The 144179-nt window shown below is 41.2% G+C and overlaps 2 protein-coding genes across 2 annotated transcripts; both read right to left on the reverse strand.

Annotated features, from left to right (window-relative positions):
* Positions 1-44893: 44893 nt before the first annotated feature.
* Positions 44894-92365, reverse strand: LOC134640189 (peroxisomal membrane protein PEX13-like). Its single transcript, XM_063491824.1, has 4 exons — positions 92234-92365; positions 45733-46001; positions 45221-45343; positions 44894-45052 (listed from the first exon to the last, which is right to left on the reverse strand). Exons 2-4 carry the CDS (start codon positions 45854-45856, stop codon positions 44931-44933), a joined length of 369 nt encoding a protein of 122 aa, XP_063347894.1. The 5' UTR covers positions 45857-46001; positions 92234-92365; the 3' UTR covers positions 44894-44930.
* A 19084-nt stretch (positions 92366-111449) lies between these two features.
* On the reverse strand, positions 111450-112775 carry LOC134640144 (peroxisomal membrane protein PEX13-like). Its single transcript, XM_063491761.1, has 3 exons — positions 112707-112775; positions 112195-112317; positions 111450-112026 (listed from the first exon to the last, which is right to left on the reverse strand). Exons 1-3 carry the CDS (start codon positions 112771-112773, stop codon positions 111905-111907), a joined length of 312 nt encoding a protein of 103 aa, XP_063347831.1. The 5' UTR covers positions 112774-112775; the 3' UTR covers positions 111450-111904.
* Between the last annotated feature and the right edge of the window lie 31404 nt (positions 112776-144179).

The following is a 144179-nucleotide window of genomic DNA, read 5'->3' on the forward strand; positions in this document are numbered from 1 at the left end:
AGCCTCACTGTTTAAATGTCCTTGCCTGCCCACACGCTTAGTGTCCACATGAATTCCTTACCATGAATAATTACTCTCTGGATTTTAGGGACCAAATCAGCCGCTGTAAACTGGCAGGACTTTAATGCCACCACAGCAGATTGCGTCACAGTTTTGCAGCTGGGTGCGGTGATGGATTGGCTGGTACGTCACATCATCCCTGATGACAACAACACATCTGAGATGCACACTGACATTTCAGAGGGTAAGCTGAATGTTAATTCTTTAACCTGTCGCATTACAAGGCTTGAAAATTCTGTTTTCGGTGTTATCTGTCTTTATCTGTATCACTAATGCACATGCAGACTTATATAAACACCAACGTGATAAACTCAAACCCCTCTGTTGTATTTCTGAACAGACTTCAAGTGTTTTCTGTTGGGTTGTTACTGTCAGAACCATGAAGACCGCCTCACCCTAGAGGAACTTCAGAATCATCCCTGGCTCAAATGACTTATTGATGCCAAGCAAAACAGGGTCACAGAGCAGAAGCTCTAACAGAGCCTGAGTCAGCCTGAGTTATGAATACAGTTGTGGTCTAATGTTTTGTCAGTGGTACAAAGTTTGCTTTTGTGCACTTTGCCACTTCAGTTTGTATTTAGAGCCACAACTGTATACACAACAGACCGAACATGCTCAGCTTTGCCAAAGCTTGCAGGAATTGGAGTTTAATTTGATCAATGAATTATTTCTGAATCAACAAAAAAATGGGCAAATGTAAAGAAATGTATCAATCAGGGAATTAGTAGCAACATTAACTGGACAATCTAAATTTGTTGGTTAATTATTAAATGAATCTGGATAACTCATCCTGCATCTCCTGTGATTTTAAGTCACTGATATTGATTTATTAACGATTATTTGTTTGTACTAATGTGTCACAATTTCCTTGAACGTTAAAGGGTCTGGATTTCTTCTCTTAAGCGCCTCAGGGTGATCATCCTGTCCTGTCAGACTAAGAAATGCAGTTGTGAGTTTTTCATTGCTTCGCCTGCACAAAATACCTAGGCACCAAAAATGGTCCAGCTCTCTCCTGCTGTCCTGTTGTATAAGGCGCACACAATTCACCGTGATGAGAGGATAACTTTTGTCACTGCTCCTGTCCTTGATCCTCTGAGCCACTTAAACACCAAACTACTTGTGTGCTGTAGGGGCTTTTCTAATGGTCGTGCTAAGGAGTCCTTTCCCTCCCATCAGTTGCAGAATGCACTCAGAGTTGTACAACACTGGTGTAAATATCAAGATGATGCAACTTTGAACATATTTAGGTCAACAGACTTTTGACTAAAGTAAGAAGAAAAGTGAATCTAACAAATAATATGAATTGGTGTTAAATAGTTACTAGTTACTAGACAGTAACTAGGCCAGGGGATGCTAATCACCTGCCAAGGGATATTAGTGACTGACTTATTGATGCTAGTTAATAGCTTAGGTATTCTATGTGGTAACCTGGCAAGTAATCACTTGCCTTAAAAGTCTCGCCAGTCCCCTAGGGACACTTGTTGGTGGTATTTATTTGTTCATGTTACAGGCCTTGCTGTAGTGGGCGTGACCACAGATTACAATCCTGTAAAACAGGAGAGATAATGAACAGAGGAAATTTGTTCTTGTTCAGTTTCCCTTTCAGGTGAGGTAACTCTGGGTTGCTCTGACATATAAAATGTGTATTTATTTTCTGGACTCTCTCTGGATTCCTCTGCAGCTGATATGTTGCTCTCAGATTCACTGTTTGATGCTGAGCTTGTGGTGAAATATGACATCATACTGTATGCCTATATGACATCATACTGTATGCCTATATGACATCATACTGTATGCCTATATGACATCAATCTGTATGCATATACGATATCAAGCTGTCTCGTTCCAGGACTTCAAGCTGAGTGCATACTGCATACATGAGACAAGGCTGTATGACATAAACAGTAGCGGTTTTAGATACGGGCGACACGGGCGGTTGCCCGGGGCGGCATCGTGGTGGGGGGCGGCATCACGGGCATCGGCAAAAAAAACCCAAAACATGCTTGTACTCATGCTGCCCCGACATCATGCCAGCGCATATTGGGAATGGCATAGGCACCGATCGGTTTTCTATCGCCCATTAGCTGGGAGTAACGGCGCCCTCAGTTTGCGAGGTGCGCCTGCTGCTTGCGGCACAGGGAGGAGAGGGCGGGGCGGCGGGGGATTCTCTGGCTGGCTGGAGCAGCATCTAATAACCAACTCGCAAAATAAAACTAAATAAAAACAAACCAACAACACGAAAACACCAGACATTATGATACAGACTTATAATTTGCACCGATGTTTTTTCAAAATTCTATACACGAAAAGTGAGCGTGAGAGCCCTCGGTGCGTCTGCTCGCTGCTGAAGTCAAAGTAAACTTTATTGTCATCTCCGCTACATACAGTCCAGTATATAGAGAGACGAGACGACGAGGCTCCAGTTACAGCAGTGCAAGTAAACGAACAATAAATATTTAAGAGTTTCACAAATAAATATACACTTTAGGACTTGGGGTAAAGGGATCAATAACAATTTAAAATGTATATTTTATATTTTGTTGATTTAAAGTCTCATACACAACCCGTTTTTAAAGTTTAAAAAAAAAGAGAAAAGAAGAGGAGTGTAGCGACTTCCACAGTCGTTGAGCCTGCCTGACGCGCTGTCAACTTTACGCAATAATGCCAGAGGTGGAATTGCTTGCTTGTTTATTAAAGTGCTTGAAAAGTACTTTAATAAACGTGATCGGCTCGCGATTCAAACTCTTAAAACATCACAGGCTCTAATGCAACAAGGGGAAACTCGTTGTGCTGCGGTCAACAAAAACTACCAGCCCTCCTCTCTGTCAAAATCAAACCAGTGAAAGACAGACTGACAACGCCCTCTTAATGTCGCCGCTACCACCCACGTGACTCCCGTTACACATCACCATTGCAACCAAACAAATGAAAACCCAGTGATCATTAAAATTCAATACATTTAATTATGGCTCCTACAAGGAGAAACGAGCAAAAGATACAGGTAAGCAGATGTGTCATTGGATAATGGCAGGTCATGTATCCTAAAACATTAAGAATCAGAATACTTTCTTAATCCCTAAGGAAATTATGTGGGTTACAGTTCCTCCAAGAAGAAATGGTAAAATAGTAACAGTAGCAGACTAAACTCCAAACAATATATACAATAATATAATGTTAAATAGTCAGTGTCAATTGCTGATTTGTCCTGTTCTCATTGTATGACGAATTATGATGTCTGTTTAGTAGCCGTTTACATACTATGCATACTCTCTCTCTCTTCATATGTGTGTGTGTGTGTGTGTGTGTGTGTGTGTTTGATGCTGAGCTTGTGGTGATACTCTAAGCCAGTACTGTACTCTGGCTGTTTCAGAGTTTTCACAGTCACTGGTTTCGTAGGGTTACTGATGTGTTTGACTGGTTTCTTTTGCTTAATGCAGGGGTGTTTTCTGGTCACATACGCCTCAATGTCCTTCTTCATAAAAGGCCAGTAGAAACGGTCCCGTGCCAAGTGAATGACCCTCTCTGCCCTGCGTGACCCAAGTCATCATGGAGATGTTTAAGCACTAGGAGATGATATTGTGCTGGCAGCACAAGCTGCCTTTGCTGAGCCGCTGTACGATGTTGCAGCTGATTTTCCATATGAAGCTTTCCCCACTCGTGCATAAGCTCTCTCACAGGGCCACTGGCTCTCCTTCTGCCATCATTAGTTATTACTGATTTTGTTTCTTTCAGTTTGATAAGTTAACTGATAGAGGGATCCTTCCTTTGGGATTTTACCAGGTCACTGTGACAGGCTGCAATGGTGACATGTTCACAGGTGTCTCTGGCTGGGCATGTTAGGCACAGGGCAGCGACATATGCAGCATCTTGTCTCTTTGCAGACTCACAACCCTCCCATGTAGCCTGAATGGCCTCTCTCGTCAGCTCTTCAGTACACTTTGTGAGGTAGGTGTCAATGTCAAGTGGAAACCGAGAGAATGAGTCTGCATCGATGTTCACCTTCCCCGGCCTGTATTTGACATCAAACCTGAAATCTGCCAGCTCACCTACCCAGCGGTGGCCTACTGCATTCAGCTTTGCAGTACTCATCACATATGTGAGGGGATTATTGTCTGTATAGACCAGGGGTGACCCAGCATTTTTCCAAATACAGCAGCGCTAACCAACATCATTTTTTCAAGTAATATAGAAACTATTTTATATATTACCTTTTTAAACATCCCATTTTTCTTTCTAATGTCATTAAAACAAGTTTGCACATTTGCATAACAACAGTCAGACCTCCAGATCTTTTAAGCGTTCAGTTTTTTTCTCAGTGTCACACATAGATTAGTTTTCGTCTCTTTCAATAAGAAAGTCAAATCTTCAAACCCTAAAGCAATCTTTGTTTCTTTCAATCATTCCAATATTTTTCATCTCCTGTAATATAATTGCAGTTAACCAGGGCTTAGCTACTCTGATCCACAGTGATTTTGGGGGTGTGGATACTTGTTTTTTTTGACAGGTGCAGAGCCTTTTTCTACAAAATTACGAATAAACTGCATTTTTTAAAAGTACCATTAACATTAATGTAGACTGACAAGTAACTCAACATTTAACACAGTGATCAGTAGAGAAGAAAGAAAATAACCCATTTTACAATTTCTAGTTCAGATCAAAATTATTGTTCTGATTAAGGAAACAGTAAATTTGGCCACATTATTGTCCCGATCCTCCAATTTTCCCTTTCCAATGTGACGAAATAAAATTCAACCTTTTTAAATAAAAGCAGATGCACACCCAGATATTTCTTACAGTAAGAATCCTCCAACAACCTTTCAAAAGAAACATTTTTTGTCTTTCCTTAATTTTTAGACCAACTGAATCCACAAACCTGAAGCTGCAGACCCCAAACTAACCAAATTTAATGTTTCCTTAATCAGCACAGTAATTTTTAGCTCTTTGTGTGTTATGTTTACTCACAGTTTTGATGCTTGCTTCTTCGACTTGATCCATGATTGGCTCTGCACCATCGCTCTGCTGTTTTCTCTCTCCTCATGCTTCTCCTTTATGCATCCTGTCCTCAGATATAATCCAACCAGCTGCCTCCTTGTTTCCTTCTTGACTTGTATTCGCAAAATTTCCAGTTAAATTAAGAGAAATCCAGAAAAGTTTTCCTGCTTCAAAAGCTCTTCCAATTGCCTGTCTTCTTGTCCTCCTTTAAATGTGCATTTTTGTATATTTGTATTTATTTGACTTCATATTGCCATGACAACATAACACAGAGCATCTTGGTAGATTAAAGCAGGGAGTTCTGTCCTCTGCAGAAATGCTGGTGTTCCATAGTGATGTAAAAGTATGTTAATAATCTTTAAACAGACACTCACTGATCCTGTAAGAGCAGGAATTTAACTACAAACCCTCTTAGTCCCCATCAGTATCATTCATTCTGCTCTGCCGCAATGGTCACAGTGGCTGGTTTAAGTACGTTTGCCCCATAGAAAGCCACTGATGTTCAGTGAGCCCCTTTGATACATATTTAGACCTTCATAATTTTCAGGGTGCATGAGTGTTATATCTCCATCTCATCCTAAATATTTTGCCAACATGTAAAAGGCATACGTCCACAAGATTTTGATTTCTTTAATTTTAATTTAAACTTGTTTTATTCTGTGTTGCATGTTTTGAATAATCTTCTTCAGAGTAGACTTTTGGTGTAAGCTGATAGTGAATGAAAAAAACTATAAAAAGCTGCTGTGGTTTTAATTTTCCAAGAGAGGTAATGCACATAATGCAGAGACGAGCGCACGGGGGATATCCAAATTCTAGGAAGGCAGCCTGCTGCTGTACACAGGCACATCCTTCTCAGTCATAGTTCTTAACAACTTGACTGTTTTCTCAAACCACACAAAGAGTGCTGTTTCCATTCTGGGAAGTCTACTCATTGGTGTAGGCAGCTCTTCAAATTATAAGTAGCTATATATGAGCAGCTATATTAGCTTTGACTTAACATATGTTAAATAGTATACTTTCCTCTTTTAAAATTTATGATGGCTCAAAATTCAAACCTTACAAATTAAAACCCTGAATCATCACCACTTGTGTGAACTACAAGGGTGCCATCATTTTTCTTTTCAATCCATTAAGTACCACATTTTACACACTGAGCAAGAAAGGAAGTAAGCTCTTCATGGTGACCCCAGGAATTTTAATGTATCACTTTCTAGCATACGGCTGACACTGCTCGACATCTTACAGTGCAGTATAAGAGTCCCGCCACAAGGAGACACTGAAGGCTTTCAAACCAACAGTTTCTGCTTCCAAAGCGGCGCCAACCGTCACCACCGATCATCGTACTTATGTAACACAGACCATGGATGCATGTTTGAGTTGATACATCACTTAAAGCCACCACTGTTCAGGCATCACATCTGTCCATTAGGTTTCCCTTTAATACACAACATTTTTATCCCTGGGTACTAACTTTTTTGTTGTTGTTGACTGTTTATTTATTTGTTTGTTTGTTTGTCCGATGCTCCTTTTGCACTGCTAAATAGGCTGTAGCCAACATGATTTATAAAGGGATTATAAAACTAAGAAATTACTGCATTATTTTACCTACTCCTATTAAACTCACTTTCCTAAAAACTGATTGCAGCTTCTGCTTTGTGATGTCAATGTTATGTCTCTAAATGATTTCATATCATTCATGGGAGATATGCTTGACAAATGAGAAGTTAACAAGTCACTGCTACAAGCTGAATCAATTCATTGGGGCGACCTGCGTGTTGTGTTGCATTGTCTGATTTGGTCATAGTGTGTTTTTTTTTTTATTATTAGTAAAGATAACATACAAATAAAATGCACCATATATTATACATTCAGAGAATAAACATTCCTTACATATTAACAACTTTCATACATAGGAAAAAAAAATATATATAAAGATGGGGTCACATAATTTAACAGATTATTAACTCACTAAATCAAAATCTTCCACAAAGGAGACAAAAAAAGCAGCCTTTTTCTTTTTAACTAAAGTCAAAGATTTAACCAACAGGTTTAAGTCGTTTTTCCAGTAAGCTAGTGTTGGTTTGGTCTTAAAAAAATGACATTTATGTATAAATTGCTTGCACAAGATTAATAACACATTAACACCATAATTAGCTTTCTTTTCTTTCAAAAACACTCCAAACATGATCATATTTAAGGTAAGTGGGGTAATTTGAATCCCACTGGAAAAAAGCCAGGTATGAAAATCCAACCAAAATATTTGTATAAAATTGCACAAAAAGAATAGATGGTCCAAATCCTCCTCTTCTGTTTCACAAAATACACAATTACCAGTTTCTATTTTGAATCTATCACCAAGGAGTCTATTTGTCGGGTAAATTTTATTCAAAATTTTAAATTGGACTTCTTTCCCTTTAGGAGGGATAGGGAAGGTGATATAATCAGTTCTTATTTTTTCAATTTCTTCCCTTTGGAAATCTTTTAATATGTAATTACGTCTAAGTAAATTTGGAGAATAAAGGCTCCTTAATGAAGATCTTAGAAACTTATTATTGCATTTAACATCACAAAATCGAATATCATCTATATATAAATGCCTTAACTTGGGGGATATGTCAGAATATATTATATCATTTACAACTATGTTTTTAAGTGACAATGGAATGGATTTTATAACCCGATTAAATTTACTTTTAGAACATTGGATATTAAACTTTTGGCAAAAATCTTGATGTTCTAGAACATGTCCTTCCTCATCTACAAAATGGGCAATTGCCCAAACACCTTTTGATAACCAATCTTGAATAAAAATAGATTTTCTGTTCATTAGTATATATCTATTGTTCCAAATTGGGCTATTATGTGGAGTGAAATTATGTTTAAATAACATTTTCCAATAAAGAAGGACCTGTTTATGGAATTCAGAGAGTTTAACAGGTAGCTTAGTAATTTCAAAGTCACACTTTAGGAGAAAATCGATACCCCCCAATGTGTTAAAGACCTTACTTGGTATAAAAAACCAAATGGAGTGTGGATTATTTAGGAAGGATTTTAACCATTTAAGTTTCAAAACACCATTCATTATATCGAAGTCAATTGCGTTTCCACCACCTTCAATGTATGGTTTAACCAAATCATCTTTAGATATATAATGGCACTTATTCCTCCAAATAAAATTAAAATTCAAGCTATTAATTGTTTTAATAACTTTATTTGATATTGATAAAGAGTAAGCTGGCTATATAAATCTAGATAAACTATCCATTTTGGTTAATAATATTCTTCCAAAAATTGTGATGTCTCTTTGTAACCACTTATTTAAGATTGTCTTACATTTGTCAACATTATCTGAAATATTTACTTTTTCTAAGACTTTGTGATCTTTTGAAATTGTGATGCCCAAATATTTTACCTCCTTCTTCACCTTTATATCGTACAGTAATTGTGAATGACACTCCTTTAACGCCAATAGTTCACATTTATTTAAATTTAACTTTAAGCCTGAAGCTTTTGAGAATGTAGTGATTATTTGTTTTACCAGGGGAATCTGATGTTCATTTTTTAAGAAAAGAGTAGTGTCATCCGCAAGTTGACTAATTATTAAAAAATTATCCATAATCTCAATTCCGGCAACGCTGCTGTTTTTAATTAAAATTGCGAGCATCTCCACAACCATTATGAATAACAGCGGAGAGCTTCCACACCCTTGCCTAATTCCTCTTTTGACGCTAAATCTTTTACCAGTGCCATAGCCTAACGACACAGAGCTATTTATATCATTATACAGTATATCTATTATCTTCCTAAATTTATCCCCAAATCCAAATCGAGTTAGTGTTTCTAAAATAAAAGGATGTTCTACTGAATCGAAAGCTTTATAAAAGTCCAAGAAAAGAATAAAACTGTCATCACTAATTAGATCATTGTAGTCCAGTAAGTCTAAAGCCAATCTGATATTATTATGAATGTTCCTGTCTTTCAAAAACCCTGATTGTGTCTCACTAATTATACTTGAAACCCCTTGTTTGAGCCTTGTCGCAATTGAGCTAGAGAAAATTTTATAATCTGTATTTAATAAAGTTATGGGCCTTAAGTTATCCAATTGTCGTTTATCTTTGTTTGGTTTAGGAATTAATGTAATTAATCCTTGTTTCATGCTAGACATCAATTCTCCCTTTTCAATACTGGCCAGTATAGCTTTGAATAAAATTTCCCTTAAGTCTTCCCAAAGAAATTGGAAGAAATTAACTGTAAGCCCATCTGGACCAGGGGATTTATTAAGCGCCATTTTCTTAACAGATGCATCTAACTCTTCAATTCTAAAGTCAGATTCACAAAATTCCTTAAATGATTCATCAATTTTAGGGATCAGATTATCTATTTGATCAAAAAAGACATCACAATCTGCTTGGGAGAACTGTGAGGAGTATAAATTGGAATAGAATGTATAAGTTTCATTCTCCAAAATTTTAGGGTCGTCACATTCAATGCCATCAATTAACAGGGAAGATATAAAATTTCTTTTCTGTCTGCTCTTTTCTAAATTAAAAAAATATGAGGAATTTCTTTCCCCCTCCTCAATCCACTTGGCGCGTGAACGCACAAAAGCTCCTTCTGCTTTATTTAGGTAGAGCTGATCTAATTTAGTTTGCAACTCCATAAGTTTACTCCTTTCTTGACTATTTAGATCTTCTTTACTACAGCAATAAGTAATTTCTTGGAATAATTTACATTCATATTCTCTTTGCTTTCGACTTATGTTTTTACTGAATTGAATACTAAATTCTCTAATTTTGAATTTAATGAATTCCCATTTACTGATATATCCTACAATTAAATGGTCAGCCATAATATCTTTTATAATTTTTTTGACTATGTTGCAGTAATCTTCATTTTGTAAAAGTTTGGCATTGAACTTCCAATAAGTTCTTTTATTTGATTGTCTAATTTCCGATTCTAAGCATAGTTCAATAAAGCAATGATCAGAAAGAGGTGCATTTGACATCACAACTTTTACAGTGTGGTTAAGAATGTTGTCACTTCCTAGCCAATAGTCTATTCTAGATTTACAAGCTCCATTTGGTTTAAACCAGGAAAAGCTTTTAATTCCTGGATTTCTTACTCTCCAAATATCTGTCAAATTGTTGTTTATCAAAAAATCTATAATTAGGTTATTTTTTTGTGGTCTACCTGTCCTTGAGGGCCATCTATCAGTCCATTCATCAGGAGTCATATTCCAATCACCACCCATTAAAATATATTCCGTAGGGTATCGATCTTTAAGTTCAAAAATATTTAAAGTTATATCTTCTAACATATTTTTATTCTGACTTTCATTATTATATCCATAAACGTTGACTAAAATGAAAAACAAACTTTCAACTCTCATTACAGCAATCAACCAATGACCATTCAAGTCAGTCCGTTGTATTACAAGATCCCCAGGAAAGTTATTGAATAAAATTGCTACAGCCCCCGACCTCGTTGAGCCATGGCTAAACAGGATTTTGCTACCCCATTGGTTTGACCAAAAAGATACATCACTATCAGATGAATGAGTCTCTTGTAGAAAAATACAGTTTGATTTTTTACCTTTGCAGTACAAAAATAAGGCTTTTCTTTTAACAGATTCTCTTAAACCCCTAACATTTAAAGAACCAAAACAAATGTTAACATTCAACATGAACTATAGACAGAATATCACTCACCACGTGAAAAAAAGAAAAAAGAAAAAAAAGTACTACATGCTGAGCTCCTCAGACCGCGAACAAGTTTCCACTATTTCAGTTTTTGTCATTTTTAGTTCTCCTGTGTTTCTTCAACTTTGCGTCCATCAATGAAGGCATGTGGACCACGAAAGTAGGCTCGTTTACCCGCACGTCTTGCCTCCTCCACCAGAGGCCATAGGCGCTGTCGATCTTGTATGTCCTCCTGCGGCAACATCTCTGCAAAGCTGATGCCTTCTTGTTTGCAGATTGAAGAATCTTTGGTGCGCCTCCACAATTCTTCTTTGATTCGCCTTTGTGTGAATAAAATAATGATGTTTCTGTTTCTGCCATCAACTCGTTTCCCTAAGCGATGAACAATATCAACGGCCTCTTCTAAGTTCAAGTCAGGGGCAATCTTCTGAAGCGTTTGCAAAACCTTCACTCTAATGTTTTCGTCTTTGTCTTCCTTCACCCCTTTCAGCTTTAAGCACCACCTCATTCGGTAGCGCTCTTGTTCTCTCACTCTTCTTTTCAAGTCTTCGTTTTCTTTAAGCAGCTGTTCATTCGCATTTGCCAGTTTAACAACTTTCAGTTTGCAATCAACTATCTCTGCAGCATTAAACTCCACAGCCTTAGCCAAGCTGGCAACCATAGCTGCACTTTGTCTGTTTTGTTCCTTGATATCTTCCAGTTGTACTTCAAATTTCTTCTCAAGTCCCAGAATGGCTTCAAAAATAGTTTTATTGGAGATATCATCTTCCTTCTCTGAAGATTTTGTTCTTTTCTCCTCCGGCGGTTGTTTTGATGGAGTTGGCGGCGCAGAGTCTGCTCCCCGTTCTCGCTTGTTTAGGCTCACGTTGGCAGCTTCAGTGCTAGCATAGCCATGGTCACTGACTTTAGCATGCGAAGACGTCTTAACATTGGGGTTTGACGGCACAAATTGCAGCTTTGCATTCTTAATAACCTTTTGGGCATCCATAGTTGTAATTCGAGTGGAAAGAGAATAAAGTTCCTTAGCAAATTTTGCGGTCTTTCGGAGCTCCTGAAAAAACACGACCGTTCAAGCTGCCATCTTGGTGCCACCGCTGCTGCAAACTGAATGTGCCCGTACCAGAGGTTATACTTAAAATGGCAGCTGTCAGGAAGTCTCTTTGGAAATTTGTGTTCGCCCTTTATGAAATAGATATGTTGTATTACAAGGTACTAATGCACCCTTGCATTGGTAAAATGAATTCTGTTAGAATAGCTGATACGCCCTCACAGAAGATTTATTTTGACCTTTCTAAAGCCTTCTTTAAAATTTAGAAAATAAAATGAAAACAGGCATATCAAAACAAGCCTACTAGAAATACTACTCTGTATTACATCCTAACACTTGGCTAAATCCTAATATGTAATTCTGGTTTAATAGTTTATTACACTAAATGCACACAGATGTTTTACTTTGGCAGGAGCTTAAACAACTGAGTTGAATTAACACAAGTTATTCATATTCAATAAACCTGTGCAATTTGTGTTGATAAAATATGATTGAAACATGTTTTGGTGAAGTAATTTGAGCTCTTGGAATATTTTAATCCTTCATAATTTTCACACTTTATTCCAACACTATTCAGTGGCAAACAAACAAAACCGTACATTTTCTGAAATATTTGTGGGTTTTTCTCGTTTGTTTTTATACTACTTAAACACTAAAGTGACCCTCCAATGTGATGACAGTGCCAGCAGTGGCCCACAGCTCATTTAATGCTTTCTCCTAATTGGCTCATAATAGTCTTGCATATGTATGAACTATGTAGGCTATCTCTATTTTAAAATAATGAGTGGGCAATGAGAGCATCTCCTCACGGTGTACTTTACTGACAACAGGACAACAGGGAATACAGAGAACTGACTGAGGACTTTGTCAACTGGTGCCAGCAGAACCACTTCCAGATCAACACTCCGAAAACCAGCGAGCAGGTAGTGGACTCCACCTACACCAGTGAACATCCAGAGAATGGGCATTAAGATAGCTGACTCATATAAGTGATCTAACCAATAAACTGATCTGGAGTAACAACAGAGAGTCCATCTACACAAAAGGATAGAGACGGTTGTATTTGCAACAGAGAAGTCTTTTGGAAGGGAGCAGGGAGAGCTCCTGAAGACCTTCTAGGACTCTGTGGTGGTATTGTCCATGTTTTATGGTGTGGTCTGCTGGGGATAGGAAGAAACTGAACAGGTTGATCAAGAAAACTAGCTCTGTTCTTGGATGCCCTCTTGACCCAGTGGAGGTAGTTATCTCTGTCAGATAACAGCTCCCACCCCATACAGGCCACCCTGACAACACTAACCTGTTTTCCCTCCAGTGATAGGCTGCTGGCCCCAACTGACCGAGTGCTCAGTGAATACCTCAGGCAGCAGAAACCCAAGAAAGAGGAGGGAGACGAGGAACCATCATGGAAGGACAGGCCCCTGCACGGTATGTACCACCGGCAGATAGAGGAGGTGGCTGATATCCAGAAATCCTACCAGTGGCTGGACAAAGCTGGACTGAAAGACAGCACAGAGGCACTAATCATGGCAGCACAAGAACAAGCTCTGAGTACAAGATCCATAGAGGCTGGGGTCTATCACACCAGGCAAGACCCCAGGTGCAGGCTGTGTAAAGATGCCCCAGAGACAATCCAGCACATAACAGCAGGGTGCAAGATGCTAGCAGGCAAGGCATACATGGAACGCCATAACCAAGTGGCCGGCATAGTGTACAGGAACATCTGTGCCGAGTATAACCTGGAAGTCCCGAGGTCAAAATGGGAGATGCCCCCAAGGGTGATGGAGAATGACCGAGCTAAGATCCTGTGGGACTTCCAGATACAGACGGACAAAATGGTGGTGGCTAACCAACCGGACATAGTGGTGGTAGACAAACAGAAGAAGACGGCTGTAGTGATCGATGTAGCGGTTCCGAATGACAGCAATATCAGGAAGAAGGAACACGAGAAGCTGGAGAAAGACCAAGGGCTCAGAGAAGAGCTCGAGAGGATGTGGAGGGTGAAGGTAACAGTGGTCCCCGTGGTAATCGGAGCACTAGGTGCGGTGACTCCCAAGCTAGGCGAGTGGCTCCAGCAGATCCCGGGAACAACATCGGAGATCTCTGTCCAGAAGAGCGCAGTCCTGGGAACAGCTAAGATACTGCGCAGGACCCTCAAGCTCCCAGGCCTCTGGTAGAGGACCCGAGCTTGAAGGATAAACCGCCCGCAGGGGCGTGCTGGGTGTTTTTTATATACACACACACGCCCTGCCTGTGATCAGGTACCCTGCTGGGGTAATAGGCTGGCCAAAGGAGGAGATAGAAGCCACTGACATAAAGACAAGAAAGCTCCTTACCATGCATGGAGGGTTTCACCCCAAGTCCAGCATCCTGAGGCTGTACGCTAAGTGGAAGGAAGGAGGCCGGGGACTGGTGAGTGTCAGCACCACAGTCCAGGATGAGACAAGGAACATCCACAAATACATCACGAAGATGGCCCCAACTGACAGCGTGCTCAGTGAATACCTCAGGCAGCAGAAACCCAAGAAAGAGGAGGAAGGCAAGGAACCATCATGGAAGGACAGGCCCCTGCACGGTATGTACCACCGGCAGATAGCGGAGGTGGCTGATATCCAGAAATCCAACCAGTGGCTGGACAAAGCTGGTCTGAAAGACAGCACGGAGGCACTAATCATGGCAGCACAGGAACAAGCACTGAGCACAAGATCCATAGAGGCTGGGGTCTATCACACCAGGCAAGACCCCAGGCTGTGTAAAGATGCCCCTGAGACAATCCAGCACATAACAGCAGGGTGCAAGATGCTAGCAGGCAAGGCATACATGGAACGCCATAACCAAGTGGCCGGCATAGTGTACAGGAACATCTGTGCCGAGTATAACCTGGTAGTCCCGAGGTCAAAATGGGAGATGCCCCCAAGGGTGATGGAGAATGACCGAGCTAAGATCCTGTGGGACTTCCAGATACAGACGGACAAAATGGTGGTGGCTAACCAACCGGACATAGTGGTGGTAGACAAACAGAAGAAGACGGCTGTAGTGATCGATGTAGCGGTTCCGAATGACAGCAATATCAGGAAGAAGGAACACGAAAAGCTGGAGAAATACGAAGGGCTCAGAGAAGAGCTCGAGAAGATGTGGAGGGTGAAGGTGACGGTGGTCCCCGTGGTAATCGGAGCACTAGGTGCGGTGACTCCCAAGCTAGGCGAGTGGCTCCAGCAGATCCCGGGAACAACATCGGAGATCTCTGTCCAGAAGAGCGCAGTCCTGGGAACAGCTAAGATACTGCGCAGGACCCTCAAGCTCCCAGGCCTCTGGTAGAGGACCCGAGCTTGAAGGATTAACCGCCCACAGGGGCGAGTGGGGAATTATTTTTATATATGTAATACTCTGATAAATATCAGTGGTATTTATTTTGTATTTTTTTTTCATGGGAATAAGTTAAAGATAAAATTACAGTTCATGGTGAAGCTAAAATTTGCATAAATATTTGATATAAATAAATGTATTAAAATGCATAAATAGTTGTGTTTGAAATCAGTTACTTTAAAACATAATTTCATGGAATGTGAATGTCTTTAAAAAGAGAAGAGGTTTAAAAATTATTTTCTTACGCTACGTTATGTGAGTTCATGACCTTGAGTTTTTTTTCACTTCTGGGGGGAAAGACTCGAGAACAAGAGAGGAAAAAGGGAGTAATGTGAAAATGGTGTAGACAGAGCAAAGACTCCGGGACTGCGTATGTCACCAATGTTGAGGTTGTTCAGCAACAACAAACCAACAGACTGTGGACTTCCCGGTATTTACTCGGAGCGTTTGAGCTGGGCTTTCCGTATCCATTTGTGCTTGGTGAACACGAGGCAAGTTTGGTTACGTTAGCTAGCCGGAGCTAGGCTAACGCCACGGTCCTTGCTGAAGGAGATACCGCCTGAACGGACAGCAGGAGTTTTGAGAGTCGTCTCGGGAGAGAGTCGTTGACGGAGGACGATTCGCTACTACCGAGGGAACCGGAGATTCGTTGCTAGCTGCTGCGAGCGGAGACGGTTGCTACCGCAACGAGCGAGTGATTCATCGGGTGTGGCCAAGACTTCATGGATACACGGAGGTATCGTTATTAAAAAGAGCTCCAACTAAAGCGCGCCAACAAAAACAGACTAAGAGTGCACTCAAAATAAAATTAGACAGTTTGAGAAAAGAGAGATTAAAACCTATCCCCCGGGGTTCTATTTTATTTTCTATATTCGTTCTTCTTCATAAAAAAAAAGGGTTTGAATGTGAGTTTCCTGCAAATGTTTAATACATTTTCTAAAACTGAGATCTCGTGTTGGTTTTATTGCATGGTGTTTTAACATTTAAGTATTCAGATACATAAGCGTTTACAGGCCAAGTGTATTTCCCATAGCCTCCAATTGATTATTTAGACGTGAGAATCATACGATACCCTAGACTGATATTTACTTTTCGAGATGTATCTTTTATCACAGAATGTTTAACCAGGGTTAAGACTTCACCCGAAGGCATAAGGTGGGTTTTATTACACGAGCCGGTGGTAAAAGTGTTACATTTTTGGGGGCTCGTCCGGGATAGATGTATTTTTGTTATGACTGACCTGGTTTTCCTTTATTCAACAAAGAGAGGGAATTAATTTTTTTTTTTGAGATTGCTAAGGTAATTATTTTCATTGCTAATAACAGGGAATTGTCAAGTGTGGTTACATTTATTGTGAGATCTTTTACTGTTTGAGCTAAAAAGAAAAATGGAAGCCGTTGAAATTGAAGCCTGGTGCAAAAAGAAGCAGTTAGCTTATGAACATGCAGTTGTCTTGAGTGATGTGGACCCAGATGTCACAGATGCAGTTCTGCTATCAGCTTTGAGTCAGGTCAAAGTATTTGGGAAATCCGAGATAGTTGACCGTTGTCTTGACGTAGCTTCTAAGACACAGTTTGTACTGATCAAGACTTCAACTGACTTGACCAATCAAACCTTACCTGGTGTTGTTGGACTTCCTGGGGAGGCTGGTCCATGGCCGGCTCATGTGCTCACTGCTCCTGCAGATAATGACGGGTTTCAATCTAAGCTAATGTTATTCCTGAAGACTGAAGGTAAAACTCTTACTGATGTTAGTGGCTTACTTCAGCCTTCACCCCTTGACGTGAACACTGCTCTGATACATGCCATCAGTTCCTTAGTGGATAAATGTAACACCACATCTGTTGATTCTCAGAGCTATCGTAAGCTGCGCATGTTCTCTGGTGTGAAACCTACGCCCAATGGGGAGGAAGAGTATGATGCCTGGGCAGAGCAGACAACACATCTGCTAGAAGAGTGGCAGTGCAGTGACAATATAAAGAAACAGAGGATAGTGGAAAGTCTGAAAGGTCCAGCTGCTGACATTGTAAGATTCCTAAGAGTGCAGAAGCCCACTGCAACTTCATATGACTACATGCAAGTTTTGGAGACAGCTTTTGGAACAACTGAGAGTGCATCCGATCTTCTGGTGAAATTTAGACATACATACCAAAATGTTGGCGAAAAACTGTCTACTTACCTGTTGAGGCTGGATAAACTGCTGCACTGTATTTTCAGAAAAGGAGGCGTGGCACTGTCTGACATGAATCGATTGCGGATGGAGCAGGTTGTGAGAGGAGCACTGCAACAAGACATGATTGCACTTCGTCTTCGTATGACTCACAAGCTGCGAGAACCTCCTTCTTTCAGTGAGTTGCTAAAAGAAGTAAGGGAGGAAGAGGATATGCTCCAAAGCAGAAACGATCTTAAGAACCCAGTAATGTCACAGTCTGTAATTCCTGTTTCCAAGTCGGCACCTGAACAAGAAGTCGATCCTGAAGTAGCAAAGCTGAAAAAAGAGATAAGTGTCATGAAAGCTGAGATGCTTAGTCTTAAAGCTGCTACAGTCGCATCACATCCAGACACCCAGATTCCACAACTAGAAATCCCTGCCAAGACACCTTACAAAAAAAATGCTACCCCACAAAGGTCTGGCTATCAAGAGGATAAACCTGGAATATTTTGCTATAGATGTGGGGAGGATGGACATTTTAAGAGAGAATGTGAGGGTGAAGAAAACCTACTCAAAGTCAATAAGCGCCTCATTAAACTGACAAAGAAATCGGGAAACTACCGCGGGATCCAGTAGAGGAACGGCCTGGCATCCCGGTGGTTGTAAAACGTTCCACCAAGTGCAGCAACTTAGATGGAAAAGTGAACGACAATGTACCTGCAGGCTTAGTGGGCCCTAGCTCTGTAGTGTCAGTACAGATTGAAGGCATTTACTCTAAAGCCATACTCGATTCTGGTTCTCAAGTAACCCTGCTGTACAGATCCTTCTACGACAGATATTTGACACACCTGCCATTGACGTCTATCGACACTTTGGCGATATGGGGTCTTAGTTCCGCCGAGTACCCTTATGATGGCTATTTGTCACTTAGGCTGGAGTTTTTGGAAGCAGACGTAGGCGTGAGTGAGACCATTGATGCACTTGTGTTGGTATGTCCCGACCCAGTTGTGAGAGGTGAAGCTTCCCTGCTTGTTGGCACAAACACACCCACTGTGAGGCGATTGCTTAGCCACTGCAGTGAAAAGGGAGGAGAAAGCTTTGTGAGATCCATGCACATTCACCCGGTCTTCAGAAAAGTTTTCAGTGAGATCTCAGTTCTGCCACCTGATACTGATAATAACCAGAGAGGAACTGTGTGGTTCACTCAAACCAAACCTGTCACCATACGGCCTGGGGGAGTCGCCAAAGTGACTGGGGCACCAAAGTTTCAGGGAGTGCTGAGCACTCAGACAATCCTTGTAGACTCGCCTGATGACCCTGCGAACGAGTCACGGTTTCCCGATGGACTCCTGGTGAGACCAGAGTTGCAGACCTCCACTGGTGTGACGGCCAAAAGAATTACTGTTCTAGTTAGAAACATGTCAGCACGGGAAATTACCTTGACCAGAGGGACGCCAATAGCTCATCTGTTTCCAGTCGACGTTGTGTCATCTCCACCTGGGAAGGAAGAGTCTGAAGTTGAGTCACCTGGAAAGTTGAGCTCCTCTTCTTTCAACTTTGGAGACTCACCAGTTCCTAAGGAGTGGAAAGAAAGATTGGTGACAAAAATGATGGAACGGAGTGAGGTTTTCTCTCTGCATGAGTTTGATGTAGGATGCAGTAAGAGCACCCAGCACACTATCAAAACCACAGAGGACAAACCATTTCGTGAGAGGTCTCGTCGGCTGCCGCCTGCAGACGTGGAGGCATTGAGACAGCATCTATCGCAGCTAAAAAACGCTGGTGTTGTTACAGAGTCACGCAGTCCTTATGCCTCACCCATTGTGGTCGTGAGGAAGAAGAATGGGAAAATAAGGATGTGTGTGGATTTCCGGACTCTAAACCGCCGCACTGTCCCAGACCAATACACGGTGCCAAGAATTGAAGATGCTTTGGCCTGTCTCAGTGGAAGCAAGTGGTTTAGTGTGCTTGATCTTCGGAGTGGATATTATCAAGTGCCTATGGCAGACTCCGACAAAGACAAGACAGCATTCATTTGCCCGGCTGGATTCTTCCAATTTGAAAGAATGCCACAGGGAGTGACAGGGGCTCCTGCTACGTTTCAGCGGGTAATGGAACAGACTGTTGGAGACATGAACTTGCTTGAGGTATTGGTTTATCTCGATGATCTCATTGTGTTTGGAGCAACGCTTGAGGAGCATGAGACCAGGTTGCTAAAGGTGCTTGACCGTTTAAGGGACGAAGGACTGAAGTTGTCACTGGATAAATGCCAGTTTTGTCAGCCATCAGTAACTTATGTTGGACACATTATATCTCAAGATGGGGTATCTACCGATCCAAAGAAGACTGAAGCTGTAACCACATGGCCGAGACCCAACACTGTGACTGCATTACGGTCATTTCTTGGATTCTGTGGGTACTACAGGCGCTTCGTGAAGGATTATTCCAAGGTAGCTCACCCATTGAACCAACTGTTGTCCGGTTACCCCCCAGCTGCAAAGAAGAAAGCAAAGGAAAAGCAGGATAGCACTTACCTTAACCCCTCAGAGCCTTTTGGTGGTCGATGGAGTGAAGAATGTGAAGCAGCCTTCGAGGAGCTGAAGCGACGACTTACCCAAGCTCCTGTGTTGGCTTTTGCGAATCCTCAGCTACCTTATGTGCTACATGTAGACGCTAGCCGGGAAGGGCTAGGAGGAGTGTTGTACCAGGATCAAGGTGAAGGATTGAGACCTGTGGCTTTCGTCAGTCGGAGTTTGACTCCTTCAGAGAAGAATTACCCAGCCCATAAATTGGAATTTTTGGCGCTGAAGTGGGCGGTAGTGGACAAACTGCATGACTATCTGTATGGGACCAAGTTTGAGGTGAGGACAGACAACAACCCTCTGACATATGTGCTAACGTCTGCCAAGCTAGACGCGACGGGTCACCGTTGGCTTGCTGCTCTATCTACATATGACTTCAGTCTCAAGTACAGATCAGGAGTCCAAAACATTGATGCCGACGCTCTCTCTCGCTGCCCACATCCGAGTTCAATACACAAGTCAGAGTGGAACGACATTCCTGCAGCAGGCGTGAGGGCCATGTGTCAAATGTCTGTGGTGATAAAGCACAGAAATCCACACTCTGGAAGAGCCATTGACCCTTTTGGCACTTCTCCACAAGCTATCCCACAAGCTTATTGCAATCTGGCTTCTTTGAGTGTTAAAAATATGCCCTTTGTGAGTCTTACTGAGTTGTCAACCGCTCAGCGGGAAGATCCTGGCATAGGACAAGTGTGGTCAGCTCTGAGTAATGGCAATAGCAACCAAGTTGACAAGACCAAGCATCCAACTTGCTCTTTGCTGTTGAGAGAGTGGGACAGGTTAAAGATGCAGAAAGGAGTGGTGTATCGCATTGTAACTCCTCCAGGTAAATCACGCTGTTCTCAGTTGGTACTACCAGAAAAGTACAGAACCACCGTACTGAAATCACTGCACGATGACTCAGGTCATTTGGGCCTCGACAAGACATACGGCCTGATTAAAGATCGGTTTTACTGGCCTCGGATGAAGTCAGAGATTGAAGAGTATTGCAAGTCTTGTGAGAGGTGCATAAAAAGAAAGACTCTACCCAAGAGAGTTGCACCTTTGTCGCATTTGCAAAGTGATGGACCATTTGACCTCGTTTGTATGGACTTTCTGTCCATTGAGCCTGATTCGAGCAACACAGAAAATGTTCTGGTCATTACTGATCACTACACTCGCTATGCTCAAGCTTTTCCAACAAAAGACCAGAAAGCCTCTACAGTTGCAAAAGTGTTGCTGGAGAAGTATTTTGTTCATTATGGATTGCCACAGAGGATGCACAGTGATCAGGGCAGAGATTTTGAAAGTCGTCTTGTCCATGAAGTTTTGAGTTCACTTGGAGTTGAAAAATCAAGAACGACGCCCTATCATCCTCAAGGAGACCCCCAACCCGAGAGGTTTAATAGGACATTGTTGGACATGTTAGGGACTCTGGAACCGAACAAAAAGAAAAAATGGAGTCAGCACATTGTTCATTTGGTTCACGCTTATAATTGCACTCCTAATGAAGCTACAGGATTCTCTCCCTATTTTCTTATGTTTGGGCGTGAAGCCAGATTACCTGTGGATCTATGTTTTGAGACTTCCAGTGATGGCACACAACAGAAAACTTACCTCAAGTACGTTTCTGACATGAGGAAGGAGTTAAAGGCTGCCTATGAACTAGCAGAGTCCGTCGCTGCCAAGCAAAATGATAACAATAAGCAGAGGTATGACAAAAGAATCAGATTCACACAGTTGTTACCTGGAGACAGAGTCTTGCTACGAAACCTCGGCTTACAAGGGAAGCATAAACTGGCCGATCGCTGGGCGTCAAAACCATATGTTGTGGAAAGCAAGATGCCGAACCTACCAGTGTTCCGGCTGAAACCTGAAGATGGTGATGGACCAATCAAGATCCTCCATCGAAATCACCTACTGCCTCTTGGGAAGAGGATATGTCTAGATCCTGAATCCCATACGGATCTTACACCTACGAGGAGAGTTCTTCGACGGAGAAAACAGAAAGAACGCACAGACAAGCCTGAAGAGGAAAAGACACTATCACAGAAAACGCCAGATAAAGACTCTGAAAGAGAAGGAGTTACACCCAGTGATCAAGTTGAAAAAGAGTACACTGACTCAGAGGATGAGGACTATGGACTTTGGTATGATTCAACCGTTGAACCTCTCAGAAACAACATGGATGATGATACTCTGGAACCATTCAGTCTGGATTTGGATATTTCCTTAAGCGACTTGACTGAACAACCAAAAACAGTTGAGCTGGGAGTAACGCAGGAATGTGTGGAGGAACCTGAAATGGACAGTGTAAATGAATTTGAGTCTACTGAGACAACCGAAACTGAACTACCAGAGACTTGCGAGAATCACGAAGAGACTGACAAAGACAAAACACTGACTGAAGACATTCTCTTGCCAGAAGAAGACACTGAACTTAACTCTGAGACTAATCCTGACTTTGACATTAAGACCCGACCTCAGAGGTTAAGGAGGGCTCCTTTAAGGTTAACTTATGATGAACCAGGTCATCCCAGTGTTGTAGCAGCCCCTACAGTGAAATATGTCTCTTGTATTTACAAGTGGATAGGTACACCCATCTTTGCTTAGTTGTGTGTTTTACTCACCAGTTGTGCCATAATGGTTTATGTTTTCAAGGTACAAAGTCATGAGGGCATGCTTTTATTTGGTGGGGGGAGAGTGTAATACTCTGATAAATATCAGTGGTATTTATTTTGTATTTTTTTTTCATGGGAATAAGTTAAAGATAAAATTACAGTTCATGGTGAAGCTAAAATTTGCATAAATATTTGATATAAATAAATGTATTAAAATGCATAAATTGTTGTGTTTGAAATCAGTTACTTTAAAACATAATTTCATGGAATGTGAATGTCTTTAAAAAGAGAAGAGGTTTAAAAATTATTTTCTTACGCTACGTTATGTGAGTTCATGACCTTGAGTTTTTTTTCACTTCCGGGGGGAAAGACTCGAGAACAAGAGAGGAAAAAGGGAGTAATGTGAAAATGGTGTAGACAGAGCAAAGACTCCGGGACTGCGTATGTCACCAATGTTGAGGTTGTTCAGCAACAACAAACCAACAGACTGTGGACTTCCCGGTATTTACTCGGAGCGTTTGAGCTGGGCTTTCCGTATCCATTTGTGCTTGGTGAACACGAGGCAAGTTTGGTTACGTTAGCTAGCCGGAGCTAGGCTAACGCCACGGTCCTTGCTGAAGGAGATACCGCCTGAACGGACAGCAGGAGTTTTGAGAGTCGTCTCGGGAGAGAGTCGTTGACGGAGGACGATTCGCTACTACCGAGGGAACCGGAGATTCGTTGCTAGCTGCTGCGAGCGGAGACGGTTGCTACCGCAACGAGCGAGTGATTCATCGGGTGCGGCCAAGACTTCATGGATACACGGAGGTATCGTTATTAAAAAGAGCTCCAACTAAAGCGCGCCAACAAAAACAGACTAAGAGTGCACTCAAAATAAAATTAGACAGTTTGAGAAAAGAGAGATTAAAACCTATCCCCCGGGGTTCTATTTTATTTTCTATATTCGTTCTTCTTCATAAAAAAAAAGGGTTTGAATGTGAGTTTCCCGCAAATGTTTAATACATTTTCTAAAACTGAGATCTCGTGTTGGTTTTATTGCATGGTGTTTTAACATTTAAGTATTCAGATACATAAGCGTTTACAGGCCAAGTGTATTTCCCATAGCCTCCAATTGATTATTTAGACGTGAGAATCATACGATACCCTAGACTGATATTTACTTTTCGAGATGTATCTTTTATCACAGAATGTTTAACCAGGGTTAAGACTTCACCCGAAGGCATAAGGTGGGTTTTATTACACGAGCCGGTGGTAAAAGTGTTACACACATATATATATATATATATATATATATATATATATATATATATATATATATATATATATATATACACTCAGAAAAATAAAGGTGCCAACTGAAACCAAAAGTGGTTCTTTAGACTGATGCCATAGAAGAACCTTTTTTGGTGCCACAAAGAACCTTTCAAACAATGGTTCTTTGAAGAACCATTTCTTTCAGTCGTTCATTGAAGAACCTTTAATGGTTTTTCAAAGAACCTTTTTTAAAATGGTTCTTTAGAGAACCATTTTTAAAAGCTCCTTCAAATGGTTCTTTAAAAAAAACATTTTAAAGAACCATTTTAAATCTTTCAAAATAAAATGTATCATAAATTGAATTTAGGTAGGATAAAATAAATACGAGCACAGCATAGACATATATTAATGGTTTATTGTCATTTCATAATATACCAAAAGACAAAAAGGCATTTTAACCCTCAGCACCACATCACTACTAATACATGTTACATATTAGTCATTTAAACAGTAATAATTAAACATTTTTACTATACTTTAAATAAATATATATATGAATACTATATCTATAGATAACACAACAATTAATACATGTATTATTTAATTAATAAAACATCAGAAAGTGATAAAGACACATTAGAAATAGCAATTGCTTCATAACAGACGAATAAATCAACACATTTTCATCAGCAGATGTTTGCATAATCTGTAAAAATATTTCAACAAGTTTTTGATTAAAATTATCAATGAACTTCAGCCTTACGTTATGTAAGGTAAGTTTCATGTTGAACTCATGGTTCTTTGTTAGTCCAGTTTAGGACAATGTCTCTGACATATGTATCATATCAAATATATGTCATATCAAAACAAGCCCACACCTGCAGTTGTTTCAGTTTTTCACATGTGTTTCCTGTCAGCTGGTCAACCGCACTCAGGTGGACATCCATATCAGCCAACCAAACGACAAGCTCCTCCCTTTGTGCTTCAAATCCCTCCCACTCTTAGACAAGGAGCTGAGAGAGAGAAAACAAGGGTCAATTATAAAGAAGAGAGAAAAGTGAAACCATCCTCAGAAGGTCTGACTCGCATACCTGCAGTCAACCTATGATGGACTCCAGTTTGGCGTCATCACAGCGGCGGCCGCACTCCCTCACCAATGCCAGCAGCCGAGTCTGCAGGGTGCCCTGGAAGAGCAGAGTTAATGTTCGACTCTTCCTGGTCAGTCTCTCCAGCTGGGTGAGCCGAGGTTTCCCCTCTCACCGCCGCCTCTGAACACACGAAAACAAATTGCATGTGAAGCAGGAGGTGCAGATTTTTTTGCTGTTCTTTTCTAAATCCAGGCTTGATAACGTGAAGGTATTTGGAAAACTTTTTTGGCCAGCGGACGACTGTTGCCTCGCAGAAAGTCAAATAAAATGTATGCGATACACAATCAATTCACAAGAACACATTATAAAAAACAAGTCCAGTTCTTGCCTGATTTCAAGTGAATTCTGCATCAAAACAGGGTAACAGAATTAAAATGAGTGTTTGCAGCAAATGTGAGCACAAAGCCTCACTTTGTACAAGCCTGCTATTAAAGTTCTCCTCTATGCAGACAACGTTCCTGTTTTCAAGGCACAACTTGGATCTGCTGTACAAATCTTATGGATACATGCTAAATGAAACAGAAGTTTGCACAACTCCAGATTCTGATCCCTCCACCTAATATGGTCCCAAAAGGCTAACAAATACCCACATAGCAATAGCAATAAAGCAAATGTTGAGGCTTCAAAATACAAAGTCCATAAACCAATGGCTGACATGGGTTTTATCATAAGGGTGATAAATATACAACATATGTTTTTAAGACTAAAAGTATAATACAGATTTTAGTCTGAGAGATTTGATGTTCATTTACCTGCAGATGCACTATACGTGCCTGCTCCGTGGTTTTCCACAACGTTTTGCACATCACTATTTAATACAGGAAGTAGGTGAACTAAAACAAGTCATCTTTCTTTGTGAGAGGACAATATTAATGAAACAAACCTCAATGACATCATAGAGATCCCTAAAGATGCTCCTGCTGCTTTTCTTCCTCCTCATCCTAAGCTTCCTTCTCCTTGTCCTCGACTTCCATCCAATTGTAATTCAATCTAATTGTTTTTCTCCCTCTCGTCTTCCTCATGTTGTTGGAGCTGTGAACAGAATTAATGTGAATCTGAATTGATTTTTGCAAACAAGAAAAATCTACAGCTTTTCGGTCAGAGGTGGTCTTGTGATTTAAGCCGGGTAGAGTAGACTTATGTGTTGATACTGCCTGCTTCAGCTCTACGACTGGCTGCTGAGTGATATTTACACCCTGGCTGGATTACAATCTTTAACCACGTGCTGAACTTTGGCCCAGCGTTGATTTGTCTTGTTAGTATAATGACCTCTCTTGGCTTAATGTATGATGGTGGATAAATGAAATGTACAAAGAAAATTTAACTACAGGGTGTGCCATTTATATGGATACACCGTAATAAAATGGGAATGGTTGGTGATATTAAAGTCCTGTTTGTGGCACATTAGTATGTGTGAGGGGGCAAACTCCTCAAGATGGGTGGTGACCATGATAACACTCAGTAGTTGCCTCATTGTTCTGACACACACAACAAAACTATTGACTACACTACACACTAACTACACAAGATTTGCACTAAACGTCGCAAATCTCTCGCATCTCAAAACACCGCCGTCACTCCTAAAACTTCCCCCTTCCTAAACAACTAAATGCCGCCATATCATTATTTGATTGGTCGACATGGTACATTTTTCGACCAATAGGAAAGGGTTTTTTTGGTTTTGGTTTTGGTTTTGCTCACAGGCGGAGAGTGCTTTCGAGTGTTTTCCTTATAAAACGCCATTTTTACCGTTTCTTCCCGCAGTAAATATAAACAACGCTAGTATTCAGGAAGAAAACCAAACATTGCAGATATTTTTATCATAACTCTGGTTTTACGTGGCCTATCAACACAATTTAAAAACTGGTATAAAGTCCACACTTTTTCCATCAATTGTTCCGTCTGTCCTGCTCACATCTCCAGTGGTTGTACACGTTGTCATTAACGTGGCTTCACTCCACATCAGCCACGCCGCTTTGCTAGCTAAAACACCGGTGCACATAAGGACGCTGTCATAGCCTGTCGACGACGTTCATTAGCAGCGTATATACGAATGTGAATCGCATTATTGGCTGGACTATGGGATAAGGCGGCATCGTTCTAATCCCATACGGGAGCAGCCAGTCACTTACTGACTAACACTGCAAAACAGAATTGTTAAAGTTTTGATTTTAATTTCAATTCAGGTTAGATTTTGTTTTTGTGTGCAGAGACCGTGCCAGCAGTGCGCGATTCCAAGAGAATGAGTCTGCATCAATGTTCACCTTCCCCGGCCTGTATTTGACATCAAACCTGAAATCTGCCAGCTCACCTACCCAGCAGTGGCCTACTGCATTCAGCTTTGCAGTACTCATCACATATGTGAGGGGATTATTGTCTGTATAGACCAGGGGTCGCATGTGGCTCTTTCATCCTTATACTGCGGCTCCGCGTGGCTTGGGACAATACACTTCCATTTAATACTTATCATTAAATTGATAAGTATTTAATGATAAGTATTAAGTTATATAATAAATATAATAAAATTATATTTTATTATTTTTGTTGCTCAAAATAAGCATCGCATAACGTGGAAGCCGGTGTACCCGCCAAAACGCCATGCATTTATCGAGACTTTCAACCTCGGGTAGGCCAAGTATGGAGAAATGTAAGAAAAGAAAAATATCAGAAGAAAATAGAACATTTAATGATGCCTGGGCAGATTCATTTGCATTTACTTCTGACGAGAGTGGCCTACCAGTATGCCTAATTTGTGGAGAGAGACTGGCTAACAATAAAAGGTCAAATGTCGAAATAAAAACACAGCCTTTGCTGAAAAATATCCAGAGGGAGAAGAGAGGAAAAAAGCCTTTTTGGAAGTGATTTGGAAGGCTGATCTGTGGAAACATCAATTCAAGAAGTGGATGAAGTCTGCATATGCAAGTTTTGTGGCCGCTCAGGAAATAGTCAGGCGTGGGAAGCCGTTGACGGACAGAGAATATATGAAGGAATCATTCATTAAGATTTCAGAACACCTATTCGCTGACTTTAAAAACCAGAGTGCACAATCTCCGTGCAGAAAATCTGAGCGATGCCTCGCTCTGCGAAGACTATCAAAGACAGAACCATCAAAATGGCAGAAAATATCACAAGACAGCAAATTAAAGACGTCAGTTCAGCTGCAGCGTACTCAATTGCCTGTGATGAGTCCAAAGACAAAAGTGACAGTGAACAAATAGCGCTGTTTTAGCAATATGTGAACTCTGCTGACCACAGCAAGAAATGATTGAGCTGATAGCACTAAAATGCCAGACACGGGGGAGGACATCTGTGAGGCTGTGATGATTGTTTAAGAGTCAAAGAAATAAAAACAAGCCACCTAGTGTCAGTGGCTACTGATGGGGCACCAAGTATGACTGGAGGGCACAGGGGCTTTGTGGCCTGGCTGCAGAAGTCACTGGATAGAAAGCTGCTGACGTTTCACTGCATCCTGCACCAAGAGGCATTGTGTGCGCAAACCTTTCCTCCAGAATGCACAGAGGCCATAAATGTTGTCATTCAGATCATCAATAAAATAATGGCAAAAGGTTTAAATCCAGAACTGTTCATTACTGGATGAGGTGGAGAGCATTTACCCTGATCTCCTGCTGTATAACAGAGTCCTGCTGTCCAGAGGAGAGGTGCTGAAACGCTTTGCTGCATGTCTGGGAGAGGTGAAAACTTTCATGAGCAGCAAAGGGCTCACCTTTTCTGAGCTGGAACAGCCAGAGTGGCTGAAAAAGCTGCACTTCGTGGACATTACAGCGAACCTGAAGAAGCTGAATACAACTCTGCAGGGGAGAGGAGGCACAGCGTTACACATGCTGGAGGAGGTGTTAGCGTTTGAGTGCAAACTGACAGTTTTAGCCAGAGATTCACAGAGAGGCACACTGTTTCACTTCCCCTCTTTAAGGGAGTTCAAACAAGCTCACAAGGTGATAAATTCAGAGCATTTGCAGTCTGCAAACACCATAATTATTTGGGAAATAATTCCACGAGTTCAGAGAGGAAAAACCCACATTATCCTTCCCCGTCACTGCCCTGACCATCGATCCATCCCTGTTAAATGTGACTGGATTTTCAGGTATAAGTCAACCTGATCTGGAGCTGGAGCTGGCTGACATAGCTGACAAAGATATGAGGGTGTCCAAATTCAAACGCTTGACAGAGTATCTTGAAGATGTTGCCCATCAGAAGGCCACTCTTGTTCAGAATCACAAATGGAGTGATACTGAGAACCTTGTTTGAAACATTGAATGCCATCCCCGACACATAAACATGAAGAAATATGCATTTGGAGTCCTGTCGATCTTCAGATCCACATACGTATGTGAGCAGCTATTCTCCACCATGAACTGTGTTACAAACAAACACAACTCACGCCTCACAGACGACAGCTTACAGTCCTGCGTAGATGAAAGTGACTTCATGACGCCCTGATTTGCAGACGCTGTGCGCAGAGGTTCAGGAGCAGAAGTCCCATATTAAACTTACCACGGCAGACCCGACGATGTTTGCATGAACATGCTCTTCAGCATCTCTTTATTGACCACTTTAGTTCACTGAAACTTCAATGCCAGTTTAGTTTAAGACATTAAACTGGTCGCGCTTTGAATCCAATTGATAATAACAGAGCTATGCTGGACATAAGCAACTGTGTTAGTGTGACGCCCTGCATATTTGAAGGATTACGATAAACTTCAGTTCTTACTGAATCTATAACATTGCCTTGATCTGCCTACATCATTTTAAAATGCATTTTTTAAAAATAGTTTGTGTTGTTAAATAAGTTTTGTGTCACTGTGCACAGTGAAAAACTCACCTGATGTAGTGGTAAGGCCATGTTCACCACTAGATGGTGACAACCTGCCACAGGTATTTTCTATACGCACTAAATTTCACACTAAAAAGCCTTGGTGGGAATTTTTGTTTGCATAGAAAGTAAAGGAAAAAATGTCTTGAGGTCTTTTTCCAGTGTTTTCAAGATTGTGTTTTTCAGATACACATCAAAGCTTCACACAGACAAACACACACACAAAACAACAAAATATGTCAAATTACATAAGATAAGATAAGATAACCTTTATTAGTCCCACGCGCGGGAAATTTGTTTTGTTACAGCGGTGGAAACTGCAAAGTTACATGGAGAATTAGAAAAAAGAAAAACACTGGAATGGAGTGTGATATCAATAGAAACTGTACACAATAGAATAGAATAAAATAAAATAAATATATATACAATCAAAAACAATAGAATACAAATGCTATATACAATTGAGTATAATACAACGATGCCGGAAAAGAGTATTGCACTTACTGTTATTGCTATTGCACATGTGTGGATGGGTGTGTTTGATCAGTTGAAGTCTTTGTTGTGGAGTCTGACAGCAGTAGGGAGGAAAGACCTGCGAAATCTCTCCATCCCTCATCGTGGGTGCCGCAGCCTGCCACTGAAGGAGCTGCTCAGTGTTGTCAGAGTCTCTTGCACGGGGTGGGAGATGTTGTCCAACAGGGATGACAGCTTAGCCACCATTCTCCTGTCACTCACCACCTCCACTGGGTCCAGAGGGCGTCCTAGAACACAGCTGGCCCTTCTGATCAGCCTGTTCAGTCTCTTCCTGTCCCCAGCAGAGATGCTGCTGCCCCAGCAGACCACACCCTAAAAGATGGCTGAGGCCGCCACAGAGTCATAGAAGGTCATGCACGTCTCATTCATTTTTTGAGAATCTCCCCACTTTTAGTTTTCATGGAAAATAACTTGTGTTATTCATGGCATGACATCATTTCCAATAACTTTGTCAGGTCAGTAAATAGCTGCCACATAAGTACAAATCTAAATCATACATGTGTATTATAGAAAAAAAAAGCAAAAACCGTTGTGCTGTTTGTTCATAATAAATGGGTAGGGGTGCATAGTCAGTAAAAGTCACCAAGGCTCTGCAGAGCTCCAAACCTCCTCTGCCACAAACAGAAGCATCAAAAATGTGCGCTGGGAGCTTCATGGCATGGTTTTCTACAGCCAAGCAAATCTATATGTATGTGGCCAAGAACCTTAGTCCATGTAGGGTATCTTAGCACAGTTTACTTGTGTCAGTTAGGTCAGCTAGTGGGAGGGCAGAGAGGGCAGCCTTTACATTATTTTATTGTAGAGTGACAGGAACTGCCTATGAGCTTCTAATCAGGCAGAAGTATTGACAGAAAATATATCAAAGGAAATACATTGATGAAAATCAAAGAAGAGAAATATTTATGTGATGTTCCATTTTCCTGAGAACTGATTGGCTGTGATGACTCCTTCAAGTACTACATGCTACTTTGTCCTGCTAGTTAAGCCTGCTGTCTGTTCTCAGGCCTCCTCCTGTTTCACTGACATATATCCATCACCAGAGGGCTCCACCGACCTGCCTGCTGACATCAGAGCACACCCCTGTGTCATGTGACCTGGCTGGAGTTGCAAAGCTGGACTCAGACCTCAGGAAGAGAGATTTTTATCAGTCAGCTGGCAGATGACACAGTGCTCTTCCTTAAAGATGTTTCTCAGGTTTCAGTTGCAATCAGCACCCTTGAGTCTTTCTCCAGAGCATCGGGCCTCTTCCTAAACCGCAATAAGTGTGAACTGCTACCAGTGAACAAGTGTACCGTGTCCTATGTTTCCGGTATCCCAGTGAAAAGTTGTGTAATATATTTGGGAATCGTTATTACCAAGGATATGAATTCTAGGAACGCTCTAAACGTTAACGCTATCATCAACAAAACTCAAAATGTCCTCAACTTTTAAAAAACATGAATCCAAACCCGACAATTAAAATATCTGACATTTATTTTTACACTACATGTTGTTTAGATGAGTTTTTCATATGTGTTTGGTAATATTTGACCTTTCTTCATTATGAAACAATAATCAGAGAAAGGTCTACACAGATTAGTCTTAATATGAAACATTAGAAAGCACAGCAGTGTTATTGCAGCCCCGCCCTCACATTGTGAGCAATGCTGTGACGTTTCTCAGTTACAATAATGTGACATAACTTCTGCCAAGCAGCTTCTGTGTTTGGTAGCGTTGGTGTCACTGTGTCTGTAAACATGATAACTGGAAACAGGCATGTAGAGCGGCCCAGTGTTAACAATCCAGTCAAAGTTTGCCTGACATCCACTGAGGTCATCAAAGTCCGTCCACCGTCTTTCACTTATCAGGGTCGTGGGGGGCTGGAGCCTATCACAGCTGTCATAGGGCGAGAGGCGGGGTCCACCCTGGTTCCACAGGTCGCCAGCCCGTGGCAGGGCTAACACACAGACAACCATTCACACCGATCCCCACTAACTGCATGTCTTTAGACTGTGGGAGGAAGCCGGAGAGAACATGCAAACTGCACGCAAAGACCCCGGCCTGATGGGGCTAGGGTCCTGAGTTTGATACCCTAACCCGGAACTGAACTCAGGACAGAGGAAGGGATGTTCATGTGTGCCCAGGTGTATGATGTGGCTCTTTGCGGTGACACAGTAAAAAATGTGGCTCTTTGTCTCTGACTGGTTGGCTGCCCCAGCCCTGGCCCTTCATGTATTTCAGTAATGTCTTTTTCTCCCGTCTCCTCCTCTTGTTTACATGTTTTCCCCTTGTGACCCATTCCTTCTGTCACGTGTGTTTTCCCCCCAGCCATCATGTTCTGTTTGTGCTTAGTTATGTCCATGTAAATGAAACTTAAAGAATCTTTGGCTCACGTCTTCATCTGGATGGTACAGCATAACCAGGTTAAGTCATCTCTAAAAAAAAAAGATATTTTTGAGTGTTTTTCAGTGTTTTTAATTATTTGTTTTAATTTTGTTTATTTTTCATTGTTCAATGTGGCCTGGTAAGCATTTTGTCAATATATATTTCATAAGGTCATCGTTAAATATTTACAAGAAATCAGGCATTATACAGTGTGTAAACTTCAGTGCAGTGTGATTTGGATGCTCAGCAGAAAATGTAGCCAGACATCAGCTGGGTTTAGATACATTTCAGATAAGATAACCCTTGTTAGTCCCAGAGTTGGGAAATTCAAATTGTTACTGCAGCAGAGGACACAAGGCAGGAACAAATGAACACATGCAGCATAACTAACAGCAATAATGCTGTGCAAAAATAGAAGAAATATAGACCAAGAAATAGATATGTACTTATATATGTAAGTTTATATATCTATATCTATCTATCTATATATAGATCTATATACATATATATATATATGATGCAATAATACAGATTACTAGTAGGAGAAGAATGAAACATTTCATAGTGCAGTGTTTGGGTGTTAATAGGTATTAACAGGTATTGCACACTGATTTATGTAAAGACCCCAGTGTGTGCATATGTGGTGTACATTCACTGCTGTTGTGCAGTGTACAGTCTGACAGCAGCTGGAGGGAAAAGCCTCCAAAATCTCCCCTTTGCACACTGTGGGTGCAGCAGCCTATCACTGGAGGGAAAACAGGTTAGTGTTGTCAGGGTGGCCTGTATGGGGTGGGAGCTGTTATCTGACAGAGATAACTACCTCCACTGGGTCAAGAGGGCATCCAAGAACAGAGCTAGTTTTCTTGATCAACCTGTTCAGTTTCTTCCTATCCCCAGCAGACCACACCATAAAACATGGACAATACCACCACAGAGTCCTAGAAGGTCTTCAGGAGCTCTCCCTGCTCCCTTCCAAAAGACTTCTCTGTTGCAAATACAACCGTCTCTATCCTTTTGTGTAGATGGACTCTCTGTTGTTACTCCAGATCAGTTTATTGGTTAGATCACTTATATGAGTCAGCTATCTTAATGCCCATTCTCTGGATGTTCACTGGTGTAGGTGGAGTCCACTACCTGCTCGCTGGTTTTCGGAGTGTTGATCTGGAAGTGGTTCTGCTGGCACCAGTTGACAAAGTCCTCAGTCAGTTCTCTGTATTCCCTGTTGTCCTGTTGTCAGTAAAGTACACCGTGAGGAGATGCTCTCATTGCCCACTCATTATTTTAAAATAGAGATAGCCTACATAGTTCATACATATGCAAGACTATTATGAGCCAATTAGGAGAAAGCGTTAAATGAGCTGTGGGCCACTGCTGGCACTGTCATCACATTGGAGGGTCACTTTAGTGTTTAAGTAGTATAAAAACAAACGAGAAAAACCCACAAATATTTCAGAAAATGTACGGTTTTGTTTGTTTGCCACTGAATAGTGTTGGAATAAAGTGTGAAAATTATGAAGGATTAAAATATTCCAAGAGCTCAAATTACTTCACCAAAACATGTTTCAATTATATTTTATCAACACAAATTGCACAGGTTTATTGAATATGAATAACTTGTGTTAATTCAACTCAGTTGTTTAAGCTCCTGCCAAAGTAAAACATCTGTGTGCATTTAGTGTAATAAACTATTAAACCAGAATTACATATTAGGATTTAGCCAAGTGTTAGGATGTAATACAGAGTAGTATTTCTAGTAGGCTTGTTTTGATATGCCTGTTTTCATTTTATTTTCTAAATTTTAAAGAAGGCTTTAGAAAGGTCAAAATAAATCTTCTGTGAGGGAGTATCAGCTATTCTAACAGAATTCATTTTACCAATGCAAGGGTGCATTAGTACCTTGTAATACAACATATCTATTTCATAAAGGGCGAACACAAATTTCCAAAGAGACTTCCTGACAGCTGCCATTTTAAGTATAACCTCTGGTACGGGCACATTCAGTTTGCAGCAGCTATACAACAGTGGCCTCTAGAGGTGTTTACACACTATGACCAAATCAGACAATGCAACACAACACGCAGGTCGCCTCAATGAATTGATTCAGCTTGTAGCAGTGACTTGTTAACTTCTCATTTGTCAAGCATATCTCCCATGAATGATATGAAATCATTTAGAGACATAACATTGACATCACAAAGCAGAAGCTGCAATCAGTTTTTAGGAAAGTGAGTTTAATAGGAGTAGGTAAAATAATGCAGTAATTTCTTAGTTTTATAATCCCTTTATAAATCATGTTGGCTACAGCCTATTTAGCAGTGCAAAAGGAGCATCGGACAAACAAACAAACAAATAAATAAACAGTCAACAACAACAAAAAAGTTAGTACCCAGGGATAAAAATGTTGTGTATGAAAGGGAAACCTAATGGACAGATGTGATGCCTGAACAGTGGTGGCTTTAAGTGATGTATCAACTCAAACATGCATCCATGGTCTGTGTTACATAAGTACGATGATCGGTGGTGACGGTTGGCGCCGCTTTGGAAGCAGAAACTGTTGGTTTGAAAGCCTTCAGTGTCTCCTTGTGGCGGGACTCTTATACTGCACTGTAAGATGTCGAGCAGTGTCAGTCGTATGCTAGAAAGTGATACATTAAAATTCCTGGGGTCACCATGAAGAGCTTACTTCCTTTCTTGCTCAGTGTGTAAAATGTGGTACTTAATGGATTGAAAAGAAAAATGATGGCACCCTTGTAGTTCACACAAGTGGTGATGATTCAGGGTTTTAATTTGTAAGGTTTGAATTTTGAGCCATCATAAATTTTAAAAGAGGAAAGTATACTATTTAACATATGTTAAGTCAAAGCTAATATAGCTGCTCATATATAGCTACTTATAATTTGAAGAGCTGCCTACACCAATGAGTAGACTTCCCAGAATGGAAACAGCACTCTTTGTGTGGTTTGAGAAAACAGTCAAGTTGTTAAGAACTATGACTGAGAAGGATGTGCCTGTGTACAGCAGCAGGCTGCCTTCCTAGAATTTGGATATCCCCCGTGTGCTCGTCTCTGCATTATGTGCATTACCTCTCTTGGAAAATTAAAACCACAGCAGCTTTTTATAGTTTTTTTCATTCACTATCAGCTTACACCAAAAGTCTACTCTGAAGAAGATTATTCAAAACATGCAACACAGAATAAAACAAGTTTAAATTAAAATTAAAGAAATCAAAATCTTGTGGACGTATGCCTTTTACATGTTGGCAAAATATTTAGGATGAGATGGAGATATAACACTCATGCACCCTGAAAATTATGAAGGTCTAAATATGTATCAAAGGGGCTCACTGAACATCAGTGGCTTTCTATGGGGCAAACGTACTTAAACCAGCCACTGTGACCATTGCGGCAGAGCAGAATGAATGATACTGATGGGGACTAAGAGGGTTTGTAGTTAAATTCCTGCTCTTACAGGATCAGTGAGTGTCTGTTTAAAGATTATTAACATACTTTTACATCACTATGGAACACCAGCATTTCTGCAGAGGACAGAACTCCCTGCTTTAATCTACCAAGATGCTCTGTGTTATGTTGTCATGGCAATATGAAGTCAAATAAATACAAATATACAAAAATGCACATTTAAAGGAGGACAAGAAGACAGGCAATTGGAAGAGCTTTTGAAGCAGGAAAACTTTTCTGGATTTCTCTTAATTTAACTGGAAATTTTGCGAATACAAGTCAAGAAGGAAACAAGGAGGCAGCTGGTTGGATTATATCTGAGGACAGGACGCATGAAGGAGAAGCATGAGGAGAGAGAAAACAGCAGAGCGATGGTGCAGAGCCAATCATGGATCAAGTCGAAGAAGCAAGCATCAAAACTGTGAGTAAACATAACACACAAAGAGCTAAAAATTACTGTGCTGATTAAGGAAACATTAAATTTGGTTAGTTTGGGGTCTGCAGCTTCAGGTTTGTGGATTCAGTTGGTCTAAAAATTAAGGAAAGACAAAAAATGTTTCTTTTGAAAGGTTGTTGGAGGATTCTTACTGTAAGAAATATCTGGGTGTGCATCTGCTTTTATTTAAAAAGGTTGAATTTTATTTCGTCACATTGGAAAGGGAAAATTGGAGAATCGGGACAATAATGTGGCCAAATTTACTGTTTCCTTAATCAGAACAATAATTTTGATCTGAACTAGAAATTGTAAAATGGGTTATTTTCTTTCTTCTCTACTGATCACTGTGTTAAATGTTGAGTTACTTGTCAGTCTACATTAATGTTAATGGTACTTTTAAAAAATGCAGTTTATTCGTAATTTTGTAGAAAAAGGCTCTGCACCTGTCAAAAAAAACAAGTATCCACACCCCCAAAATCACTGTGGATCAGAGTAGCTAAGCCCTGGTTAACAGCAATTATATTACAGGAGATGAAAAATATTGGAATGATTGAAAGAAACAAAGATTGCTTTAGGGTTTGAAGATTTGACTTTCTTATTGAAAGAGACGAAAACTAATCTATGTGTGACACTGAGTAAAAAACTGAACGCTTAAAAGATCTGGAGGTCTGACTGTTGTTATACAAATGTGCAAACTTGTTTTAATGACATTAGAAAGAAAAATGGGATGTTTAAAAAGGTAATATATAAAATAGTTTCTATATTACTTGAAAAAATGATGTTGGTTAGCGCTGCTGTATTTGGAAAAATGCTGGCTCACCCCTGGTCTATACAGACAATAATCCCCTCACATATGTGATGAGTACTGCAAAGCTGAATGCAGTAGGCCACCGCTGGGTAGGTGAGCTGGCAGATTTCAGGTTTGATGTCAAATACAGGCCGGGGAAGGTGAACATCGATGCAGACTCATTCTCTCGGTTTCCACTTGACATTGACACCTACCTCACAAAGTGTACTGAAGAGCTGACGAGAGAGGCCATTCAGGCTACATGGGAGGGTTGTGAGTCTGCAAAGAGACAAGATGCTGCATATGTCGCTGCCCTGTGCCTAACATGCCCAGCCAGAGACACCTGTGAACATGTCACCATTGCAGCCTGTCACAGTGACCTGGTAAAATCCCAAAGGAAGGATCCCTCTATCAGTTAACTTATCAAACTGAAAGAAACAAAATCAGTAATAACTAATGATGGCAGAAGGAGAGCCAGTGGCCCTGTGAGAGAGCTTATGCACGAGTGGGGAAAGCTTCATATGGAAAATCAGCTGCAACATCGTACAGCGGCTCAGCGAAGGCAGCTTGTGCTGCCAGCACAATATCATCTCCTAGTGCTTAAACATCTCCATGATGACTTGGGTCACGCAGGGCAGAGAGGGTCATTCACTTGGCACGGGACCGTTTCTACTGGCCTTTTATGAAGAAGGACATTGAGGCGTATGTGACCAGAAAACACCCCTGCATTAAGCAAAAGAAACCAGTCAAACACATCAGTAACCCTACGATGTGTCATATATGCATGCAGATTGATGTCATATGTCACCACAAGCTCAGCATCAAATGGCAACCCAGCTGAGCGATCTAATTGGACATTTCTTCAAATGCTAAGGACACTGGAGGAGAAGGCAAAGAGCAGCTGGAAAGAGCATCTGCCTCAGATACTACATGCATACAACTGCACCAGGCATGAGGAAACAGACTTTTCACCCCACTACCTCATGTTTGGTCGACACCCCCGTCTCCTAGTAGACTTAATTTTTGGCCTGTTAGCCAGAGATGGGACTGAAACACCTCAGAGCTATGCTAAAAAGTGGGTTTTGTGGATGGAAGAGGCTTATCGTATTGCAGCTGAGAACAGCCAGCACTCTAGTGCAAGGGTTAAGAAGAACTATGATCATCACACACAGAACACAGTCACTCTCCAACCTGGTGAGACAGTGTCCTAGTCTGTAACATGAGTGAGAGGGGAGGACCTGGAAAATTGAGACCTTACTGGGAGCAAACTGTGTATGTCGTCAAACAACAAGTGAGTGACAGTCCCATTTACAAAATGTGTTCAGAGACGTAATGTGTTTACTTCATAGAAATCTCCTACACCTCGTGAAAGACCTACCTGTTGACCACTGGGGGACCACTACCACGTAGAGGGAACCAAAAGAAAAGAAGTCATCGTGTTGGGAGACGTGACTGGTTGGAGACACCTGAAAGCAGTGACTGTGAAAACTCTGAAACAGCCAGAGTAGAATAGAATAGCCTTTATTGTCATTGTACAGGGTACAACGAAATTGGAGTGCCACTCCCTTGGTGCAAAATGCAATAATAAATATAATAAAAAAATAGTAAGATATAAAAGGTACAATAAAACAAACATAAGTACTCAACAAAAGTAAGTATGATATTTACAGGATAGCAGCATTAATATAATGACAGTATGACAGTATGAATAGCAGCATAATAATAATAGCATAATATAATGGCAGTGACAATATGGTATGGCTAAGCAGGTTCAATTGTTTTTGTGCTTATTTGCAATGGTGATAGCTCTGGGAAAGAAGCTATCCCTGAATCTGTTTGTTCTGGTTTTATGTGACCTGTACCGTCTGCCTGACGGTAATAGTTCAAACAGTTGATTGCTGGGGTGAGAATGGTCCTTGATGATATTGCCAGCTCTGCTGAGGTATCGAGAGTTTGCAATGACCTCCAGGCTGGGCAGAGAGCAGCCAGTGATCTTCTGGGCTGTGTTGATGACCCTCTGCAGTGCTTTCCTGTCTGCAGCTGAGCACCCTGCATACCATGTTGTTATGCTGTACGTTAGGATGCTCTCTATGGTGGCTCTGTAGAATGTCACCAGCAGCCTCTCCTCCAGGTTGTTCCTCCTGAGCACTCTCAGAAAGTGGAGACGCTGCTGGCTTAGAGTATCACCACAAGCTCAGCATCAAACAGTGAATATGAGAGCAACAATCCGGTTTGGATCTTGCACTTGTGTCCATCCCATTTACCTCGTGCCGCTGGGCCGTGACAGATGTCATATATGGCATACAGCTTGGTGTCATTTATGTCATACAGCCTTGTCTCATGTATGCACTCAGCTTGAAGTCCTGGAACGAGACAGCTTGATATCATATATGCATACAGATTGATGTCATATAGGCATACAGATTGATGTCATATAGGCATACAGATTGATGTCAGGTCAGGCATACAGTGTGATGTCATATAGGCATACAGTATGATGTCATATATGCATACGGTATGATGTCATATATGCATACAGTATGATGTCATATAGGCATACAGTATGATGTCATATATGCATACAGTATGATGTCATATAGGCATACAGATTGATGTCAGGTCAGGCATACAGTGTGATGTCATATATGCATGCAGATTGATGTCATATGTCACCACAAGCTCAGCATCAAACAGTGAATCTGAGAGCAACATATCAGCTGCAGAGGAATCCAGAGAGAGTCCAGAAAATAAATACACATTTTATATGTCAGAGCAACCCAGAGTTACCTCACCTGAAAGGGAAACTGAACAAGAACAAATTTCCTCTGTTCATTATCTCTCCTGTTTTACAGGATTGTAATCTGTGGTCACGCCCACTACAGCAAGGCCTGTAACATGAACAAATAAATACCACCAACAAGTGTCCCTAGGGGACTGGCGAGACTTTTAAGGCAAGTGATTACTTGCCAGGTTACCACATAGAATACCTAAGCTATTAACTAGCATCAATAAGTCAGTCACTAATATTCCTTGGCAGGTGATTAGCATCCCCTGGCCTAGTTACTGTCTACTAACTAGTAACTATTTAACACCAATTCATATTATTTGTTAGATTCACTTTTCTTCTTACTTTAGTCAAAAGTCTGTTGACCTAAATATGTTCAAAGTTGCATCATCTTGATATTTACACCAGTGTTGTACAACTCTGAGTGCATTCTGCAACTGATGGGAGGGAAAGGACTCCTTAGCACGACCATTAGAAAAGCCCCTACAGCGCACAAGTAGTTTGGTGTTTAAGTGGCTCAGAGGATCAAGGACAGGAGCAGTGACAAAAGTTATCCTCTCATCACGGTGAATTGTGTGCGCCTTATACAACAGGACAGCAGGAGAGAGCTGGACCATTTTTGGTGCCTAGGTATTTTGTGCAGGCGAAGCAATGAAAAACTCACAACTGCATTTCTTAGTCTGACAGGACAGGATGATCACCCTGAGGCGCTTAAGAGAAGAAATCCAGACCCTTTAACGTTCAAGGAAATTGTGACACATTAGTACAAACAAATAATCGTTAATAAATCAATATCAGTGACTTAAAATCACAGGAGATGCAGGATGAGTTATCCAGATTCATTTAATAATTAACCAACAAATTTAGATTGTCCAGTTAATGTTGCTACTAATTCCCTGATTGATACATTTCTTTACATTTGCCCATTTTTTTGTTGATTCGGAAATAATTCATTGATCAAATTAAACTCCAATTCCTGCAAGCTTTGGCAAAGCTGAGCATGTTCGGTCTGTTGTGTATACAGTTGTGGCTCTAAATACAAACTGAAGTGGCAAAGTGCACAAAAGCAAACTTTGTACCACTGACAAAACATTAGACCACAACTGTATTCATAACTCAGGCTGACTCAGGCTCTGTTAGAGCTTCTGCTCTGTAACCCTGTTTTGCTTGGCATCAATAAGTCATTTGAGCCAGGGATGATTCTGAAGTTCCTCTAGGGCAGTGGTTCCCAAACTTTTTTTCCTGGGCCCCCCTTTGTTTTACAAGAAAAATGTAATCTGCAATAAATTACAGGCAGTAATAAAATAAACTATTAACTCTTTTATGCTACGTCCACACGTAAACAGCGTTTCGAATCACCGAAAACAGAGATTTTTTAAAACTCCTTTTTTGCATTTACGTGTGGACGAGAGTTCGTCACGCAACGTCAAAGGTTTGTGCCTTTTTTCACGTCACGCTGTGCGCCATGTTATTGTTTACATGAGATGAATTGCAGAATGGCAGATAGAGACGAAATACTGTTAATCTGACTATCTGCAGTTTTTACACGCAGTTACTGTCCCTCCATTTACAAAGGCAGAGGTGTCACGGTGTGATTATTTTACATGTAGTTGTTTTTTTTCCTGTGTAATAATATTCAACATTGCGATCAATACATTTTTCAAAAAATGCCTCTCTGTGCAAAATGGGTTTAAAAACATAAACAGCTGTGGGATACTGTTTGTCTGTGATTTGAACCAGGGGAACAAATCGTGGCAGGATCAGCCTGATATTATTTTTATCCCGCTGTAACTTTACTGTATAAAGAGCTAACATCTCCAAAATGTCAGGAGTAGTTAGTCATTACAACAAGTGTTTGTGAACTAAAAATCAAAAATGTGGGATACTGTTTGTCCGTGATTTGGAGAGCCCAGCGCGTGCTCCCGACAAAGGGAAAACCAATTCTGCAGGGGAGACCTACCTTGGCACTTGTGCAGGTGAAGCCAAAGGGAAGATATGCTTCACCATATTTTCTAGTCTTTGGCTTACAATGAAGTTGGTTTGGAAACATATTCAGCTATGCTTCATCTCCTGCTTTGCGTTTCTGTGGGCGCCCCGTGCTAGGAATAAGACACGCAGACTTAACATGACTGAACATGACGAACCGACGAGGAACACGTACACTGTGAATACATACAGAGGGAAAAGGGGACTGGAGATGAGACATGGACATAACTAAGCATAAATAGAACATGAAGGCTGGGGGGGAAACACACATGACAGAAGGAATGGGTCACAAAACATGTTTACAAAACATGTAAACAAGAGGAGGAGACGGGGGGAAAAAGACTTTACTGAAATACATGAAGGGCCAGGGCTGGGGCAGCCAACCAGTCACAGACAAAGAGCCACATCATACACCTGGGCACACATGAACATCACCCATCCCTTCCTCTGTCCTGCGTTCAGTTTAGGGTATCGAACTCAGGACCCTAACCTCATCAGGCCGGGGTCTTTGTGTGGAGTCTGCATGTTCTCTCCAGCTTCCTCCCACAGTCTAAAGACATGCAGTTAGTGGGGGTCTTCTCGCGCCGTTCGCATTCACACAGAGATGCATTGAAGATCACCTTGTGGTTAGTGCCTTCTATTCGATGTACAGACTGAATAATAACACCTTCTAATTAGTATGCAGCCTGTTCTGTCTCCTATTGGTGCTTTTCCTACGAGTAATCAGTGCTTCATGGCTTACTAAGCTTAACTTTTTTCACAACATTGATAACAAACACACACAAAACAACAACAACAACATATCTTATCTAAAAAAAACTTGATTGGACCACAGTTTTGATGTTCATCCTACATGTTTATTGAGATTGTCTAATGTCTGCGACGGTATCTTCTCCCACGTCTGCGGACACCGGAGGCCTTGTGGGGTCTCCTGCGTCTGCGAACGGGGCGAGAAGACCTCGCATGTTTGCGTCTATACCTGCGTCGTGGCATTGTCCAAACGGCGGTACCTGCTCCACGTCACGGGTTCTATTTATGGACTCACCTGGCAACTTTAGTGATGTCACTGCTGATGTTGTCACTGTTGGTGTGACCTCATGACTCATTCATGCCATCTGAACTGTGGTGTAATTATGAGTCACAGGGGGACGTGAATTTATTCACAAAGTTGATAGATAGTTTGGGTCATAACTCAAAGACACAACGATGCAGTCAAATCATTTGGAATTAAATATCTGTAAATTACAAGATTTAGAGGGTTCTGACATCACATCCAGTCTCTCTGCTGTGATTTCAAATATCAATGCCCAAACCCCACCACCGACAAATAACACAGAACACACAGCCAGTGACGCACCAAACACACACCACGTTTAGTGACCAATAAATCAAGCGCCACAGGTGGTGTAAATGACAGATCAGGGATGGGTAATAATGTTGATTTTTTTCTGTTCTTGTTCCTTTTTACCAAGCCGGGTTTGTTTGTCCTTGTTTCCCTCTCCTGCAGAGTTCCTCCTGACGGAGTTCATAAGCCAGTCAAAGATCTGCACGTCACAATGGACTGAGATGTCAACTTCCTCCCACCAAAAAAACAAAAAAAAGTAAAGTCGTCATGCAGCATGAGGACAAAAAGTCATACTACAGCTATTGCACCCTCTAATTTATTAGATTCTTTCAATTATGTTTCATAGGGGCCTCGGAGCACTTCTGCAAACTAAATGAGCTGTGCTGGAACTTACACCATCATGTAACCCAAAAAAGGAAATCTCTTATTCATAAAAAGAAAAAAATGTTTGCTTTGATTATTCCTTGAGAAACTGAATGTCACGGTCCTGGGTCGATGGCCCAGTGTTTTCTGTTTTGTTTTATTAATCTTTGATTTCTTGATGTGTCTTTGTTAGTTCTTAGGTTTTGGTTCTGTGTCCCCGCTGTTCTGTGTTGGTATTGTGCCTCTATATAAATAGCATCATAATTTCATATTTTGTCAGCACTTCCTAGTAGTATGTAACTACACCATAAATGTCAGGGTTTGCGTGTTGAGATATGAATGGAGGACCCAAGATGCAGGCACTGCTGATGTGAGTGAGCTTTATTCATGGAGAGTGACATACAAACAAAGGCGAGGGAGGCGAGAAACAAAACTAAGAAAACCTAAACTGGGAAAGCTGAGAACCAAATAACAAACCTGGACACGAGGGAATGGAGTTAAAACACGAAGGATGACAAGCAGGAAAAACAGCATGGAGGAGCACAGACGGACCAGTAACACACACAAGAGGACAAATGCTATAAATTAGTGAGGGCCCGCTTGAAGCTGACGCTCCGGCGCGTGTGTCAAAAAACACCAACACACCGCTTCAGAAGCACTCTGTCGATGCTTGATTCGTTTGGCCACAGTCACGTGATCAGTGATGTCCAATTGTGAATTGTGAATTCCACTGTGTAGAGTGGGCAATCATAATGACGCAGTTCAGTTTTTTTGTAGATTCAAGCTGCTCTTCATATTTTTGACCACCAGATGTCACCAGAGAGGACTGTGTTAAAAAGCTTCCAGTAATGAATCGTTTTTCAACACAAGCTTCAATGCTTCAGAAAGCTTTGTTTGGCCATCACTACTATAAATACACACAGAGGGAAACGAGGAAACTGCACACAGGAGGGGGACACAGCTGAGCCTAATGAATCTGACGAGACTGAGCTGAAAGACGAGATGGATCATTCAAGTACTGTACATGATGTGGGTAGATGCTGTACGTTTATGGGCTGCAGGAGAGGCACAGATTAGGGTATTTGTGCACACGAGGTTGTTTGGGGTGCCTGCGTGTTTGCCTGCTGGGCCTGAGCGAGCCTCTCATATCTGTGGCCCGGCGGTCTCTTCTCTTGCTGAGGATCTTAACGTAGTTGGCTGGGACGAGCATGTGGTCTCACCGTCCACACTGGCCAGGAGCCAGCCACGCACACGGGGCTGTAGCTCTAAACACGAGGGAGAGGAAAACACTGTGATAGATGTAAACATGGGGCACGCTCACACAAAAGAAGAGCCCTCATCTGTTAGTTGTAAGATAAGGAAAACAAAAATAGAAGGTTTTGGGTCAAAGCACTCAGAATCAAATGTCCCGCAGCCAGTAAAAAGCTCATCACCTTTAGGAGCGAGGTTGAGCATCTCTCCAGCTCGCATAGAAAGCTCCTCCTGAGAAGCAGCTGTCAAGTCATATTCTCCTCTGGCCACCACGTGGTCGTCCTCCTCGCTCGCCCAGTTAGTGTCTAAACCAAGCAAGGAAACTGAATTAACGACATTCATAATTTTAACTGGTCTTAACCAAAAACAAGTCCTTCTGCTTTTCCTTACACTTGTAAAGTAACTAATGGCATATGGAGCTATGGTACCCAATTTATTTGCCACAGAGTTACACAAAGGCACATATGATGTCATACAAGCAGACTCATCTTTACACGTGTACTGCAGCCCTGAACATTACCAGGTTCAGATTCTATTATCAAACTTTACAACAGCAGCCTTAATTACTTTAACTCAAAACAATTAGCACCTGCAGCCACTGTCCTGTGTTGAGTACACCTCTCAAAACAACAAAATGTACTCATGTGAATATGTAAGTGCTTGCTGTTCCATCTCTTCCACCTGCTGCACAAACCTGCTGGGGGGGACGTCTTCAAGGTGAGGTGTGTGTCTGTATCCTCCCAGGCTGTAGCCACCACCATAGCCGCCACCATAGCTGTAGCTGTAAGGCCTGTAGCCACCACAGATGGAGCTCCCATAGAGGCTGTAAGAGGGGAGAAGGAGCTGTTGGATGGACGGTAGGACTGCTGGACCTGACGAGGGGGCACCAGGAGCGCCAACCTGGGCAGGACAGAAGAGCCAGCAGGGGTGGAGGAGCCTGTAGCTTATCCCAAATCTGTAGATCTGTTTGGTGACAACATAAAGATAGAATATCAGTAAAATCCACCCATAATTCATTGCAACATTAATTGAGCAAAGCATTAGTTCGAAACGTCATGGAGTCAAGCTAAACCACAAACTGAATGAACAGCTCATAGAGTGGCTCTCTTCCACAGCGTGTCCTTTGTCCTTTCTCCCTCCCCTCAACCCCAACCAGTCCTCAGAGGCTGCCCCTCCCTATACCTGGTTCTGCTGGAAGTTTCTTCCAGTTAAAATGGTGTTTTTCCTTCCCACAGTCACCAAGTGCTCACTCAAAAGGGTTTTTTTTGATCATTTAGTTTTCTCTGTATTACAATAGGGCCTCCACCTTGCAGTATAAAGTGTCTTGAGGTGACTGTTGTTGTGATTAACGCTATATAAATAAACTGAAATTGAATTGAGTCAACACTTCCTCCTGCCTCATCTCCAGCTCTGCTACTCTTCATCTGTACAGACTGTGGAAAATACACAATAAATTCACCATCAACCAGCAGCTAGTGGCAACTTTTAGCATGGGATGTTTTCTGACATGAGCTGACATTATGAACCAGTCAACACACCTTAAATATCATTATCACAGCTCTGATTGTTCAGCTTCTCCAATCTGATGACCATATTCTCTTAACCGTAAAAAGATATGTTGATATGTCCAAAAAAGATAAAGATGTGTCCAGATTTAATTCCATTTCCTCACTTAAAGCGGAAAAAAGTGTCAGGGTGGGGGGACTGATTGAACTGTGATTGTGGAATTTGCCTCACACAGGTGCGTTCACTATTGCTTGTTTGAGAATACTGCTGTATATATACAAATGCTGACTGTACAAACAAACTGTTGTACATATATTTTTAGAATTATCGGAAAATGTTGAGAAAAAGACAAGAAAAAACAATGACTTGCAGCATCAAGCGGAGGAGTTTAATCTTCTCTGGGTCTCGTTTAGGAGTTTGGGGACAGGTGAGCAGAGGACTGACAGATGAAAAAAAATGAGCTTTCTCTAAGGGTGTTGCCTCTCCCTTAACCCTCTGAGTCTGATCAAAATCACTACCCTTTCAGCTTGTTTGTGGCCAAAAGTGGCCACCTACAGATTAGGTCTGTAATTTTTATTATTTTTGTTTTTTTGCCATTTTTTTTGCATAAAGCTTTTAAGTAACTTCAGTTCTTTCCATAAATATAAAATAATTATTACTTTTTTATTTTTTAACCCTTTAAACACCAGTTTGTTTGTCCACTGCACCAGCTGGACGACAACCTCAAATCTCGCAATTTTATATAATTGCATTGCTACTGAAATTTCTTGTATTATTAATAGTAGAGTCTGGGGCATATAATTGATTCACATCAACATTGATTATAATGCATTGTTATTTTAGTGCAGAGAGAGCAAAAACAAAAAAACTCCCTCTCAGACTGTTTGTGGCCAAAAATGGCCACCCCTTGTTTACATTTACAAAATGCTATAAAATTCATATATATTAAGAAAAATGTCCAGTTTTTTTTACATGATTTTTTAGATTAGCATCAGGGCTGTTCATGAAAATCAAAATTTCATTAAAATTCTGAAATTTAACCCTTTAAATACCAGTTAGAGCACATAATAATAACAACTCATAAATAGAGAAAATCATAAAATCCCAGTTTTTTTTCTAAATAATACATGCCATCTGATTTTTTTGCTAACCATGATGAAGGTTAGATGCATAGCAATAATTAACAGCATCAATGACATTTATGCAACATTGTTTTTTTCTGCAGTGGCAGAAAAACAAAAAAACTCCCTCTCAGACTGTTTGTGGCCAAAAATGGCCACCCCTTGTTTACATTTACAAAATGCTATAAAATTCATATATATTAAGAAAAATGTCCAGGTTTTTTTACATGATTTTTTAGATTAGCATCAGGGCTGTTCATGAAAATCAAAATTTCATTAAAATTCTGAAATTTAACCCTTTAAATACCAGTTAGAGCACATAATAATAACAACTCATAAATAGAGAAAATCATAAAATCCCAGTTTTTTTTCTAAATAATACATGCCATCTGATTTATTTGCTAACCATGATGAAGGTTAGATGCATAGCAATAATTAACAGCATCAGTGACATTTATGCAACATTGTTTTTTTGTGCAGTGAGAGAAAAACAAAAAAACTCCCTCTCAAACTGTTTGTGGCCAAAAATGGCCACCCCTTGTTTACATTTACAAAATGCTATAAAATTCATATATATTAAAAAAAATGTCCAGTTCTTTTTACATGATTTTTTAGATTAGCATCAGGGCTGTTCATGAAATTCAAAATTTCATTAAAATTCTGAAATTTAACCCTTTAAATACCAGTTAGAGCACATAATCATAACAACTCATAAATAGAGAAAATCATAAAATCCCAATTTTTTTTCTAAATAATACATGCAAACCATGATGGAGGTTAGATGCATAGCAATAATTAAAAGTATCAATGAGTTTTATGCATCTTTGTTTTTTTGTGCAGTGAGAGAAAAACAAAAAAAAATCCCTCTCAGCTTGTTCGTGGCCAAAAATGGCCACCCCCTGTTTACATTTACAAAATGCTATAAAATTCATATATATTAAAACATTTTTCTACTTTCATTGGCTTGATTTTTTAAATTAGCACCGCTTCTAGTCATAAAAACCAAAATATAATTCAAATTCTGATATTATACCCTTTGAATACCAGTCACATTATGTATTATTATAGTAAAAATAGTAATAAAGTTCCCATCTTTTAGCATATAAATGGTGAAACCTAATATGTTTTTTTTATCATCATTGCAGGTCAGTAACAGTAACTGTTACAATGATTTATTTTTACTTTATTTATTTATTTATTTATTTATTCTTTCTTTTTTTGGGGGGGGGGGGGGATGAATGGCCAAAAGCAATGTCACACATGGTGTGTTAGTGGCCAGAAAGGCAATTTAATGACCAAATAATCCCTGCAATCACCAATAAAATGATCAAAATTTATATTCCAGTATCTGTGTGCTTCTGTGTGCATCCTCATTAGCAGCAAGATGTACTAACCACATTAGAGTGGTTTTTGTAGGCACACTTTCTACACCTGGTTCAAGGGGCTGCTGTTCCGTTCCTTTCACGCATCCTTTATTCCCCATCACCGACTGCTGGTTCCTTGTGTGTTGCTGTCAAAAGAAGCATATTCCTCCGTTGCTTTGGCATGTGGGATATTGCTGTGGTAGTTTTGGTGAAGCCAAAGACAGACAACAAAATCTTCCTCTGTTGCAACTGGAGGAGCTGAGGAGGAAGCTCTGGGTTGTTTCCCCTGTGCCGGTTTTCATCTGAGGAGTTCCTCTGCCAATGTGACCGAAGGAAAGACGTTGTCCTCGGAGCTCCTCCGTCAGTTGGAGTCTGAACCCCATGCCTTTTTTACTTCCTGAGAACTTCCAGTGTTTTCATCCAACATGCTATGTATTGCTTTATTCTGGTGTAGGTTTTATCTCCACTTCATCTATAATCCTCCAATCCTCACACCTTGGCCTCCCGTGCAGGTTTGTAAGGGTGCACAGCAGCTAAAAGATCTCCTTTGTTATAAAAAATTCAAAAGTAGATCTGCATACAGGGTGACCCCTAGTTTGATACCAGTGGGTACTGGATTGTGGTGCAGTCTCTCTTCAGTAGTGGGACCCACATGGTTTTCCTTTCATGGCGGATCCACTGAGTCGCCGGCTCCTCGGTCTCAGAAAATGCTCCTATGTTCTTTTTTTTTTTTGGGGGGGGGGGGCTCCACCTCCATGCCCCCCAACCCCAATCCTCCCCCAAAGAAGAGGATTCGGGCACTGGCTAGAACTCAACATCAGTGGTGATGCAGTCAGCCTCTTTGAAGATTGTCCCCTCATCTTCTGGAGAGGAGGTTTCTTCATCTTGGGCAGATGTATTTTCTTCAAGGACAGAGGACTGCTTGCTGTCCTTGCTCTCTGACCAGATCATATAGGCAGTGCTTGAAGCAGTGATGATCTAATTGCCATATTGCCAGAATAAATGATCTGGAAGCTGTTAGGCTTACTTACAGCAGTAGCTCTGTCTGCACCGGCATAAACTCCAGGACACGTTTACAAATAGTGTTTGTTGTTGTTTGCGCTCCAGCTGCAGCTGCAGGTTTGAACTCTGCAAAATGTCCTGTGATTGGGGTTTTTTTTGTTTTTGTTTTTGTTTCTAGAGTTGATATTTTGGGTATGGTATCTTTTGATGAAAAATACAAGAGTAAAAGTGCTTTTAACATGTGCTTCAAAGCTAAGTTTGACTGGGAACCTCAAAGCTCAATATCCTGCATCCACAGAAATTCACTGCAGCCTATGTAATGTTTGAATTTATTCCAGTCTATGTTGCAAATACATGTTTGTACTGCAATGTCATGCACAAACACAAACTATTAGATCCTTAAGATCAAACCTATGTCAAAATTGTTTCATTATTTTGGTCCATTGGAGTGTGGTAGGCCATCAAAGGCCACTACTAGAAACTCGGAATATTACATGAAATTGCTTGCTTGGCCAAAAATGGGTAAATGATGTAATTTGGTAAAAAACATTAAAAACTACAATTTTCATGTGTTGAGTTTAGAATGAAAGCAATTTTACCTAAATCGCATGATATAGTACTGTCAGTAACAAGGAATCAAAAAAGGTGGTTATAATGGGTTTCAATTGGCCACAAATGGCCACAATAGAACCAAGAGGAACAATTTAGTGTATAGTGAATATTATTGACATTATTAAGGAGCTGATGTTGAAAATTAAAAAATCTGAAAGAAATACACACCTTTGGGAAGTTTCATTCCATTTGCATTAACAGAATAAAAATGGTTGAAAAGGGAAAAGCAAAGTGGCCACAAATGGCCAGGATAGGACTCAAAGGGTTAAAGACAGGCTGAGGAGTTCAGCTACTCAAAAGGGGCTCAGAGTAGAACTGCTATTCCTTCACGTTGAAGAGAGGCTGATGAGAAAAGGAGAAAGAGGCCCCAGGGCAGACCCAGGACACTCTGGAGAGGCTATATCTCTCAGCTGGCCTGAGGATGTCTTGGTGTTATCCCAGAAGAAGTGGAGGAGGTGGCTGGGGAGAGGGAGATGTGGGCTTCTCTGCTTAGGCTGCTGCCCGGGTAAACCAGTCCTTGATAAGCAGAAGAAAATGGATGGATAACAATAATAAGCAGAAGAAGCTAAAAGACACAGACACAAATTTAAAATAAAACATTATTAGTTATGAATTGAAAGATATAATTATTCAGCTTTATAATAACTCAGCTTATAAATATACATGTAGGCATTTTTTTAAAGTAAATTATCGGGCAAAGGAACTGAGTTTGTTGGCAAACAGCAACAGGAAGACAGCAGCTACATTTTCTTCTGAATTGACAGTTAGCAAGTACAGAACAAACAGAAATGCAATTACAATATTTATTTTATTAATTTAACTTATTACCCAGAACTGCAACAAAACAAACAAACAAAAAACGCTCAATTAACAGAAGAGAGAGAAATCTAGCGAGACACTCTGACTAGGACACGGCCTCAGAGGACCAAACTAGCAGTCAGCCACTTGTACGGCTGTGCAGATAAATAATTAGTTGCCGTTTTTGTTTTGGGGGCTTTTTTTATTCCTGGGACTTCTGATCCTCTCCAAATACACAGGGAAGTACCTGATGCAGCTAGTTTTGGGTACTACCATCACCAAGCATTTACAAAATCTATTAGAGGATAATAAAGTGTTTTCACCAACTTGGCCCAGAAGAAAAACATATTTTAGCATATAAAATAGCAGTCTCTTCCAAACAAGTCCTTTAGCATGCTGATGTTAAAAAATATCATGTAGAGTAAGACAGGCATAGAGAACAGCACTGACTGGGAGAGGCTTTGAACAGATGACATACTCAGTTCAATTCAACATATAAGACTTTAAGAATGCACAAGCATCTATCAAAAACCTATTTAATCTATCATCTGTGATATTATTATATACAATTATAATGTATTGTTCATCTCCCTTAGATAAACAGGCAGCCTTCAGGTATGAAATATTCATTTGTCTACTGTTTCAGTGGCTGATAGTGCCCCACAGGCCTCAATGTGAGTTTGAAGCCATTATAATGTTTAAGTTGTTTAACGATAAACAGATTTTGAATGAAAGCCACGAAACTTCGGTAGCACAAAAAAGTCTATATTCTTTGTGTCCATATGGATCAGTCATATTACCATTATTTCCCCCTAAGGTTGCCAAAAGCACCAAGTTAATACTTGAAAAAACTGCAGCAATACACAAAAATATAATCAATATTCTGTTTACTTGGTGACAACGCCGCTTTTAGCCTTCAATCAGAAAGCCTTAAGTTGGCTAGTTAAGCATCGGGCTAACGTTTAAAGCTTTCATTTTGGAGAAGTAACTCGCATTACTGCTACTGCTGTGTAATCTTGGTTAAATTCACAGCATATTCCATAAATTACCCTGCAATAACTAACTGTTATAATAGCGGCACCATATTGCATCACACTGAGTGCATTTCAATCATTTATCCCGCGAGTTTGCTAGCTAGCAAAATAATAAAAACGATTTTAAAAATTAGCATGTGTAACGTACACACTCGAGAAAATGATTTACTAGGACTTACGCAAACTCCCCCATTGTGAAAACGTACAAATCCTTCTTGTATTTTTGGTTTTCCAGCAAACACTCATTAAAACGGCCTCCAGGCACGTTAGTGCACTCACCCCCGACTGTTCGGGGAGGGGGTGGGGGGTCACAAATTGAAACAGACTGACGTGCAGAGGTACAAGGCAGCCCAGGCAGAGAAATGTTGCTTTTAGACTTTTTATTTCTCTATCTGATAAGAAAACTATTCAATCAGATAGTTATTTGTGGTGAATGAAATACAGTTTCAAGACGTTTTAAGCACAAAATCCCAAATAGAAGCACTACAATATTAAAATCCAAGATTGTTCAAGGATTTCAAGCACCCGTACGAAACCTGCATATGAAGTTGATGATTGTTAAAATAAAATAGAACATTTTCATCAATTTCTTGTACGAAATGACTATATACAGAAAAGCTCGACATGTTATGCAAAAGAAAAAAAAACAATTCTCGTAATTGTCAGTTTCGTAATTTCAAAATTCTTCAAAACTAACATTTTCTTTGATTGACTCATATTAAATTTCCTACGGTCAAATTCAGTGTGAACAATATTACACAAACAAACATGTGTGTGTGCGCCTGCGCATACATTAGAATCACTTTGATCCCTTGTGATGCGGTAACTTTGCTTTGATCCTGTATGACTGGTAGCTTTGCTTTGATCCCAAAACCCATAAATACCAGCGCTCACCTATTATACTTTATGGCATAACGGACGTTGACCTGACACCAACCCAAACCCTTTCGAGACGTTTTGAGAACATTTTAGGACAGAAACCAAAACAAGTTCAGTTTTGTTTCTAACCAATTCACAGAGCAAACAGACAGATCGTGGCTATTAAAGTCAACAAGAGCGACCCTGAAATTCTGCAACAGGCAAAACTGACCAAAGAACAATTTCAATACGAGACAGATTATCAGTCCAAGGAAAGTCGATATATAAACCTAAGCGTTTCGATGACCTCGAACATCGACTGAAGGTTAGGCGAGGACCTGAAAATGGCCAACCATTATTTGTTAGTCTAATCAAACAGATGTTGGTCATGTTTCTGAGGTCGGTTTTCTCCTTTTTTATGTTGCTCTTTCAGTTTTTCTCCTGAGATGAGGTATGAAGTGTCTGTGGTGCAGCTGATCTGGTCTGTCTCGAGACAGTCCAGGCTGCACTCACCTGCAGCAGGTGGAGACTCACCAGAACATTCAGACCTCACAAATTTTGTCTTTCTCAACTCTTCTATAAAGGGTTTCTCTCCGGAGGAGGTCCACCTTTATAATGGGTGGCCAGGCGGCCCAGTCTGGGTTTTTTCTGCTTTCTTTCACACGCCTGAGGGGTGGTGCCACACCATCACGAGGGCTGGCTAGGCTTTCGCAGCCTGTGTGAGTGTATGTGTCTGCACGACTGTGTTTATTGTGTTATATATTTCAAAAAGATGCACATCTGCAGTTTCTTTGGTGGATCTGGTCTCGTCTGTCTTGAGACAGTCCAGGTTGCACCCACCTGTAACAGGTGGAGACTCACCAGTACATTCAGAACTCTGAATGTGTGTGCAGTGTGCGCAAAATTTCCATGTTCGGATTTCTTTTGGGGAGTTTATCTCTGGATGTGTGTAAATGTATGTGCATTCATGTGTGCCTGCGTGGAGTCCTGAGGTTTGCTGGTAGGGTGGACGTCTACGCATAATCACAAGTGTGTGCAAACATTTCCATGTTTTAATTTCTGGGAATTTGGTTTCTTTGGGGGAGTTTATCTCTGGATGTGTGTAAATGTATGTGCATTCATGTGTGCATGCGTGGAGATCTGATGTTGGCTGGTAGGATGGACCTCTATGCATAATCACATGTGTGTGCAAGCATTTCCATGTTTGGATTTCTTTGGGGCGGTCCACCAATGTTAAGAGCGGTGAGGCGGCCCACTCCCGGTTTTTCCTGCTTTCTTTCCCGCACCTGGAGGGCGTCGCAACCTCCTCATGAGGGCTGGCTAGTTTTTGGGAGTGTGTGTGTGTGTATGTATAACTGTGCTTATTGTTTTGTTTATTTCAAACAGATGCGTGTCCTCACCTCTGCAGTGCTGCCGTCTCCTGTATCCCGGCATGTTTCTAAGGTACGGTTTCTCCTTTTTTATGCTGTTCTTGTGGTTTTTGCCCTCACATGAGGTTTGAAATTGGGACTATTTAACAGGACTATGACATCACATATATTTAGAATCTTACCACCAATTTGATCCTTTGATCCTTAAATCCATAAATAGGGGTGAGAAGTAATGACTTTTAGTCCATTAATCACAGCATTTATGTTCGCAGAATTGAAACATTTGCCAGAGAAGTATTTTGAAACATCTGGATCCTTTTCGGAGTAACTGTTTACAGATTCCAACATGTCTCAGAGAAAACAACCCTACAGATTTTTAAGGTAAGTTTTCTTTCTTTTTTCTGTTTTTCTGTTGTTCACTAAAAGAAAAGAGACTCACACAGGCTCACCTCTACACGGCTGCCGTCTCCTCTAACCCTGCATGTTTCTAAGGCAAGTTTTCTCATTTTTTATGTTGTTCTTTTGGTTTTTGTCCTGAGATGAGGTTTGAAGTGTCTGTGGTGCACCTGGTCTGGTCTGTCTTGAGACAGTCCAGGCAGCACCCACCTGTAACAGATGGAGACTCACCAGAACATTCAGATCTCACAAGTTTTGTGTTTCTCAACTCTTCTGTTGAGGGTTTCTCTGAGAAGGGGAGGGCAGTGTGGCCTGGGGGAGGTCCACCGATATAAAGGGTGGCCATGTGTGTGTATCTGTTAATGTCTAGATGTGTGCAGACTTATGTGCATTAAGCCTGCGTGTCTTATTCCATCATGTGTCATGTATCACTCCAAATCTCACTACCTTTAACTGATAATAACTGTTTGCTTAGTGTTATGTCTAAAAGGTATTACACAATCGCCTCTAGTAGAGGATCAGGTTTGTTTTCCACTGATAATGGATTTTAACATGACTGACCAATGATTGTGGAGCACATCCATGTAGGAGCAAACTTAAATGTTTAAAAATGTTCAAAACTTAAGATATTATATTGCTGAAGTATGACGGAAGGAAAAAGTTACATTATTTCATATTTTAAAAAAATCCAATTTCATATGATCAAATTTATGTCAAAAAGTTCATATTTCTTCCCTCCTATGTCATGTGTGAGTACTGTACTGTAAATGTCATATATATCAGATGATACTGATAACCTAATGCTAATTGCAATAACTATGCAGAGGTCTCTAGGCCTCCACTTTTATGGAGCATGTGAAGTTTGGGGCAGAGTGGACAAAGAAAAGTTTCTCAGCAGGTTCAACAGCTTGCTACAACACAGGCCGATGAAGTATTGCACTCACTCATCCAAACTGGCAAACATGTAACATACACCCTAAGACTGATCCTGCTTTTTACTCCTTTGCTATGATTTCATTTGATATTATGTAGCCTTGGAGACAGTTTGCATAGATTAGAATGTTAGATTGCTGTGATGTCATCAATGCCCGATGTTTTGTTTTAATGTCTTGTGATAGTTCTAAGTGCAGACAAAGTCAGAGTTCAAGTGAGTTTAGTACAATTTTGAACCAGTTTCTGACATGTGGTCAAAATCTTGGCCGACCTTTACCACACCACGTGCTGTGGGTGTGCGTAAATATCTAGGTGAGTAAAGTCTCCTTTACCTGTTAAATTCATCTTAATTTGGGGCTTTTACTTCAGGTGTTTTGATTCAGTAGTAACCAAGTGATCTTTGTACAAACTGCAGACCGCCACACTGATCCCTGGTTCCTCAGGATAGAGGACAGGACGTCAGATGGGCGAATCAAGAGCTCCAAACGCAAAGATTGTGCCACAGAAAGACTGGAAAAAGCTTCCAAAAGAAGCAAGGACAGCAAAAGTCCAACCCCAGGCCTCAGCCATCTTGTCTTGGAGAAGTGTAAGTGAGACATTCAGAGATTTTTTGTTTTACAGTTATTGATCATCTGTAGGCCTGTGTGGAGTTCAGAGGTCTAATTGGTTTTGGTTTTTGCAGCTGCTTTCAGAAAGAAGAGCAGCAAAGGAAAGTCAAGCAGCGATGGAACAAAACAACCACGCAGTAAAAAGAGCAAGACATCAAGCTCACAGGAGGAGGCCAGCTGCTCCGTCTACGAGTCAGATACACACAGCACATACAAAAGTCACACTAAAGGTAAGAAGTACATAGGTAAGTTCACACCACACCTGCAGTGATAGAGCCTCTTTCCCAAGCTCTCAGAGTTTAGCTGGTATCCATCTGCTAATCACTAGGAAGCTTCTAACAAAGACTGTATGAATGTGTACATTGAGGCAAAGTCAGCTTTCCTACATACAACTAATCACAACCCCTGTGTTAGTTGTGACTCTCTGTAGAGGACTTTGAAGAAAAATACGAAGAGCAGGATAAGCTGGGTGAAGGAGGCTTTGGGACTGTCTTCTTTGGAAAACGCAGAGAAGACAATTTCCCAGTATGGCTTCTTATGTGTGCACTTTACAATTCTTCTAGTGGCAATCTTTAATGGATAATGTAAATCTGATTATTTGAACGTATTTTTCATTTGTCTGTCAGGTCATAATGAGACAGCTGGTACATGCAGCCGCTGAAATGCAATCCAAGGGTGTCTTCCATCGAGACATTAAGCCAGACAATATTGTGTTTGACACATCGCCTGATCATCCAGCATTTCTATGTGTCAAATTCATCGATTTTGGCATTGGAGTCCCTTTTAGAGCAGAAGCAGTCACACGAAGAAATGGTAGGCCGTCAGCCTCACTGTTTAAATGTCCTTGCCTGCCCACACGCTTAGTGTCCACATGAATTCCTTACCATGAATAATTACTCTCTGGATTTTAGGGACCAAATCAGCCGCTGTAAACTGGCAGGACTTTAATGCCACCACAGCAGATTGCGTCACAGTTTTGCAGCTGGGTGCGGTGATGGATTGGCTGGTACGTCACATCATCCCTGATGACAACAACACATCTGAGATGCACTCTGACATTTCAGAGGGGAAGCTGAATGTTAATTCTTTAACCTGTCACATTACAAAAACTTGAAAAAATCCCCCAAAGAAACCAAATTCCAAGAAATCCAATCATGGAAATGTTTGCACACACTTGTGATTATGCACAGAGGTCCACCCTACCAGCCAACCTCAGATCTCCACGCATGCACAAATGAATGCACATACATCGACACACATTCTGGTATTGATATTTGACATCACAGTAGAGACGCAAATCTGGCATAGCTCTGAGGTCTTTCAGTCGGATATCTGGCTAACAGGCCAAAAATTAAGTCTACTAGGAGACGGGGGTGTCGACCATACAAGAGGTAGTGGGGTGAAAAGCCTGTTGCCTCATGCCTGGTGCAGTTGTATGCATGTACTATCTGAGGCAGATGCTCTTTCCAGCTGCTCTTTGCCTTCTCCTCCAGTGTCCTTAGCATTTGAAGAAATATCCAATTAAATGGCTCAGCTGGAAATGGGTTGCCATTTGGATGGTATGGTGTTGTCCTTGAGTGAGCATCTCCAGCCAGGTGTCCCCACTTTGCAGTTATTTATTTGTAAAAAATGTTTGGTATCATGTATGATTTTCGTTCCACTTCTCAAGTGTACACCACTTTGTATTGGTCTTTCACGTGGAATTCCAATAAAACTGATTCATGTTTGTGGCTGTAATGTGACAAAATGTGGAAAAGTTCAAGGGGGCCGAATACTTTTGCAAGCCACTGTATATCAGATGATACTGATAACCTAATGCTAATTGCAATAACTATGCAGAGGTCTCTAGGCCTCCACTTTTATGGAGCATGTGAAGTTTGGGGCAGAGTGGACAAAGAAAAGTTTCTCAGCAGGTTCAACAGCTTGCTACAACACAGGCCGATGAAGTATTGCACTCACTCATCCAAACTGGCAAACATGTAACATACACCCTAAGACTGATCCTGCTTTTTACTCCTTTGCTATGATTTCATTTGATATTATGTAGCCTTGGAGACAGTTTGCATAGATTAGAATGTTAGATTGCTGTGATGTCATCAATGCCCGATGTTTTGTTTTAATGTCTTGTGATAGTTCTAAGTGCAGACAAAGTCAGAGTTCAAGTGAGTTTAGTACAAGTTTGAACCAGTTTCTGACATGTGGTCAAAATCTTGGCCGACCTTTACCACACCACGTGCTGTGGGTGTGCGTAAATATCTAGGTGAGTAAAGTCTCCTTTACCTGTTAAATTCATCTTAATTTGGGGCTTTTACTTCAGGTGTTTTGATTCAGTAGTAACCAAGTGATCTTTGTACAAACTGCAGACCGCCACACTGATCCCTGGTTCCTCAGGATAGAGGACAGGACGTCAGATGGGCGAATCAAGAGCTCCAAACGCAAAGATTGTGCCACAGAAAGACTGGAAAAAGCTTCCAAAAGAAGCAAGGACAGCAAAAGTCCAACCCCAGGCCTCAGCCATCTTGTCTTGGAGAAGTGTAAGTGAGACATTCAGAGATTTTTTGTTTTACAGTTATTGATCATCTGTAGGCCTGTGTGGAGTTCAGAGGTCTAATTGGTTTTGGTTTTTGCAGCTGCTTTCAGAAAGAAGAGCAGCAAAGGAAAGTCAAGCAGCGATGGAACAAAACAACCACGCAGTAAAAAGAGCAAGACATCAAGCTCACAGGAGGAGGCCAGCTGCTCCGTCTACGAGTCAGATACACACAGCACATACAAAAGTCACACTAAAGGTAAGAAGTACATAGGTAAGTTCACACCACACCTGCAGTGATAGAGCCTCTTTCCCAAGCTCTCAGAGTTTAGCTGGTATCCATCTGCTAATCACTAGGAAGCTTCTAACAAAGACTGTATGAATGTGTACATTGAGGCAAAGTCAGCTTTCCTACATACAACTAATCACAACCCCTGTGTTTGTTTTGTCTCTCTGTAGAGGACTTTGAAGAAAAATACGAAGAGCAGGATAAGCTGGGTGAAGGAGGCTTTGGGACTGTCTTCTTTGGAAAACGCAGAGAAGACAATTTCCCAGTATGGCTTCTTATGTGTGCACTTTACAATTCTTCTAGTGGCAATCTTTAATGGATAATGTAAATCTGATTATTTGAACGTATTTTTCATTTGTCTGTCAGGTCATAATGAGACAGCTGGTACATGCAGCCGCTGAAATGCAATCCAAGGGTGTCTTCCATCGAGACATTAAGCCAGACAATATTGTGTTTGACACATCGCCTGATCATCCAGCATTTCTATGTGTCAAATTCATCGATTTTGGCATTGGAGTCCCTTTTAGAGCAGAAGCAGTCACACGAAGAAATGGTAGGTCGTCAGCCTCACTGTTTAAATGTCCTTGCCTGCCCACACGCTTAGTGTCCACATGAATTCCTTACCATGAATAATTACTCTCTGGATTTTAGGGACCAAATCAGCCGCTGTAAACTGGCAGGACTTTAATGCCACCACAGCAGATTGCGTCACAGTTTTGCAGCTGGGTGCGGTGATGGATTGGCTGGTACGTCACATCATCCCTGATGACAACAACACATCTGAGATGCACTCTGACATTTCAGAGGGGAAGCTGAATGTTAATTCTTTAACCTGTCACATTACAAAAACTTGAAAAAATCCCCCAAAGAAACCAAATTCCAAGAAATCCAATCATGGAAATGTTTGCACACACTTGTGATTATGCACAGAGGTCCACCCTACCAGCCAACCTCAGATCTCCACGCATGCACAAATGAATGTACATACATCGACACACATTCTGGTATTGATATTTGACATCACAGTAGAGACGCAAATCTGGCATAGCTCTGAGGTCTTTCAGTCCCATCTCTGGCTAACAGGCCAAAAATTAAGTCTACTAGGAGACGGGGGTGTCGACCATACAAGAGGTAGTGGGGTGAAAAGCCTGTTGCCTCATGCCTGGTGCAGTTGTATGCATGTACTATCTGAGGCAGATGCTCTTTCCAGCTGCTCTTTGCCTTCTCCTCCAGTGTCCTTAGCATTTGAAGAAATATCCAATTAAATGGCTCAGCTGGAAATGGGTTGCCATTTGGATGGTATGGTGTTGTCCTTGAGTGAGCATCTCCAGCCAGGTGTCCCCACTTTGCAGTTATTTATTTGTAAAAAATGTTTGGTATCATGTATGATTTTCGTTCCACTTCTCAAGTGTACACCACTTTGTATTGGTCTTTCACGTGGAATTCCAATAAAACTGATTCATGTTTGTGGCTGTAATGTGACAAAATGTGGAAAAGTTCAAGGGGGCCGAATACTTTTGCAAGCCACTGTATATCAGATGATACTGATAACCTAATGCTAATTGCAATAACTATGCAGAGGTCTCTAGGCCTCCACTTTTATGGAGCATGTGAAGTTTGGGGCAGAGTGGACAAAGAAAAGTTTCTCAGCAGGTTCAACAGGTTGCTACAACACAGGCCGATGAAGTATTGCACTCACTCATCCAAACTGGCAAACATGTAACATACACCCTAAGACTGATCCTGCTTTTTACTCCTTTGCTATGATTTAATTTGATATTATGTAGCCTTGGAGACAGTTTGCATAGATTAGAATGTTAGATTGCTGTGATGTCATCAATGCCCGATGTTTTGTTTTAATGTCTTGTGATAGTTCTAAGTGCATACAATGTCAGAGTTCAAGTGAGTTTAGTACAAGTTTGAACCAGTTTCTGACATGTGGTCAAAATCTTGGCCGACCTTTACCACACCACGTGCTGTGGGTGTGCGTAAATATCTAGGTGAGTAAAGTCTCCTTTACCTGTTAAATTCATCTTAATTTGGGGCTTTTACTTCAGGTGTTTTGATTCAGTAGTAACCAAGTGATCTTTGTACAAACTGCAGACCGCCACACTGATCCCTGGTTCCTCAGGATAGAGGACAGGACGTCAGATGGGCGAATCAAGAGCTCCAAACGCAAAGATTGTGCCACAGAAAGACTGGAAAAAGCTTCCAAAAGAAGCAAGGACAGCAAAAGTCCAACCCCAGGCCTCAGCCATCTTGTCTTGGAGAAGTGTAAGTGAGACATTCAGAGATTTTTTGTTTTACAGTTATTGATCATCTGTAGGCCTGTGTGGAGTTCAGAGGTCTAATTGGTTTTGGTTTTTGCAGCTGCTTTCAGAAAGAAGAGCAGCAAAGGAAAGTCAAGCAGCGATGGAACAAAACAACCACGCAGTAAAAAGAGCAAGACATCAAGCTCACAGGAGGAGGCCAGCTGCTCCGTCTACGAGTCAGATACACACAGCACATACAAAAGTCACACTAAAGGTAAGAAGTACATAGGTAAGTTCACACCACACCTGCAGTGATAGAGCCTCTTTCCCAAGCTCTCAGAGTTTAGCTGGTATCCATCTGCTAATCACTAGGAAGCTTCTAACAAAGACTGTATGAATGTGTACATTGAGGCAAAGTCAGCTTTCCTACATACAACTAATCACAACCCCTGTGTTTGTTTTGTCTCTCTGTAGAGGACTTTGAAGAAAAATACGAAGAGCAGGATAAGCTGGGTGAAGGAGGCTTTGGGACTGTCTTCTTTGGAAAACGCAGAGAAGACAATTTCCCAGTATGGCTTCTTATGTGTGCACTTTACAATTCTTCTAGTGGCAATCTTTAATGGATAATGTAAATCTGATTATTTGAACGTATTTTTCATTTGTCTGTCGGGTCATAATGAGACAGCTGGTACATGCAGCCGCTGAAATGCAATCCAAGGGTGTCTTCCATCGAGACATTAAGCCAGACAATATTGTGTTTGACACATCGCCTGATCATCCAGCATTTCTATGTGTCAAATTCATCGATTTTGGCATTGGAGTCCCTTTTAGAGCAGAAGCAGTCACACGAAGAAATGGTAGGTCGTCAGCCTCACTGTTTAAATGTCCTTGCCTGCCCACACGCTTAGTGTCCACATGAATTCCTTACCATGAATAATTACTCTCTGGATTTTAGGGACCAAATCAGCCGCTGTAAACTGGCAGGACTTTAATGCCACCACAGCAGACTGCGTCACAGTTTTGCAGCTGGGTGCGGTGATGGATTGGCTGGTACGTCACATCATCCCTGATGACAACAACACATCTGAGATGCACTCTGACATTTCAGAGGGGAAGCTGAATGTTAATTCTTTAACCTGTCACATTACAAAAACTTGAAAAAATCCCCCAAAGAAACCAAATTCCAAGAAATCCAATCATGGAAATGTTTGCACACACTTGTGATTATGCACAGAGGTCCACCCTACCAGCCAACCTCAGATCTCCACGCATGCACAAATGAATGCACATACATCGACACACATTCTGGTATTGATATTTGACATCACAGTAGAGACGCAAAGCTGGCATAGCTCTGAGGTCTTTCAGTCCCATCTCTGGCTAACAGGCCAAAAATTAAGTCTACTAGGAGACGGGGGTGTCGACCATACAAGAGGTAGTGGGGTGAAAAGCCTGTTGCCTCATGCCTGGTGCAGTTGTATGCATGTACTATCTGAGGCAGATGCTCTTTCCAGCTGCTCTTTGCCTTCTCCTCCAGTGTCCTTAGCATTTGAAGAAATATCCAATTAAATGGCTCAGCTGGAAATGGGTTGCCATTTGGATGGTATGGTGTTGTCCTTGAGTGAGCATCTCCAGCCAGGTGTCCCCACTTTGCAGTTATTTATTTGTAAAAAATGTTTGGTATCATGTATGATTTTCGTTCCACTTCTCAAGTGTACACCACTTTGTATTGGTCTTTCACGTGGAATTCCAATAAAATTGATTCATGTTTGTGGCTGTAATGTGACAAAATGTGGAAAAGTTCAAGGGGGCCGAATACTTTTGCAAGCCACTGTATATCAGATGACACTGATAACCTAATGCTAATTGCAATAACTATGCAGAGGTCTCTAGGCCTCGACCTTTATGGAGCATGTGAAGTTTGGGGCAGAGTGGACAAAGAAAAGTTTCTCAGCAGGTTCAACAGGTTGCTACAACACAGGCCGATGAAGTATTGCACTCACTCATCCAAACTGGCAAACATGTAACATACACCCTAAGACTGATCCTGCTTTTTACTCCTTTGCTATGATTTCATTTGATATTATGTAGCCTTGGAGACAGTTTGCATAGATTAGAATGTTAGATTGCTGTGATGTCATCAATGCCCGATGTTTTGTTTTAATGTCTTGTGATAGTTCTAAGTGCAGACAAAGTCAGAGTTCAAGTGAGTTTAGTACAATTTTGAACCAGTTTCTGACATGTGGTCAAAATCTTGGCCGACCTTTACCACACCACGTGCTGTGGGTGTGCGTAAATATCTAGGTGAGTAAAGTCTCCTTTACCTGTTAAATTCATCTTAATTTGGGGCTTTTACTTCAGGTGTTTTGATTCAGTAGTAACCAAGTGATCTTTGTACAAACTGCAGACCGCCACACTGATCCCTGGTTCCTCAGGATAGAGGACAGGACGTCAGATGGGCGAATCAAGAGCTCCAAACGCAAAGATTGTGCCACAGAAAGACTGGAAAAAGCTTCCAAAAGAAGCAAGGACAGCAAAAGTCCAACCCCAGGCCTCAGCCATCTTGTCTTGGAGAAGTGTAAGTGAGACATTCAGAGATTTTTTGTTTTACAGTTATTGATCATCTGTAGGCCTGTGTGGAGTTCAGAGGTCTAATTGGTTTTGGTTTTTGCAGCTGCTTTCAGAAAGAAGAGCAGCAAAGGAAAGTCAAGCAGCGATGGAACAAAACAACCACGCAGTAAAAAGAGCAAGACATCAAGCTCACAGGAGGAGGCCAGCTGCTCCGTCTACGAGTCAGATACACACAGCACATACAAAAGTCACACTAAAGGTAAGAAGTACATAGGTAAGTTCACACCACACCTGCAGTGATAGAGCCTCTTTCCCAAGCTCTCAGAGTTTAGCTGCTATCCATCTGCTAATCACTAGGAAGCTTCTAACAAAGACTGTATGAATGTGTACATTGAGGCAAAGTCAGCTTTCCTACATACAACTAATCACAACCCCTGTGTTTGTTTTGTCTCTCTGTAGAGGACTTTGAAGAAAAATACGAAGAGCAGGATAAGCTGGGTGAAGGAGGCTTTGGGACTGTCTTCTTTGGAAAACGCAGAGAAGACAATTTCCCAGTATGGCTTCTTATGTGTGCACTTTACAATTCTTCTAGTGGCAATCTTTAATGGATAATGTAAATCTGATTATTTGAACGTATTTTTCATTTGTCTGTCAGGTCATAATGAGACAGCTGGTACATGCAGCCGCTGAAATGCAATCCAAGGGTGTCTTCCATCGAGACATTAAGCCAGACAATATTGTGTTTGACACATCGCCTGATCATCCAGCATTTCTATGTGTCAAATTCATCGATTTTGGCATTGGAGTCCCTTTTAGAGCAGAAGCAGTCACACGAAGAAATGGTAGGTCGTCAGCCTCACTGTTTAAATGTCCTTGCCTGCCCACACGCTTAGTGTCCACATGAATTCCTTACCATGAATAATTACTCTCTGGATTTTAGGGACCAAATCAGCCGCTGTAAACTGGCAGGACTTTAATGCCACCACAGCAGATTGCGTCACAGTTTTGCAGCTGGGTGCGGTGATGGATTGGCTGGTACGTCACATCATCCCTGATGACAACAACACATCTGAGATGCACTCTGACATTTCAGAGGGGAAGCTGAATGTTAATTCTTTAACCTGTCACATTACAAAAACTTGAAAAAATGCCCCAAAGAAACCAAATTCCAAGAAATCCAATCATGGAAATGTTTGCACACACTTGTGATTATGCACAGAGGTCCACCCTACAAGCCAACCTCAGATCTCCACGCATGCACAAATGAATGCACATACATCGACACACATTCTGGTATTGATATTTGACATCACAGTAGAGACGCAAATCTGGCATAGCTCTGAGGTCTTTCAGTCCCATCTCTGGCTAACAGGCCAAAAATTAAGTCTACTAGGAGACGGGGGTGTCGACCATACAAGAGGTAGTGGGGTGAAAAGCCTGTTGCCTCATGCCTGGTGCAGTTGTATGCATGTACTATCTGAGGCAGATGCTCTTTCCAGCTGCTCTTTGCCTTCTCCTCCAGTGTCCTTAGCATTTGAAGAAATATCCAATTAAATGGCTCAGCTGGAAATGGGTTGCCATTTGGATGGTATGGTGTTGTCCTTGAGTGAGCATCTCCAGCCAGGTGTCCCCACTTTGCAGTTATTTATTTGTAAAAAATGTTTGGTATCATGTATGAATTTCGTTCCACTTCTCAAGTGTACACCACTTTGTATTGGTCTTTCACGTGGAATTCCAATAAAATTGATTCATGTTTGTGGCTGTAATGTGACAAAATGTGGAAAAGTTCAAGGGGGCCGAATACTTTTGCAAGCCACTGTATATCAGATGATACTGATAACCTAATGCTAATTGCAATAACTATGCAGAGGTCTCTAGGCCTCCACTTTTATGGAGCATGTGAAGTTTGGGGCAGAGTGGACAAAGAAAAGTTTCTCAGCAGGTTCAACAGCTTGCTACAACACAGGCCGATGAAGTATTGCACTCACTCATCCAAACTGGCAAACATGTAACATACACCCTAAGACTGATCCTGCTTTTTACTCCTTTGCTATGATTTCATTTGATATTATGTAGCCTTGGAGACAGTTTGCATAGATTAGAATGTTAGATTGCTGTGATGTCATCAATGCCCGATGTTTTGTTTTAATGTCTTGTGATAGTTCTAAGTGCAGACAAAGTCAGAGTTCAAGTGAGTTTAGTACAATTTTGAACCAGTTTCTGACATGTGGTCAAAATCTTGGCCGACCTTTACCACACCACGTGCTGTGGGTGTGCGTAAATATCTAGGTGAGTAAAGTCTCCTTTACCTGTTAAATTCATCTTAATTTGGGGCTTTTACTTCAGGTGTTTTGATTCAGTAGTAACCAAGTGATCTTTGTACAAACTGCAGACCGCCACACTGATCCCTGGTTCCTCAGGATAGAGGACAGGACGTCAGATGGGCGAATCAAGAGCTCCAAACGCAAAGATTGTGCCACAGAAAGACTGGAAAAAGCTTCCAAAAGAAGCAAGGACAGCAAAAGTCCAACCCCAGGCCTCAGCCATCTTGTCTTGGAGAAGTGTAAGTGAGACATTCAGAGATTTTTTGTTTTACAGTTATTGATCATCTGTAGGCCTGTGTGGAGTTCAGAGGTCTAATTGGTTTTGGTTTTTGCAGCTGCTTTCAGAAAGAAGAGCAGCAAAGGAAAGTCAAGCAGCGATGGAACAAAACAACCACGCAGTAAAAAGAGCAAGACATCAAGCTCACAGGAGGAGGCCAGCTGCTCCGTCTACGAGTCAGATACACACAGCACATACAAAAGTCACACTAAAGGTAAGAAGTACATAGGTAAGTTCACACCACACCTGCAGTGATAGAGCCTCTTTCCCAAGCTCTCAGAGTTTAGCTGGTATCCATCTGCTAATCACTAGGAAGCTTCTAACAAAGACTGTATGAATGTGTACATTGAGGCAAAGTCAGCTTTCCTACATACAACTAATCACAACCCCTGTGTTTGTTTTGTCTCTCTGTAGAGGACTTTGAAGAAAAATACGAAGAGCAGGATAAGCTGGGTGAAGGAGGCTTTGGGACTGTCTTCTTTGGAAAACGCAGAGAAGACAATTTCCCAGTATGGCTTCTTATGTGTGCACTTTACAATTCTTCTAGTGGCAATCTTTAATGGATAATGTAAATCTGATTATTTGAACGTATTTTTCATTTGTCTGTCAGGTCATAATGAGACAGCTGGTACATGCAGCCGCTGAAATGCAATCCAAGGGTGTCTTCCATCGAGACATTAAGCCAGACAATATTGTGTTTGACACATCGCCTGATCGTCCAGCATTTCTATGTGTCAAATTCATCGATTTTGGCATTGGAGTCCCTTTTAGAGCAGAAGCAGTCACACGAAGAAATGGTAGGTCGTCAGCCTCACTGTTTAAATGTCCTTGCCTGCCCACACGCTTAGTGTCCACATGAATTCCTTACCATGAATAATTACTCTCTGGATTTTAGGGACCAAATCAGCCGCTGTAAACTGGCAGGACTTTAATGCCACCACAGCAGATTGCGTCACAGTTTTGCAGCTGGGTGCGGTGATGGATTGGCTGGTACGTCACATCATCCCTGATGACAACAACACATCTGAGATGCACACTGACATTTCAGAGGGTAAGCTGAATGTTAATTCTTTAACCTGTCACATTACAAGGTTTGAAAATTCTGTTTTCGGTGTTATCTGTCTTTATCTGTATCACTAATGCACACGCAGACTTATATAAACACCAACGTGATAAACTCAAACCCCTCTGTTGTATTTCTGAACAGACTGCAAGTGTTTTCTGTTGGGTTGTTACTGTCAGAACCATGAAGACCGCCTCACCCTACAGGAACTTCAGAATCATCCCTGGCTCAAATGACTTATTGATGCCAAGCAAAACAGGGTCACAGAGCAGAAGCTCTAACAGAGCCTGAGTCAGCCTGAGTTATGAATACAGTTGTGGTCTAATGTTTTGTCAGTGGTACAAAGTTTGCTTTTGTGCACTTTGCCACTTCAGTTTGTATTTAGAGCCACAACTGTATACACAACAGACCGAACATGCTCAGCTTTGCCAAAGCTTGCAGGAATTGGAGTTTAATTTGATCAATGAATTATTTCTGAATCAACAAAAAAATGGGCAAATGTAAAGAAATGTATCAATCAGGGAATTAGTAGCAACATTAACTGGACAATCTAAATTTGTTGGTTAATTATTAAATGAATCTGGATAACTCATCCTGCATCTCCTGTGATTTTAAGTCACTGATATTGATTTATTAACGATTATTTGTTTGTACTAATGTGTCACAATTTCCTTGAACGTTAAAGGGTCTGGATTTCTTCTCTTAAGCGCCTCAGGGTGATCATCCTGTCCTGTCAGACTAAGAAATGCAGTTGTGAGTTTTTCATTGCTTCGCCTGCACAAAATACCTAGGCACCAAAAATGGTCCAGCTCTCTCCTGCTGTCCTGTTGTATAAGGCGCACACAATTCACCGTGATGAGAGGATAACTTTTGTCACTGCTCCTGTCCTTGATCCTCTGAGCCACTTAAACACCAAACTACTTGTGCGCTGTAGGGGCTTTTCTAATGGTCGTGCTAAGGAGTCCTTTCCCTCCCATCAGTTGCAGAATGCACTCAGAGTTGTACAACACTGGTGTAAATATCAAGATGATGCAACTTTGAACATATTTAGGTCAACAGACTTTTGACTAAAGTAAGAAGAAAAGTGAATCTAACAAATAATATGAATTGGTGTTAAATAGTTACTATTTACTAGACAGTAACTAGGCCAGGGGATGCTAATCACCTGCCAAGGGATATTAGTGACTGACTTATTGATGCTAGTTAATAGCTTAGGTATTCTATGTGGTAACCTGGCAAGTAATCACTTGCCTTAAAAGTCTCGCCAGTCCCCTAGGGACACTTCTTGGTGGTATTTATTTGTTCATGTTACAGGCCTTGCTGTAGTGGGCGTGACCACAGATTACAATCCTGTAAAACAGGAGAGATAATGAACAGAGGAAATTTGTTCTTGTTCAGTTTCCCTTTCAGGTGAGGTAACTCTGGGTTGCTCTGACATATAAAATGTGTATTTATTTTCTGGACTCTCTCTGGATTCCTCTGCAGCTGATATGTTGCTCTCAGATTCACTGTTTGATGCTGAGCTTGTGGTGAAATATGACATCATACTGTATGCCTATATGACATCATACTGTATGCCTATATGACATCAATCTGTATGCATATACGATATCAAGCTGTCTCGTTCCAGGACTTCAAGCTGAGTGCATACTGCATACATGAGACAAGGCTGTATGACATAAACAGTAGCGGTTTTAGATACGGGCGACACGGGCGGTTGCCCGGGGCGGCATCGTGGTGGGGGGCGGCATCACGGGCATCGGCAAAAAAAACCCAAAACATGCTTGTACTCATGCTGCCCCGACATCATGCCAGCGCATATTGGGAATGGCATAGGCACCGATCGGTTTTCTATCGCCCATTAGCTGGGAGTAACGGCGCCCTCAGTTTGCCAGGTGCGCCTGCTGCTTGCGGCACAGGGAGGAGAGGGCGGGGCGGCGGGGGATTCTCTGGCTGGCTGGAGCAGCATCTAATAACCAACTCGCAAAATAAAACTAAATAAAAACAAACCAACAACACGAAAACACCAGACATTATGATACAGACTTATAATTTGCACCGATGTTTTTTCAAAATTCTATACACGAAAAGTGAGCGTGAGAGCCCTCGGTGCGTCTGCTCGCTGCTGAAGTCAAAGTAAACTTTATTGTCATCTCCGCTACATACAGTCCAGTATATAGAGAGACGAGACGACGAGGCTCCAGTTACAGCAGTGCAAGTAAACGAACAATAAATATTTAAGAGTTTCACAAATAAATATACACTTTAGGACTTGGGGTAAAGGGATCAATAACAATTTAAAATGTATATTTTATATTTTGTTGATTTAAAGTCTCATACACAACCCGTTTTTAAAGTTTAAAAAAAAAGAGAAAAGAAGAGGAGTGTAGCGACTTCCACAGTCGTTGAGCCTGCCTGACGCGCTGTCAACTTTACGCAATAATGCCAGAGGTGGAATTGCTTGCTTGTTTATTAAAGTGCTTGAAAAGTACTTTAATAAACGTGATCGGCTCGCGATTCAAACTCTTAAAACATCACAGGCTCTAATGCAACAAGGGGAAACTCGTTGTGCTGCGGTCAACAAAAACTACCAGCCCTCCTCTCTGTCAAAATCAAACCAGTGAAAGACAGACTGACAACGCCCTCTTAATGTCGCCGCTACCACCCACGTGACTCCCGTTACACATCACCATTGCAACCAAACAAATGAAAACCCAGTGATCATTAAAATTCAATACATTTAATTATGGCTCCTACAAGGAGAAACGAGCAAAAGATACAGGTAAGCAGATGTGTCATTGGATAATGGCAGGTCATGTATCCTAAAACATTAAGAATCAGAATACTTTCTTAATCCCTAAGGAAATTATGTGGGTTACAGTTCCTCCAAGAAGAAATGGTAAAATAGTAACAGTAGCAGACTAAACTCCAAACAATATATACAATAATATAATGTTAATTAGTCAGTGTCAATTGCTGATTTGTCCTGTTCTCATTGTATGACGAATTATGATGTCTGTTTAGTAGCCGTTTACATACTATGCATACTCTCTCTCTCTTCATATGTGTGTGTGTGTGTGTGTGTGTGTGTGTGTGTTTGATGCTGAGCTTGTGGTGATACTCTAAGCCAGTACTGTACTCTGGCTGTTTCAGAGTTTTCACAGTCACTGGTTTCGTAGGGTTACTGATGTGTTTGACTGGTTTCTTTTGCTTAATGCAGGGGTGTTTTCTGGTCACATACGCCTCAATGTCCTTCTTCATAAAAGGCCAGTAGAAACGGTCCCGTGCCAAGTGAATGACCCTCTCTGCCCTGCGTGACCCAAGTCATCATGGAGATGTTTAAGCACTAGGAGATGATATTGTGCTGGCAGCACAAGCTGCCTTCGCTGAGCCGCTGTACGATGTTGCAGCTGATTTTCCATATGAAGCTTTCCCCACTCGTGCATAAGCTCTCTCACAGGGCCACTGGCTCTCCTTCTGCCATCATTAGTTATTACTGATTTTGTTTCTTTCAGTTTGATAAGTTAACTGATAGAGGGATCCTTCCTTTGGGATTTTACCAGGTCACTGTGACAGGCTGCAATGGTGACATGTTCACAGGTGTCTCTGGCTGGGCATGTTAGGCACAGGGCAGCGACATATGCAGCATCTTGTCTCTTTGCAGACTCACAACCCTCCCATGTAGCCTGAATGGCCTCTCTCGTCAGCTCTTCAGTACACTTTGTGAGGTAGGTGTCAATGTCAAGTGGAAACCGAGAGAATGAGTCTGCATCGATGTTCACCTTCCCCGGCCTGTATTTGACATCAAACCTGAAATCTGCCAGCTCACCTACCCAGCGGTGGCCTACTGCATTCAGCTTTGCAGTACTCATCACATATGTGAGGGGATTATTGTCTGTATAGACCAGGGGTGAGCCAGCATTTTTCCAAATACAGCAGCGCTAACCAACATCATTTTTTCAAGTAATATAGAAACTGTTTTATATATTACCTTTTTAAACATCCCATTTTTCTTTCTAATGTCATTAAAACAAGTTTGCACATTTGTATAACAACAGTCAGACCTCCAGATCTTTTAAGCGTTCAGTTTTTTTCTCAGTGTCACACATAGATTAGTTTTCGTCTCTTTCAATAAGAAAGTCAAATCTTCAAACCCTAAAGCAATCTTTGTTTCTTTCAATCATTCCAATATTTTTCATCTCCTGTAATATAATTGCAGTTAACCAGGGCTTAGCTACTCTGATCCACAGTGATTTTGGGGGTGTGGATACTTGTTTTTTTTCACAGGTGCAGAGCATTTTTCTACAAAATTACGAATAAACTGCATTTTTTAAAAGTACCATTAACATTAATGTAGACTGACAAGTAACTCAACATTTAACACAGTGATCAGTAGAGAAGAAAGAAAATAACCCATTTTACAATTTCTAGTTCAGATCAAAATTATTGTTCTGATTAAGGAAACAGTAAATCTGGCCACATTATTGTCCCGATCCTCCAATTTTCCCTTTCCAATGTGACGAAATAAAATTCAACCTTTTTAAATAAAAGCAGATGCACACCCAGATATTTCTTACAGTAAGAATCCTCCAACAACCTTTCAAAAGAAACATTTTTTGTCTTTCCTTAATTTTTAGACCAACTGAATCCACAAACCTGAAGCTGCAGACCCCAAACTAACCAAATTTAATGTTTCCTTAATCAGCACAGTAATTTTTAACTCTTTGTGTGTTATGTTTACTCACAGTTTTGATGCTTGCTTCTTCGACTTGATCCATGATTGGCTCTGCACCATCGCTCTGCTGTTTTCTCTCTCCTCATGCTTCTCCTTCATGCGTCCTGTCCTCAGATATAATCCAACCAGCTGCCTCCTTGTTTTCTTCTTGACTTGTATTCGCAAAATTTCCAGTTAAATTAAGAGAAATCCAGAAAAGTTTTCCTGCTTCAAAAGCTCTTCCAATTGCCTGTCTTCTTGTCCTCCTTTAAATGTGCATTTTTGTATATTTGTATTTATTTGACTTCATATTGCCATGACAACATAACACAGAGCATCTTGGTAGATTAAAGCAGGGAGTTCTGTCCTCTGCAGAAATGCTGGTGTTCCATAGTGATGTAAAAGTATGTTAATAATCTTTAAACAGACACTCACTGATCCTGTAAGAGCAGGAATTTAACTACAAACCCTCACAGTCCCCATCAGTATCATTCATTCTGCTCTGCCGCAATGGTCACAGTGGCTGGTTTAAGTACGTTTGCCCCATAGAAAGCCACTGATGTTCAGTGAGCCCCTTTGATACATATTTAGACCTTCATAATTTTCAGGGTGCATGAGTGTTATATCTCCATCTCATCCTAAATATTTTGCCAACATGTAAAAGGCATACGTCCACAAGATTTTGATTTCTTTAATTTTAATTTAAACTTGTTTTATTCTGTGTTGCATGTTTTGAATAATCTTCTTCAGAGTAGACTTTTGGTGTAAGCTGATAGTGAATGAAAAAAACTATAAAAAGCTGCTGTGGTTTTAATTTTCCGAGAGAGGTAATGCACATAATGCAGAGACGAGCGCACGGGGGATATCCAAATTCTAGGAAGGCAGCCTGCTGCTGTACACAGGCACATCCTTCTCAGTCATAGTTCTTAACAACTTGACTGTTTTCTCAAACCACACAAAGAGTGCTGTTTCCATTCTGGGAAGTCTACTCATTGGTGTAGGCAGCTCTTCAAATTATAAGTAGCTATATATGAGCAGCTATATTAGCTTTGACTTAACATATGTTAAATAGTATACTTTCCTCTTTTAAAATTTATGATGGCTCAAAATTCAAACCTTACAAATTAAAACCCTGAATCATCACCACTTGTGTGAACTACAAGGGTGCCATCATTTTTCTTTTCAATCCATTAAGTACCACATTTTACACACTGAGCAAGAAAGGAAGTAAGCTCTTCATGGTGACCCCAGGAATTTTAATGTATCACTTTCTAGCATACGGCTGACACTGCTCGACATCTTACAGTGCAGTATAAGAGTCCCGCCACAAGGAGACACTGAAGGCTTTCAAACCAACAGTTTCTGCTTCCAAAGCGGCGCCAACCGTCACCACCGATCATCGTACTTATGTAACACAGACCATGGATGCATGTTTGAGTTGATACATCACTTAAAGCCACCACTGTTCAGGCATCACATCTGTCCATTAGGTTTCCCTTTCATACACAACATTTTTATCCCTGGGTACTAACTTTTTTGTTGTTGTTGACTGTTTATTTATTTGTTTGTTTGTTTGTCCGATGCTCCTTTTGCACTGCTAAATAGGCTGTAGCCAACATGATTTATAAAGGGATTATAAAACTAAGAAATTACTGCATTATTTTACCTACTCCTATTAAACTCACTTTCCTAAAAACTGATTGCAGCTTCTGCTTTGTGATGTCAATGTTATGTCTCTAAATGATTTCATATCATTCATGGGAGATATGCTTGACAAATGAGAAGTTAACAAGTCACTGCTACAAGCTGAATCAATTCATTGAGGCGACCTGCGTGTTGTGTTGCATTGTCTGATTTGGTCATAGTGTGTAAACACCTCTAGAGGCCACTGTTGTATAGCTGCTGCAAACTTTTTTTTAAATTTTTTTTTATTTTTTTATTATTAGTAAAGATAACATACAAACAAAATGCACCATATATTATACATTCAGAGAATAAACATTCCTTACATATTAACAACTTTCATACATAGGAAAAAAAAATATATATAAAGATGGGGTCACATAATTTAACAGATTATTAACTCACTAAATCAAAATCTTCCACAAAGGAGACAAAAAAAGCAGCCTTTTTCTTTTTAACTAAAGTCAAAGATTTAACCAACAGGTTTAAGTCGTTTTTCCAGTAAGCTAGTGTTGGTTTGGTCTTAAAAAAACGACATTTATGTATAAATTGCTTGCACAAGATTAATAACACATTAACACCATAATTAGCTTTCTTTTCTTTCAAAAACACTCCAAACATGATCATATTTAAGGTAAGTGGGGTAATTTGAATCCCACTGGAAAAAAGCCAGGTATGAAAATCCAACCAAAATATTTGTATAAAATTGCACAAAAAGAATAGATGGTCCAAATCCTCCTCTTCTGTTTCACAAAATACACAATTACCAGTTTCTATTTTGAATCTATCACCAAGGAGTCTATTTGTCGGGTAAATTTTATTCAAAATTTTAAATTGGACTTCTTTCCCTTTAGGAGGGATAGGGAAGGTGATATAATCAGTTCTTATTTTTTCAATTTCTTCCCTTTGGAAATCTTTTAATATGTAATTACGTCTAAGTAAATTTGGAGAATAAAGACTCCTTAATGAAGATCTTAGAAACTTATTATTGCATTTAACATCACAAAATCGAATATCATCTATATATAAATGCCTTAACTTGGGGGATATGTCAGAATATATTATATCATTTACAACTATGTTTTTAAGTGACAATGGAATGGATTTTATAACCCGATTAAATTTACTTTTAGAACATTGGATATTAAACTTTTGGCAAAAATCTTGATGTTCTAGAACATGTCCTTCCTCATCTACAAAATGGGCAATTGCCCAAACACCTTTTGATAACCAATCTTGAATAAAAATAGATTTTCTGTTCATTAGTATATATCTATTGTTCCAAATTGGGCTATTATGTGGAGTGAAATTATGTTTAAATAACATTTTCCAATAAAGAAGGACCTGTTTATGGAATTCAGAGAGTTTAACAGGTAGCTTAGTAATTTCAAAGTCACACTTTAGGAGAAAATCGATACCCCCCAATGTGTTAAAGACCTTACTTGGTATAAAAAACCAAATGGAGTGTGGATTATTTAGGAAGGATTTTAACCATTTAAGTTTCAAAACACCATTCATTATATCGAAGTCAATTGCGTTTCCACCACCTTCAATGTATGGTTTAACCAAATCATCTTTAGATATATAATGGCACTTATTCCTCCAAATAAAATTAAAATTCAAGCTATTAATTGTTTTAATAACTTTATTTGATATTGATAAAGAGTAAGCTGGCTATATAAATCTAGATAAACTATCCATTTTGGTTAATAATATTCTTCCAAAAATTGTGATGTCTCTTTGTAACCACTTATTTAAGATTGTCTTACATTTGTCAACATTATCTGAAATATTTACTTTTTCTAAGACTTTGTGATCTTTTGAAATTGTGATGCCCAAATATTTTACCTCCTTCTTCACCTTTATATCGTACAGTAATTGTGAATGACACTCCTTTAACGCCAATAGTTCACATTTATTTAAATTTAACTTTAAGCCTGAAGCTTTTGAGAATGTAGTGATTATTTGTTTTACCAGGGGAATCTGATGTTCATTTTTTAAGAAAAGAGTAGTGTCATCCGCAAGTTGACTAATTATTAAAAAATTATCCATAATCTCAATTCCGGCAACGCTGCTGTTTTTAATTAAAATTGCGAGCATCTCCACAACCATTATGAATAACAGCGGAGAGCTTCCACACCCTTGCCTAATTCCTCTTTTGACGCTAAATCTTTTACCAGTGCCATAGCCTAACGACACAGAGCTATTTATATCATTATACAGTATATCTATTATCTTCCTAAATTTATCCCCAAATCCAAATTGAGTTAGTGTTTCTAAAATAAAAGGATGTTCTACTGAATCGAAAGCTTTATAAAAGTCCAAGAAAAGAATAAAACTGTCATCACTAATTAGATCATTGTAGTCCAGTAAGTCTAAAGCCAATCTGATATTATTATGAATGTTCCTGTCTTTCAAAAACCCTGATTGTGTCTCACTAATTATACTTGAAACCCCTTGTTTGAGCCTTGTCGCAATTGAGCTAGAGAAAATTTTATAATCTGTATTTAATAAAGTTATGGGCCTTAAGTTATCCAATTGTCGTTTATCTTTGTTTGGTTTAGGAATTAATGTAATTAATCCTTGTTTCATGCTAGACATCAATTCTCCCTTTTCAATACTGGCCAGTATAGCTTTGAATAAAATTTCCCTTAAGTCTTCCCAAAGAAATTGGAAGAAATTAACTGTAAGCCCATCTGGACCAGGGGATTTATTAAGCGCCATTTTCTTAACAGATGCATCTAACTCTTCAATTCTAAAGTCAGATTCACAAAATTCCTTAAATGATTCATCAATTTTAGGGATCAGATTATCTATTTGATCAAAAAAGACATCACAATCTGCTTGGGAGAACTGTGAGGAGTATAAATTGGAATAGAATGTATAAGTTTCATTCTCCAAAATTTTAGGGGCGTCACATTCAATGCCATCAATTAACAGGGAAGATATAAAATTTCTTTTCTGTCTGCTCTTTTCTAAATTAAAAAAATATGAGGAATTTCTTTCCCCCTCCTCAATCCACTTGGCGCGTGAACGCACAAAAGCTCCTTCTGCTTTATTTAGGTAGAGCTGATCTAATTTAGTTTGCAACTCCATAAGTTTACTCCTTTCTTGACTATTTAGATCATCTTTACTACAGCAATAAGTAATTTCTTGGAATAATTTACATTCATATTCTCTTTGCTTTCGACTTATGTTTTTACTGAATTGAATACTAAATTCTCTAATTTTGAATTTAATGAATTCCCATTTACTGATATATCCTACAATTAAATGGTCAGCCATAATATCTTTTATAATTTTTTTGACTATGTTGCAGTAATCTTCATTTTGTAAAAGTTTGGCATTGAACTTCCAATAAGTTCTTTTATTTGATTGTCTAATTTCCGATTCAAAGCATAGTTCAATAAAGCAATGATCAGAAAGAGGTGCATTTGACATCACAACTTTTACAGTGTGGTTAAGAATGTTGTCACTTCCTAGCCAATAGTCTATTCTAGATTTACAAGCTCCATTTGGTTTAAACCAGGAAAAGCTTTTAATTCCTGGATTTCTTACTCTCCAAATATCTGTCAAATTGTTGTTTATCAAAAAATCTATAATTAGGTTATTTTTTTGTGGTCTACCTGTCCTTGAGGGCCATCTATCAGTCCATTCATCAGGAGTCATATTCCAATCACCACCCATTAAAATATATTCCGTAGGGTATCGATCTTTAAGTTCAAAAATATTTAAAGTTATATCTTCTAACATATTTTTATTCTGACTTTCATTATTATATCCATAAACGTTGACTAAAATGAAAAACAAACTTTCAACTCTCATTACAGCAATCAACCAATGACCATTCAAGTCAGTCCGTTGTATTACAAGATCCCCAGGAAAGTTATTGAATAAAATTGCTACACCCCCCGACCTCGTTGAGCCATGGCTAAACAGGATTTTGCTACCCCATTGGTTTGACCAAAAAGATACATCACTATCAGATGAATGAGTCTCTTGTAGAAAAATACAGTTTGATTTTTTACCTTTGCAGTACAAAAATAAGGCTTTTCTTTTAACAGATTCTCTTAAACCCCTAACATTTAAAGAACCAAAACAAATGTTAACATTCAACATGAACTATAGACAGAATATCACTCACCACGTGAAAAAAACGAAAAAGAAAAAAAAGTACTAAATGCTGAGCTCCTCGGACCGCGAACAAGTTTCCACTATTTCAGTTTTTGTCATTTTTAGTTCTCCTGTGTTTCTTCAACTTTGCGTCCATCAATGAAGGCATGTGGACCACGAAAGTAGGCTCGTTTACCCGCACGTCTTGCCTCCTCCACCAGAGGCCATAGGCGCTGTCGATCTTGTATGTCCTCCTGCGGCAACATCTCTGCAAAGCTGATGCCTTCTTGTTTGCAGATTGAAGAATCTTTGGTGCGCCTCCACAATTCTTCTTTGATTCGCCTTTGTGTGAATAAAATAATGATGTTTCTGTTTCTGCCATCAACTCGTTTCCCTAAGCGATGAACAATATCAACGGCCTCTTCTAAGTTCAAGTCAGGGGCAATCTTCTGAAGCGTTTGCAAAACCTTCACTCTAATGTTTTCGTCTTTGTCTTCCTTCACCCCTTTCAGCTTTAAGCACCACCTCATTCGGTAGCGCTCTTGTTCTCTCACTCTTCTTTTCAAGTCTTCGTTTTCTTTAAGCAGCTGTTCATTCGCATTTGCCAGTTTAACAACTTTCAGTTTGCAATCAACTATCTCTGCAGCATTAAACTCCACAGCCTTAGCCAAGCTGGCAACCATAGCTGCACTTTGTCTGTTTTGTTCCTTGATATCTTCCAGTTGTACTTCAAATTTCTTCTCAAGTCCCAGAATGGCTTCAAAAATAGTTTTATTGGAGATATCATCTTCCTTCTCTGAAGATTTTGTTCTTTTCTCCTCCGGCGGTTGTTTTGATGGAGTTGGCGGCGCAGAGTCTGCTCCCCGTTCTCGCTTGTTTAGGCTCACGTTGGCAGCTTCAGTGCTAGCATAGCCATGGTCACTGACTTTAGCATGCGAAGACGTCTTAACATTGGGGTTTGACGGCACAAATTGCAGCTTTGCATTCTTAATAACCTTTTGGGCATCCATAGTTGTAATTCGAGTGGAAAGAGAATAAAGTTCCTTAGCAAATTTTGCGGTCTTTCGGAGCTCCTGAAAAAACACGACCGTTCAAGCTGCCATCTTGGTGCCACCGCTGCTGCAAACTGAATGTGCCCGTACCAGAGGTTATACTTAAAATGGCAGCTGTCAGGAAGTCTCTTTGGAAATTTGTGTTCGCCCTTTATGAAATAGATATGTTGTATTACAAGGTACTAATGCACCCTTGCATTGGTAAAATGAATTCTGTTAGAATAGCTGATACGCCCTCACAGAAGATTTATTTTGACCTTTCTAAAGCCTTCTTTAAAATTTAGAAAATAAAATGAAAACAGGCATATCAAAACAAGCCTACTAGAAATACTACTCTGTATTACATCCTAACACTTGGCTAAATCCTAATATGTAATTCTGGTTTAATAGTTTATTACACTAAATGCACACAGATGTTTTACTTTGGCAGGAGCTTAAACAACTGAGTTGAATTAACACAAGTTATTCATATTCAATAAACCTGTGCAATTTGTGTTGATAAAATATGATTGAAACATGTTTTGGTGAAGTAATTTGAGCTCTTGGAATATTTTAATCCTTCATAATTTTCACACTTTATTCCAACACTATTCAGTGGCAAACAAACAAAACCGTACATTTTCTGAAATATTTGTGGGTTTTTCTCGTTTGTTTTTATACTACTTAAACACTAAAGTGACCCTCCAATGTGATGACAGTGCCAGCAGTGGCCCACAGCTCATTTAATGCTTTCTCCTAATTGGCTCATAATAGTCTTGCATATGTATGAACTATGTAGGCTATCTCTATTTTAAAATAATGACTGGGCAATGAGAGCATCTCCTCACGGTGTACTTTACTGACAACAGGACAACAGGGAATACAGAGAACTGACTGAGGACTTTGTCAACTGGTGCCAGCAGAACCACTTCCAGATCAACACTCCGAAAACCAGCGAGCAGGTAGTGGACTCCACCTACACCAGTGAACATCCAGAGAATGGGCATTAAGATAGCTGACTCATATAAGTGATCTAACCAATAAACTGATCTGGAGTAACAACAGAGAGTCCATCTACACAAAAGGATAGAGACGGTTGTATTTGCAACAGAGAAGTCTTTTGGAAGGGAGCAGGGAGAGCTCCTGAAGACCTTCTAGGACTCTGTGGTGGTATTGTCTATGTTTTATGGTGTGGTCTGCTGGGGATAGGAAGAAACTGAACAGGTTGATCAAGAAAACTAGCTCTGTTCTTGGATGCCCTCTTGACCCAGTGGAGGTAGTTATCTCTGTCAGATAACAGCTCCCACCCCATACAGGCCACCCTGACAACACTAACCTGTTTTCCCTCCAGTGATAGGCTGCTGGCCCCAACTGACCGAGTGCTCAGTGAATACCTCAGGCAGCAGAAACCCAAGAAAGAGGAGGGAGACGAGGAACCATCATGGAAGGACAGGCCCCTGCACGGTATGTACCACCGGCAGATAGAGGAGGTGGCTGATATCCAGAAATCCTACCAGTGGCCGGACAAAGCTGGACTGAAAGACAGCACAGAGGCACTAATCATGGCAGCACAAGAACAAGCTCTGAGTACAAGATCCATAGAGGCTGGGGTCTATCACACCAGGCAAGACCCCAGGTGCAGGCTGTGTAAAGATGCCCCAGAGACAATCCAGCACATAACAGCAGGGTGCAAGATGCTAGCAGGCAAGGCATACATGGAACGCCATAACCAAGTGGCCGGCATAGTGTACAGGAACATCTGTGCCGAGTATAACCTGGAAGTCCCGAGGTCAAAATGGGAGATGCCCCCAAGGGTGATGGAGAATGACCGAGCTAAGATCCTGTGGGACTTCCAGATACAGACGGACAAAATGGTGGTGGCTAACCAACCGGACATAGTGGTGGTAGACAAACAGAAGAAGACGGCTGTAGTGATCGATGTAGCGGTTCCGAATGACAGCAATATCAGGAAGAAGGAACACGAGAAGCTGGAGAAAGACCAAGGGCTCAGAGAAGAGCTCGAGAGGATGTGGAGGGTGAAGGTAACAGTGGTCCCCGTGGTAATCGGAGCACTAGGTGCGGTGACTCCCAAGCTAGGCGAGTGGCTCCAGCAGATCCCGGGAACAACATCGGAGATCTCTGTCCAGAAGAGCGCAGTCCTGGGAACAGCTAAGATACTGCGCAGGACCCTCAAGCTCCCAGGCCTCTGGTAGAGGACCCGAGCTTGAAGGATAAACCGCCCGCAGGGGCGTGCTGGGTGTTTTTTATATACACACACACGCCCTGCCTGTGATCAGGTACCCTGCTGGGGTAATAGGCTGGCCAAAGGAGGAGATAGAAGCCACTGACATAAAGACAAGAAAGCTCCTTACCATGCATGGAGGGTTTCACCCCAAGTCCAGCATCCTGAGGCTGTACGCTAAGTGGAAGGAAGGAGGCCGGGGACTGGTGAGTGTCAGCACCACAGTCCAGGATGAGACAAGGAACATCCACAAATACATCACGAAGATGGCCCCAACTGACAGCGTGCTCAGTGAATACCTCAGGCAGCAGAAACCCAAGAAAGAGGAGGAAGGCAAGGAACCATCATGGAAGGACAGGCCCCTGCACGGTATGTACCACCGGCAGATAGCGGAGGTGGCTGATATCCAGAAATCCAACCAGTGGCTGGACAAAGCTGGTCTGAAAGACAGCACGGAGGCACTAATCATGGCAGCACAGGAACAAGCACTGAGCACAAGATCCATAGAGGCTGGGGTCTATCACACCAGGCAAGACCCCAGGCTGTGTAAAGATGCCCCTGAGACAATCCAGCACATAACAGCAGGGTGCAAGATGCTAGCAGGCAAGGCATACATGGAACGCCATAACCAAGTGGCCGGCATAGTGTACAGGAACATCTGTGCCGAGTATAACCTGGTAGTCCCGAGGTCAAAATGGGAGATGCCCCCAAGGGTGATGGAGAATGCCCGAGCTAAGATCCTGTGGGACTTCCAGATACAGACGGACAAAATGGTAGCGGTCAGGAAGCAACATCAGGAAGAAGGAACACGAAAAGCTGGAGAAATACCAAGGGCTCAGAGAAGAGCTCGAGAAGATGTGGAGGGTGAAGGTGACGGTGGTCCCCGTGGTAATCGGAGCACTAGGTGCGGTGACTCCCAAGCTAGCCGAGTGGCTCCAGCAGATCCCGGGAACAACATCGGAGATCTCTGTCCAGAAGAGCGCAGTCCTGGGAACAGCTAAGATACTGCGCAGGACCCTCAAGCTCCCAGGCCTCTGGTAGAGGACCCGAGCTTGAAGGATTAACCGCCCACAGGGGCGAGTGGGGAATTATTTTTATATATGTAATACTCTGATAAATATCAGTGGTATTTATTTTGTATTTTTTTTTCATGGGAATAAGTTAAAGATAAAATTACAGTTCATGGTGAAGCTAAAATTTGCATAAATATTTGATATAAATAAATGTATTAAAATGCATAAATAGTTGTGTTTGAAATCAGTTACTTTAAAACATAATTTCATGGAATGTGAATGTCTTTAAAAAGAGAAGAGGTTTAAAAATTATTTTCTTACGCTACGTTATGTGAGTTCATGACCTTGAGTTTTTTTTCACTTCCGGGGGGAAAGACTCGAGAACAAGAGAGGAAAAAGGGAGTAATGTGAAAATGGTGTAGACAGAGCAAAGACTCCGGGACTGCGTATGTCACCAATGTTGAGGTTGTTCAGCAACAACAAACCAACAGACTGTGGACTTCCCGGTATTTACTCGGAGCGTTTGAGCTGGGCTTTCCGTATCCATTTGTGCTTGGTGAACACGAGGCAAGTTTGGTTACGTTAGCTAGCCGGAGCTAGGCTAACGCCACGGTCCTTGCTGAAGGAGATACCGCCTGAACGGACAGCAGGAGTTTTGAGAGTCGTCTCGGGAGAGAGTCGTTGACGGAGGACGATTCGCTACTACCGAGGGAACCGGAGATTCGTTGCTAGCTGCTGCGAGCGGAGACGGTTGCTACCGCAACGAGCGAGTGATTCATCGGGTGCGGCCAAGACTTCATGGATACACGGAGGTATCGTTATTAAAAAGAGCTCCAACTAAAGCGCGCCAACAAAAACAGACTAAGAGTGCACTCAAAATAAAATTAGACAGTTTGAGAAAAGAGAGATTAAAACCTATCCCCCGGGGTTCTATTTTATTTTCTATATTCGTTCTTCTTCATAAAAAAAAAGGGTTTGAATGTGAGTTTCCTGCAAATGTTTAATACATTTTCTAAAACTGAGATCTCGTGTTGGTTTTATTGCATGGTGTTTTAACATTTAAGTATTCAGATACATAAGCGTTTACAGGCCAAGTGTATTTCCCATAGCCTCCAATTGATTATTTAGACGTGAGAATCATACGATACCCTAGACTGATATTTACTTTTCGAGATGTATCTTTTATCACAGAATGTTTAACCAGGGTTAAGACTTCACCCGAAGGCATAAGGTGGGTTTTATTACACGAGCCGGTGGTAAAAGTGTTACATTTTTGGGGGCTCGTCCGGGATAGATGTATTTTTGTTATGACTGACCTGGTTTTCCTTTATTCAACAAAGAGAGGGAATTAATTTTTTTTTTTGAGATTGCTAAGGTAATTATTTTCATTGCTAATAACAGGGAATTGTCAAGTGTGGTTACATTTATTGTGAGATCTTTTACTGTTTGAGCTAAAAAGAAAAATGGAAGCCGTTGAAATTGAAGCCTGGTGCAAAAAGAAGCAGTTAGCTTATGAACATGCAGTTGTCTTGAGTGATGTGGACCCAGATGTCACAGATGCAGTTCTGCTATCAGCTTTGAGTCAGGTCAAAGTATTTGGGAAATCCGAGATAGTTGACCGTTGTCTTGACGTAGCTTCTAAGACACAGTTTGTACTGATCAAGACTTCAACTGACTTGACCAATCAAACCTTACCTGGTGTTGTTGGACTTCCTGGGGAGGCTGGTCCATGGCCGGCTCATGTGCTCACTGCTCCTGCAGATAATGACGGGTTTCAATCTAAGCTAATGTTATTCCTGAAGACTGAAGGTAAAACTCTTACTGATGTTAGTGGCTTACTTCAGCCTTCACCCCTTGACGTGAACACTGCTCTGATACATGCCATCAGTTCCTTAGTGGATAAATGTAACACCACATCTGTTGATTCTCAGAGCTATCGTAAGCTGCGCATGTTCTCTGGTGTGAAACCTACGCCCAATGGGGAGGAAGAGTATGATGCCTGGGCAGAGCAGACAACACATCTGCTAGAAGAGTGGCAGTGCAGTGACAATATAAAGAAACAGAGGATAGTGGAAAGTCTGAAAGGTCCAGCTGCTGACATTGTAAGATTCCTAAGAGTGCAGAAGCCCACTGCAACTTCATATGACTACATGCAAGTTTTGGAGACAGCTTTTGGAACAACTGAGAGTGCATCCGATCTTCTGGTGAAATTTAGACATACATACCAAAATGTTGGCGAAAAACTGTCTACTTACCTGTTGAGGCTGGATAAACTGCTGCACTGTATTTTCAGAAAAGGAGGCGTGGCACTGTCTGACATGAATCGATTGCGGATGGAGCAGGTTGTGAGAGGAGCACTGCAACAAGACATGATTGCACTTCGTCTTCGTATGACTCACAAGCTGCGAGAACCTCCTTCTTTCAGTGAGTTGCTAAAAGAAGTAAGGGAGGAAGAGGATATGCTCCAAAGCAGAAACGATCTTAAGAACCCAGTAATGTCACAGTCTGTAATTCCTGTTTCCAAGTCGGCACCTGAACAAGAAGTCGATCCTGAAGTAGCAAAGCTGAAAAAAGAGATAAGTGTCATGAAAGCTGAGATGCTTAGTCTTAAAGCTGCTACAGTCGCATCACATCCAGACACCCAGATTCCACAACTAGAAATCCCTGCCAAGACACCTTACAAAAAAAATGCTACCCCACAAAGGTCTGGCTATCAAGAGGATAAACCTGGAATATTTTGCTATAGATGTGGGGAGGATGGACATTTTAAGAGAGAATGTGAGGGTGAAGAAAACCTACTCAAAGTCAATAAGCGCCTCATTAAACTGACAAAGAAATCGGGAAACTACCGCGGGATCCAGTAGAGGAACGGCCTGGCATCCCGGTGGTTGTAAAACGTTCCACCAAGTGCAGCAACTTAGATGGAAAAGTGAACGACAATGTACCTGCAGGCTTAGTGGGCCCTAGCTCTGTAGTGTCAGTACAGATTGAAGGCATTTACTCTAAAGCCATACTCGATTCTGGTTCTCAAGTAACCCTGCTGTACAGATCCTTCTACGACAGATATTTGACACACCTGCCATTGACGTCTATCGACACTTTGGCGATATGGGGTCTTAGTTCCGCCGAGTACCCTTATGATGGCTATTTGTCACTTAGGCTGGAGTTTTTGGAAGCAGACGTAGGCGTGAGTGAGACCATTGATGCACTTGTGTTGGTATGTCCCGACCCAGTTGTGAGAGGTGAAGCTTCCCTGCTTGTTGGCACAAACACACCCACTGTGAGGCGATTGCTTAGCCACTGCAGTGAAAAGGGAGGAGAAAGCTTTGTGAGATCCATGCACATTCACCCGGTTTTCAGAAAAGTTTTCAGTGAGATCTCAGTTCTGCCACCTGATACTGATAATAACCAGAGAGGAACTGTGTGGTTCACGCAAACCAAACCTGTCACCATACGGCCTGGGGGAGTCGCCAAAGTGACTGGGGCACCAAAGTTTCAGGGAGTGCTGAGCACTCAGACAATCCTTGTAGACTCGCCTGATGACCCTGCGAACGAGTCACGGTTTCCCGATGGACTCCTGGTGAGACCAGAGTTGCAGACCTCCACTGGTGTGACGGCCAAAAGAATTACTGTTCTAGTTAGAAACATGTCAGCACGGGAAATTACCTTGACCAGAGGGACGCCAATAGCTCATCTGTTTCCAGTCGACGTTGTGTCATCTCCACCTGGGAAGGAAGAGTCTGAAGTTGAGTCACCTGGAAAGTTGAGCTCCTCTTCTTTCAACTTTGGAGACTCACCAGTTCCTAAGGAGTGGAAAGAAAGATTGGTGACAAAAATGATGGAACGGAGTGAGGTTTTCTCTCTGCATGAGTTTGATGTAGGATGCAGTAAGAGCACCCAGCACACTATCAAAACCACAGAGGACAAACCATTTCGTGAGAGGTCTCGTCGGCTGCCGCCTGCAGACGTGGAGGCATTGAGACAGCATCTATCGCAGCTAAAAAACGCTGGTGTTGTTACAGAGTCACGCAGTCCTTATGCCTCACCCATTGTGGTCGTGAGGAAGAAGAATGGGAAAATAAGGATGTGTGTGGATTTCCGGACTCTAAACCGCCGCACTGTCCCAGACCAATACACGGTGCCAAGAATTGAAGATGCTTTGGCCTGTCTCAGTGGAAGCAAGTGGTTTAGTGTGCTTGATCTTCGGAGTGGATATTATCAAGTGCCTATGGCAGACTCCGACAAAGACAAGACAGCATTCATTTGCCCGGCTGGATTCTTCCAATTTGAAAGAATGCCACAGGGAGTGACAGGGGCTCCTGCTACGTTTCAGCGGGTAATGGAACAGACTGTTGGAGACATGAACTTGCTTGAGGTATTGGTTTATCTCGATGATCTCATTGTGTTTGGAGCAACGCTTGAGGAGCATGAGACCAGGTTGCTAAAGGTGCTTGACCGTTTAAGGGACGAAGGACTGAAGTTGTCACTGGATAAATGCCAGTTTTGTCAGCCATCAGTAACTTATGTTGGACACATTATATCTCAAGATGGGGTATCTACCGATCCAAAGAAGACTGAAGCTGTAACCACATGGCCGAGACCCAACACTGTGACTGCATTACGGTCATTTCTTGGATTCTGTGGGTACTACAGGCGCTTCGTGAAGGATTATTCCAAGGTAGCTCACCCATTGAACCAACTGTTGTCCGGTTACCCCCCAGCTGCAAAGAAGAAAGCAAAGGAAAAGCAGGATAGCACTTACCTTAACCCCTCAGAGCCTTTTGGTGGTCGATGGAGTGAAGAATGTGAAGCAGCCTTCGAGGAGCTGAAGCGACGACTTACCCAAGCTCCTGTGTTGGCTTTTGCGAATCCTCAGCTACCTTATGTGCTACATGTAGACGCTAGCCGGGAAGGGCTAGGAGGAGTGTTGTACCAGGATCAAGGTGAAGGATTGAGACCTGTGGCTTTCGTCAGTCGGAGTTTGACTCCTTCAGAGAAGAATTACCCAGCCCATAAATTGGAATTTTTGGCGCTGAAGTGGGCGGTAGTGGACAAACTGCATGACTATCTGTATGGGACCAAGTTTGAGGTGAGGACAGACAACAACCCTCTGACATATGTGCTAACGTCTGCCAAGCTAGACGCGACGGGTCACCGTTGGCTTGCTGCTCTATCTACATATGACTTCAGTCTCAAGTACAGATCAGGAGTCCAAAACATTGATGCCGACGCTCTCTCTCGCCGCCCACATCCGAGTTCAATACACAAGTCAGAGTGGAACGACATTCCTGCAGCAGGCGTGAGGGCCATGTGTCAAATGTCTGTGGTGATAAAGCACAGAAATCCACACTCTGGAAGAGCCATTGACCCTTTTGGCACTTCTCCACAAGCTATCCCACAAGCTTATTGCAATCTGGCTTCTTTGAGTGTTAAAAATATGCCCTTTGTGAGTCTTACTGAGTTGTCAACCGCTCAGCGGGAAGATCCTGGCATAGGACAAGTGTGGTCAGCTCTGAGTAATGGCAATAGCAACCAAGTTGACAAGACCAAGCATCCAACTTGCTCTTTGCTGTTGAGAGAGTGGGACAGGTTAAAGATGCAGAAAGGAGTGGTGTATCGCATTGTAACTCCTCCAGGTAAATCACGCTGTTCTCAGTTGGTACTACCAGAAAAGTACAGAACCACCGTACTGAAATCACTGCACGATGACTCAGGTCATTTGGGCCTCGACAAGACATACGGCCTGATTAAAGATCGGTTTTACTGGCCTCGGATGAAGTCAGAGATTGAAGAGTATTGCAAGTCTTGTGAGAGGTGCATAAAAAGAAAGACTCTACCCAAGAGAGTTGCACCTTTGTCGCATTTGCAAAGTGATGGACCATTTGACCTCGTTTGTATGGACTTTCTGTCCATTGAGCCTGATTCGAGCAACACAGAAAATGTTCTGGTCATTACTGATCACTACACTCGCTATGCTCAAGCTTTTCCAACAAAAGACCAGAAAGCCTCTACAGTTGCAAAAGTGTTGCTGGAGAAGTATTTTGTTCATTATGGATTGCCACAGAGGATGCACAGTGATCAGGGCAGAGATTTTGAAAGTCGTCTTGTCCATGAAGTTTTGAGTTCACTTGGAGTTGAAAAATCAAGAACGACGCCCTATCATCCTCAAGGAGACCCCCAACCCGAGAGGTTTAATAGGACATTGTTGGACATGTTAGGGACTCTGGAACCGAACAAAAAGAAAAAATCGAGTCAGCACATTGTTCATTTGGTTCATGCTTATAATTGCACTCCTAATGAAGCTACAGGATTCTCTCCCTATTTTCTTATGTTTGGGCGTGAAGCCAGATTACCTGTGGATCTATGTTTTGAGACTTCCAGTGATGGCACACAACAGAAAACTTACCTCAAGTACGTTTCTGACATGAGGAAGGAGTTAAAGGCTGCCTATGAACTAGCAGAGTCCGTCGCTGCCAAGCAAAATGATAACAATAAGCAGAGGTATGACAAAAGAATCAGATTCACACAGTTGTTACCTGGAGACAGAGTCTTGCTACGAAACCTCGGCTTACAAGGGAAGCATAAACTGGCCGATCGCTGGGCGTCAAAACCATATGTTGTGGAAAGCAAGATGCCGAACCTACCAGTGTTCCGGCTGAAACCTGAAGATGGTGATGGACCAATCAAGATCCTCCATCGAAATCACCTACTGCCTCTTGGGAAGAGGATATGTCTAGATCCTGAATCCCATACGGATCTTACACCTACGAGGAGAGTTCTTCGACGGAGAAAACAGAAAGAACGCACAGACAAGCCTGAAGAGGAAAAGACACTATCACAGAAAACGCCAGATAAAGACTCTGAAAGAGAAGGAGTTACACCCAGTGATCAAGTTGAAAAAGAGTACACTGACTCAGAGGATGAGGACTATGGACTTTGGTATGATTCAACCGTTGAACCTCTCAGAAACAACATGGATGATGATACTCTGGAACCATTCAGTCTGGATTTGGATATTTCCTTAAGCGACTTGACTGAACAACCAAAAACAGTTGAGCTGGGAGTAACGCAGGAATGTGTGGAGGAACCTGAAATGGACAGTGTAAATGAATTTGAGTCTACTGAGACAACCGAAACTGAACTACCAGAGACTTGCGAGAATCACGAAGAGACTGACAAAGACAAAACACTGACTGAAGACATTCTCTTGCCAGAAGAAGACACTGAACTTAACTCTGAGACTAATCCTGACTTTGACATTAAGACCCGACCTCAGAGGTTAAGGAGGGCTCCTTTAAGGTTAACTTATGATGAACCAGGTCATCCCAGTGTTGTAGCAGCCCCTACAGTGAAATATGTCTCTTGTATTTACAAGTGGATAGGTACACCCATCTTTGCTTAGTTGTGTGTTTTACTCACCAGTTGTGCCATAATGGTTTATGTTTTCAAGGTACAAAGTCATGAGGGCATGCTTTTATTTGGTGGGGGGAGAGTGTAATACTCTGATAAATATCAGTGGTATTTATTTTGTATTTTTTTTTCATGGGAATAAGTTAAAGATAAAATTACAGTTCATGGTGAAGCTAAAATTTGCATAAATATTTGATATAAATAAATGTATTAAAATGCATAAATAGTTGTGTTTGAAATCAGTTACTTTAAAACATAATTTCATGGAATGTGAATGTCTTTAAAAAGAGAAGAGGTTTAAAAATTATTTTCTTACGCTACGTTATGTGAGTTCATGACCTTGAGTTTTTTTTCACTTCCGGGGGAAAGACTCGAGAACAAGAGAGGAAAAAGGGAGTAATGTGAAAATGGTGTAGACAGAGCAAAGACTCCGGGACTGCGTATGTCACCAATGTTGAGGTTGTTCAGCAACAACAAACCAACAGACTGTGGACTTCCCGGTATTTACTCGGAGCGTTTGAGCTGGGCTTTCCGTATCCATTTGTGCTTGGTGAACACGAGGCAAGTTTGGTTACGTTAGCTAGCCGGAGCTAGGCTAACGCCACGGTCCTTGCTGAAGGAGATACCGCCTGAACGGACAGCAGGAGTTTTGAGAGTCGTCTCGGGAGAGAGTCGTTGACGGAGGACGATTCGCTACTACCGAGGGAACCGGAGATTCGTTGCTAGCTGCTGCGAGCGGAGACGGTTGCTACCGCAACGAGCGAGTGATTCATCGGGTGCGGCCAAGACTTCATGGATACACGGAGGTATCGTTATTAAAAAGAGCTCCAACTAAAGCGCGCCAACAAAAACAGACTAAGAGTGCACTCAAAATAAAATTAGACAGTTTGAGAAAAGAGAGATTAAAACCTATCCCCCGGGGTTCTATTTTATTTTCTATATTCGTTCTTCTTCATAAAAAAAAAGGGTTTGAATGTGAGTTTCCCGCAAATGTTTAATACATTTTCTAAAACTGAGATCTCGTGTTGGTTTTATTGCATGGTGTTTTAACATTTAAGTATTCAGATACATAAGCGTTTACAGGCCAAGTGTATTTCCCATAGCCTCCAATTGATTATTTAGACGTGAGAATCATACGATACCCTAGACTGATATTTACTTTTCGAGATGTATCTTTTATCACAGAATGTTTAACCAGGGTTAAGACTTCACCCGAAGGCATAAGGTGGGTTTTATTACACGAGCCGGTGGTAAAAGTGTTACATATATATATATATATATATATATATATATATACATATATGTACACTCAGAAAAATAAAGGTGCCAACTGAAACCAAAAGTGGTTCTTTAGACTGATGCCACAAAGAACCTTTCAAACAATGGTTCTTTGAAGAACCATTTCTTTCAGTCGTTCATTGAAGAACCTTTAATGGTTTTTCAAAGAACCTTTTTTAAAATGGTTCTTTAGAGAACCATTTTTAAAAGCTCCTTCAAATGGTTCTTTAAAAAAAACATTTTAAAGAACCATTTTAAATCTTTCAAAATAAAATGTATCATAAATTGAATTTAGGTAGGATAAAATAAATACGAGCACAGCATAGACATATATTAATGGTTTATTGTCATTTCATAATATACCAAAAGACAAAAAGGCATTTTAACCCTCAGCACCACATCACTACTAATACATGTTACATATTAGTCATTTAAACAGTAATAATTAAACATTTTTACTATACTTTAAATAAATATATATATGAATACTATATCTATAGATAACACAACAATTAATACATGTATTATTTAATTAATAAAACATCAGAAAGTGATAAAGACACATTAGAAATAGCAATTGCTTCATAACAGACGAATAAATCAACACATTTTCATCAGCAGATGTTTGCATAATCTGTAAAAATATTTCAACAAGTTTTTGATTAAAATTATCAATGAACTTCAGCCTTACGTTATGTAAGGTAAGTTTCATGTTGAACTCATGGTTCTTTGTTAGTCCAGTTTAGGACAATGTCTCTGACATATGTATCATATCAAATATATGTCATATCAAAACAAGCCCACACCTGCAGTTGTTTCAGTTTTTCACATGTGTTTCCTGTCAGCTGGTCAACCGCACTCAGGTGGACATCCATATCAGCCAACCAAACGACAAGCTCCTCCCTTTGTGCTTCAAATCCCTCCCACTCTTAGACAAGGAGCTGAGAGAGAGAAAACAAGGGTCAATTATAAAGAAGAGAGAAAAGTGAAACCATCCTCAGAAGGTCTGACTCGCATACCTGCAGTCAACCTATGATGGACTCCAGTTTGGCGTCATCACAGCGGCGGCCGCACTCCCTCACCAATGCCAGCAGCCGAGTCTGCAGGGTGCCCTGGAAGAGCAGAGTTAATGTTCGACTCTTCCTGGTCAGTCTCTCCAGCTGGGTGAGCCGAGGTTTCCCCTCTCACCGCCGCCTCTGAACACACGAAAACAAATTGCATGTGAAGCAGGAGGTGCAGATTTTTTTGCTGTTCTTTTCTAAATCCAGGCTTGATAACGTGAAGGTATTTGGAAAACTTTTTTGGCCAGCGGACGACTGTTGCCTCGCAGAAAGTCAAATAAAATGTATGCGATACACAATCAATTCACAAGAACACATTATAAAAAACAAGTCCAGTTCTTGCCTGATTTCAAGTGAATTCTGCATCAAAACAGGGTAACAGAATTAAAATGAGTGTTTGCAGCAAATGTGAGCACAAAGCCTCACTTTGTACAAGCCTGCTATTAAAGTTCTCCTCTATGCAGACAACGTTCCTGTTTTCAAGGCACAACTTGGATCTGCTGTACAAATCTTATGGATACACGCTAAATGAAACAGAAGTTTGCACAACTCCAGATTCTGATCCCTCCACCTAATATGGTCCCAAAAGGCTAACAAATACCCACATAGCAATAGCAATAAAGCAAATGTTGAGGCTTCAAAATACAAAGTCCATAAACCAATGGCTGACATGGGTTTTATCATAAGGGTGATAAATATACAACATATGTTTTTAAGACTAAAAGTATAATACAGATTTTAGTCTGAGAGATTTGATGTTCATTTACCTGCAGATGCACTATACGTGCCTGCTCCGTGGTTTTCCACAACGTTTTGCACATCACTATTTAATACAGGAAGTAGGTGAACTAAAACAAGTCATCTTTCTTTGTGAGAGGACAATATTAATGAAACAAACCTCAATGACATCATAGAGATCCCTAAAGATGCTCCTGCTGCTTTTCTTCCTCCTCATCCTAAGCTTCCTTCTCCTTGTCCTCGACTTCCATCCAATTGTAATTCAATCTAATTGTTTTTCTCCCTCTCGTCTTCCTCATGTTGTTGGAGCTGTGAACAGAATTAATGTGAATCTGAATTGATTTTTGCAAACAAGAAAAATCTACAGCTTTTCGGTCAGAGGTGGTCTTGTGATTTAAGCCGGGTAGAGTAGACTTATGTGTTGATACTGCCTGCTTCAGCTCTACGACTGGCTGCTGAGTGATATTTACACCCTGGCTGGATTACAATCTTTAACCACGTGCTGAACTTTGGCCCAGCGTTGATTTGTCTTGTTAGTATAATGACCTCTCTTGGCTTAATGTATGATGGTGGATAAATGAAATGTACAAAGAAAATTTAACTACAGGGTGTGCCATTTATATGGATACACCGTAATAAAATGGGAATGGTTGGTGATATTAAAGTCCTGTTTGTGGCACATTAGTATGTGTGAGGGGGCAAACTCCTCAAGATGGGTGGTGACCATGATAACACTCAGTAGTCGCCTCATTGTTCTGACACACACAACAAAACTATTGACTACACTACACACTAACTACACAAGATTTGCACTAAACGTCGCAAATCTCTCGCATCTCAAAACACCGCCGTCACTCCTAAAACTTCCCCCTTCCTAAACAACTAAATGCCGCCATATCATTATTTGATTGGTCGACATGGTACATTTTTCGACCAATAGGAAAGGGTTTTTTTGGTTTTGGTTTTGGTTTTGCTCACAGGCGGAGAGTGCTTTCGAGTGTTTTCCTTATAAAACGCCATTTTTACCGTTTCTTCCCGCAGTAAATATAAACAACGCTAGTATTCAGGAAGAAAACCAAACATTGCAGATATTTTTATCATAACTCTGGTTTTACGTGGCCTATCAACACAATTTAAAAACTGGTATAAAGTCCACACTTTTTCCATCAATTGTTCCGTCTGTCCTGCTCACATCTCCAGTGGTTGTACACGTTGTCTTTAACGTGGCTTCACTCCACATCAGCCACGCCGCTTTGCTAGCTAAAACACCGGTGCACATAAGGACGCTGTCATAGCCTGTCGACGACGTTCATTAGCAGCGTATATACGAATGTGAATCGCATTATTGGCTGGACTATGGGATAAGGCGGCATCGTTCTAATCCCATACGGGAGCAGCCAGTCACTTACTGACTAACACTGCAAAACAGAATTGTTAAAGTTTTGATTTTAATTTCAATTCAGGTTAGATTTTGTTTTTGTGTGCAGAGACCGTGCCAGCAGTGCGCGATTCCAAGAGAATGAGTCTGCATCAATGTTCACCTTCCCCGGCCTGTATTTGACATCAAACCTGAAATCTGCCAGCTCACCTACCCAGCGGTGGCCTACTGCATTCAGCTTTGCAGTACTCATCACATATGTGAGGGGATTATTGTCTGTATAGACCAGGGGTCGCATGTGGCTCTTTCATCCTTATACTGCGGCTCCGCGTGGCTTGGGACAATACACTTCCATTTAATACTTATCATTAAATTGATAAGTATTTATTGATAAGTATTAAGTTATATAATAAATATAATAAAATTATATTTTATTATTTTTGTTGCTCAAAATAAGCATCGCATAACGTGGAAGCCGGTGTACCCGCCAAAACGCCATGCATTTATCGAGACTTTCAACCTCGGGTAGGCCAAGTATGGAGAAATGTAAGAAAAGAAAAATATCAGAAGAAAATAGAACATTTAATGATGCCTGGGCAGATTCATTTGCATTTACTTCTGACGAGAGTGGCCTACCAGTATGCCTAATTTGTGGAGAGATACTGGCTAACAATAAAAGGTCAAATGTCGAAATAAAAACACAGCCTTTGCTGAAAAATATCCAGAGGGAGAAGAGAGGAAAAAAGCCTTTTTGGAAGTGATTTGGAAGGCTGATCTGTGGAAACATCAATTCAAGAAGTGGATGAAGTCTGCATATGCAAGTTTTGTGGCCGCTCAGGAAATAGTCAGGCGTGGGAAGCCGTTGACGGACAGAGAATATATGAAGGAATCATTCATTAAGATTTCAGAACACCTATTCGCTGACTTTAAAAACCAGAGTGCACAATCTCCGTGCAGAAAATCAGAGCGATGCCTCTCTCTGCGAAGACTATCAAAGACAGAACCATCAAAATGGCAGAAAATATCACAAGACAGCAAATTAAAGACGTCAGTTCAGCTGCAGCGTACTCAATTGCCTGTGATGAGTCCAAAGACAAAAGTGACAGTGAACAAATAGCGCTGTTTTAGCAATATGTGAACTCTGCTGACCACAGCAAGAAATGATTGAGCTGATAGCACTAAAATGCCAGACACGGGGGAGGACATCTGTGAGGCTGTGATGATTGTTTAAGAGTCAAAGAAATAAAAACAAGCCACCTAGTGTCAGTGGCTACTGATGGGGCACCAAGTATGACTGGAGGGCACAGGGGCTTTGTGGCCTGGCTGCAGAAGTCACTGGATAGAAAGCTGCTGACGTTTCACTGCATCCTGCACCAAGAGGCATTGTGTGCGCAAACCTTTCCTCCAGAATGCACAGAGGTCATAAATGTTGTCATTCAGATCATCAATAAAATAATGGCAAAAGGTTTAAATCCCAGTCAGTTCTGTTCAATACTGGATGAGGTGGAGAGCATTTACCCTGATCTCCTGCTGTATAACAGAGTCCTGCTGTCCAGAGGAGAGGTGCTGAAACGCTTTGCTGCATGTCTGGGAGAGGTGAAAACTTTCATGAGCAGCAAAGGGCTCACCTTTTCTGAGCTGGAACAGCCAGAGTGGCTGAAAAAGCTGCACTTCGTGGACATTACAGCGAACCTGAAGAAGCTGAATACAACTCTGCAGGGGAGAGGAGGCACAGCGTTACACATGCTGGAGGAGGTGTTAGCGTTTGAGTGCAAACTGACAGTTTTAGCCAGAGATTCACAGAGAGGCACACTGTTTCACTTCCCCTCTTTAAGGGAGTTCAAACAAGCTCACAAGGTGATAAATTCAGAGCATTTGCAGTCTGCAAACACCATAATTATTTGGGAAATAATTCCACGAGTTCAGAGAGGAAAAACCCACATTATCCTTCCCCGTCACTGCCCTGACCATCGATCCATCCCTGTTAAATGTGACTGGATTTTCAGGTATAAGTCAACCTGATCTGGAGCTGGAGCTGGCTGACATAGCTGACAAAGATATGAGGGTGTCCAAATTCAAATGCTTGACAGAGTATCTTGAAGATGTTGCCCATCAGAAGGCCACTCTTGTTCAGAATCACAAATGGAGTGATACTGAGAACCTTGTTTGAAACATTGAATGCCATCCCCGACACATAAACATGAAGAAATATGCATTTGGAGTCCTGTCGATCTTCAGATCCACATACGTATGTGAGCAGCTATTCTCCACCATGAACTGTGTTACAAACAAACACAACTCACGCCTCACAGACGACAGCTTACAGTCCTGCGTAGATGAAAGTGACTTCATGACGCCCTGATTTGCAGACGCTGTGCGCAGAGGTTCAGGAGCAGAAGTCCCATATTAAACTTACCACGGCAGACCCGACGATGTTTGCATGAACATGCTCTTCAGCATCTCTTTATTGACCACTTTAGTTCACTGAAACTTCAATGCCAGTTTAGTTTAAGACATTAAACTGGTCGCGCTTTGAATCCAATTGATAATAACAGAGCTATGCTGGACATAAGCAACTGTGTTAGTGTGACGCCCTGCATATTTGAAGGATTACGATAAACTTCAGTTCTTACTGAATCTATAACATTGCCTTGATCTGCCTACATCATTTTAAAATGCATTTTTTAAAAATAGTTTGTGTTGTTAAATGAGTTTTGTGTCACTGTGCACAGTGAAAAACTCACCTGATGTAGTGGTAAGGCCATGTTCACCACTAGATGGTGACAACCTGGCACAGGTATTTTCTATACGCACTAAATTTCACACTAAAAAGCCTTGGTGGGAATTTTTGTTTGCATAGAAAGTAAAGGAAAAAATGTCTTGAGGTCTTTTTCCAGTGTTTTCAAGATTGTGTTTTTCAGATACACATCAAAGCTTCACACAGACAAACACACACACAAAACAACAAAATATGTCAAATTACATAAGATAAGATAAGATAACCTTCATTAGTCCCATGCGCGGGAAATTTGTTTTGTTACAGCGGTGGAAACTGCAAAGTTACATGGAGAATTAGAAAAAAGAAAAACACTGGAATGGAGTGTGATATCAATAGAAACTGTACACAATAGAATAGAATAAAATAAAATAAATATATATACAATCAAAAACAATAGAATACAAATGCTATATACAATTGAGTATAATACAACGATGCCGGAAAAGAGTATTGCACTTACTGTTATTGCTATTGCACATGTGTGGATGGGTGTGTTTGATCAGTTGAAGTCTTTGTTGTGGAGTCTGACAGCAGTAGGGAGGAAAGACCTGCGAAATCTCTCCATCCCTCATCGTGGGTGCCGCAGCCTGCCACTGAAGGAGCTGCTCAGTGTTGTCAGAGACTCCTGCACGGGGTGGGAGATGTTGTCCAACAGGGATGACAGCTTAGCCACCATTCTCCTGTCACTCACCACCTCCACTGGGTCCAGAGGGCGTCCTAGAACACAGCTGGCCCTTCTGATCAGCCTGTTCAGTCTCTTCCTGTCCCCAGCAGAGATGCTGCTGCCCCAGCAGACCACACCCTAAAAGATGGCTGAGGCCGCCACAGAGTCATAGAAGGTCATGCACGTCTCATTCATTTTTTGAGAATCTCCCCACTTTTAGTTTTCATGGAAAATAACTTGTGTTATTCATGGCATGACATCATTTCCAATAACTTTGTCAGGTCAGTAAATAGCTGCCACATAAGTACAAATCTAAATCATACATGTGTATTATAGAAAAAAAAAGCAAAAACCGTTGTGCTGTTTGTTCATAATAAATGGGTAGGGGTGCATAGTCAGTAAAAGTCACCAAGGCTCTGCAGAGCTCCAAACCTCCTCTGCCACAAACAGAAGCATCAAAAATGTGCGCTGGGAGCTTCATGGCATGGTTTTCTACAGCCAAGCAAATCTATATGTATGTGGCCAAGAACCTTAGTCCATGTAGGGTATCTTAGCACAGTTTACTTGTGTCAGTTAGGTCAGCTAGTGGGAGGGCAGAGAGGGCAGCCTTTACATTATTTTATTGTAGAGTGACAGGAACTGCCTATGAGCTTCTAATCAGGCAGAAGTATTGACAGAAAATATATCAAAGGAAATACATTGATGAAAATCAAAGAAGAGAAATATTTATGTGATGTTCCATTTTCCTGAGAACTGATTGGCTGTGATGACTCCTTCAAGTACTACATGCTACTTTGTCCTGCTAGTTAAGCCTGCTGTCTGTTCTCAGGCCTCCTCCTGTTTCACTGACATATATCCATCACCAGAGGGCTCCACCGACCTGCCTGCTGACATCAGAGCACACCCCTGTGTCATGTGACCTGGCTGGAGTTGCAAAGCTGGACTCAGACCTCAGGAAGAGAGATTTTTATCAGTCAGCTGGCAGATGACACAGTGCTCTTCCTTAAAGATGTTTCTCAGGTTTCAGTTGCAATCAGCACCCTTGAGTCTTTCTCCAGAGCATCGGGCCTCTTCCTAAACCGCAATAAGTGTGAACTGCTACCAGTGAACAAGTGTACCGTGTCCTATGTTTCCGGTATCCCAGTGAAAAGTTGTGTAATATATTTGGGAATCGTTATTACCAAGGATATGAATTCTAGGAACGCTCTAAACGTTAACGCTATCATCAACAAAACTCAAAATGTCCTCAACTTTTAAAAAACATGAATCCAAACCCGACAATTAAAATATCTGACATTTATTTTTACACTACATGTTGTTTAGATGAGTTTTTCATATGTGTTTGGTAATATTTGACCTTTCTTCATTATGAAACAATAATCAGAGAAAGGTCTACACAGATTAGTCTTAATATGAAACATTAGAAAGCACAGCAGTGTTATTGCAGCCCCGCCCTCACATTGTGAGCAATGCTGTGACGTTTCTCAGTTACAATAATGTGACATAACTTCTGCCAAGCAGCTTCTGTGTTTGGTAGCGTTGGTGTCACTGTGTCTGTAAACATGATAACTGGAAACAGGCATGTAGAGCGGCCCAGTGTTAACAATCCAGTCAAAGTTTGCCTGACATCCACTGAGGTCATCAAAGTCCGTCCACCGTCTTTCACTTATCAGGGTCGTGGGGGGCTGGAGCCTATCACAGCTGTCATAGGGCGAGAGGCGGGGTCCACCCTGGTTCCACAGGTCGCCAGCCCGTGGCAGGGCTAACACACAGACAACCATTCACACCGATCCCCACTAACTGCATGTCTTTAGACTGTGGGAGGAAGCAGGAGAGAACATGCAAACTGCACGCAAAGACCCCGGCCTGATGAGGTTAGGGTTCTGAGTTCGATACCCTAACCCAGAACTGAACTCAGGACAGAGGAAGGGATGGGTGATGTTCATGTGTGCCCAGGTGTATGATGTGGCTCTTTGCGGTGACACAGTAAAAAATGTGGCTCTTTGTCTCTGACTGGTTGGCTGCCCCAGCCCTGGCCCTTCATGTATTTCAGTAATGTCTTTTTCTCCCGTCTCCTCCTCTTGTTTACATGTTTTCCCCTTGTGACCCATTCCTTCTGTCACGTGTGTTTTCCCCCCAGCCATCATGTTCTGTTTGTGCTTAGTTATGTCCATGTAAATGAAACTTAAAGAATCTTTGGCTCACGTCTTCATCTGGATGGTACAGCATAACCAGGTTAAGTCATCTCTAAAAAAAAAAGATATTTTTGAGTGTTTTTCAGTGTTTTTAATTATTTGTTTTAATTTTGTTTATTTTTCATTGTTCAATGTGGCCTGGTAAGCATTTTGTCAATATATATTTCATAAGGTCATCGTTAAATATTTACAAGAAATCAGGCATTATACAGTGTGTAAACTTCAGTGCAGTGTGATTTGGATGCTCAGCAGAAAATGTAGCCAGACATCAGCTGGGTTTAGATACATTTCAGATAAGATAACCCTTGTTAGTCCCAGAGTTGGGAAATTCAAATTGTTACTGCAGCAGAGGACACAAGGCAGGAACAAATGAACACATGCAGCATACCTAACAGCAATAATGCTGTGCAAAAATAGAAGAAATATAGACCAAGAAATAGATATGTACTTATATATGTAAGTTTATATATCTATATCTATCTATCTATATATAGATCTATATACATACATATATATGATGCAATAATACAGATTACTAGTAGGAGAAGAATGAAACATTTCATAGTGCAGTGTTTGGGTGTTAATAGGTATTAACAGGTATTGCACACTGATATATGTAAAGACCCCAGTGTGTGCATATGTGGTGTACATTCACTGCTGTTGTGCAGTGTACAGTCTGACAGCAGCTGGAGGGAAAAGCCTCCAAAATCTCCCCTTTGCACACTGTGGGTGCAGCAGCCTATCACTGGAGGGAAAACAGGTTAGTGTTGTCAGGGTGGCCTGTATGGGGTGGGAGCTGTTATCTGACAGAGATAACTACCTCCACTGGGTCAAGAGGGCATCCAAGAACAGAGCTAGTTTTCTTGATCAACCTGTTCAGTTTCTTCCTATCCCCAGCAGACCACACCATAAAACATGGACAATACCACCACAGAGTCCTAGAAGGTCTTCAGGAGCTCTCCCTGCTCCCTTCCAAAAGACTTCTCTGTTGCAAATACAACCGTCTCTATCCTTTTGTGTAGATGGACTCTCTGTTGTTACTCCAGATCAGTTTATTGGTTAGATCACTTATATGAGTCAGCTATCTTAATGCCCATTCTCTGGATGTTCACTGGTGTAGGTGGAGTCCACTACCTGCTCGCTGGTTTTCGGAGTGTTGATCTGGAAGTGGTTCTGCTGGCACCAGTTGACAAAGTCCTCAGTCAGTTCTCTCTATTCCCTGTTGTCCTGTTGTCAGTAAAGTACACCGTGAGGAGATGCTCTCATTGCCCACTCATTATTTTAAAATAGAGATAGCCTACATAGTTCATACATATGCGAGACTTTTATGAGCCAATTAGGAGAAAGCGTTAAATGAGCTGTGGGCCACTGCTGGCACTGTCATCACATTGGAGGGTCACTTTAGTGTTTAAGTAGTATAAAAACAAACGAGAAAAACCCACAAATATTTCAGAAAATGTACGGTTTTGTTTGTTTGCCACTGAATAGTGTTGGAATAAAGTGTGAAAATTATGAAGGATTAAAATATTCCAAGAGCTCAAATTACTTCACCAAAACATGTTTCAATTATATTTTATCAACACAAATTGCACAGGTTTATTGAATATGAATAACTTGTGTTAATTCAACTCAGTTGTTTAAGCTCCTGCCAAAGTAAAACATCTGTGTGCATTTAGTGTAATAAACTATTAAACCAGAATTACATATTAGGATTTAGCCAAGTGTTAGGATGTAATACAGAGTAGTATTTCTAGTAGGCTTGTTTTGATATGCCTGTTTTCATTTTATTTTCTAAATTTTAAAGAAGGCTTTAGAAAGGTCAAAATAAATCTTCTGTGAGGGCGTATCAGCTATTCTAACAGAATTCATTTTACCAATGCAAGGGTGCATTAGTACCTTGTAATACAACATATCTATTTCATAAAGGGCGAACACAAATTTCCAAAGAGACTTCCTGACAGCTGCCATTTTAAGTATAACCTCTGGTACGGGCACATTCAGTTTGCAGCAGCTATGCAACAGTGGCCTCTATAGGTGTTTACACACTATGACCAAATCAGACAATGCAACACAACACGCAGGTCGCCTCAATGAATTGATTCAGCTTGTAGCAGTGACTTGTTAACTTCTCATTTGTCAAGCATATCTCCCATGAATGATATGAAATCATTTAGAGACATAACATTGACATCACAAAGCAGAAGCTGCAATCAGTTTTTAGGAAAGTGAGTTTAATAGGAGTAGGTAAAATAATGCAGCAATTTCTTAGTTTTATAATCCCTTTATAAATCATGTTGGCTACAGCCTATTTAGCAGTGCAAAAGGAGCATCGGACAAACAAACAAACAAATAAATAAACAGTCAACAACAACAAAAAAGTTAGTACCCAGGGATAAAAATGTTGTGTATGAAAGGGAAACCTAATGGACAGATGTGATGCCTGAACAGTGGTGGCTTTAAGTGATGTATCAACTCAAACATGCATCCATGGTCTGTGTTACATAAGTACGATGATCGGTGGTGACGGTTGGCGCCGCTTTGGAAGCAGAAACTGTTGGTTTGAAAGCCTTCAGTGTCTCCTTGTGGCGGGACTCTTATACTGCACTGTAAGATGTCGAGCAGTGTCAGTCGTATGCTAGAAAGTGATACATTAAAATTCCTGGGGTCACCATGAAGAGCTTACTTCCTTTCTTGCTCAGTGTGTAAAATGTGGTACTTAATGGACTGAAAAGAAAAATGATGGCACCCTTGTAGTTCACACAAGTGGTGATGATTCAGGGTTTTAATTTGTAAGGTTTGAATTTTGAGCCATCATAAATTTTAAAAGAGGAAAGTATACTATTTAACATATGTTAAGTCAAAGCTAATATAGCTGCTCATATATAGCTACTTATAATTTGAAGAGCTGCCTACACCAATGAGTAGACTTCCCAGAATGGAAACAGCACTCTTTGTGTGGTTTGAGAAAACAGTCAAGTTGTTAAGAACTATGACTGAGAAGGATGTGCCTGTGTACAGCAGCAGGCTGCCTTCCTAGAATTTGGATATCCCCCGTGCGCTCGTCTCTGCATTATGTGCATTACCTCTCTCGGAAAATTAAAACCACAGCAGCTTTTTATAGTTTTTTTCATTCACTATCAGCTTACACCAAAAGTCTACTCTGAAGAAGATTATTCAAAACATGCAACACAGAATAAAACAAGTTTAAATTAAAATTAAAGAGGACGTATGCCTTTTACATGTTGGCAAAATATTTAGGATGAGATGGAGATATAACACTCATGCACCCTGAAAATTATGAAGGTCTAAATATGTATCAAAGGGGCTCACTGAACATCAGTGGCTTTCTATGGGGCAAACGTACTTAAACCAGCCACTGTGACCATTGCGGCAGAGCAGAATGAATGATACTGATGGGGACTAAGAGGGTTTGTAGTTAAATTCCTGCTCTTACAGGATCAGTGAGTGTCTGTTTAAAGATTATTAACATACTTTTACATCACTATGGAACACCAGCATTTCTGCAGAGGACAGAACTCCCTGCTTTAATCTACCAAGATGCTCTGTGTTATGTTGTCATGGCAATATGAAGTCAAATAAATACAAATATACAAAAATGCACATTTAAAGGAGGACAAGAAGACAGGCAATTGGAAGAGCTTTTGAAGCAGGAAAACTTTTCTGGATTTCTCTTAATTTAACTGGAAATTTTGCGAATACAAGTCAAGAAGGAAACAAGGAGGCAGCTGGTTGGATTATATCTGAGGACAGGATGCATAAAGGAGAAGCATGAGGAGAGAGAAAACAGCAGAGCGATGGTGCAGAGCCAATCATGGATCAAGTCGAAGAAGCAAGCATCAAAACTGTGAGTAAACATAACACACAAAGAGTTAAAAATTACTGTGCTGATTAAGGAAACATTAAATTTGGTTAGTTTGGGGTCTGCAGCTTCAGGTTTATGGATTCAGTTGGTCTAAAAATTAAGGAAAGACAAAAAATGTTTCTTTTGAAAGGTTGTTGGAGGATTCTTACTGTAAGAAATATCTGGGTGTGCATCTGCTTTTATTTAAAAAGGTTGAATTTTATTTCGTCACATTGGAAAGGGAAAATTGGAGGATCGGGACAATAATGTGGCCAAATTTACTGTTTCCTTAATCAGAACAATAATTTTGATCTGAACTAGAAATTGTAAAATGGGTTATTTTCTTTCTTCTCTACTGATCACTGTGTTAAATGTTGAGTTACTTGTCAGTCTACATTAATGTTAATGGTACTTTTAAAAAATGCAGTTTATTCGTAATTTTGTAGAAAAAGGCTCTGCACCTGTGAAAAAAAAATAGGTATCCACACCCCCAAAATCACTGTGGATCAGAGTAGCTAAGCCCTGGTTAACTGCAATTATATTACAGGAGATGAAAAATATTGGAATGATTGAAAGAAACAAAGATTGCTTTAGGGTTTGAAGATTTGACTTTCTTATTAAAAGAGACGAAAACTAATCTATGTGTGACACTGAGTAAAAAACTGAACGCTTAAAAGATCTGGAGGTCTGACTGTTGTTATACAAATGTGCAAACTTGTTTTAATAACATTAGAAAGAAAAATGGGATGTTTAAAAAGGTAATATATAAAATAGTTTCTATATTACTTGAAAAAATGATGTTGGTTAGCGCTGCTGTATTTGGAAAAATGCTGGGTCACCCCTGGTCTATACAGACAATAATCCCCTCACATATGTGATGAGTACTGCAAAGCTGAATGCAGTAGGCCACCGCTGGGTAGGTGAGCTGGCAGATTTCAGGTTTGATGTCAAATACAGGCCGGGGAAGGTGAACATCGATGCAGACTCATTCTCTCGGTTTCCACTTGACATTGACACCTACCTCACAAAGTGTACTGAAGAGCTGACGAGAGAGGCCATTCAGGCTACATGGGAGGGTTGTGAGTCTGCAAAGAGACAAGATGCTGCATATGTCGCTGCCCTGTGCCTAACATGCCCAGCCAGAGACACCTGTGAACATGTCACCATTGCAGCCTGTCACAGTGACCTGGTAAAATCCCAAAGGAAGGATCCCTCTATCAGTTAACTTATCAAACTGAAAGAAACAAAATCAGTAATAACTAATGATGGCAGAAGGAGAGCCAGTGGCCCTGTGAGAGAGCTTATGCACGAGTGGGGAAAGCTTCATATGGAAAATCAGCTGCAACATCGTACAGCGGCTCAGCGAAGGCAGCTTGTGCTGCCAGCACAATATCATCTCCTAGTGCTTAAACATCTCCATGATGACTTGGGTCACGCAGGGCAGAGAGGGTCATTCACTTGGCACGGGACCGTTTCTACTGGCCTTTTATGAAGAAGGACATTGAGGCGTATGTGACCAGAAAACACCCCTGCATTAAGCAAAAGAAACCAGTCAAACACATCAGTAACCCTACGATGTGTCATATATGCATGCAGATTGATGTCATATGTCACCACAAGCTCAGCATCAAATGGCAACCCAGCTGAGCGATCTAATTGGACATTTCTTCAAATGCTAAGGACACTGGAGGAGAAGGCAAAGAGCAGCTGGAAAGAGCATCTGCCTCAGATACTACATGCATACAACTGCACCAGGCATGAGGAAACAGACTTTTCACCCCACTACCTCATGTTTGGTCGACACCCCCGTCTCCTAGTAGACTTAATTTTTGGCCTGTTAGCCAGAGATGGGACTGAAACACCTCAGAGCTATGCTAAAAAGTGGGTTTTGTGGATGGAAGAGGCTTATCGTATTGCAGCTGAGAACAGCCAGCACTCTAGTGCAAGGGTTAAGAAGAACTATGATCATCACACACAGAACACAGTCACTCTCCAACCTGGTGAGACAGTGTCCTAGTCTGTAACATGAGTGAGAGGGGAGGACCTGGAAAATTGAGACCTTACTGGGAGCAAACTGTGTATGTCGTCAAACAACAAGTGAGTGACAGTCCCATTTACAAAATGTGTTCAGAGACGTAATGTGTTTACTTCATAGAAATCTCCTACACCTCGTGAAAGACCTACCTGTTGACCACTGGGGGACCACTACCACGTAGAGGGAACCAAAAGAAAAGAAGTCATCGTGTTGGGAGACGTGACTGGTTGGAGACACCTGAAAGCAGTGACTGTGAAAACTCTGAAACAGCCAGAGTACAGTACTGGCTTAGAGTATCACCACAAGCTCAGCATCAAACAGTGAATATGAGAGCAACAATCCGGTTTGGATCTTGCACTTGTGTCCATCCCATTTACCTCGTGCCGCTGGGCCGTGACAGATGTCATATATGGCATACAGCTTGGTGTCATTTATGTCATACAGCCTTGTCTCATGTATGCACTCAGCTTGAAGTCCTGGAACGAGACAGCTTGATATCATATATGCATTCAGATTGATGTCATATAGGCATACAGATTGATGTCATATAGGCATACAGTATGATGTCATATATGCATACAAATTGATGTCAGGTCAGGCATACAGTGTGATGTCATATAGGCATACAGTATGATGTCATATATGCATACGGTATGATGTCATATATGCATACAGTATGATGTCATATAGGCATACAGTATGATGTCATATATGCATACAGTATGATGTCATATAGGCATACAGATTGATGTCAGGTCAGGCATACAGTGTGATGTCATATATGCATGCAGATTGATGTCATATGTCACCACAAGCTCAGCATCAAACAGTGAATCTGAGAGCAACATATCAGCTGCAGAGGAATCCAGAGAGAGTCCAGAAAATAAATACACATTTTATATGTCAGAGCAACCCAGAGTTACCTCACCTGAAAGGGAAACTGAACAAGAACAAATTTCCTCTGTTCATTATCTCTCCTGTTTTACAGGATTGTAATCTGTGGTCACGCCCACTACAGCAAGGCCTGTAACATGAACAAATAAATACCACCAACAAGTGTCCCTAGGGGACTGGCGAGACTTTTAAGGCAAGTGATTACTTGCCAGGTTACCACATAGAATACCTAAGCTATTAACTAGCATCAATAAGTCAGTCACTAATATTCCTTGGCAGGTGATTAGCATCCCCTGGCCTAGTTACTGTCTAGTAACTAGTAACTATTTAACACCAATTCATATTATTTGTTAGATTCACTTTTCTTCTTACTTTAGTCAAAAGTCTGTTGACCTAAATATGTTCAAAGTTGCATCATCTTGATATTTACACCAGTGTTGTACAACTCTGAGTGCATTCTGCAACTGATGGGAGGGAAAGGACTCCTTAGCACGACCATTAGAAAAGCCCCTACAGCGCACAAGTAGTTTGGTGTTTAAGTGGCTCAGAGGATCAAGGACAGGAGCAGTGACAAAAGTTATCCTCTCATCACGGTGAATTGTGTGCGCCTTATACAACAGGACAGCAGGAGAGAGCTGGACCATTTTTGGTGCCTAGGTATTTTGTGCAGGCGAAGCAATGAAAAACTCACAACTGCATTTCTTAGTCTGACAGGACAGGATGATCACCCTGAGGCGCTTAAGAGAAGAAATCCAGACCCTTTAACGTTCAAGGAAATTGTGACACATTAGTACAAACAAATAATCGTTAATAAATCAATATCAGTGACTTAAAATCACAGGAGATGCAGGATGAGTTATCCAGATTCATTTAATAATTAACCAACAAATTTAGATTGTCCAGTTAATGTTGCTACTAATTCCCTGATTGATACATTTCTTTACATTTGCCCATTTTTTTGTTGATTCGGAAATAATTCATTGATCAAATTAAACTCCAATTCCTGCAAACTTTGGCAAAGCTGAGCATGTTCGGTCTGTTGTGTATACAGTTGTGGCTCTAAATACAAACTGAAGTGGCAAAGTGCACAAAAGCAAACTTTGTACCACTGACAAAACATTAGACCACAACTGTATTCATAACTCAGGCTGACTCAGGCTCTGTTAGAGCTTCTGCTCTGTAACCCTGTTTTGCTTGGCATCAATAAGTCATTTGAGCCAGGGATGATTCTGAAGTTCCTCTAGGGCAGTGGTTCCCAAACTTTTTTTCCTGGGCCCCCCTTTGTTTTACAAGAAAAATGTAATCTGCAATAAATTACAGGCAGTAATAAAATAAACTATTAACTCTTTTATGCTACGTCCACACGTAAACAGCGTTTCGAATCACCGAAAACAGAGATTTTTTAAAACTCCTTTTTTGCGTTTACGTGTGGACGAGGAATACAGAGTTCGTCACGCAACGTCAAAGGTTTGTGCCTTTTTTCACGTCACGCTGTGCGCCATGTTATTGTTTACATGAGATGAATTGCAGAATGGCAGATAGAGACGAAATACTGTTAATCTGACTATCTGCAGTTTTTACACGCAGTTACTGTCCCTCCATTTACAAAGGCAGAGGTGTCACGGTGTGATTATTTTACATGTAGTTGTTTTTTTTCCTGTGTAATAATATTCAACATTGCGATCAATACATTTTTCAAAAAATGCCTCTCTGTGCAAAATGGGTTTAAAAACATAAACAGCTGTGGGATACTGTTTGTCTGTGATTTGAACCAGGGGAACAAATCGTGGCAGGATCAGCCTGATATTATTTTTATCCCGCTGTAACTTTACTGTATAAAGAGCTAACATCTCCAAAATGTCAGGAGTAGTTAGTCATTACAACAAGTGTTTGTGAACTAAAAATCAAAAATGTGGGATACTGTTTGTCCGTGATTTGGAGAGCCCAGCGCGTGCTCCCGACAAAGGGAAAACCAATTCTGCAGGGGAGACCTACCTTGGCACTTGTGCAGGTGAAGCCAAAGGGAAGATATGCTTCACCATATTTTCTAGTCTTTGGCTTACAATGAAGTTGGTTTGGAAACATATTCAGCTATGCTTCATCTCCTGCTTTGCGTTTCTGTGGGCGCCCCGTGCTAGGAATAAGACACGCAGACTTAACATGACTGAACATGACGAACCGACGAGGAACACGTACACTGTGAATACATACAGAGGGAAAAGGGGACTGGAGATGAGACATGGACATAACTAAGCATAAATAGAACATGATGGCTGGGGGGAAAACACACATGACAGAAGGAATGGGTCACAAAACATGTTTACAAAACATGTAAACAAGAGGAGGAGACGGGAGAAAAAGACTTTACTGAAATACATGAAGGGCCAGGGCTGGGGCAGCCAACCAGTCACAGACAAAGAGCCACATCATACACCTGGGCACACATGAACATCACCCATCCCTTCCTCTGTCCTGCGTTCAGTTTAGGGTATCGAACTCAGGACCCTAACCTCATCAGGCCGGGGTCTTTGTGTGGAGTCTGCATGTTCTCTCCAGCTTCCTCCCACAGTCTAAAGACATGCAGTTAGTGGGGGTCTTCTCGCGCCGTTCGCATTCACACAGAGATGCATTGAAGATCACCTTGTGGTTAGTGCCTTCTATTCGATGTACAGACTGAATAATAACACCTTCTAATTAGTATGCAGCCTGTTCTGTCTCCTATTGGTGCTTTTCCTACGAGTAATCAGTGCTTCATGGCTTACTAAGCTTAACTTTTTTCACAACATTGATAACAAACACACACAAAACAACAACAACAACATATCTTATCTAAAAAAAACTTGATTGGACCACAGTTTTGATGTTCATCCTACATGTTTATTGAGATTGTCTAATGTCTGCGACGGTATCTTCTCCCACGTCTGCGGACACCGGAGGCCTTGTGGGGTCTCCTGCGTCTGCGAACGGGGCGAGAAGACCTCGCATGTTTGCGTCTATACCTGCGTCGTGGCATTGTCCAAACGGCGGTACCTGCTCCACGTCACGGGTTCTATTTATGGACTCACCTGGCAACTTTAGTGATGTCACTGCTGATGTTGTCACTGTTGGTGTGACCTCATGACTCATTCATGCCATCTGAACTGTGGTGTAATTATGAGTCACAGGGGGACGTGAATTTATTCACAAAGTTGATAGATAGTTTGGGTCATAACTCAAAGACACAACGATGCAGTCAAATCATTTGGAATTAAATATCTGTAAATTACAAGATTTAGAGGGTTCTGACATCACATCCAGTCTCTCTGCTGTGATTTCAAATATCAATGCCCAAACCCCACCACCGACAAATAACACAGAACACGCAGCCAGTGACGCACCAAACACACACCACGTTTAGTGACCAATAAATCAAGCGCCACAGGTGGTGTAAATGACAGATCAGGGATGGGTAATAATGTTGATTTTTTTCTGTTCTTGTTCCTTTTTACCAAGCCGGGTTTGTTTGTCCTTGTTTCCCTCTCCTGCAGAGTTCCTCCTGACGGAGTTCATAAGCCAGTCAAAGATCTGCACGTCACAATGGACTGAGATGTCAACTTCCTCCCACCAAAAAAACAAAAAAAAGTAAAGTCGTCATGCAGCATGAGGACAAAAAGTCATACTACAGCTATTGCACCCTCTAATTTATTAGATTCTTTCAATTATGTTTCATAGGGGCCTCGGAGCACTTCTGCAAACTAAATGAGCTGTGCTGGAACTTACACCATCATGTAACCCAAAAAAGGAAATCTCTTATTCATAAAAAGAAAAAAATGTTTGCTTTGATTATTCCTTGAGAAACTGAATGTCACGGTCCTGGGTCGATGGCCCAGTGTTTTCTGTTTTGTTTTATTAATCTTTGATTTCTTGATGTGTCTTTGTTAGTTCTTAGGTTTTGGTTCTGTGTCCCCGCTGTTCTGTGTTGGTATTGTGCCTCTATATAAATAGCATCATAATTTCATATTTTGTCAGCACTTCCTAGTAGTATGTAACTACACCATAAATGTCAGGGTTTGCGTGTTGAGATATGAATGGAGGACCCAAGATGCAGGCACTGCTGATGTGAGTGAGCTTTATTCATGGAGAGTGACATACAAACAAAGGCGAGGGAGGCGAGAAACAAAACTAAGAAAACCTAAACTGGGAAAGCTGAGAACCAAATAACAAACCTGGACACGAGGGAATGGAGTTAAAACACGAAGGATGACAAGCAGGAAAAACAGCATGGAGGAGCACAGACGGACCAGTAACACACACAAGAGGACAAATGCTATAAATTAGTGAGGGCCCGCTTGAAGCTGACGCTCCGGCGCGTGTGTCAAAAAACACCAACACACCGCTTCAGAAGCACTCTGTCGATGCTTGATTCATTTGGCCACAGTCACGTGATCAGTGATGTCCAATTGTGAATTGTGAATTCCACTGTGTAGAGTGGGCAATCATAATGACGCAGTTCAGTTTTTTTGTAGATTCAAGCTGCTCTTCATATTTTTGACCACCAGATGTCACCAGAGAGGACTGTGTTAAAAAGCTTCCAGTAATGAATCGTTTTTCAACACAAGCTTCAATGCTTCAGAAAGCTTTGTTTGGCCATCACTACTATAAATACACACAGAGGGAAACGAGGAAACTGCACACAGGAGGGGGACACAGCTGAGCCTAATGAATCTGACGAGACTGAGCTGAAAGACGAGATGGATCATTCAAGTACTGTACATGATGTGGGTAGATGCTGTACGTTTATGGGCTGCAGGAGAGGCACAGATTAGGGTATTTGTGCAGACGAGGTTGTTTGGGGTGCCTGCGTGTTTGCCTGCTGGGCCTGAGCGAGCCTCTCATATCTGTGGCCCGGCGGTCTCTTCTCTTGCTGAGGATCTTAACGTAGTTGGCTGGGACGAGCATGTGGTCTCACCGTCCACACTGGCCAGGAGCCAGCCACGCACACGGGGCTGTAGCTCTAAACACGAGGGAGAGGAAAACACTGTGATAGATGTAAACATGGGGCACGCTCACACAAAAGAAGAGCCCTCATCTGTTAGTTGTAAGATAAGGAAAACAAAAATAGAAGGTTTTGGGTCAAAGCACTCAGAATCAAATGTCCCGCAGCCAGTAAAAAGCTCATCACCTTTAGGAGCGAGGTTGAGCATCTCTCCAGCTCGCATAGAAAGCTCCTCCTGAGAAGCAGCTGTCAAGTCATATTCTCCTCTGGCCACCACGTGGTCGTCCTCCTCGCTCGCCCAGTTAGTGTCTAAACCAAGCAAGGAAACTGAATTAACGACATTCATAATTTTAACTGGTCTTAACCAAAAACAAGTCCTTCTGCTTTTCCTTACACTTGTAAAGTAACTAATGGCATATGGAGCTATGGTACCCAATTTATTTGCCACAGAGTTACACAAAGGCACATATGATGTCATACAAGCAGACTCATCTTTACACGTGTACTGCAGCCCTGAACATTACCAGGTTCAGATTCTATTATCAAACTTTACAACAGCAGCCTTAATTACTTTAACTCAAAACAATTAGCACCTGCAGCCACTGTCCTGTGTTGAGTACACCTCTCAAAACAACAAAATGTACTCATGTGAATATGTAAGTGCTTGCTGTTCCATCTCTTCCACCTGCTGCACAAACCTGCTGGGGGGGACGTCTTCAAGGTGAGGTGTGTGTCTGTATCCTCCCAGGCTGTAGCCACCACCATAGCCGCCACCATAGTTGTAGCTGTAAGGCCTGTAGCCACCACAGATGGAGCTCCCATAGAGGCTGTAAGAGGGGAGAAGGAGCTGTTGGATGGACGGTAGGACTGCTGGACCTGACGAGGGGGCACCAGGAGCGCCAACCTGGGCAGGACAGAAGAGCCAGCAGGGGTGGAGGAGCCTGTAGCTTATCCCAAATCTGTAGATCTGTTTGGTGACAACATAAAGATAGAATATCAGTAAAATCCACCCATAATTCATTGCAACATTAATTGAGCAAAGCATTAGTTCGAAACGTCATGGAGTCAAGCTAAACCACAAACTGAATGAACAGCTCATAGAGTGGCTCTCTTCCACAGCGTGTCCTTTGTCCTTTCTCCCTCCCCTCAACCCCAACCAGTCCTCAGAGGCTGCCCCTCCCTATACCTGGTTCTGCTGGAAGTTTCTTCCAGTTAAAATGGTGTTTTTCCTTCCCACAGTCACCAAGTGCTCACTCAAAAGGGGTTTTTTTGATCATTTAGTTTTCTCTGTATTACAATAGGGCCTCCACCTTGCAGTATAAAGTGTCTTGAGGTGACTGTTGTTGTGATTAACGCTATATAAATAAACTGAAATTGAATTGAGTCAACACTTCCTCCTGCCTCATCTCCAGCTCTGCTACTCTTCATCTGTACAGACTGTGGAAAATACACAATAAATTCACCATCAACCAGCAGCTAGTGGCAACTTTTAGCATGGGATGTTTTCTGACATGAGCTGACATTATGAACCAGTCAACACACCTTAAATATCATTATCACAGCTCTGATTGTTCAGCTTCTCCAATCTGATGACCATATTCTCTTAACCGTAAAAAGATATGTTGATATGTCCAAAAAAGATAAAGATGTGTCCAGATTTAATTCCATTTCCTCACTTAAAGCGGAAAAAAGTGTCAGGGTGGGGGGACTGATTGAACTGTGATTGTGGAATTTGCCTCACACAGGTGCGTTCACTATTGCTTGTTTGAGAATACTGCTGTATATATACAAATGCTGACTGTACAAACAAACTGTTGTACATATATTTTTAGAATTATCGGAAAATGTTGAGAAAAAGACAAGAAAAAACAATGACTTGCAGCATCAAGCGGAGGAGTTTAATCTTCTCTGGGTCTCGTTTAGGAGTTTGGGGACAGGTGAGCAGAGGACTGACAGATGAAAAAAAATGAGCTTTCTCTAAGGGTGTTGCCTCTCCCTTAAAGACAGGCTGAGGAGTTCAGCTACTCAAAAGGGGCTCAGAGTAGAACTGCTATTCCTTCACGTTGAAGAGAGGCTGATGAGAAAAGGAGAAAGAGGCCCCAGGGCAGACCCAGGACACTCTGGAGAGGCTATATCTCTCAGCTGGCCTGAGGATGTCTTGGTGTTATCCCAGAAGAAGTGGAGGAGGTGGCTGGGGAGAGGGAGATGTGGGCTTCTCTGCTTAGGCTGCTGCCCGGGTAAACCAGTCCTTGATAAGCAGAAGAAAATGGATGGATAACAATAATAAGCAGAAGAAGCTAAAAGACACAGACACAAATTTAAAATAAAACATTATTAGTTATGAATTGAAAGATATAATTATTCAGCTATATAATAACTCAGCTTATAAATATACATGTAGGCATTTTTTTTAAAGTAAATTATCGGGCAAAGGAACCGAGTTTGTTGGCAAACAGCAACAGGAAGACAGCAGCTACATTTTCTTCTGAATTGACAGTTAGCAAGTACAGAACAAACAGAAATGCAATTACAATATTTATTTTATTAATTTAACTTATTACCCAGAACTGCAACAAAACAAACAAACAAAAAACGCTCAATTAACAGAAGAGAGAGAAATCTAGCGAGACACTCTGACTAGGACACGGCCTCAGAGGACCAAACTAGCAGTCAGCCACTTGTACGGCTGTGCAGATAAATAATTAGTTGCCGTTTTTGTTTTGGGGGCTTTTTTTATTCCTGGGACTTCTGATCCTCTCCAAATACACAGGGAAGTACCTGATGCAGCTAGTTTTGGGTACTACCATCACCAAGCATTTACAAAATCTATTAGAGGATAATAAAGTGTTTTCACCAACTTGGCCCAGAAGAAAAACATATTTTAGCATATAAAATAGCAGTCTCTTCCAAACAAGTCCTTTAGCATGCTGATGTTAAAAAATATCATGTAGAGTAAGACAGGCATAGAGAACAGCACTGACTGGGAGAGGCTTTGAACAGATGACATACTCAGTTCAATTCAACATATAAGACTTTAAAAATGCACAAGCATCTATCAAAAACCTATTTAATCTATCATCTGTGATATTATTATATACAATTATAATGTATTGTTCATCTCCCTTAGATAAACAGGCAGCCTTCAGGTATGAAATATTCATTTGTCTACTGTTTCAGTGGCTGATAGTGCCCCACAGGCCTCAATGTGAGTTTGAAGCCATTATAATGTTTAAGTTGTTTAACGATAAACAGATTTTGAATGAAAGCCACGAAACTTCGGTAGCACAAAAAAGTCTATATTCTTTGTGTCCATATGGATCAGTCATATTACCATTATTTCCCCCTAAGGTTGCCAAAAGCACCAAGTTAATACTTGAAAAAACTGCAGCAATACACAAAAATATAATCAATATTCTGTTTACTTGGTGACAACGCCGCTTTTAGCCTTCAATCAGAAAGCCTTGAGTTGGCTAGTTAAGCATCGGGCTAACGTTTAAAGCTTTCACTTTGGAGAAGTAACTCGCATTACTGCTACTGCTGTGTAATCTTGGTTAAATTCACAGCATATTCCATAAATTACCCTGCAATAACTAACTGTTATAATAGCGGCACCGTATTGCATCACACTGAGTGCATTTCAATCATTTATCCCGCGAGTTTGCTAGCTAGCAAAATAATAAAAACGATTTTAAAAATTAGCATGTGTAACGTACACACTCGAGAAAATGATTTACTAGGACTTACGCAAACTCCCCCATTGTGAAAACGTACAAATCCTTCTTGTATTTTTGGTTTTCCAGCAAACACTCATTAAAACGGCCTCCAGGCACGTTAGTGCACTCACCCCCGACTGTTCGGGGAGGGGGTGGGGGGTCACAAATTGAAACAGACTGACGTGCAGAGCTACAAGGCAGCCCAGGCAGAGAAATGTTGCTTTTAGACTTTTTATTTCTCTATCTGATAAGAAAACTATTCAATCAGATAGTTATTTGTGGTGAATGAAATACAGTTTCAAGACGTTTTAAGCACAAAATCCCAAATAGAAGCACTACAATATTAAAATCCAAGATTGTTCAAGGATTTCAAGCACCCGTACGAAACCTGCATATGAAGTTGATGATTGTTAAAATAAAATAGAACATTTTCATCAATTTCTTGTACGAAATGACTATATACAGAAAAGCTCGACATGTTATGCAAAAGAAAAAAAAAACAATTCTCGTAATTGTCAGTTTCGTAATTTCAAAATTCTTCAAAACTAACATTTTCTTTGATTGACTCATATTAAATTTCCTACGGTCAAATTCAGTGTGAACAATATTACACAAACAAACATGTGTGTGTGCGCCTGCGCATACATTAGAATCACTTTGATCCCTTGTGATGCGGTAACTTTGCTTTGATCCTGTATGACTGGTAGCTTTGCTTTGATCCCAAAACCCATAAATACCAGCGCTCACCTATTATACTTTATGGCATAACGGACGTTGACCTGACACCAACCCAAACCCTTTCGAGACGTTTTGAGAACATTTTAGGACAGAAACCAAAACAAGTTCAGTTTTGTTTCTAACCAATTCACAGAGCAAACAGACAGATCGTGGCTATTAAAGTCAACAAGAGCGACCCTGAAATTCTGCAACAGGCAAAACTGACCAAAGAACAATTTCAATACGAGACAGATTATCAGTCCAAGGAAAGTCGATATAAAACCTAAGCGTTTCGATGACCTCGAACATCGACTGAAGGTTAGGCGAGGACCTGAAAATGGCCAACCATTATTTGTTAGTCTAATCAAACAGATGTTGGTCATGTTTCTGAGGTCGGTTTTCTCCTTTTTTATGTTGCTCTTTCAGTTTTTCTCCTGAGATGAGGTATGAAGTGTCTGTGGTGCAGCTGATCTGGTCTGTCTCGAGACAGTCCAGGCTGCACTCACCTGCAGCAGGTGGAGACTCACCAGAACATTCAGACCTCACAAATTTTGTCTTTCTCAACTCTTCTATAAAGGGTTTCTCTCCGGAGGAGGTCCACCTTTATAATGGGTGGCCAGGCGGCCCAGTCTGGGTTTTTTCTGCTTTCTTTCACACGCCTGAGGGGTGGTGCCACACCATCACGAGGGCTGGCTAGGCTTTCGCAGCCTGTGTGAGTGTATGTGTCTGCACGACTGTGTTTATTGTGTTATATATTTCAAAAAGATGCACATCTGCAGTTTCTTTGGTGGATCTGGTCTCGTCTGTCTTGAGACAGTCCAGGTTGCACCCACCTGTAACAGGTGGAGACTCACCAGTACATTCAGAACTCTGAATGTGTGTGCAGTGTGCACAAAATTTCCATGTTTGGATTTCTTTTGGGGAGTTTATCTCTGGATGTGTGTAAATGTATGTGCATTCATGTCTGCCTGCATGGAGTCCTGAGGTTTGCTGGTAGGGTGGACGTCTACGCATAATCACAAGTGTGTGCAAACATTTCCATGTTTTAATTTCTGGGAATTTGGTTTCTTTGGGGGAGTTTATCTCTGGATGTGTGTAAATGTATGTGCATTCATGTGTGCATGCGTGGAGATCTGATGTTGGCTGGTAGGATGGACCTCTATGCATAATCACATGTGTGTGCAAGCATTTCCATGTTTGGATTTCTTTGGGGCGGTCCACCAATGTTAAGAGCGGTGAGGCGGCCCACTCCCGGTTTTTCCTGCTTTCTTTCCCGCACCTGGAGGGCGTCGCAACCTCCTCATGAGGGCTGGCTAGTTTTTGGGAGTGTGTGTGTGTGTATGTATAACTGTGCTTATTGTTTTGTTTATTTCAAACAGATGCGTGTCCTCACCTCTGCAGTGCTGCCGTCTCCTGTATCCCGGCATGTTTCTAAGGTACGGTTTCTCCTTTTTTATGCTGTTCTTGTGGTTTTTGCCCTCACATGAGGTTTGAAATTGGGACTATTTAACAGGACTATGACATCACATATATTTAGAATCTTACCACCAATTTGATCCTTTGATCCTTAAATCCATAAATAGGGGTGAGAAGTAATGACTTTTAGTCCATTAATCACAGCATTTATGTTCGCAGAATTGAAACATTTGCCAGAGAAGTATTTTGAAACATCTGGATCCTTTTCGGAGTAACTGTTTACAGATTCCAACATGTCTCAGAGAAAACAACCCTACAGATTTTTAAGGTAAGTTTTCTTTCTTTTTTCTGTTTTTCTGTTGTTCACTAAAAGAAAAGAGACTCACACAGGCTCACCTCTACACGGCTGCCGTCTCCTCTAACCCTGCATGTTTCTAAGGCAAGTTTTCTCATTTTTTATGTTGTTCTTTTGGTTTTTGTCCTGAGATGAGGTTTGAAGTGTCTGTGGTGCACCTGGTCTGGTCTGTCTTGAGACAGTCCAGGCAGCACCCACCTGTAACAGATGGAGACTCACCAGAACATTCAGATCTCACAAGTTTTGTGTTTCTCAACTCTTCTGTTGAGGGTTTCTCTGAGAAGGGGAGGGCAGTGTGGCCTGGGGGAGGTCCACCGATATAAAGGGTGGCCATGTGTGTGTATCTGTTAATGTCTAGATGTGTGCAGACTTATGTGCATTAAGCCTGCGTGTCTTATTCCATCATGTGTCATGTATCACTCCAAATCTCACTACCTTTAACTGATAATAACTGTTTGCTTAGTGTTATGTCTAAAAGGTATTACACAATCGCCTCTAGTAGAGGATCAGGTTTGTTTTCCACTGATAATGGATTTTAACATGACTGACCAATGATTGTGGAGCACATCCATGTAGGAGCAAACTTAAATGTTTAAAAATGTTCAAAACTTAAGATATTATATTGCTGAAGTATGACGGAAGGAAAAAGTTACATTATTTCATATTTTAAAAAAATCCAATTTCATATGATCAAATTTATGTCAAAAAGTTCATATTTCTTCCCTCCTATGTCATGTGTGAGTACTGTACTGTAAATGTCATATATATCAGATGATACTGATAACCTAATGCTAATTGCAATAACTATGCAGAGGTCTCTAGGCCTCCACTTTTATGGAGCATGTGAAGTTTGGGGCAGAGTGGACAAAGAAAAGTTTCTCAGCAGGTTCAACAGCTTGCTACAACACAGGCTGATGAAGTATTGCACTCACTCATCCAAACTGGCAAACATGTAACATACACCCTAAGACTGATCCTGCTTTTTACTCCTTTGCTATGATTTCATTTGATATTATGTAGCCTTGGAGACAGTTTGCATAGATTAGAATGTTAGATTGCTGTGATGTCATCAATGCCCGATGTTTTGTTTTAATGTCTTGTGATAGTTCTAAGTGCAGACAAAGTCAGAGTTCAAGTGAGTTTAGTACAATTTTGAACCAGTTTCTGACATGTGGTCAAAATCTTGGCCGACCTTTACCACACCACGTGCTGTGGGTGTGCGTAAATATCTAGGTGAGTAAAGTCTCCTTTACCTGTTAAATTCATCTTAATTTGGGGCTTTTACTTCAGGTGTTTTGATTCAGTAGTAACCAAGTGATCTTTGTACAAACTGCAGACCGCCACACTGATCCCTGGTTCCTCAGGATAGAGGACAGGACGTCAGATGGGCGAATCAAGAGCTCCAAACGCAAAGATTGTGCCACAGAAAGACTGGAAAAAGCTTCCAAAAGAAGCAAGGACAGCAAAAGTCCAACCCCAGGCCTCAGCCATCTTGTCTTGGAGAAGTGTAAGTGAGACATTCAGAGATTTTTTGTTTTACAGTTATTGATCATCTGTAGGCCTGTGTGGAGTTCAGAGGTCTAATTGGTTTTGGTTTTTGCAGCTGCTTTCAGAAAGAAGAGCAGCAAAGGAAAGTCAAGCAGCGATGGAACAAAACAACCACGCAGTAAAAAGAGCAAGACATCAAGCTCACAGGAGGAGGCCAGCTGCTCCGTCTACGAGTCAGATACACACAGCACATACAAAAGTCACACTAAAGGTAAGAAGTACATAGGTAAGTTCACACCACACCTGCAGTGATAGAGCCTCTTTCCCAAGCTCTCAGAGTTTAGCTGGTATCCATCTGCTAATCACTAGGAAGCTTCTAACAAAGACTGTATGAATGTGTACATTGAGGCAAAGTCAGCTTTCCTACATACAACTAATCACAACCCCTGTGTTAGTTTTGTCTCTCTGTAGAGGACTTTGAAGAAAAATACGAAGAGCAGGATAAGCTGGGTGAAGGAGGCTTTGGGACTGTCTTCTTTGGAAAACGCAGAGAAGACAATTTCCCAGTATGGCTTCTTATGTGTGCACTTTACAATTCTTCTAGTGGCAATCTTTAATGGATAATGTAAATCTGATTATTTGAACGTATTTTTCATTTGTCTGTCAGGTCATAATGAGACAGCTGGTACATGCAGCCGCTGAAATGCAATCCAAGGGTGTCTTCCATCGAGACATTAAGCCAGACAATATTGTGTTTGACACATCGCCTGATCATCCAGCATTTCTATGTGTCAAATTCATCGATTTTGGCATTGGAGTCCCTTTTAGAGCAGAAGCAGTCACACGAAGAAATGGTAGGCCGTCAGCCTCACTGTTTAAATGTCCTTGCCTGCCCACACGCTTAGTGTCCACATGAATTCCTTACCATGAATAATTACTCTCTGGATTTTAGGGACCAAATCAGCCGCTGTAAACTGGCAGGACTTTAATGCCACCACAGCAGATTGCGTCACAGTTTTGCAGCTGGGTGCGGTGATGGATTGGCTGGTACGTCACATCATCCCTGATGACAACAACACATCTGAGATGCACTCTGACATTTCAGAGGGTAAGCTGAATGTTAATTCTTTAACCTGTCGCATTACAAAAACTTGAAAAAATCCCCCAAAGAAACCAAATTCCAAGAAATCCAATCATGGAAATGTTTGCACACACTTGTGATTATGCACAGAGGTCCACCCTACCAGCCAACCTCAGATCTCCACGCATGCACAAATGAATGCACATACATCGACACACATTCTGGTATTGATATTTGACATCACAGTAGAGACGCAAATCTGGCATAGCTCTGAGGTCTTTCAGTCCCATCTCTGGCTAACAGGCCAAAAATTAAGTCTACTAGGAGACGGGGGTGTCGACCATACAAGAGGTAGTGGGGTGAAAAGCCTGTTGCCTCATGCCTGGTGCAGTTGTATGCATGTACTATCTGAGGCAGATGCTCTTTCCAGCTGCTCTTTGCCTTCTCCTCCAGTGTCCTTAGCATTTGAAGAAATATCCAATTAAATGGCTCAGCTGGAAATGGGTTGCCATTTGGATGGTATGGTGTTGTCCTTGAGTGAGCATCTCCAGCCAGGTGTCCCCACTTTGCAGTTATTTATTTGTAAAAAATGTTTGGTATCATGTATGATTTTCGTTCCACTTCTCAAGTGTACACCACTTTGTATTGGTCTTTCACGTGGAATTCCAATAAAACTGATTCATGTTTGTGGCTGTAATGTGACAAAATGTGGAAAAGTTCAAGGGGGCCGAATACTTTTGCAAGCCACTGTATATCAGATGATACTGATAACCTAAAGCTAATTGCAATAACTATGCAGAGGTCTCTAGGCCTCCACTTTTATGGAGCATGTGAAGTTTGGGGCAGAGTGGACAAAGAAAAGTTTCTCAGCAGGTTCAACAGGTTGCTACAACACAGGCCGATGAAGTATTGCACTCACTCATCCAAACTGGCAAACATGTAACATACACCCTAAGACTGATCCTGCTTTTTACTCCTTTGCTATGATTTAATTTGATATTATGTAGCCTTGGAGACAGTTTGCATAGATTAGAATGTTAGATTCCTGTGATGTCATCAATGCCCGATGTTTTGTTTTAATGTCTTGTGATAGTTCTAAGTGCATACAAAGTCAGAGTTCAAGTGAGTTTAGTACAATTTTGAACCAGTTTCTGACATGTGGTCAAAATCTTGGCCGACCTTTACCACACCACGTGCTGTGGGTGTGCGTAAATATCTAGGTGAGTAAAGTCTCCTTTACCTGTTAAATTCATCTTAATTTGGGGCTTTTACTTCAGGTGTTTTGATTCAGTAGTAACCAAGTGATCTTTGTACAAACTGCAGACCGCCACACTGATCCCTGGTTCCTCAGGATAGAGGACAGGACGTCAGATGGGCGAATCAAGAGCTCCAAACGCAAAGATTGTGCCACAGAAAGACTGGAAAAAGCTTCCAAAAGAAGCAAGGACAGCAAAAGTCCAACCCCAGGCCTCAGCCATCTTGTCTTGGAGAAGTGTAAGTGAGACATTCAGAGATTTTTTGTTTTACAGTTATTGATCATCTGTAGGCCTGTGTGGAGTTCAGAGGTCTAATTGGTTTTGGTTTTTGCAGCTGCTTTCAGAAAGAAGAGCAGCAAAGGAAAGTCAAGCAGCGATGGAACAAAACAACCACGCAGTAAAAAGAGCAAGACATCAAGCTCACAGGAGGAGGCCAGCTGCTCCGTCTACGAGTCAGATACACACAGCACATACAAAAGTCACACTAAAGGTAAGAAGTACATAGGTAAGTTCACACCACACCTGCAGTGATAGAGCCTCTTTCCCAAGCTCTCAGAGTTTAGCTGCTATCCATCTGCTAATCACTAGGAAGCTTCTAACAAAGACTGTATGAATGTGTACATTGAGGCAAAGTCAGCTTTCCTACATACAACTAATCACAACCCCTGTGTTTGTTTTGTCTCTCTGTAGAGGACTTTGAAGAAAAATACGAAGAGCAGGATAAGCTGGGTGAAGGAGGCTTTGGGACTGTCTTCTTTGGAAAACGCAGAGAAGACAATTTCCCAGTATGGCTTCTTATGTGTGCACTTTACAATTCTTCTAGTGGCAATCTTTAATGGATAATGTAAATCTGATTATTTGAACGTATTTTTCATTTGTCTGTCAGGTCATAATGAGACAGCTGGTACATGCAGCCGCTGAAATGCAATCCAAGGGTGTCTTCCATCGAGACATTAAGCCAGACAATATTGTGTTTGACACATCGCCTGATCATCCAGCATTTCTATGTGTCAAATTCATCGATTTTGGCATTGGAGTCCCTTTTAGAGCAGAAGCAGTCACACGAAGAAATGGTAGGTCGTCAGCCTCACTGTTTAAATGTCCTTGCCTGCCCACACGCTTAGTGTCCACATGAATTCCTTACCATGAATAATTACTCTCTGGATTTTAGGGACCAAATCAGCCACTGTAAACTGGCAGGACTTTAATGCCACCACAGCAGATTGCGTCACAGTTTTGCAGCTGGGTGCGGTGATGGATTGGCTGGTACGTCACATCATCCCTGATGACAACAACACATCTGAGATGCACTCTGACATTTCAGAGGGTAAGCTGAATGTTAATTCTTTAACCTGTCACATTACAAAAACTTGAAAAAATCCCCCAAAGAAACCAAATTCCAAGAAATCCAATCATGGAAATGTTTGCACACACTTGTGATTATGCACAGAGGTCCACCCTACCAGCCAACCTCAGATCTCCACGCATGCACAAATGAATGCACATACATCGACACACATTCTGGTATTGATATTTGACATCACAGTAGAGACGCAAATCTGGCATAGCTCTGAGGTCTTTCAGTCCCATCTCTGGCTAACAGGCCAAAAATTAAGTCTACTAGGAGACGGGGGTGTCGACCATACAAGAGGTAGTGGGGTGAAAAGCCTGTTGCCTCATGCCTGGTGCAGTTGTATGCATGTACTATCTGAGGCAGATGCTCTTTCCAGCTGCTCTTTGCCTTCTCCTCCAGTGTCCTTAGCATTTGAAGAAATATCCAATTAAATGGCTCAGCTGGAAATGGGTTGCCATTTGGATGGTATGGTGTTGTCCTTGAGTGAGCATCTCCAGCCAGGTGTCCCCACTTTGCAGTTATTTATTTGTAAAAAATGTTTGGTATCATGTATGATTTTCGTTCCACTTCTCAAGTGTACACCACTTTGTATTGGTCTTTCACATGGAATTCCAATAAAATTGATTCATGTTTGTGGCTGTAATGTGACAAAATGTGGAAAAGTTCAAGGGGGCCGAATACTTTTGCAAGCCACTGTATATCAGATGACACTGATAACCTAATGCTAATTGCAATAACTATGCAGAGGTCTCTAGGCCTCGACCTTTATGGAGCATGTGAAGTTTGGGGCAGAGTGGACAAAGAAAAGTTTCTCAGCAGGTTCAACAGGTTGCTACAACACAGGCCGATGAAGTATTGCACTCACTCATCCAAACTGGCAAACATGTAACATACACCCTAAGACTGATCCTGCTTTTTACTCCTTTGCTATGATTTCATTTGATATTATGTAGCCTTGGAGACAGTTTGCATAGATTAGAATGTTAGATTGCTGTGATGTCATCAATGCCCGATGTTTTGTTTTAATGTCTTGTGATAGTTCTAAGTGCAGACAAAGTCAGAGTTCAAGTGAGTTTAGTACAATTTTGAACCAGTTTCTGACATGTGGTCAAAATCTTGGCCGACCTTTACCACACCACGCGCTGTGGGTGTGCGTAAATATCTAGGTGAGTAAAGTCTCCTTTACCTGTTAAATTCATCTTAATTTGGGGCTTTTACTTCAGGTGTTTTGATTCAGTAGTAACCAAGTGATCTTTGTACAAACTGCAGACCGCCACACTGATCCCTGGTTCCTCAGGATAGAGGACAGGACGTCAGATGGGCGAATCAAGAGCTCCAAACGCAAAGATTGTGCCACAGAAAGACTGGAAAAAGCTTCCAAAAGAAGCAAGGACAGCAAAAGTCCAACCCCAGGCCTCAGCCATCTTGTCTTGGAGAAGTGTAAGTGAGACATTCAGAGATTTTTTGTTTTACAGTTATTGATCATCTGTAGGCCTGTGTGGAGTTCAGAGGTCTAATTGGTTTTGGTTTTTGCAGCTGCTTTCAGAAAGAAGAGCAGCAAAGGAAAGTCAAGCAGCGATGGAACAAAACAACCACGCAGTAAAAAGAGCAAGACATCAAGCTCACAGGAGGAGGCCAGCTGCTCCGTCTACGAGTCAGATACACACAGCACATACAAAAGTCACACTAAAGGTAAGAAGTACATAGGTAAGTTCACACCACACCTGCAGTGATAGAGCCTCTTTCCCAAGCTCTCAGAGTTTAGCTGCTATCCATCTGCTAATCACTAGGAAGCTTCTAACAAAGACTGTATGAATGTGTACATTGAGGCAAAGTCAGCTTTCCTACATACAACTAATCACAACCCCTGTGTTTGTTTTGTCTCTCTGTAGAGGACTTTGAAGAAAAATACGAAGAGCAGGATAAGCTGGGTGAAGGAGGCTTTGGGACTGTCTTCTTTGGAAAACGCAGAGAAGACAATTTCCCAGTATGGCTTCTTATGTGTGCACTTTACAATTCTTCTAGTGGCAATCTTTAATGGATAATGTAAATCTGATTATTTGAACGTATTTTTCATTTGTCTGTCAGGTCATAATGAGACAGCTGGTACATGCAGCCGCTGAAATGCAATCCAAGGGTGTCTTCCATCGAGACATTAAGCCAGACAATATTGTGTTTGACACATCGCCTGATCATCCAGCATTTCTATGTGTCAAATTCATCGATTTTGGCATTGGAGTCCCTTTTAGAGCAGAAGCAGTCACACGAAGAAATGGTAGGTCGTCAGCCTCACTGTTTAAATGTCCTTGCCTGCCCACACGCTTAGTGTCCACATGAATTCCTTACCATGAATAATTACTCTCTGGATTTTAGGGACCAAATCAGCCGCTGTAAACTGGCAGGACTTTAATGCCACCACAGCAGATTGCGTCACAGTTTTGCAGCTGGGTGCGGTGATGGATTGGCTGGTACGTCACATCATCCCTGATGACAACAACACATCTGAGATGCACTCTGACATTTCAGAGGGTAAGCTGAATGTTAATTCTTTAACCTGTCACATTACAAAAACTTGAAAAAATCCCCCAAAGAAACCAAATTCCAAGAAATCCAATCATGGAAATGTTTGCACACACTTGTGATTATGCACAGAGGTCCACCCTACCAGCCAACCTCAGATCTCCACGCATGCACAAATGAATGCACATACATCGACACACATTCTGGTATTGATATTTGACATCACAGTAGAGACGCAAATCTGGCATAGCTCTGAGGTCTTTCAGTCCCATCTCTGGCTAACAGGCCAAAAATTAAGTCTACTAGGAGACGGGGGTGTCGACCATACAAGAGGTAGTGGGGTGAAAAGCCTGTTGCCTCATGCCTGGTGCAGTTGTATGCATGTACTATCTGAGGCAGATGCTCTTTCCAGCTGCTCTTTGCCTTCTCCTCCAGTGTCCTTAGCATTTGAAGAAATATCCAATTAAATGGCTCAGCTGGAAATGGGTTGCCATTTGGATGGTATGGTGTTGTCCTTGAGTGAGCATCTCCAGCCAGGTGTCCCCACTTTGCAGTTATTTATTTGTAAAAAATGTTTGGTATCATGTATGATTTTCGTTCCACTTCTCAAGTGTACACCACTTTGTATTGGTCTTTCACGTGGAATTCCAATAAAATTGATTCATGTTTGTGGCTGTAATGTGACAAAATGTGGAAAAGTTCAAGGGGGCCGAATACTTTTGCAAGCCACTGTATATCAGATGACACTGATAACCTAATGCTAATTGCAATAACTATGCAGAGGTCTCTAGGCCTCGACCTTTATGGAGCATGTGAAGTTTGGGGCAGAGTGGACAAAGAAAAGTTTCTCAGCAGGTTCAACAGGTTGCTACAACACAGGCCGATGAAGTATTGCACTCACTCATCCAAACTGGCAAACATGTAACATACACCCTAAGACTGATCCTGCTTTTTACTCCTTTGCTATGATTTCATTTGATATTATGTAGCCTTGGAGACAGTTTGCATAGATTAGAATGTTAGATTGCTGTGATGTCATCAATGCCCGATGTTTTGTTTTAATGTCTTGTGATAGTTCTAAGTGCATACAAAGTCAGAGTTCAAGTGAGTTTAGTACAATTTTGAACCAGTTTCTGACATGTGGTCAAAATCTTGGCCGACCTTTACCACACCACGTGCTGTGGGTGTGCGTAAATATCTAGGTGAGTAAAGTCTCCTTTACCTGTTAAATTCATCTTAATTTGGGGCTTTTACTTCAGGTGTTTTGATTCAGTAGTAACCAAGTGATCTTTGTACAAACTGCAGACCGCCACACTGATCCCTGGTTCCTCAGGATAGAGGACAGGACGTCAGATGGGCGAATCAAGAGCTCCAAACGCAAAGATTGTGCCACAGAAAGACTGGAAAAAGCTTCCAAAAGAAGCAAGGACAGCAAAAGTCCAACCCCAGGCCTCAGCCATCTTGTCTTGGAGAAGTGTAAGTGAGACATTCAGAGATTTTTTGTTTTACAGTTATTGATCATCTGTAGGCCTGTGTGGAGTTCAGAGGTCTAATTGGTTTTGGTTTTTGCAGCTGCTTTCAGAAAGAAGAGCAGCAAAAGAAAGTCAAGCAGCGATGGAACAAAACAACCACGCAGTAAAAAGAGCAAGACATCAAGCTCACAGGAGGAGGCCAGCTGCTCCGTCTACGAGTCAGATACACACAGCACATACAAAAGTCACACTAAAGGTAAGAAGTACATAGGTAAGTTCACACCACACCTGCAGTGATAGAGCCTCTTTCCCAAGCTCTCAGAGTTTAGCTGCTATCCATCTGCTAATCACTAGGAAGCTTCTAACAAAGACTGTATGAATGTGTACATTGAGGCAAAGTCAGCTTTCCTACATACAACTAATCACAACCCCTGTGTTTGTTTTGTCTCTCTGTAGAGGACTTTGAAGAAAAATACGAAGAGCAGGATAAGCTGGGTGAAGGAGGCTTTGGGACTGTCTTCTTTGGAAAACGCAGAGAAGACAATTTCCCAGTATGGCTTCTTATGTGTGCACTTTACAATTCTTCTAGTGGCAATCTTTAATGGATAATGTAAATCTGATTATTTGAACGTATTTTTCATTTGTCTGTCAGGTCATAATGAGACAACTGGTACATGCAGCCGCTGAAATGCAATCCAAGGGTGTCTTTCATCGAGACATTAAGCCAGACAATATTGTGTTTGACACATCGCCTGATCATCCAGCATTTCTATGTGTCAAATTCATCGATTTTGGCATTGGAGTCCCTTTTAGAGCAGAAGCAGTCACACGAAGAAATGGTAGGTCGTCAGCCTCACTGTTTAAATGTCCTTGCCTGCCCACACGCTTAGTGTCCACATGAATTCCTTACCATGAATAATTACTCTCTGGATTTTAGGGACCAAATCAGCCGCTGTAAACTGGCAGGACTTTAATGCCACCACAGCAGATTGCGTCACAGTTTTGCAGCTGGGTGCGGTGATGGATTGGCTGGTACGTCACATCATCCCTGATGACAACAACACATCTGAGATGCACACTGACATTTCAGAGGGGAAGCTGAATGTTAATTCTTTAACCTGTCGCATTACAAGGTTTGAAAATTCTGTTTTCGGTGTTATCTGTCTTTATCTGTATCACTAATGCACATGCAGACTTATATAAACACCAACGTGATAAACTCAAACCCCTCTGTTGTATTTCTGAACAGACTGCAAGTGTTTTCTGTTGGGTTGTTACTGTCAGAACCATGAAGACCACCTCACCCTAGAGGAACTTCAGAATCATCCCTGGCTCAAATGACTTATTGATGCCAAGCAAAACAGGGTCACAGAGCAGAAGCTCTAACAGAGCCTGAGTCAGCCTGAGTTATGAATACAGTTGTGGTCTAATGTTTTGTCAGTGGTACAAAGTTTGCTTTTGTGCACTTTGCCACTTCAGTTTGTATTTAGAGCCACAACTGTATACACAACAGACCGAACATGCTCAGCTTTGCCAAAGCTTGCAGGAATTGGAGTTTAATTTGATCAATGAATTATTTCTGATCAACAAAAAAATGGGCAAATGTAAAGAAATGTATCAATCAGGGAATTAGTAGCAACATTAATTGGACAATCTAAATTTGTTGGTTAATTATTAAATGAATCTGGATAACTCATCCTGCATCTCCTGTGATTTTAAGTCACTGATATTGATTTATTAACGATTATTTGTTTGTACTAATGTGTCACAATTTCCTTGAACGTTAAAGGGTCTGGATTTCTTCTCTTAAGCGCCTCAGGGTGATCATCCTGTCCTGTCAGACTAAGAAATGCAGTTGTGAGTTTTTCATTGCTTCGCCTGCACAAAATACCTAGGCACCAAAAATGGTCCAGCTCTCTCCTGCTGTCCTGTTGTATAAGGCGCACACAATTCACCGTGATGAGAGGATAACTTTTGTCACTGCTCCTGTCCTTGATCCTCTGAGCCACTTAAACACCAAACTACTTGTGCGCTGTAGGGGCTTTTCTAATGGTCGTGCTAAGGAGTCCTTTCCCTCCCATCAGTTGCAGAATGCACTCAGAGTTGTACAACACTGGTGTAAATATCAAGATGATGCAACTTTGAACATATTTAGGTCAACAGACTTTTGACTAAAGTAAGAAGAAAAGTGAATCTAACAAATAATATGAATTGGTGTTAAATAGTTACTAGTTACTAGACAGTAACTAGGCCAGGGGATGCTAATCACCTGCCAAGGGATATTAGTGACTGACTTATTGATGCTAGTTAATAGCTTAGGTATTCTATGTGGTAACCTGGCAAGTAATCACTTGCCTTAAAAGTCTCGCCAGTCCCCTAGGGACACTTGTTGGTGGTATTTATTTGTTCATGTTACAGGCCTTGCTGTAGTGGGCGTGACCACAGATTACAATCCTGTAAAACAGGAGAGATAATGAACAGAGGAAATTTGTTCTTGTTCAGTTTCCCTTTCAGGTGAGGTAACTCTGGGTTGCTCTGACATATAAAATGTGTATTTATTTTCTGGACTCTCTCTGGATTCCTCTGCAGCTGATATGTTGCTCTCAGATTCACTGTTTGATGCTGAGCTTGTGGTGAAATATGACATCATACTGTATGCCTATATGACATCATACTGTATGCCTATATGACATCAATCTGTATGCATATACGATATCAAGCTGTCTCGTTCCAGGACTTCAAGCTGAGTGCATACTGCATACATGAGACAAGGCTGTATGACATAAACAGTAGCGGTTTTAGATACGGGCGACACGGGCGGTTGCCCGGGGCGGCATCGTGGTGGGGGGCTGCATCACGGGCATCGGCAAAAAAAACCCAAAACATGCTTGTACTCATGCTGCCCCGACATCATGCCAGCGCATATTGGGAATGGCATATTCACCGATCGGTTTTCTATCGCCCATTAGCTGGGAGTAACGGCGCCCTCAGTTTGCGAGGTGCGCCTGCTGCTTGCGGCACAGGGAGGAGAGGGCGGGGCGGCGGGGGATTCTCTGGCTGGCTGGAGCAGCATCTAATAACCAACTCGCAAAATAAAACTAAATAAAAACAAACCAACAACACGAAAACACCAGACATTATGATACAGACTTATAATTTGCACCGATGTTTTTTCAAAATTCTATACGCGAAAAGTGAGCGTGAGAGCCCTCGGTGCGTCTGCTCGCTGCTGAAGACAAATTAAACTTTATTGTCATCTCCGCTACATACAGTCCAGTATATAGAGAGACGAGACGACGAGGCTCCAGTTACAGCAGTGCAAGTAAACGAACAATAAATATTTAAGAGTTTCACAAATAAATATACACTTTAGGACTTGGGGTAAAGGGATCAATAACAATTTAAAATGTATATTTTATATTTTGTTGATTTAAAGTCTCATACACAACCCGTTTTTAAAGTTTAAAAAAAAAGAGAAAAGAAGAGGAGTGTAGCGACTTCCACAGTCGTTGAGCCTGCCTGACGCGCTGTCAACTTTACGCAATAATGCCAGAGGTGGAATTGCTTGCTTGTTTATTAAAGTGCTTGAAAAGTACTTTAATAAACGTGATCGGCTCGCGATTCAAACTCTTAAAACATCACAGGCTCTAATGCAACAAGGGGAAACTCGTTGTGCTGCGGTCAACAAAAACTACCAGCCCTCCTCTCTGTCAAAATCAAACCAGTGAAAGACAGACTGACAACGCCCTCTTAATGTCGCCGCTACCACCCACGTGACTCCCGTTACACATCACCATAGCAACCAAACAAATGAAAACCCAGTGATCATTAAAATTCAATACATTTAATTATGGCTCCTACAAGGAGAAACGAGCAAAAGATACAGGTAAGCAGATGTGTCATTGGATAATGGCAGGTCATGTATCCTAAAACATTAAGAATCAGAATACTTTCTTAATCCCTAAGGAAATTATGTGGGTTACAGTTCCTCCAAGAAGAAATGGTAAAATAGTAACAGTAGCAGACTAAACTCCAAACAATATATACAATAATATAATGTTAATTAGTCAGTGTCAATTGCTGATTTGTCCTGTTCTCATTGTATGACGAATTATGATGTCTGTTTAGTAGCCGTTTACATACTATGCATACTCTCTCTCTCTTCATATGTGTGTGTGCGTGTGTGTGTGTGTGTGTGTGTTTGATGCTGAGCTTGTGGTGATACTCTAAGCCAGTACTGTACTCTGGCTGTTTCAGAGTTTTCACAGTCACTGGTTTCGTAGGGTTACTGATGTGTTTGACTGGTTTCTTTTGCTTAATGCAGGGGTGTTTTCTGGTCACATACGCCTCAATGTCCTTCTTCATAAAAGGCCAGTAGAAACGGTCCCGTGCCAAGTGAATGACCCTCTCTGCCCTGCTTGACCCAAGTCATCATGGAGATGTTTAAGCACTAGGAGATGATATTGTGCTGGCAGCACAAGCTGCCTTCGCTGAGCCGCTGTACGATGTTGCAGCTGATTTTCCATATGAAGCTTTCCCCACTCGTGCATAAGCTCTCTCACAGGGCCACTGGCTCTCCTTCTGCCATCATTAGTTATTACTGATTTTGTTTCTTTCAGTTTGATAAGTTAACTGATAGAGGGATCCTTCCTTTGGGATTTTACCAGGTCACTGTGACAGGCTGCAATGGTGACATGTTCACAGGTGTCTCTGGCTGGGCATGTTAGGCACAGGGCAGCGACATATGCAGCATCTTGTCTCTTTGCAGACTCACAACCCTCCCATGTAGCCTGAATGGCCTCTCTCGTCAGCTCTTCAGTACACTTTGTGAGGTAGGTGTCAATGTCAAGTGGAAACCGAGAGAATGAGTCTGCATCGATGTTCACCTTCCCCGGCCTGTATTTGACATCAAACCTGAAATCTGCCAGCTCACCTACCCAGCGGTGGCCTACTGCATTCAGCTTTGCAGTACTCATCACATATGTGAGGGGATTATTGTCTGTATAGACCAGGGGTGACCCAGCATTTTTCCAAATACAGCAGCGCTAACCAACATCATTTTTTCAAGTAATATAGAAACTATTTTATATATTACCTTTTTAAACATCCCATTTTTCTTTCTAATGTCATTAAAACAAGTTTGCACATTTGCATAACAACAGTCAGACCTCCAGATCTTTTAAGCGTTCAGTTTTTTTCTCAGTGTCACACATAGATTAGTTTTTGTCTCTTTCAATAAGAAAGTCAAATCTTCAAACCCTAAAGCAATCTTTGTTTCTTTCAATCATTCCAATATTTTTCATCTCCTGTAATATAATTGCAGTTAACCAGGGCTTAGCTACTCTGATCCACAGTGATTTTGGGGGTGTGGATACTTGTTTTTTTTCACAGGTGCAGAGCCTTTTTCTACAAAATTACGAATAAACTGCATTTTTTAAAAGTACCATTAACATTAATGTAGACTGACAAGTAACTCAACATTTAACACAGTGATCAGTAGAGAAGAAAGAAAATAACCCATTTTACAATTTCTAGTTCAGATCAAAATTATTGTTCTGATTAAGGAAACAGTAAATCTGGCCACATTATTGTCCCGATCCTCCAATTTTCCCTTTCCAATGTGACGAAATAAAATTCAACCTTTTTAAATAAAAGCAGATGCACACCCAGATATTTCTTACAGTAAGAATCCTCCAACAACCTTTCAAAAGAAACATTTTTTGTCTTTCCTTAATTTTTAGACCAACTGAATCCACAAACCTGAAGCTGCAGACCCCAAACTAACCAAATTTAATGTTTCCTTAATCAGCACAGTAATTTTTAGCTCTTTGTGTGTTATGTTTACTCACAGTTTTGATGCTTGCTTCTTCGACTTGATCCATGATTGGCTCTGCACCATCGCTCTGCTGTTTTCTCTCTCCTCATGCTTCTCCTTTATGCATCCTGTCCTCAGATATAATCCAACCAGCTGCCTCCTTGTTTCCTTCTTGACTTGTATTCGCAAAATTTCCAGTTAAATTAAGAGAAATCCAGAAAAGTTTTCCTGCTTCAAAAGCTCTTCCAATTGCCTGTCTTCTTGTCCTCCTTTAAATGTGCATTTTTGTATATTTGTATTTATTTGACTTCATATTGCCATGACAACATAACACAGAGCATCTTGGTAGATTAAAGCAGGGAGTTCTGTCCTCTGCAGAAATGCTGGTGTTCCATAGTGATGTAAAAGTATGTTAATAATCTTTAAACAGACACTCACTGATCCTGTAAGAGCAGGAATTTAACTACAAACCCTCTTAGTCCCCATCAGTATCATTCATTCTGCTCTGCCGCAATGGTCACAGTGGCTGGTTTAAGTACGTTTGCCCCATAGAAAGCCACTGATGTTCAGTGAGCCCCTTTGATACATATTTAGACCTTCATAATTTTCAGGGTGCATGAGTGTTATATCTCCATCTCATCCTAAATATTTTGCCAACATGTAAAAGGCATACGTCCACAAGATTTTGATTTCTTTAATTTTAATTTAAACTTGTTTTATTCTGTGTTGCATGTTTTGAATAATCTTCTTCAGAGTAGACTTTTGGTGTAAGCTGATAGTGAATGAAAAAAACTATAAAAAGCTGCTGTGGTTTTAATTTTCCAAGAGAGGTAATGCACATAATGCAGAGACGAGCACACGGGGGATATCCAAATTCTAGGAAGGCAGCCTGCTGCTGTACACAGGCACATCCTTCTCAGTCATAGTTCTTAACAACTTGACTGTTTTCTCAAACCACACAAAGAGTGCTGTTTCCATTCTGGGAAGTCTACTCATTGGTGTAGGCAGCTCTTCAAATTATAAGTAGCTATATATGAGCAGCTATATTAGCTTTGACTTAACATATGTTAAATAGTATACTTTCCTCTTTTAAAATTTATGATGGCTCAAAATTCAAACCTTACAAATTAAAACCCTGAATCATCACCACTTGTGTGAACTACAAGGGTGCCATCATTTTTCTTTTCAATCCATTAAGTACCACATTTTACACACTGAGCAAGAAAGGAAGTAAGCTCTTCATGGTGACCCCAGGAATTTTAATGTATCACTTTCTAGCATACGGCTGACACTGCTCGACATCTTACAGTGCAGTATAAGAGTCCCGCCACAAGGAGACACTGAAGGCTTTCAAACCAACAGTTTCTGCTTCCAAAGCGGCGCCAACCGTCACCACCGATCATCGTACTTATGTAACACAGACCATGGATGCATGTTTGAGTTGATACATCACTTAAAGCCACCACTGTTCAGGCATCACATCTGTCCATTAGGTTTCCCTTTCATACACAACATTTTTATCCCTGGGTACTAACTTTTTTGTTGTTGTTGACTGTTTATTTATTTGTTTGTTTGTTTGTCCGATGCTCCTTTTGCACTGCTAAATAGGCTGTAGCCAACATGATTTATAAAGGGATTATAAAACTAAGAAATTACTGCATTATTTTACCTACTCCTATTAAACTCACTTTCCTAAAAACTGATTGCAGCTTCTGCTTTGTGATGTCAATGTTATGTCTCTAAATGATTTCATATCATTCATGGGAGATATGCTTGACAAATGAGAAGTTAACAAGTCACTGCTACAAGCTGAATCAATTCATTGGGGCGACCTGCGTGTTGTGTTGCATTGTCTGATTTGGTCATAGTGTGTTTTTTTTTATTATTAGTAAAGATAACATACAAATAAAATGCACCATATATTATACATTCAGAGAATAAACATTCCTTACATATTAACAACTTTCATACATAGGAAAAAAATATATATATAAAGATGGGGTCACATAATTTAACAGATTATTAACTCACTAAATCAAAATCTTCCACAAAGGAGACAAAAAAAGCAGCCTTTTTCTTTTTAACTAAAGTCAAAGATTTAACCAACAGGTTTAAGTCGTTTTTCCAGTAAGCTAGTGTTGGTTTGGTCTTAAAAAAACGACATTTATGTATAAATTGCTTGCACAAGATTAATAACACATTAACACCATAATTAGCTTTCTTTTCTTTCAAAAACACTCCAAACATGATCATATTTAAGGTAAGTGGGGTAATTTGAATCCCACTGGAAAAAAGCCAGGTATGAAAATCCAACCAAAATATTTGTATAAAATTGCACAAAAAGAATAGATGGTCCAAATCCTCCTCTTCTGTTTCACAAAATACACAATTACCAGTTTCTATTTTGAATCTATCACCAAGGAGTCTATTTGTCGGGTAAATTTTATTCAAAATTTTAAATTGGACTTCTTTCCCTTTAGGAGGGATAGGGAAGGTGATATAATCAGTTCTTATTTTTTCAATTTCTTCCCTTTGGAAATCTTTTAATATGTAATTACGTCTAAGTAAATTTGGAGAATAAAGACTCCTTAATGAAGATCTTAGAAACTTATTATTGCATTTAACATCACAAAATCGAATATCATCTATATATAAATGCCTTAACTTGGGGGATATGTCAGAATATATTATATCATTTACAACTATGTTTTTAAGTGACAATGGAATGGATTTTATAACCCGATTAAATTTACTTTTAGAACATTGGATATTAAACTTTTGGCAAAAATCTTGATGTTCTAGAACATGTCCTTCCTCATCTACAAAATGGGCAATTGCCCAAACACCTTTTGATAACCAATCTTGAATAAAAATAGATTTTCTGTTCATTAGTATATATCTATTGTTCCAAATTGGGCTATTATGTGGAGTGAAATTATGTTTAAATAACATTTTCCAATAAAGAAGGACCTGTTTATGGAATTCAGAGAGTTTAACAGGTAGCTTAGTAATTTCAAAGTCACACTTTAGGAGAAAATCGATACCCCCCAATGTGTTAAAGACCTTACTTGGTATAAAAAACCAAATGGAGTGTGGATTATTTAGGAAGGATTTTAACCATTTAAGTTTCAAAACACCATTCATTATATCGAAGTCAATTGCGTTTCCACCATCTTCAATGTATGGTTTAACCAAATCATCTTTAGATATATAATGGCACTTATTCCTCCAAATAAAATTAAAATTCAAGCTATTAATTGTTTTAATAACTTTATTTGATATTGATAAAGAGTAAGCTGGCTATATAAATCTAGATAAACTATCCATTTTGGTTAATAATATTCTTCCAAAAATTGTGATGTCTCTTTGTAACCACTTATTTAAGATTGTCTTACATTTGTCAACATTATCTGAAATATTTACTTTTTCTAAGACTTTGTGATCTTTTGAAATTGTGATGCCCAAATATTTTACCTCCTTCTTCACCTTTATATCGTACAGTAATTGTGAATGACACTCCTTTAACGCCAATAGTTCACATTTATTTAAATTTAACTTTAAGCCTGAAGCTTTTGAGAATGTAGTGATTATTTGTTTTACCAGGGGAATCTGATGTTCATTTTTTAAGAAAAGAGTAGTGTCATCCGCAAGTTGACTAATTATTAAAAAATTATCCATAATCTCAATTCCGGCAACGCTGCTGTTTTTAATTAAAATTGCGAGCATCTCCACAACCATTATGAATAACAGCGGAGAGCTTCCACACCCTTGCCTAATTCCTCTTTTGACGCTAAATCTTTTACCAGTGCCATAGCCTAACGACACAGAGCTATTTATATCATTATACAGTATATCTATTATCTTCCTAAATTTATCCCCAAATCCAAATCGAGTTAGTGTTTCTAAAATAAAAGGATGTTCTACTGAATCGAAAGCTTTATAAAAGTCCAAGAAAAGAATAAAACTGTCATCACTAATTAGATCATTGTAGTCCAGTAAGTCTAAAGCCAATCTGATATTATTATGAATGTTCCTGTCTTTCAAAAACCCTGATTGTGTCTCACTAATTATACTTGAAACCCCTTGTTTGAGCCTTGTCGCAATTGAGCTAGAGAAAATTTTATAATCTGTATTTAATAAAGTTATGGGCCTTAAGTTATCCAATTGTCGTTTATCTTTGTTTGGTTTAGGAATTAATGTAATTAATCCTTGTTTCATGCTAGACATCAATTCTCCCTTTTCAATACTGGCCAGTATAGCTTTGAATAAAATTTCCCTTAAGTCTTCCCAAAGAAATTGGAAGAAATTAACTGTAAACCCATCTGGACCAGGGGATTTATTAAGCGCCATTTTCTTAACAGATGCATCTAACTCTTCAATTCTAAAGTCAGATTCACAAAATTCCTTAAATGATTCATCAATTTTAGGGATCAGATTATCTATTTGATCAAAAAAGACATCACAATCTGCTTGGGAGAACTGTGAGGAGTATAAATTGGAATAGAATGTATAAGTTTCATTCTCCAAAATTTTAGGGTCGTCACATTCAATGCCATCAATTAACAGGGAAGATATCAACTATGCGTGAACGCACAAAAGCTCCTTCTGCTTTATTTAGGTAGAGCTGATCTAATTTAGTTTGCAACTCCATAAGTTTACTCCTTTCTTGACTATTTAGATCATCTTTACTACAGCAATAAGTAATTTCTTGGAATAATTTACATTCATATTCTCTTTGCTTTCGACTTATGTTTTTACTGAATTGAATACTAAATTCTCTAATTTTGAATTTAATGAATTCCCATTTACTGATATATCCTACAATTAAATGGTCAGCCATAATATCTTTTATAATTTTTTTGACTATGTTGCAGTAATCTTCATTTTGTAAAAGTTTGGCATTGAACTTCCAATAAGTTCTTTTATTTGATTGTCTAATTTCCGATTCAAAGCATAGTTCAATAAAGCAATGATCAGAAAGAGGTGCATTTGACATCACAACTTTTACAGTGTGGTTAAGAATGTTGTCACTTCCTAGCCAATAGTCTATTCTAGATTTACAAGCTCCATTTGGTTTAAACCAGGAAAAGCTTTTAATTCCTGGATTTCTTACTCTCCAAATATCTGTCAAATTGTTGTTTATCAAAAAATCTATAATTAGGTTATTTTTTTGTGGTCTACCTGTCCTTGAGGGCCATCTATCAGTCCATTCATCAGGAGTCATATTCCAATCACCACCCATTAAAATATATTCCGTAGGGTATCGATCTTTAAGTTCAAAGATATTTAAAGTTATATCTTCTAACATATTTTTATTCTGACTTTCATTATTATATCCATAAACGTTGACTAAAATGAAAAACAAACTTTCAACTCTCATTACAGCAATCAACCAATGACCATTCAAGTCAGTCCGTTGTATTACAAGATCCCCAGGAAAGTTATTGAATAAAATTGCTACACCCCCCGACCTCGTTGAGCCATGGCTAAACAGGATTTTGCTACCCCATTGGTTTGACCAAAAAGATACATCACTATCAGATGAATGAGTCTCTTGTAGAAAAATACAGTTTGATTTTTTACCTTTGCAGTACAAAAATAAGGCTTTTCTTTTAACAGATTCTCTTAAACCCCTAACATTTAAAGAACCAAAACAAATGTTAACATTCAACATGAACTATAGACAGAATATCACTCACCACGTGAAAAAAACGAAAAAGAAAAAAAAGTACTAAATGCTGAGCTCCTCGGACCGCGAACAAGTTTCCACTATTTCAGTTTTTGTCATTTTTAGTTCTCCTGTGTTTCTTCAACTTTGCGTCCATCAATGAAGGCATGTGGACCACGAAAGTAGGCTCGTTTACCCGCACGTCTTGCCTCCTCCACCAGAGGCCATAGGCGCTGTCGATCTTGTATGTCCTCCTGCGGCAACATCTCTGCAAAGCTGATGCCTTCTTGTTTGCAGATTGAAGAATCTTTGGTGCGCCTCCACAATTCTTCTTTGATTCGCCTTTGTGTGAATAAAATAATGATGTTTCTGTTTCTGCCATCAACTCGTTTCCCTAAGCGATGAACAATATCAACGGCCTCTTCTAAGTTCAAGTCAGGGGCAATCTTCTGAAGCGTTTGCAAAACCTTCACTCTAATGTTTTCGTCTTTGTCTTCCTTCACCCCTTTCAGCTTTAAGCACCACCTCATTCGGTAGCGCTCTTGTTCTCTCACTCTTCTTTTCAAGTCTTCGTTTTCTTTAAGCAGCTGTTCATTCGCATTTGCCAGTTTAACAACTTTCAGTTTGCAATCAACTATCTCTGCAGCATTAAACTCCACAGCCTTAGCCAAGCTGGCAACCATAGCTGCACTTTGTCTGTTTTGTTCCTTGATATCTTCCAGTTGTACTTCAAATTTCTTCTCAAGTCCCAGAATGGCTTCAAAAATAGTTTTATTGGAGATATCATCTTCCTTCTCTGAAGATTTTGTTCTTTTCTCCTCCGGCGGTTGTTTTGATGGAGTTGGCGGCGCAGAGTCTGCTCCCCGTTCTCGCTTGTTTAGGCTCACGTTGGCAGCTTCAGTGCTAGCATAGCCATGGTCACTGACTTTAGCATGCGAAGACGTCTTAACATTGGGGTTTGACGGCACAAATTGCAGCTTTGCATTCTTAATAACCTTTTGGGCATCCATAGTTGTAATTCGAGTGGAAAGAGAATAAAGTTCCTTAGCAAATTTTGCGGTCTTTCGGAGCTCCTGAAAAAACACGACCGTTCAAGCTGCCATCTTGGTGCCACCGCTGCTGCAAACTGAATGTGCCCATACCAGAGGTTATACTTAAAATGGCAGCTGTCAGGAAGTCTCTTTGGAAATTTGTGTTCGCCCTTTATGAAATAGATATGTTGTATTACAAGGTACTAATGCACCCTTGCATTGGTAAAATGAATTCTGTTAGAATAGCTGATACGCCCTCACAGAAGATTTATTTTGACCTTTCTAAAGCCTTCTTTAAAATTTAGAAAATAAAATGAAAACAGGCATATCAAAACAAGCCTACTAGAAATACTACTCTGTATTACATCCTAACACTTGGCTAAATCCTAATATGTAATTCTGGTTTAATAGTTTATTACACTAAATGCACACAGATGTTTTACTTTGGCAGGAGCTTAAACAACTGAGTTGAATTAACACAAGTTATTCATATTCAATAAACCTGTGCAATTTGTGTTGATAAAATATGATTGAAACATGTTTTGGTGAAGTAATTTGAGCTCTTGGAATATTTTAATCCTTCATAATTTTCACACTTTATTCCAACACTATTCAGTGGCAAACAAACAAAACCGTACATTTTCTGAAATATTTGTGGGTTTTTCTCGTTTGTTTTTATACTACTTAAACACTAAAGTGACCCTCCAATGTGATGACAGTGCCAGCAGTGGCCCACAGCTCATTTAATGCTTTCTCCTAATTGGCTCATAATAGTCTTGCATATGTATGAACTATGTAGGCTATCTCTATTTTAAAATAATGAGTGGGCAATGAGAGCATCTCCTCACGGTGTACTTTACTGACAACAGGACAACAGGGAATACAGAGAACTGACTGAGGACTTTGTCAACTGGTGCCAGCAGAACCACTTCCAGATCAACACTCCGAAAACCAGCGAGCAGGTAGTGGACTCCACCTACACCAGTGAACATCCAGAGAATGGGCATTAAGATAGCTGACTCATATAAGTGATCTAACCAATAAACTGATCTGGAGTAACAACAGAGAGTCCATCTACACAAAAGGATAGAGACGGTTGTATTTGCAACAGAGAAGTCTTTTGGAAGGGAGCAGGGAGAGCTCCTGAAGACCTTCTAGGACTCTGTGGTGGTATTGTCCATGTTTTATGGTGTGGTCTGCTGGGGATAGGAAGAAACTGAACAGGTTGATCAAGAAAACTAGCTCTGTTCTTGGATGCCCTCTTGACCCAGTGGAGGTAGTTATCTCTGTCAGATAACAGCTCCCACCCCATACAGGCCACCCTGACAACACTAACCTGTTTTCCCTCCAGTGATAGGCTGCTGGCCCCAACTGACCGAGTGCTCAGTGAATACCTCAGGCAGCAGAAACCCAAGAAAGAGGAGGGAGACGAGGAACCATCATGGAAGGACAGGCCCCTGCACGGTATGTACCACCGGCAGATAGAGGAGGTGGCTGATATCCAGAAATCCTACCAGTGGCTGGACAAAGCTGGACTGAAAGACAGCACGGAGGCACTAATCATGGCAGCACAAGAACAAGCTCTGAGTACAAGATCTATAGAGGCTGGGGTCTATCACACCAGGCAAGGCCCCAGGTGCAGGCTGTGTAAAGATGCCCCAGAGACAATCCAGCACATAACAGCAGGGTGCAAGATGCTAGCAGGCAAGGCATACATGGAACGCCATAACCAAGTGGCCGGCATAGTGTACAGGAACATCTGTGCCAAGTATAACCTGGAAGTCCCGAGGTCAAAATGGGAGATGCCCCCAAGGGTGATGGAGAATGACCGAGCTAAGATCCTGTGGGACTTCCAGATACAGACGGACAAAATGGTGGTGGCTAACCAACCGGACATAGTGGTGGTAGACAAACAGAAGACGACGGCTGTAGTGATCGATGTAGCGGTTCCGAATGACAGCAATATCAGGAAGAAGGAACACGAGAAGCTGGAGAAATACCAAGGGCTCAGAGAAGAGCTCGAGAGGATGTGGAGGGTGAAGGTAACGGTGGTCCCCGTGGTAATCGGAGCACTAGGTGCGGTGACTCCCAAGCTAGGCGAGTGGCTCCAGCAGATCCCGGGAACAACATCGGAGATCTCTGTCCAGAAGATCGCAGTCCTAGGAACAGCGAAGATACTGCGCAGGACCCTCAAGCTCCCAGGCCTCTGGTAGAGGACCCGAGCTTGAAGGATAAACCGCCCGCAGGGGCGTGCTGGGTGTTTTTTATATACACACATATACATATATACATACGCCCTGCCCGTGATCAGGTACCCTGCTGGGGTAATAGGCTGGCCAAAGGAGGAGATAGAAGCCACTGACATAAAGACAAGAAAGCCCCTTACCATGCATGGAGGGTTTCACCCCAAGTCCAGCATCCTGAGGCTGTACGCTAAGTGGAAGGAAGGAGGCCGGGGACTGGTGAGTGTCAGCACCACAGTCCAGGATGAGACAAGGAACATCCACAAATACATCACGAAGATGGCCCCAACTGACAGCGTGCTCAGTTCAATTCAATTCAATTCAATTCAATTTTATTTATATAGCGCCAAATCACAACAAAAGTCGCGTCAAGGCGCTTTATATTGTACAGTAGATTGCACAATAATAATATGAATACCTCAGGCAGCAGAAACCCAAGAAAGAGGAGGAAGGCGAGGAACCATCATGGAAGGACAGGCCCCTGCACGGTATGTACCACCGGCAGATAGCGGAGGTGGCTGATATCCAGAAATCCTACCAGTGGCTGGACAAAGCTGGTCTGAAAGACAGCACGGAGGCACTAATCATGGCAGCACAGGAACAAGCACTGAGCACAAGTTCCATAGAGGCTGGGGTCTATCACACCAGGCAAGACCCCAGGCTGTGTAAAGATGCCCCTGAGACAATCCAGCACATAACAGCAGGGTGCAAGATGCTAGCAGGCAAGGCATACATGGAACGCCATAACCAAGTGGCCGGCATAGTGTACAGGAACATCTGTGCCGAGTATAACCTGGAAGTCCCGATTTCAAAATGGGAGATGCCCCCAAGGGTGATGGAGAATGACCGAGCTAAGATCCTGTGGGACTTCCAGATACAGACGGACAAAATGGTGGTGGCTAACCAACCGGACATAGTGGTGGTAGACAAACAGAAGAAGACGGCTGTAGTGATCGATGTAGCGGTTCCGAATGACAGCAATATCAGGAAGAAGGAACACGAGAAGCTGGAGAAATACCAAGGGCTCAGAGAAGAGCTCGAGAGGATGTGGAGGGTGAAGGTAACGGTGGTCCCCGTGGTAATCGGAGCACTAGGTGCGGTGACTCCCAAGCTAGGCGAGTGGCTCCAGCAGATCCCGGGAACAACATCGGAGATCTCTGTCCAGAAGATCGCAGTCCTAGGAACAGCGAAGATACTGCGCAGGACCCTCAAGCTCCCAGGCCTCTGGTAGAGGACCCGAGCTTGAAGGATAAACCGCCCGCAGGGGCGTGCTGGGTGTTTTTTATATACACACACACACACACACATATATATATATATATATATACATACGCCCTGCCCGTGATCAGGTACCCTGCTGGGGTAATAGGCTGGCCAAAGGAGGAGATAGAAGCCAGTGACATAAAGACAAGAAAGCTCCTTACCATGCATGGAGGGTTTCACCCCAAGTCCAGCATCCTGAGGCTGTACGCTAAGTGGAAGGAAGGAGGCCGGGGACTGGTGAGTGTCAGCACCACAGTCCAGGATGAGACAAGGAACATCCACAAATACATCACGAAGATGGCCCCAACTGACAGCGTGCTCAGTGAATACCTCAGGCAGCAGAAACCCAAGAAAGAGGAGGAAGGCAAGGAACCATCATGGAAGGACAGGCCCCTGCACGGTATGTACCACCGGCAGATAGCGGAGGTGGCTGATATCCAGAAATCCTACCAGTGGCTGGACAAAGCTGGTCTGAAAGAGAGCACGGAGGCACTAATCATGGCAGCACAGGAACAAGCACTGAGCACAAGATCCATAGAGGCTGGGGTCTATCACACCAGGCAAGACCCCAGGCTGTGTAAAGATGCCCCTGAGACAATCCAGCACATAACAGCAGGGTGCAAGATGCTAGCAGGCAAGGCATACATGGAACGCCATAACCAAGTGGCCGGCATAGTGTACAGGAACATCTGTGCCGAGTATAACCTGGTAGTCCCAAGGTCAAAATCGGAGATGCCCCCAAGGGTGATGGAGAATGACCGAGCTAAGATCCTGTGGGA

The sequence above is a fragment of the Pelmatolapia mariae genome, linkage group LG13 (genome assembly GCF_036321145.2).
Source record: "Pelmatolapia mariae isolate MD_Pm_ZW linkage group LG13, Pm_UMD_F_2, whole genome shotgun sequence".
In the NCBI taxonomy this organism is placed as follows: domain Eukaryota; kingdom Metazoa; phylum Chordata; class Actinopteri; order Cichliformes; family Cichlidae; genus Pelmatolapia; species Pelmatolapia mariae.

Coding starts and splice junctions, on each gene's coding strand:
- LOC134640189 (XM_063491824.1), bottom strand. CDS start 45,856: ATGGGAGCTCCATCTGTGGTGGCTACAGGCCTTACAGCTACAGCTATG. Junction 45,344..45,732: donor GAAGACGTCCCCCCCAGCAG/GTTTGTGCAGCA, acceptor TGCTTGGTTTAG/ACACTAACTGGGCGAGCGAG. Junction 45,053..45,220: donor GCTCAACCTCGCTCCTAAAG/GTGATGAGCTTT, acceptor CCTCGTGTTTAG/AGCTACAGCCCCGTGTGCGT.
- LOC134640144 (XM_063491761.1), bottom strand. CDS start 112,773: ATGGTGGTGGCTACAGCCTGGGAGGATACAGACACACACCTCACCTTG. Junction 112,318..112,706: donor GAAGACGTCCCCCCCAGCAG/GTTTGTGCAGCA, acceptor TGCTTGGTTTAG/ACACTAACTGGGCGAGCGAG. Junction 112,027..112,194: donor GCTCAACCTCGCTCCTAAAG/GTGATGAGCTTT, acceptor CCTCGTGTTTAG/AGCTACAGCCCCGTGTGCGT.